The 101432-nt window shown below is 45.2% G+C and overlaps 1 protein-coding gene across 9 annotated transcripts; it reads right to left on the reverse strand.

The window, feature by feature from the left end:
- Window positions 1-409: 409 nt before the first annotated feature.
- LOC119458210 (kelch domain-containing protein 3-like) lies at window positions 410-89682 on the reverse strand. 9 transcript variants are annotated; one of them, XM_037720035.2, is made up of 11 exons: window positions 88854-89682; window positions 66866-66919; window positions 34441-34630; window positions 32505-32663; window positions 31333-31520; window positions 29492-29705; window positions 24492-24578; window positions 22015-22123; window positions 19456-19553; window positions 15677-15755; window positions 410-13664 (listed from the first exon to the last, which is right to left on the reverse strand). In XM_037720035.2, the coding sequence occupies exons 1-11, from the start codon at window positions 88938-88940 to the stop codon at window positions 13601-13603; spliced, it is 1329 nt and encodes a 442-aa protein (XP_037575963.1). In that variant the 5' UTR covers window positions 88941-89682; the 3' UTR covers window positions 410-13600. The 9 variants fall into 9 exon arrangements, with proteins under 9 accessions (XP_037575963.1, XP_049526797.1, XP_037575965.1 ...); XM_049670840.1 differs by lacking the exons at window positions 66866-66919; window positions 88854-89682 and adding an exon at window positions 59645-59720; XM_037720037.2 differs by lacking the exons at window positions 66866-66919; window positions 88854-89682 and adding an exon at window positions 43115-43397.
- Between the last annotated feature and the right edge of the window lie 11750 nt (window positions 89683-101432).

Below are 101432 nucleotides of genomic sequence, written 5' to 3' on the forward strand. Positions count from 1 at the left end.
GTGTCATTTGCTGCAGAGTCGTTCGACTGTATATGTTCAATGCAATGGTTAAATTTGTGTATCTAAAGGAGAATAGTTCAAAGAGAATGTATTTAACACCTCTATAGTTTCCAGGCACGCCACATTTTCAAGTGCTACTGCAGAGCGTGTGTTCTAGTAGGAAAGCAGCAAGGGTAAATGACACGCTTGTTTCGTAGAACACAAACAGAAAGAGAAGAAAAAAATGCTGATTCTTTTCACGCTCCAAATCATGACAGGCTATGAAAATGTGCTACATACCTCTACACTTTTTGCAAGTTGGCTGCTGCTGTTTTTTACCGGAGCAGAAATCTGTGCGTGTGCGTTCTGTCTGGCTCTGCTGACAAAAACCTTCCATGGAAGCATAAGAACACACTCATAGCTCGAAACATCAAACTTTTCATCCTTTTATTGTTTTTTTTTTACTTCGTTTTCATCTCCTTTTTATATAAATTAAACGAGGAAAAGAAAGCCGCAGCGTCATATATAGAAGTGGCGCTACCGCGACAACAGACGCATATCGAAAACGACAGTCGCTCCAGGAAACGAGAACGCATGGATGAGCGCGGATAATACGCTTTTCGGGCCACATGTGCGCCAGTGAACCACTCGTATACAGTCAAGGAGAACAGCCGGGAACACTGTGTCACTCTGTACATCTTGCACAAGACGTGTGTGCAGAAACACGAAAACCCTGCGCGTGTGGGCACTGTCGGCGTGAGCGCGGCTTCTGCATGCGGGGGGGTGCCTGCGTCTGGTTGGGGTTACCTTCTGTTATCTGCTCATGATATATACCATGTGTCCCAGCTAACGTTATCCAACGTGCTAGAAGAAAATGACGAAGAAAAAGACACAGTAAAAGATACTGTTATATGACAGTGTTCAGTCTTCTAACCTCTGATGAATGAACACCAGAAGTCTTATAAGCGTCTCTATATCACCGCATTTTTTTTTTCCTTTTCTTCCTATAACAGCTTGGCTAACGTCAGTTGGGACAACCTATATAGTAAAGATGAAGTGCATAGAAAGGAGGAGTGGAAAACAAAGAAGAAGAGGTCGTTAGAGGAACGAAAACTGCCGTTCTGGAGGACGGCTGACTGTCCCTTTCTCTGCAACAGTGCAGCACCAGTAGGTATAGAAGTATAGAAGAGGTAAAATTTCCATTTGCAAGGGTTACTTCAGTTATCACGTCTGTAACCCATGGTGAAAGAAACTTTATGCATCCTGACTGCAATTAGCTTGATTCAACATGAATCCTTGACCCGTGCTTCAAGCATGTCATATCCACAATGGTAGCTATGAAGGGAAGCAGCAATAGATTTGTTCAATGCAACATGTCCCACTGGTAAGACCAAACAAAACAAAAAAATTATTCCCAGACACAGCCTCACTCATACAAACACTGCCCACATGCTCAACGCCAACAAACTTTACACTAGATGGAACACCCTGAGGAAACACGTCGACATATAGGAGGCTAGTAATAAACCAGGATGCCTGCGGCATCACACATCCACTCAATATGCATGACAGTCAATTACATTGGCAAACCACCAAGTTGGAGCTTGCTCCCAGGAAGACGTGCACTTGAAGATGCCAACATGCGCTGCATCTCAGCTGAATGTAAGCTGATGCCATTTCACAAACGTCCTAATCAAGTTTGACCCACATATTTGCAGCCAAACAGATCACGATGGCATAAACAAAGCGCTTGGGATGGTGGATTCTTCTAGCTAACCTTTAGCAGCAAAAAAATAAACAATTTTGGTACAGTGTGCTTTTATGCATTGCATCTACTTAACCTTTCGAGTCAATAAACTTGGGGGCAATGTAACAAAATGCCAAAACGCAATGGCAAGTTTAGAACAACACCGCCCCCTGAACACTGGCATTATGTTACCAGTGACATAGTCATGCAATGAACCTAGTGCTATGGTAAGATACAGTTCACTGCTCCATGATCATCACTCCATTTGGCGTCCTTATGGACATTGCCAGACACATAACTAAAAACAAACAAACTTGTTGCCTACTAACTGACTGCTCATCCATTTAGGCCTTAAACAGAAACAAAGCCAATTTCTGCACCACCTGGACCATTTAAACAGCCGATTTATCATATTATTAATAAAGGTGTTCAAATGGCAAAACTTTCTAATTGAATACATATATGAGAGAAAAGCAACTTACACATAACGAATCGAATACGGAAATATGTTCTTACTAAACAATGCAAAATACAAAGGCTCTGGAAGTCCCGTTGGCAAAAGAAAAAGAAGACATTTATATTATGTGTACCCATATTGCCTTTAACAACTGGATGTCAGGTCAATTAAGAGGCTTGTAAATGAGAAACAGTGAAAAGGTGAATGCATCTGGCACACCAATGACTACGACCGTAATGACTTAATGACCACTTATTACATCAGTCTTTCTTCTTGTAGACTGCAACAACAGTTGGTGTCCCTAATAGTATTCAAGCGAAAAGTAATATTCTACAACTTCAAATAGTGAATTCTCAAATCAAATACGAATCAAATAGCAAAGACTATTATTTGCACACCCCTAATTAAATATCATCTGCACAGCTGTTAGAGCCTCAAGCACATCTTTCTGGAAGCAGCTCCCCACACTCCCGACAACTGCCAGCAGCAAGAACAGTGATCACCTACTTGAGACAGCCCCACAACACCCACTGTGACTATGTTAAGCATCAGGTTGGCGGCCTCTGGCGTGACCAAAACAAGCAGTGGCCCGCGCCTTCTAGCAACCTGCTTCGATAAACAGGATAACACACACGGTTACAGGTTTCACCTTGTTGTGCACATGTGTACGTAAATTCTTTCATACTTTCACTAACTATACATATGTCGCATTGTGCGTTTGCTAACCATATACAAACACATGGATCAATACCAAGATAGATGAGAAGAGGCATCACACTCGCCTGCATTGGCGAAACATGACTCTGGTCCAATAGATGCACTATACACTATAAACTCTCCTTCAGAAACCAAAATAAAAGTCAAAGGAAAAAGAGGAGGGCCCTTGACAATAGTGGCCGATTACATCAGATGTGAATTAGGAGCCTGAGTCAATATAAAATAAAATACCTCTGCATGTGTAGCCACATGTGCGTAATAGCAGACAGCAAAGCCATGAGAATATCCAGAAGGTGCAGCTCTGACAGGAGCGACAGTGAGAAGAGTACAGGGTTCTCGACGTGTGCTGTCAGTATGATTTGTTCTCAAAACATGACACTCTGACAAGAACATTTCTGGTTAATTCGCAATTGGCCATGTACAACGTGGCTGTGAATCAAGAGGCACAACTCCGGGCAAAAATCATGCACAATATTCTGTATCATCTCAACAGAATGTGAATGTAACAAAAAAGTAAACAGAATGACAACAAATTTTCTACGACGACCATTGTAAGGTAAGTCGGTAGAACAGCAGTAAGCAAAGAAATTACCGACCCCACACTGCAAAACAAAGGATCACAACCTCTCAAACTACTAAAGTTATGGCCGCAAGCCAGGTCCTGTTAGCTTCGATCAGCACGTTTCACATATTGTGCGACGCAAATGGGGGCATGCGACATTTCCTTGTTGTACATACTTCTGATAGCCTGCGTAGTCATAGCGGCATGAAAAGAGCTCAACGTGCACTCGACACGCAGGAAAGATACAGCATTCAAGGCAGTAGTAGCAAGCCAAAGAACGTTTCGCAAGATGGCAACATTTAACACCTCTACGCAATACAGACACCTGCACAGGATCCAAGAAGGGGGAAAAAAATAAAAGAAAGGACAACCAGAGAGAGCGTGTCATATAGACTAAAATCAACCAAGCTGTTTAACACTTTGTAAACATAACGCCCACACACACAACCATTTAGATTCTTGTCGTAATCACCAATAGGACGCTCAAGACTAGCTGTTAGACCCTGTTCAGAACTACTCCGCCACTACTACTCCGTACAATGCAGCAAAGGCTAGGGCTTTCCCGTCAGCCAATCAGTAACGAGAGCTGGTTGTGTGCTTCAAGAAAGCAGGAGGGCTCGCCCACTGTGCACCGCTAATCCCTCAGTCAGCGTTGCACGGAGGTTGATTGGAGCCGGACAACAGGGGAGCCCTTCTTCTGGTCATCTGCTCTGGTTGGTCAACTCAACCCGTACCTTTTGCTGTGTGGCACAGATATGCGGAGACAGAGTACAAGTCCTCCCAAATAATAACCATAAATAAACCCTCAGTAATAAGTTGCTTTTAGTTCTCATTCCGCTTCCTTCAAGAAAATAGTATTTTGATGAAAAATCATGCACCTGAAAATTAACTGCTCAAGTTAGCAGCAACACACAGCCAAAGACTGGAAGATGCAAAACTGTAACATATTCCCTTTTGAGAAGATATTAGTAACATTCATAATAACATAGACAATGGTTATTATTCAATGTGCATATGTATCGGAGGACTCTCAATTCCAAAATTTCCACTCATTTGTTCTGTTTCATTTTGTATTCCACAAAACTTCCTCTATACTCTCTCCCCCTCGCACCGCATGATCATGGCCAACCTATCAATCTGGGTTGCACCATTACATAGAGAAACAATAAACCAACCAAACACACCTGCAAGGCGCAGGAACACAGGGCACTTAGTAATTTCCATTTTCCAGTCGCTGCTTTGAGGAGTAACTCTGACTGAGCGACAGCCTGTGTTGGCACGCTCGCACTGCAAAACACTACTAAGTGTGGTATCGAGTATAAAATAACACAGCTGTCGCTGCTTCTGCATGTAATAATCGGCACACTACCAATACAATATTCAGCAACCCACCACCTATCATTAGGATCCATTTCTCTGCTTTATCTTCCAACTGTACTCCATAAGCAGGTGCATTACTGAACATTAACGTACGATTCTAAACACATGCTGCTAGTTCGAGAGTAAGAGACAGAAAATGGTGCTTACATTAGGATTGATCATCATCATCATCAGCCTATTTTTATGTCCACTGGAGGACGAAGGCCTCTCCCATCGATTTCCAGTCACCTTCGTCTTGTGCTAGATGACCCCATCCTATGACTGCGAATTTCCTCACTTCATTTTCTGTCGTCCTCGACTGTACTTCCCTTGTGTTGACACCCGTTCGTAACTCTAACAGACCACCTGGGTAATCTGCCCTATGCATTACATGGCCTGCCCAACTTCATTTCTACATCTCAATCCCAACTAAAATATCAGCTACCCTCATTCTCTAATCCACAGTACTGTCTCCCTATATTTAACAGTACTATTCTATCTTCAATAGTATTAACAGGACTAATATAGTGGCATAAAACTAATGCAGGAATTATGTGCTTGAGCACATGAAACCCCAGTGCATCACCTTGAGGTGATGCACCTAAGTTGTGAAAAACTTGCTGACTTGACTGGTGCTTCACTAACATTTTCAATGCCGATGCAAACGCACAAGGCATGTGCACTCCATATACAGTACAGTACAGCTTAGTTCAAACAGGCTGTGTGTGCTTGAGTAAATTTTGACTTGAAAGGACCATAAAGAGAAACACTCCATCAGTTCAGAGTGCTCAAAGTATTATTTCAAAACTCTTTTCATTAACCTTGCAGTAATAAGTTAATTTTTGAAAGGAAAAATGTTGGTCAAAGTTTTTTTTTTAATTTCACATTAGAACCTCAGGGGCCAGTATATCAGTGTGATGTCAAAGTTGTAATAGTATTATATCATAACCGAATTGGGAGGGGGGGGGGGGGGGCTGTTATGGCTCGGTAAAAGTTATTGAAACATGCCAAGTACAGTGTGACTCTTTATAATAGTCGAACCATGACATAACGAACAGATATAACAAATTATTGGCTATAATTAAGTAAATAACAAGTTATCTCATTGTTATTACAGTGCAACATATATGTATTTATAACGAATATTGGGTATGACGAAGCTATTTTCACGTCAGATGCGACTTAGTTACAATGAGGTTCGACTTTACAATCAAGTCCACTTTAACTGATAAAAAATTTACTGGGCTCGCAGAGATGCTGTCAATGCCATCACCGTCACAATTAGCTTGTGCAGAAATTTCAAGGTGGTGCTGTCACCCACCTTTCTTTTTTCCGTCTCTTCTGGCTTATCAAGCCTCCATTCACGACAAGAGTTTTTTTTTTGTTTTGTTTTTTGACATTGTAGAAGAGTAATTTACTTGTACAGCTTAAATTATTCTCTTTACTGCTTCTCTACGTTTGGCAAAGCCCCACAAGGCCAAGCACATGAAAGTTGCAAGGCAGATAACAGAAGCCAATGTCTGTGCTTGTACTGGCTGAGCAACTGCTGACCAATCATTTAATTAGCGATTACGCAATCGGCGTGATATTGAACTCCACTGCACATGCGTGCCTCATCTATACAGTAACATGTAGAGCAAGTAACTTATTCATGCATGGCCAGTTGACAGCTTCATAACGTCAAATATGACAGCAACGTCAATAACCAGTCTACAAGTACTTATTGTGGCATTTAAATCAAGCAGCTTGCGAGGAAGGTGCAGTTCACTAGTAACGACTAGCCTGCTTCGGCAAATGCTGTGCTGATACTGCGTTCAATTACTGGCCGCCAGTAACCTGGGGTTACAACCACGGGAATGTTTGTATCAGTCACTGAGACAGCTGCTTTATAAACTGCCCTAATGGCCAATAGTGATGTCCTACAGCAATGTGACCAGCAATAAAATGCAGTGCTACAATCATGTTGAATGAAATGAGCTGGTCCTCAATGGTCGACGAAGAAAACGAAACACTCGCCGAGGACACCACTGCTCAATTCCAATTCACGTAATTTGCAAAATGTGCAAGCAACGTGCACGCAATGAGGCATCTAACCAAGTGAGTGAGCCAAGCTGGTAACTAGGAGAGTCGATGATGAAATATGCTTCTGATGCATCAAGCCAGGAGATTTTCAGCACTAAGAGGAGATATACGAGCTTTTGTTTCCTCATGGCTCTCCCCCGTGAGACTGTGCAATAAAATGTTACAAAAACTACTGGGCTTATAGTCAGGCGTGAACACAGCTGGTTTGCAAGAAAGCACCATAACGACTGCAGACACCATCCAACAACGATGGAGTGAGATATATAACATTAATCCTTTCAAACTCAATACTACACCATGGAATACTTGCAAAAACATTCTAGCATCCCTCATACCAGATGGTGTGTTTTCTTCTTCCTTAATATTAACAAAACTAAAAGCAGCAAAAAAAAAAGAAGAGAGAAAGATACAGGAAAGAAAACAAAAACTGCTCATTCAAATAGTGTGTGAAATAAGCTTTCTTGCATCTTTTGACATGTATTTCAGCAAAGTTTGACCCGCGGATGGGCAATAAACGTTTTCGAGACTTCAAAATTAAAAGAACTGCCTAGATGGGTTTTTTCTAATTGACACATTGCAACAAGAGTAAACTGACAAGTTTGACAAGCACAGCCTAATGCAGCCCATAAATCCCTCAGTAAGGCGATAAATACCCAATCTCCACTTCATCTGAGTGACATCTGCAACCAGCGGTCTAACAAAGTCCCGCATTGTTGCCATTCAAATTTACCATACTGTACCAACTAGCAATTTGCATCTGCACAGAACAGCGCCACCATGGTGACAAAAAATAGCCAAGCCAGTGAGAATTCAGGGATGCGACGTTGAACGCATGCAGTGGAATGTGCTGACCGGCCAGGACTACTTTCGGGACAGGGAAGCAACTGCACTCAGTAGTGATCTTTTTCTTCGTTCAGAGTCATTTGATGCCCATTCTTGAACTTTTGACGCTGCTTTCATCGTCCGTTGCATTTGCCTCTGTAGTGGGCCCTTCATTAGTAAACTTGGCTTCCATTTTGGTACTGAAGCTACTTGCTTCTTGTGCTCAGACCCATATTTTCTTACACAGTGTATTTTCACACTGCTTATATGACAGTTCCTCTCGCCAGTGTCAACGGGAGCAACCTCTTGTAAAGCATTACGCTACATTGCAACCTGTGAACGCGAGGAGCCAGAAGTCGCCTCCTATGAGGTCGTTCTGGACAGGGGATTAGAATTGTGCACTTTCAAGGAAAACTGTGCAGCTGACAGACCATAAACAGCTGAACCTAAAGCTGCATACGAATGTAAAAACACCTTCACCACATGGTACTTTCGTTGTTCAATGCAAATGCATTTCGCGCACTCTCTTCCATGAGGAAACATGCTAGGATGTGTTGGCACACTCCATCAGTGTGCAAATCGGTGCATAATTGACAGAAACCTTGCAAATTTGGCATCTGGCTAAGAATAATGGCGTCACAGGCAAGCTTTGCACTTACAAAGTGGACATCAATGATGGACGCAGGGAAATTTCTGCCCAAGTGAAATGATTGTGGAAAATAGACAGTTTCCCTGGCTGCACACCACCGTTAACATAATCAATTGGCACAATTGCGTGATCACTAGAATCATTGCGTGGAATGATGATAAAACATTTCAGTCCACTCATTTTTCAAGTCACACTCGCAGTGCGAAACGAAGGCAACTAGGCACAGTGACAAAAGCTTTGCAACTTGCAAATCCCTTAGATTAGGACCTGGAGTCCTGACTGGCAGCTATGGGATGGCCACATTAACAGAAATGACTGCACTGGCACAAACGACATATTCAGACCATCGCACGCAAGCGTGGAGATTAGTGCCACTTAACTCTCGCCACTGACAAGGTCAGATTTTTTTTTCCAGTAATCCTGCAGGAACTTCAAACATGCAAGACATCAGAAATCATCCCTCAAGCACAAGTACATGATGGAATAGTAAAATGACAATGAGGAAGTAGCAGCTAATTTTTTTAAAGTGGCACTGAATTACGAAGCTAAAAAAAAATTGCAGCAACAAGTACAGGCGCAAGTGCCTACAGCTTCTCTTGTTCAATCGTACTGCAAAACTGGCTGCTGAATTTCTTTTTAGAGAAGCTTGAGCCAGTCAGCTCACATTTGGAACCCCAAACAACTTAGGCTTAATGAAACACACAGCCCTGGTGGAGAAACACTATAACTGCCTGCCATGCGATCGTCATCGCACACTTTTCAACACCTTAATATCAGGGACTGCCGCCAGTCAGAGCTGTCTGGTGGAATGGCGATGTATTCACGATGGGACGGTGAGTCGTATGGTGACGAAGCTTTCTTCCTGGCACATTTCAAAATAAAGCTTTCCTCATTAAGAGGGTCGATTGCCTTTGGCTCTAAAGTAAAATTCCTTTCTTTGCACACAGCTGCATTACTGTTTTGCTTGGGCCGATTTCAGACACCTTCGATGTAGCCAACTTGCATCAATTAAAATTTCTACAGACTGCACATTTTCGTACGAAGTCTCGTAAATTTCAATCATTTGATATCGAATAGGACACCGTTCAAAACAGAATTACTGGTTATGACAAATGCATATGTAAATGGGTATCCATTGATCCCCAAAATTCATACCACCAAAATATGTAGGTGGAAAGATACATGTACAATATACTTGCTTTCGCAGTGACCAAGTGAGCGGGTCGGGACCATTTAGCAAGGACACCTGTCCACCTCACAGAAGCCTGAACATTAAATATGGGCTGATTTGAACTTTTCGTGCCTAATGTATGCTCGCTCATCAGCAGTGCTTACCGCTTTGATTGGCTCTGGGAAGCCAAAACGCTTTAACATTGAGTAATTCTTCGACGATTCATAATCGTGCTGCTTTAAAATGCATTAACATGCAAAACAAAACTTACAGATCTCTTTGAATCAGCTGCAATTTTATTTTTGAATTGTTTTCAAGTCTACCGTACAGGATGCAACGAACAAGTCCCATCGACACAAGCACTTGCCCTGTTTTCATTATAAACGAATAGAACTGTACAGCAAGATTTCATTCTCGCTTACAGCTGAAGTTGCAAATCTAGATGTTAACAGCATCGAAGATTGGTAAACGGCCCCTAAAAACCGGTAAATGGTTTTCAAAAGCGAGTTTAGACGTATCCTGTGCAACCAAGCCAGTTACTGTACTTTCCTATCCTTCACTCTTATTTCCTTCGCATTCCATATGGATCCATAAACCAGCTTTAAGAAAACAAAATGAGTGGCAATCCACATTCGAAGGAAATATGCAGCTCTAGGCTGATTGGGAGATGACTGCAGTTGTCCTATTGTCAACAGCTTTTGCATGTGCAAGCATCCCACCAGACAGCTTGATAAACCAGGCTGAATGTCACAAAAGCGTGACAACGTCACGGGATGCCTTTATGCCTCACTTGGCGTCTAAGTCGCGAGCTGCTACAGCTTGATGTCTGCTGCATGTACAACGCTATTAATACTCGGACGGAGGTATCCATGTGACATTGCAGAGCACATTTTGTTGGATCTCAAGTGAATGTTTACCTTTCTTCAACAATCCATCTTGGGAGACCAATAGCTTAAACAGGAATAAACATCAACGAAAAAATTCCCGACGCAAATGTTCCAGGTTGGCTTGGTTTCAGTCACCACTACGTTATGTCCTCAAGACAAGGCCACGCCTGAATCCATTCCAAGCACGAATAATATGTATTATTCTAACCGTTTAACTCCCAAAATTTTCCCCAAATAGGCGTACAAAACTTCACAATTTCTTTATTCCATAAGAATTTTTTCACCTACACACACTGTATATCCTTGATTTCATCCCGAATACTCAGGAAGGAAAACATAGTATAGGGGCTTTCCCTCAGCGCACGTGCAAGTTTGGATATACTCTAGAATTTTGTTGATACACTTTGAGACACAATGCAAGGAAAAACATACTTAGATTGTATAGTCTAAATAGGACATTTTCAGAACCCTCATCCATGAGAGCACAAATTGTGAAATTACATGACTTGGGAATGCATCCATAAGGTTCTACTCTGATTGTGTGGGCACATGATAACACCTGACCAAATACACATGCGCCAACAGTCTCGTGCACAGCGTCAACTGAGTTGACACGTGTTTCACTTTTGACAAGAAAAGGTAAAATAGCAATTGTAACCTGGACAAACAGGACTTGTAGAAGCAGTACTACCATACCAGTACCAGCAAGTTTAAACCACTCAAGTAGCAGTGGTCATTAGGGAGACCTAGATGTCCAGCATAAAGTGCTAGTACTACTGGTATGAACTGCAATACTGGTACAAACTGCTGGGATGACTATAGGTCAAGATTGGGAGTCAAAGGGTTAAGGAATCAAGTGCAATTCATTTCGAAATAACCTTCCTGTTTATAACTCAAACTAGAACTGTCGCTTCAATTCCAATCCATGAACACAAGGAGGACACGTTGCTGAGTTAGTTTGTGCATGGTAGCAAACAAGAACATTCTTGCACAAACCTGACGATTACACAAATAATACATGGACACGCTCCTGTCTCGTGTGTATTCCTTTTATGGCTGACTGGTCCGCGCAAGAACCTTCTAATTTACAGTCATGAACACAATTTCACCTACCAAATCAGGAAAATGAGCAATGCACAGTGCCAAATGAACTTGTACAACTTGAGCAGAACAAAGAAGTCAGCCTCCCACGAGATGCTTGGGAACTGACAAGAGTTTTATAAAATGCAGCCTAGAGAGACATGTGGAATGGCCATCTACACCAGCTTGAATTTTTAAAGAGAGTGCTGTGGAAACAGAAGAATGCCAGGATGTAGAAGGCCTGGCTTGGCTTGGACACTGCTTGACCTTATGTTCACTTGGCCCTTCCGAAATGGCACACCTTGTTCTGATGTTATCCAAAGATGTGAAGTGAAGCAATGACCAAAAGAGTAGTGAAATTTAATGACGTTTCAGCATCATTAAATTATGAACAAAACGAACTTCATTTAATGAACTTCATTAAATTTCGCTACTCTTCTTGTCTGTGCTTCAATTTTGTGTCTTTGGAGAACATGTATTCTCTCAGCCAGACGGGTTGCCGTCAAAATTTGGACCTCACCTTGCATTGATGTTTGCTCAAGCAAATGAAGAAAACAAACGTACAATAAAAATTACATGCTAACAATGAGGGCCCTGATGTAAACTTTCTTCAAAATTCAGCAACTTGCCAGCGGTAAGTGTTCACGTTTGGTGCAAGCGAAAGCCATAGCACGAAAGCATGAATACTTAAACAGTACCCTAATAGTCGCTTAGCCTTTGTGCAGGACTAACATTTGCCCTCACAGGACGTCTTCAAGAGGTCTTTGGCCTCAAGGAAGATGCCAGTCCAAAGCCTACACTTCGTACCATGTTTTGTGCATGCTATGATGCCACGGCACCCCCCGCTTTGAGTGTAATAAAAACTCCACGGGAACCACAAGGAATTGTGCGCCTCGTCTAAACAAAGTCTATTTACATGTCTATAAGTTACGATTCACAGTAAGATTACCATAACATGGTCAGGTCCATCCGTCACGTGCCTAGGCGTTAATGCTTAATTTTCACATAGCACACGATACCCTTAGGCATGACTTTTGATGAAAAGCAAGAAGCTCTCCCCCCCATTGAAGTCGTGTTTAAACCAACCATGATTCAACCAATCAAGCCAGCCTAGGTCGTGCCACATCAATTTAGCAATGCCTTATGGTTCAGACTTCCTTATTAGTCAGTGACGTCATTTCATACTTAACAGTTCATACTCATCTAGCATACAATGACTTGGAAACACATCAATGAATGAAAAAAAACAACAACTTTGCAATGGTTGATCTGTCACAGATTAGTACCAGCTGCATGACGCCATCTAACTAATGGTTAGCACTCGTCTAATAGCAAACTGGAAGGGCAAACTGAAATATTTGCGCACCTCTATTTAAATAAGGAACCTGTCCCACACACACAAAAAAAAAACTACTATACAGAAATCTCCAAAGAGAAATGAATTCTTGACTTTTGAAAATTCAGCAAAAAGAAAAAAAAAATTTCAGCTGGTTCTACAGCTCTCTTCAGTTGAGCTTCTCTACCTCCAAAGAAAAAAAAAGGGGGGGGGGGGGGAAACAAAACAAGACTATGTACAAAAACCCAAAATACCACTGTGCCTACTTCCTCCAGGGACAACAACTCAAAACAACTTTGAACAGAAGTGGATTTCGTCTTCAGTACCAGAAGACGCACACACACAAGCATGGTGGTGTAAAGTTTCGGCGAAACCTCAATGGGGAACAGGAAAAAAAGAAAGATCAGCCAGCTCTAGAGAACAACAATCGCCAGCAATCGCTGCTTTCACAACCACACTGGGAACATCAAAAGACACAACCCTTTCCAAGAGCTTGAGGAACGTGTTTGCATTCTTTTCTTTCTGATGCCCCCCTCTCCGAGATCACCAAGAACTCCAGTTCGGTGATCACCAGATCACCAAACTGGTGCGCCTCCTGACGAGCGTGGTGTCCAGAGCTCCGCCTCGTCCACCAGGTGAGAAGGAGATGGCCTGGTGATGCACGTCGCCACTTATGTACAACCTTTGCCACCCATCGCCGGCGGCTACACCACAGGAATGCCTCACTGTGGCAGGGGGGGGGGGGGGGAAACTCAACCCGTCGTCTGCGATGGGCGCGAGATGCTGTTGTTTGTTGTCATGGCACTGATCTCCCACCTGCAAAGGCGACTTCTATTACAAACGTCTTTTACTGCAACGTAGAGATTTATCATCTTCGTTGCAATGTGAAAGTGCGGTCAGCCGCACGTTACTGTCATACTTCGAAAGAGCAGTGCGCCAAGCACGGCAGTGGAATACACTAAAAGTCACCACGACGTGATCACGTGTAGGACCAACTTTTACTAGCTTGAATTTTATCCTGCGATGCTCCCTCCTAGTTCTTCCATTCCTACACGCTTACCCTAATACTGGCAGACTGCAAAGTTCGGTCCTGCTTTTGATATTCTAAGCAGCAGCATCCATGCTAAAAGTCATACCAAAAGTGGCACGACAAGATGACTGAGGAAATGGAAACCTAAATGTGGCTGTAATAGAAGTCACTGACGAAGACAAGTCCTCTTGTCAAAACTGTTGTCTTAAAGCGACATTCCTTGTTCAATTACTCATCATCTGTAATAATTGTAATAAAAGTGAACATTTACATTTGCCTTGTAAAAAATGAATCCCTACCAACTAGCTCAACTTTCTGTAGTTCTAAAAAATGAAGCGACTACGCTACAGCGACCTAGAAGGGCATGCTAACACTTACATACATTGTTGAAGCGTTGAAAGCCAGTATGGAAATTAGAGAGTCAATGACGGAGAACTGCAGCACCACCATTAACAGTAGAACTTGCTTCCCTAACTGGCATTGCGCTATACAGGTGGTTACCAAAGATACAAGGTAAGCTCAGTGACAGGTCACAGGGGAAAAACCAACAGAAAAGTTTTCACAATCACTGCTGTTAACGCCAAGCTTCTGCTTTGATGGCCCTTTGTAATACTTTTTCTCTTAAATGTTAAAACTCAGTTTACTATTAACATTCTCACTGCTCCCCCACCACTGCCGGATAGTAGTACAAAGGAGACCTACAAAGCAAGGACATTTTCTTTGTTCCACTTTACTCACCACTGTAGCCCAGAGGCTAGGGTGCTGTGCTGCTGAGCCCATGATCGCAAGTTATATCTCAGCCGCGGTGGCAACATTTCAATGCAGGTGAAATGTGAAAATGCTTGTGTACTTAGGCTTATCGGTGCATTCAGGGGGTTAAAGTTATCCTGAAGTCCCCCACTACAGCGTGCCTCATAGTCAGATCGTGAATCTGGCATGGAAATACCTCAAAACCACACTTTCATTAAAAGATGAGCTTCTCTTCGCCAGCCCCCTAAGTAACAGCTGCGCAACTTAAGCGAATTGAGAATTCTTAAACACATGTGCATTAATATGCTATATTTTCTTTAACACACAAGCTAGCCCTTTTTTTCTTTTTCAAAAGTTAGCAATTACAAGTTGGGACAGGGGCAAGGGTTTACCTACAGACAGGTACACCTGCTTTAATTTAATTTTTCCTCAATTATATTCTAAATACTTTCCCAATAAAAACTGATAAATGGATCTCTTCATCAATAGGGTGCACTGAAAGGATGTCCCTATGCCATAATGTGTGTATTTGAAAGAACAATAAATAATTGCTTTGTCTGGAAATTAGTACTAGATTCTCTCTATTTGCATGTGCACAACAGGATCACTTATAATCAATATGCCTTTTTTTGTTACAGTGCAAAAGTTAGCAGTGCAAAAGTTAGCAGTGCAAAAGTTAGCAGTGCAAAAGTTAGCAGTGCAAAAGTTAGCAGTGCAAAAGTTAGCAGTGCAAAAGTTAGCAGTGCAAAAGTTAGCAGTGCAAAAGTTAGCAGTGCAAAAGTTAGCAGTGCAAAAGATAGCAGTGCAAAAGATAGCAGTGCAAAAGATAGCAGTGCAAAAGATAGCAGGATCTATACTCAAGGTAAGTGACACCAGGCCAAGTCTGCAATTAACATCTACATTTTCACATTCAGTAGTCGTATTAGGAATATGTCTCTCTAATTAAAATTACTAGCACAGTCTCAATGTTACCGCTAAGGGCATAAATGATGGTGCCTATGACCATTGCCCCCATACAAGTGCCGATCACAACCACTTGACAGCTCACCTGATGTCTTGTGGCAAGTGGCTGATGTCCATGCGTGCATCTATGACAGCCAGCAGGCACAGGGTCTTCAGCGTTGGTGCTGCGATGACACGAAACAAATAAATTCCCCTTACTCTGGTGATTCTATGTCTTGTGGCAAGTGGCTGATGTCCATGCGCGCATCTATGACAGCCAGCAGGCACAGGGTCTTCAGCGTTGGTGCTGCGATGACACGGAACAAATAAATTCCCCTTACTCTGGTGATTCTTTGATTCCCTTAACTGAATAACTGCAAACAGGAGTTACTAAAGGGACACTAAAGAGAAAAATGATTTCACCTGCATCAGTAAATCACCCTTCACTATACTGAACCCGCCAGTCTCACCGCAAGAAGAGGCTTTGTAAGGCAGAAACAGCACAAATTGGAAAGACGGGTGGTGCCGCTGCATTGAAGTTTCCGAACCAGCTTGCCCCGACATCATGGATTTTTTATGGCTTCCACTAGGGCCTAGTTAATTCTTTATCGGTAAAAATGGACTACAGTAGAATCTCATTGATACGATCCCATTTCGTTCTTGATTTTTCCGTGCCAACGTTTGAGATCAAGAACACAAAGAATGACCCAACACAGTAACACTTGTTTTTTACCGGTCGATACATACCCAGAAAACACTATCTTTCGACACCGAAGCTCAGCACATCACCAAGCTGCGGTCATACAATACATTTTTAGGGATGGGTGAATAGTGATTTTGAGATTCAAAGCGAATAGAGATTTGGTCGAATAATTTCAAATCGAATAGTTCGAATAGTATACACCACATATTACAGTAAAGCCTAATTAATTCAAATTTCACGGGACGAAAAAAAATGTTTGAATTAACCGAATGCCGAATTATCAGGGTATCCAGAAAACAATAAGCAAATGCTTACTACGTTAACACACTTTTATTAGTGGAATGGATGAGCAAACCCTTTTGCTATTTTGCATAAAAGCAGTGTGGAAGCTGCAATTCTCGTCATCTCGTGACTGGTTGGCTCTCGCAGCGGCGATCGAGGCCTCGCGACTTCCTTGGCTGCATGGCCGTGGCGCGTGCCATCATTTGCGACACACTTCGCACTGCCACGCGCACATCCCGATAATTTTTTCGCCAGTAAGCTGATCGCCAACAGATCGCACATCCATCGCGATGTAGACCGCCGGTGTTCTTTGTCCTCGACAGCTTTGCACCGAGTCAAACCGAAGCAACTGTTTGTCGCAACCGCCGCCGCTATCGACGCGATTATGAACGGCGACTTCGCGCTGCTTAAGGCACGCAGCCGATGCACGCACAGAGTCAGAACGAAACTACCTTTCGTTGGAACAACTGTAGACAAAATCACGGTCGCTATCTATGTGATCATGGATGGCGACTACGCAGCTTTTTAGGCATGCGGCCGACGCACATATTGAGCCAAAACAAAACTACTTTTGCAGCAACTATTGCAGAAGAAACCGTGGCCGCTATCAATGCGATCATAAATGGCGGTCAACGCCACCATCTATGATCTATGTTATGCGGGATCTATGTCATCTATGTTATGCGCGACGGTAAACGCAATAAAGGCACAAATAAGCACTAAGCGTTCCTCCGTTACTGTCATTTACGTACGACTTCCGCTGATGCCTATGGCGATGCAGACTCCGCCGCCTCGTTTCGATTGGATGCAAGTGCCGTTTCTGCTCTTTTGCGTCGCACATTTCCGGCTCTTTAATGCAAAAACGTTAAACCTTAAAGATTTACAGTTGATGTATGGCAGCCATGACATAAAGCATAGTTTTCGAGATGTGTTTTTGTACCGGCTGTCCGTGGCTTCTGGCTGCCTATTCGGGAGTGCCGAATAATTCGAAAATATCGAATACCTGAATTCGATTCGAAGCGAATAACGAATAGAGAATAATTCGATCGAATATTCGACAATACCGAATATTCGCCCATCCCTAGACACTTTCTGACTGCTAGATCCCATGCCAACAAGAAAAACCGCGAGGCACGCGCAATCGAGAACAGTAGCCACCTGCCGCAGCAGCTTCCCCACAATACTCGCCCACCCGTATCACGTGAAAATACCTGCACACACTCAGTTCCTATTGCGGTATCAGCAAGTTTCCTCACAGGTTGTTGCGTGCTATCAGCACCAACCCAAATGCAATAAGCAACTTCGCACATCTGCATCACAGCACGCGTGGCATAGTGCCATTGCGAGTGTACTGCACGGTTCTAACGGGCAATAACCCAAACCTTCCCTGCTGCTGGCGGCATTGGATACTGCTGTTGTCCACCAACTCAATTTTTTTTTTGTTTCCCGTTGCCATCTCAAAACACAACACAACAGGAAAACAACAATGCGCATCTTGGGCTGCTCGGGCCTCGCCATCTCGACGCGCATCGACACCTCATGCTGCAACTATTCATGCCGAGTGGGCACGTCAAAACTTCCCTCAAAAATGCCACGTTCCAACAAGCTGCTGACCCAGATCGAATTCAAGGAGCGCAAACGCAAACTTGCTGAAGCCACAATCCCGTAGATGTGAACAGCAGTTGAGTCTGGCAAACTTTTTAGTGACTTAGGATCGTACAATTTCCCAGTTATAGTATGTTTCTTCTCACATATTTGTCCAAAATGTATAAATGAGGTTCTACTGTACATTGTGTTCTAAAGGAGCAAAAGTTTTAACTTGGCATGTTTCAGAAACATTTACTCAGCCAACAATGGCACAAATACAAGAAAATGCTTTGAAATCCAAGACATCTCATTATTGCTTACCTACCGGCACTGGATTTTGGCCAGAAATTAAAGAAAATTGAACTTTGAGCTTCATTTACCCCCGTTTAATATTCCAACTTGGTATGACAAAATTAATGAAACTAGAGTTTTCAAAGAATACTTCATCACAATAGATTTAAAGGGACACTAAAGCAAAACAATAAATCAACTCAGACTATAAAGTATTATTCGAAAACTCTGTTGTCGTTAATTACACTGCAATAGGGCAATTATTAGAAGAGAAAATTTCTCGCAGAAACTCCAACGTCAGCACTTTGGTGTGACGTCACAACTTCTAAAGTAATTTTTCGTATTTGGGCCACGTTGGCTCAGTAAAAGTTCACGAAACTTGCCACCTTCAGTCTTGGGCTCCTTTAGAACACAATGTGGTCAATCTTTACTGCTAAAGAATTAATTGAGACCTAAAAGACGCTGTCAAAATCCATGACGTCACGATGAGCTGGTGTGGGAACTTCAAGGTGGCGTTGCCACTCACCTTCTGTGTCTTTCGTTTCTTTCTGGCTTACCAAGCGGAGTCTCGGCATTGTGGAAGGGTAATCTACTGATACAGGAGAAATAATTTTCCCCTTTATTGTCCATTTAATGTTCCTCTTTAGCATCCCTGAACGTCCAATGCTTTGATACACAAGAACCCCTCTGGTAAAGCTGTCACAGAACTTTAGTGACACCTAAAGAACTCCTGGAAATCCCTGGGCAAACATTAAGAGGCTCCCCCAACATCCGCAGGCACACGTAGCTTGCATTCAACAGTGGGCACAGGATGTCCACAGCAGCAGCCAGTGGCAAGCAGAACATACCAGACGCACCCGGCTAGCGTGCCCTCGAGCGAAGTGGCCTTTACTGCACGCGCCTTTACTCTTGGCACATTCACATTACAAACCTGCGAATTTTGCAGACAGCACGCACAGCTCAATGAGAGTGCACTGCAATCTCATTGCCAGGAAGAGCGCATTGCAGCGTCAACAACTCACCAAAGTCAAGCACGTGCAGATCTGAGTGATCCATGAGCGTCAGATCATTGGCGTCGAATTCCTCCATCCGCTGCCTGGCCACCTGGTTGGGTGTCGGGCTGCACAAGAGAGTAGCAAGGTGTGAGGCATTCACCACAGAGCAACTCGAACAGGCTAATTAATTTGGCTGATGAGGTTTAACATCCCAAAGCAAACCTTAGGTCATGCAAGATGCAGTTGGAGAAGGGCTATTTTACATGAGCTGAAACATTGGTAAAGGAACGTTTTCGTATTCCATCAGTAAGGTCGGCTGCAAACCTGCTCAGTTTGGGCGCACAATTGAAAAGAAAAGAAGAGAGTCGGGAATGTGCCTCAAAAGGCCAACATCCTCAGTGTGCCCGGCTAGAGCGAGTTGACCGGCCGACTAATGGGAGCTGCCGTCAAACTCGTATGTCGAGTAGCGGGTCGGTTTGACCGAGAGAGAGGACACGAAGGCAACTCGCGAAAAGTGTCAGGCGAGTGCTCAGTTTTAGTTTATAGTTGGCAGTTGTAGAAGGAGGGTTGTAGCAGATGCTAGGCAAAGGGTCAAGCTGGCCCTACCTAGCACGCTGGCCCCTGCCTAACGACTGCATATCCTACCCATTTGCCTTCCTTCCTGTGTATAATATGTGAATATTGTAAATATATTAATTGTACAAGAAGAAGAGCCTCCTGATCTTTGGCAGCAACAAAGATTCGCCAGCTGCAGTGACCAACAAACCACCAGAACAGTGCATGTTTGTGCAGCTGCTGGACTTAGCAGTTAGCGTGATAGAGTAGTGCAAAATTATTTTTCTTATCCCTAACACTCCACTGAGTGCTAATAAGCAAGATAATGTGATTCCCTTTACAGGCAACATTTTAAGAGAATTTTGTATTTGGTGCTTTATATTCAGGGGCTGGTGCCCGAGTACATTAAAAATTTTCATCCTTAAAAAAATTAAGTGATTCCGTTAAATCCTAGATAAGTGCATTCTACATATCCTAAAAATAACGCCTAGCAAATATGGTCTTGATTGGACCACAATAAGTACATAAAATGTTGTACACAAACGCCTTGTTTTGCCCAAAATATGAAGTTGAGAAAAATGGGATTGAAAGTTATACAAGTTGTTTACTTCTGTTAATTATTATTATTACTTCCCGGGAAGATTGTGATGCGGCAAAGCTAACCTTGGAGAGAAAAAGCTTAGGCCTACCACCTTGCACGAGCCCAATGGCATGCGACATCGTGGTTTGACACATCGCGCGCTTGAAGATGTGTCATATCTGTGCCTTTTTTTGCCACCTCGAGTGCTTTAACTGAGTTTATTATACTTTTTCCGATCATTTCTGGCTCTGATTTCTTCATATGTGAAATAGGAGAGATCAATGTTGCTGAAACAACTAAAAACACAAAACCTATTTCTTTAATGAAAATCGCCGTTTTTTGACCCGCCTCTCCCCTTAAGAAAAAAGTTTGCTTTTCATTTGCTTTTCTAATAACCAGCCTATTGCCACAAACTTGACCGATTCAATCTTTAACTTTAGTGTCCCTTTGAGAAACACTGCTATAGCCCAAGGTCCACCATCTTGTGTTAGTCAAACACCATGTGTGTAGAATCACACTTGGAGAAGTTCGCACATCTCTAGTGCCACAGGAACTAAACAGCCACATACAGCTACTAACATAAAAAAAGTAGCAGTTTCACCCGAAGGCAAAGCATTGAAAACGGCCGTAAATTTTACCATTGCGCTCGCACTTCTAACACAGTGTTCTAACAATACGTGGAGCCAACCTAGTTGGTTTGATGCAGCCCACACGGCAACCAGTACTATTGCTATGCAGCAGAAACAACACCCTGGCAGACAGCAGGCATCTCACTACACTGGCACGATGAGGAAATTCTGGCAGTGGCAATACAGCCGTTCTACCTCAATGGTGCATGAGATGAGACTGACAGAAAACAGCAAGCGTTTGTCAGTGCCAAATAGATTGAGCTCGACATTTACCATACGTTCTGCTTAGGCCACTGCATGCATCACGGTGTGGTACGCATGCAGCTACTCAGAACGAATTCTAATGCGCGGAAGCGCAATGCTCATCCCAGTAGTGGAGGCCACAACACAGCCCGGACTCCGGCAGGGTTGACTGGGCGGAGCGCGGGAGCACGTCCACTTGGCTTTGTCATTTTTGCAGCCAAACGCACTGCTCGTCTCTTGCATCTCTGGAGACCTCTAACTCTCCACGCGCGGCCCACATATGCGTCATCGATACCATCAGAGCACGGTGGCCACATAATTTCAATTGCAAACAAGTCTCAAATGTGACCGCAAAACAGCGCAGCAGCGGCACATAGCTAAATAATGACAACAATAGCTGAACGACAACAGCATGACAGCTCACAGTAAGGAAGCTAGGAACGAAACCTTTGTGGGGGACAAACGGCATTTTCTTTTTCTGGAAACTTCAGTTGTGACGACCTGACAATGCTCTTTAGCATGCTAGGAACAGGATCATCAGCAGACAAAAGTGACAACACAGTCAAACAACCTGCTCACCTTGTGCCGCCAAAGAGAAACAGCCGGTCGCCGACCATGCAGCAGCACTGGCGCCTCCTGGCGCATGGGCCATCTCGCTGGATCTTCACTTGACTCCAGCACGAGTTCTCTGTATAATAAGTTTTTTTTGTTTTCTTTCAAGGCACTTTCCAAAAGCTGGTTAGTTCCCCTGAGGCCAAAAATGAAAGCCTGAGTACCACAGATGTAATGGATATCAGACACACAAGGTTTCCCAAAAATACTTATACAGTAGAACCTCGGTGATACGAATCTCGCGGGGTCGCGTGAAATATTCGTATCAACCAAAATTCGTATCATCAAAACATACCCAAAATCAAGAAAAAAATAAAAGTATTTTTTACTAGAAAAAATTCCTAATAGTGGAACCCCGTTAATACGTTCCTTGCTGCTGCGTTTTCCCGGCTGCTACGTTGTGTTTTCGCTGTCCCGAGCTAAATCCTACATTGACTTCCATGTATTAAGTTCCCCTTGATACATAGCCAATTTAATTTGCCTGCATCTTAGGTTGTGTTTCAATGTGGCGGTCGCATAAATTTAGCAGTGCAGCCAGCTTGCACCTTGCAACAAGCGACTGACACATTGCAGATATGGCGCGGCATCGCGCGTGCCGCACCACATGGCCGTATCTTGATAGCAATCTGTGATGTGTGCAAAGTGTGAGCCCACACGGACCTCATCTTCAAAATAATCTGCGATGTTGACAAAGTGCACTTAGTGCCAGATAGCTTAGTATGCGCTGTGCTTTTGTCGTTTAGTTCGTGTTGAAGCGAGAGACAGCCACTGCTGCCGCGCTTCCTTACTCCAACATTGTCATCGGGCAAGATGGGTTCGTGTTTACCTGTGCGCGCATGACACTGTGCTTGTTAATTTAGTTAGTATGCCTATGCTTACAAGTTCATACGGCTGATAAAACCACTATCCCTACTTCATACAGCTGTCAACTAATTTGCTATCGCAATCGTTGCTTCGCCTATCAAGCAAAACTGCGACTTTTTTTTCTTCTTTTTTTCTCTTTTCTTTTTCTTTTTTTCATTTTTTTCTCGTGGTCCCTTGAAAAATGTATCAATGGGGTTCTACTATCCGCGTGTATTTTCTTCTTGCCCAAATCGTCAACGATCGCCTTCTGGAAGGCCTAAAATTGTGCGAACGTGATCTCACGAATGTTGTTGCACGCAACTGAAAGCCTCAGCACATTGCATGCAGGAAACGTTTTGGCTGTCATGGCTGCTGCTGTTCTCGCTGGTCAAAGCATCAGCTAGGCTGTGATGTGGTCCGGTCCGCTCAACGTGGGGACCAATGAGAGATTGCGCAGCCGCATGACGTAGCTGGTTGCTTGGCGACTATGGATCATGCCCAAATCCCACTGTGCCAGCTTGTCTGTGCCAGTCGCTCCGCTGGCTCGGCCAGCGTTTGTATTATCCGCAGCGGCACGGCAACGCGTTCGTAACAGCCAATGTTTTTCATATTAAGAGCAATGTATTTCAGCCGGGAAATGTTACGAATTCGTATCACACCGAAATTCGTACCAGCCGTGATCGTATCACCGGGGTTTTACTGTAATATATAAAATTTCATATGCACACACACACACACGTGCCCACACGCACACATGCACACACACTGACTGTTGCATAAGTAATAGCACCAAGTGTAAATGCACACAACTCCTCAAGCTAAACCAGGGGCGAATTTCCACTCAACTTTCACACAGATGTAAGCAGTTAGAGCTGTTCAATTGAATACAATGTAGCAGTGATACATGGCGTCCCCATTCCCCTGTACAACAAAAATTACATTCTTTGAGTGGTGTCGCCACAAACGACACCCACTGTAGTTTTATAATAAATCAAACCGATAAGTAATGCTCGCAAACGTGGCATTAACCTGAACCCACTGCAAGATGCTGCCGGTGCTTTACATGTAAACTACAGAGCTTTCTAGGCAAAGGAGAAAGACTTTGTTTACGCAAGTCAAAACATGCTCTCCACAACACCAAAACATAGGTGCCCAAATCAGACACGTCACAAGACTGCACACCAGAGGGCCAGTGGCATAGCCAGAAATTTTTTTCAGGGAAGGGGTTCTCCGCTGGCCATAACTCCTTAGCTGTCCTGGCCCTGTACCCCCGTCTTTAATATATTTTGCCGTGCACAAATCAGTTTTCTGTAGGTCTTTCTTTCTTGCCCAGTTTTTATCGCTGTTTTTATTCTTAGTAACGTTTACAAACTAGCCCAACAGTAACCTCATATAAAGTTTATTTGCCTAATGAAAGTCAGAGACAAGGTAAAGAAAAGGGAAAGGGGTTCCATGGGAAAGGGGTTCCATGGGAAAGGGGGGAAGGTTCTTCGTCAGAAAATTTCGGGGAGGGGTTTCAACCCGCCAAACAACACCCTGGCTACGCCAATGCCAGAGAGCCAACACAGCCCCCAGTGTCATAACATGCCCGTTCCACTCACCTGGATCATACTTGTGCATGTCCCCAAAATGGGTCAGCAAGAGCCCGTTGTAGCCTCCAAAGATGTACAGCTCTCCGTTGTAGACAACTGCATGCAAAAGATGAATACTGCTAAGCCAGAGCTAGATAAAGGATCAAGAGAACAAGTGGTTCTGATTACCCCGAGACATAGTTAACAAAGGTCAAGAAGCAAGAAGGAATGCTCTAGCTTCCGCTCACTTACAAAAGCTTACAGTGAAAAAAAAGAAAGAGTGACAACCATTCCAGCAACAGAAAAGGCATCACCTCTATACTCTGCCTCCTCAAATCCCCGAACGACATGGAAGCTTAGTTTGTATGAATAAAAGCGCACCCTCCTTTGCTACCAACCTCACGCATTTTAAATAAGATACATCACACAAATTAGAATTTCATTAGGTAACCACATCTTTAACTATTTAAAATACACAAATTCATTCTGAACAGACCTTCTTCACAAAACTGGCATGCTGGCCAGGATTCTTACCACCGGCTATTCCAACTCATCCATTCCCAATGAAGAGTGCAGATCAAAACGGACAGCCTGCCACTGTTACCTTAGTCCTCAAACCTGGATATTTCGGAAAATGCAGTTCCAACAACTTTAGTTGAAACGATCTGCCAACTACCATCTACTCCTCTTTGCCGCAATGCATGACACAACTGCAAAATTACCTACACGTGTGTGGCAGGCAAGTACATTAGTAGGGGTGTGAATTAGTAGTAGGATGTACAGTGGTAGGGTGTACAGTAGTAGGAAATCTACAAATAGTAGATTTCGAATATCGAATCAAATCAAGAAAAATAATGCCAAATATCAAATCAAATATTAGACTATTTCTCAAAAAAAGTTGTCGCAGTTTCACCTGAAAGGCGAAGCGTCAATTGCGATAGCAAATTTGTAGAGAGCTATACCACGGCCACTGGATAAATTTTATCCAGCGGCCGTGGCTATACGGAGTAATGATAGTAGCTTTATCAGCTGTATAAACTTGGACATGCAGCGGCACCGGCCACATGCAGAACTTGTCGACGCCGTCGGCGTTTTGCCCGCGTTCGCACAAAATGCCTGCGGCGTTGGTGACTGTTGCCGGAGCCTCTGATAGAAATAGGCACTTGGTGCCGCAGCTAAACGTCGCCTCCCTTCCCTCCCCCCCTACGGCCTTTCGCGCGTCGGAAGAAGGCGCGTTTGCTCTACATATATGGTGATTGTAAAGGAGGAAAGAGACGCCTACGTCTGCAGCCCTTAAGGGAGCACGGCGCAGAACGCGCGTTTGTTCTCCGCCGTGGGTTCACTCCCCGTGAAAGCGCGCGTCCCTCGCGCCCTTTCACTCGCACATACAGCGTTCGGCGGCGCGCGGCGACGATTTCATCTCCATTGACGTCATACGGAACATCACGGCGACGGCGACGACAACGGCGACGCCGACGGCAGAAATCTGCCTTGGAGTGTCCATATAATTGCTATCGCAATAAAGCTTTATTGCTTAAAAATACTGGGCAAGCAAACACGATGCTGCACATGACTGGGAATCTCCTAGCATTGCATAACAAGAATGTAGCAAGCTATCAGTAATTTAGGTACATAGAAATCAAGATGTACAGTACAGTCTACTCTTATTAAAGGGAACTCCAAATTAGTATGCACCACCGACGACAGCATAGTTTTAGTATATGAACGTCCGAAAAATGCTTTTTTTCTTTAATGATAGAATAGCTGTTGAACAGAATCAAGCTTTTTCCTTCTCAAGCTAAAGAACTGGTGACATGTTACTAAAATTAGATTCTCAGTTTAATAGTGGGCCGGTGTTTTATGGCAATCATTTATTGCTTATTAAGTTTTGTTTTCCCGTTTTCCTCTAGAATATGGAAGGGCTTTCCCATCTTTATGGCAGGTGGGTTACCGTAAGGCCAATCTTCGTGACAGACGAAAGCCCGGACCGCGCATTATGTGCTTCGACCAGAGCTCGTGCATAGCCATCGCTGGCGCTGAGCGGGTCGACGGCGCCCAGTAAAGACCAGGCGCCATTTCATTACCAAGTTATCAGCTTCGGTGTGATTTGCCACCTGTCAAAAATTTTTAAATTGAGAGTATCCTGGCAAATATGCGCGACAAAAATTCTTGAATATGTTTCCGCAAGGTCACACACACGGAACCGCGGTTTTATCGCCAGATCGAGTGCAATCTTGTACAATCATGCACAACTTTGCACACTCTTGTGCAAAACCTAGTACCCAGTTCGGTGCAATCACGTGCAAATATCTAGAGAAGTGATTTAATATTCAACAATATTTGTTTGTTTCATTTATTGATAGATCCATTCGGTCACAACTGATTCATCTTGATGTTCCAGACTAACACCTGGGCTATGTTCCACGACAGCGGAGAGATCCGAATTCATTTTCACCGCACAATTTTTTAGCATATGCTGACATTTGGTGCACGAGCATTTACATCCTGCCCTCTCTGGAATGCAGCTCGTACAACCCGAAATCGGCCCCACAACCATAGCGTGAAACCACAGCCCCTGCAGCACTTGATTCGATAGTATGAAACTATCATTGCTGCTCTGCCATCTGCCATGCAACAATGCAAGAATTTTTTTCCATAATTAAAAGTAGCTTAAGGGGAAGACATGGGTTCGTAAAATGCGCATTTTTTTATATTTACTCTAGAGTCTAGACAGCCGAAATTTTCATAAAGTAATCAATCTTGTGTCCTGATTGTAAATACGCAATTAGCTTTTTCCTAGGTCGATCCTATTTTAAAAAAATTGTTTTAATTATTATAAACTCGGAAAGTGAGCTTCAAAACATGTAACTGCAGCAAGAGAGCTAAAATTATGCAGGTCTGCTTCTGAATGTCCAAAGACATTTTAATGTCCGTGTATCTATATTAGATGAAATTATGAAATTCTAAAGTTGCAACATTGCAGGTGTGAATTGTTTGTTGGTGATTTCTACGAGATTTGAAAATGTTGCTATGTCCTAAAGGACTCTATCACAGTGGCTCTGCCATCTAAGACTCTCTAGCGCTCAAGCAAAAGAAAATTTGGACAATCGAATGAGCAGAAGAGAGACAGTGGCGCTCTGAAAAATTTGCAAGAAAAAAAAATAATGGAAAGCTAACAAGTGGGCCAAAATATACATTTCAAGCTATAAAAACCAGTAGCTTTCTTCTGAAGCAGCATTCAAGGATTGTTCTGGACAGGACAGCAAGCCAGAAAGATGCTTTATCACATGAGACCAAGGTGGCGTGGCTCTGATAAGTGGTTTTGAAATGGCAAACGTTCAAATGTTTTGAAAATAGCCTGTAGGCCATTTTCAATGCTTTTATGGACAAAATTTTGAAGTATAAAAACATTTTTTTTTCCTTGACAACATGTTGTTTCGAGCTAGCTATTGCCAGCAGGTGGACCATGACACGTAGATACAGAAATGATAGAAATGAAGATTGATTATTTTGTGACTTTTTTGTTTCCGAGACTTACCTTCCCCCTTAAGCCACCAAAAAATTTGGCAAAGGATTTCACTGACACCATGTTCTTGCATATTTGTTATGTACTGCTTAAGTTCTTATTATTCTCATCATCTGTGCTTCACACAGCAATGGCTACACACCCCTGTAATGAATAACCTGGAAACGATGAAATGAACCACTGACAGGCATTCTCTCTTGATCAGCAACACAGCTCTGCACCAAACAAGTGTGCTTGATTTTCTTGGTTTCATAGCTGGACAAACTCTGCTTCCACGGTGCAATTCAGCTTGTAGGACAGGGTGCCCTGCTCCTATGATGGCACTCGGTGACGAGTGAAGTGCGGCAAAACCATGGCCTCCCATATTTCATAACATGACAGATTGTGCAGACCATGGAGTTTCCTACTAAAATTCCTACTAAAATTACTAGAGGGAACTCTGGTCCTGCGATTGTTCAGCTAGAATGGGAACGATGGTTAATACGTGGATATGTCTGATCTTTGTGCTTATGGCTTCAGACATTCTTGCGGCTTTTTTTTTTTTTACTACAGTATTTATTCGATTATAAGGTGCTCAAGATTATAAGGTGAGGGTGCAGTTCAGGGACCCAAGAAAAAAAAAACTTAAGTAAGCACACAAACATAAGGCGACATAGAGTAGCCTGACGGATTATTCAGACTTGGCAGGGATTGCCCGAAATGCTGAATTACTAGCACAGCCAGAACACAAAATGGCGACCGTGAAATGGGGGGAGCTAGCTTCCCCATGCGGAGTGCAAGTTATCTGCAAATTTTGCCTTTAGGTTTGACTTCACGGCATAGCAGCGTGCGCTGCCGTAAAGCCACACTGTAAGGATAAATTAACAATGCCGTGAAGCCACACCTAAAGGCAAAATTCGCGTACAAGGCGGCGGGTCACAGGCTAAGGATTTTTATTTTTTAATCGCCTTATATTCGAATAAATGCGGTATGCTTTATCTGCTTTTATTAGCCTAAATTTCAAAGCAGCCTATACCTTTCCAAATGAAGCCAATACGAATATACAAACATGCACAACTTCAGCGTTTCCATCTATCGAGGTGGTCAAAGAGAAACACGCCAAGCATCTCAATGCGATGGCTTGGCTGGGGAAAATTCGCAAGGGTGCTCTATGCCGCTTGTCAACACATGCGTCCGTGGTGTAGTGGTGTCAATATAAGGCTTCTGCGATAGAGGTCCACTGTTCGAATTCAGCCGTCGGACTATTTTATTTACGTTTATATTTATATTCACTTATAACGCAGCACTTGGTTGAAAATGATCAGTTTGCAAAGTCACAAAGCAGTTGATAGCTTGGAAGCAGAAAGTTTAGGCAAATCCATGCACTAACTATATCATTCCCACGCTCCATCGTGCTGCACTTGGGTGAATCTCGTACGACCACCTCATTTGTATATTACAAGTCCTTGCAGCTGGCAGGCGGAGACACGAGAGAGGACGAGCGTGCGTGGATTGCAGTACTCACAGGCCGAGTGGCTCCGGCGTCCCTCGGGGGGCACGCCGTCGACGCGCGGGTGCACCCAGCAAGAGGTGGCTGTGTCCAGAAAGGCCATGCGGTTGCAGTAGACCTCGCTCTGCGAGTGGTACGGGCCCTGGCTGTCCCCGCGGCCGCCCCACACGTACATGCGACCGCCGATGGCCGAGGACGAGTGGAAGTCCCGCCACTGCGGGGGCTGGCCCTGTGGAACGATCAGCCGGCCACAAGTTTTGCAAGATGTTTCCAATAACAGCGTCACATGGGCAAGATCAGCGACGCTATGGGCGAGCGCACAATCGTCGCAGTGAGTGTCCATTTGGCGGAGCACCGCTACGCGGGAAAGGAAAGCGTCACTTTCGTCGATAATTGACACTGTTAGTGGCCCCGATGAGGACGAAGAGCCGGCAGACGAAGAGCCACGTGAAGTGCCAACTACGTTGCAGACATGGGAGTACCTACGCCTGCTGCGAAATAAGGTTGAATGCATGGGCGGTGACCACAGCCTCGTGCAATGCTTTGTCAAATTAAAGAAGGGTTGCTCGTGCCCAGTAAGAACTTCAAACAGCCAAAGCTCACTGCCTTTTTTGCACCTGAATAAAGTTTTGCTTCACTGAACACATTGTATTTTGACTTCCTCGCAGTTGTGGCGCAATTAAAGCTCGACTGCTTTAGCTTTTCTCGAGTGGTCACTTATATCGAATTACCGCTTATAACAAATTTTTCGCTGTCCCGCTCATTTCGTTATAACGAGGGATTACTGCATGAAGACTTTGCTCATTTAAAAAATATGACCAAGAGTGCACATTTCTTTGGCTGCACCTGCATGTTGCAGCTGCAGTAATTGCAGAAAAAGTGAGGGAGAGTGTTATGACCTAGGCACATGCTGGATAGTGAAAGTGGTTTGTAGAAACAACTTGTACTGCCATCGTTAATGTGGTGGTGAAGACGAAGTTTGCTCGACAAACAACGGAGAACGCGCTCGTGTCCGGCTAGACAGTCACGATATTCACCCATCCCTCAGCCGGCTTCAATGCACCTGCTTCCACGGCCAGTCCGGCTTCTTGAATAAATGTGGCCACTCATCGCATAATTGGTGACAACGGGCATCCTAACCAGAGCACCCACAAGACTGGCTCAGCACCACCAGCTCCCAAGCCTCACCTGCAGCCCTGGACCAGCTGGAAAAAGAGTGATGCCTGTCGAAGCCCCCAGACGCCTGTCGAAGCGGCGTCTAACAAAACGCGGCGTTAACAAAAAGCAGCGTTAACAAAACTCTTACTAAGATCAACATCAATAACATCAATGGAATTATTCTCCTGAAGTGTCTTCATTGTTTAGAATGTACGTTTGTGGTCATTTTTGTGTATTCTTTATGTTTGCATAATTTTCGTGTTTTTTTTATTATATTGTACAACAATCTATTGCTATTTGTGCTATGTTGTGATCTATGTCCCCCCCCCCCCCCAACCCCCTACATTGCAATGCCTTGTGGCGATGTAGGCAAGTATAAATAAAAAAATTAATAAAACAGCAGTCACAGTCGGCAAAGTCTTGGAGGGTTTGCAAAGAAACTTTGGCTTTAATAAGTTTCAAGCTTATTTCTGGAAAGTTAATAAAAATTGCGTGCAAACATTGTACGACCCCTTAGCCGAACGTTAGTAGCGAGGCCATCTACAAATTGCGTTTGCACACAATTTGTATTGACTTTCCGGAAATAAAACTTGAAAACTTGAAGTAATGTCTTGAGAGCACTCCTATCGAGGAGCACAGAGAGAGATGTCATCGAGCGTGACATGCCGTGCCCTCCCCCACCCCCTTGTGAACCTCACCCTGGTCGGCACATACTGCCACAGCATGGTCTCCAGGTCCAGGTAATGCACATCCTGCGAGAACCGGTCGGCCTGCTCCTCGAAGCCGCCGAACACGTACATCCGGTTGCCCATGACACACGCCGAGTGGCCGTCCCGCGCACCCGGCACATGGCCGCACACTTTCGGGCGGCTCCACGTTAGGGTGTCTGAGTGCATGTGAGGAGGAGAGCATGGGGTGATCCATAGTTTCCGTCATCCTCGGAAGGCACTTTGTCTTTCTCTCAAGGCTAGCACTAAGATTGTGTGGGACTTCAGAACTGCTTTTAGCCCCTTTGCGATCTAAGTTTTATTACCGACGCAACTAAGTTTTACTTTGTGCAGCTGAACAAGGAATGAAAGGGATGAAAAAAAGCAAATTCTTAATTGAGCTTTTCGCAATACATCAGAGACATTTGTGACGAAAAAAGTTCACGGTACTCCATGTAGCATACAGTTCTTTCAAGCTTCTAAGTTTTCAATCATAACTGGGTGAGAAAGACTGGCCACAAATTATTCAGAGGCTATTTATTATTTTTGTGCCGCCTGCGGTGTGTGTGCAATATGTCTTAGCTTGGCAGCTTTAACGATGTAACTCAGATGCCTAATTTAAGCTCAATTCAATCAAGGGGCATTGTGAAATTTCAGACAAACATTTTTATCTCCAGCATTAAGTAAACACACCAGTATATCATTACAGTTGCAGACAGACACACCTTTGCATGATTAGTACTAGTTTTTGTTTTCCCCTGCATCTGTTTGTTTAGTTTCAGTTTTAGAATAGGAAAGTGAATCAGTTATGGAATCCAAAGAAATAGTATGGTACTTCTTTACCAGAAATATATTCCCAGAAAATCTAAGAGCTAACAAGCCCAATTAGCTATCTGGCATCAATAAGCATGAGGGAAAAGTGCAACAGTGGTCCCATTTGCTACACCCCAACATCACAATCATTCTCACATGGGTCTCCATGCTCAAAGCAAAGCACTGCAGCACACGATCACGCCTGCCACTTTTTTTTTTTTTTTTGTCTCGAGTCTCATAAAAAAACTAAGTGAAGTACAGGTGCATTTTATCACACTAATATAGAGTGATGTGCGGTAAACACTGATACAGGCAGAACCGGCGAATGTGTCAGACAAGCCAAGACTCACTGGTGTCGAACCGGTAGAGGATGTTGCACGCTCCATCGTCGTTACGACCACCCCACAGGTAGGCGTAGTCCCCGTAAGCCACGACAGTGTGGCCATACCTCTGAAAGGGCACATCGTCCGGGTGCGACTGCGTCTGCACCAGTGCCCACCGGAGGGATACTGCAAGGCAGGCACATCAAGTCAACCCTGTGCTCCCCTGTCGGCCGAGTTAAGCCAAGTCTGTCGGCCGAGTTAAGTCTGTCGGTCGAGTTAAGCCAAGTCCACTTTCCTACACTCTACTTCAGCCACAGTTCCTGCCAGAGAAGACAACTTGCCACTGCCGGCAAGCTGCCTTTTCCTTCACATTAATTTTCATTTTCTTCTCTAATTTTATGTTTCAGTTTAAAACAAGAGTTGGTTTCCCCCATGCTTTCCTTGGTTTCGTCCGTCTGTTCGCTTCATTTGGTTGACAATAACAAAAAAAAAAAAAAAAGCGAGCCCCTGTACTCTGTACTTTTCACTTGTGGTGACATTTGGTAATATTTAGACTCGAACCTCGTTTTACAAAACTGGATATAACGAAGTAAATTAAGTTCCCCTTGAAATCTCCATAGCCCATAGAGATACATGTATTTAAAACCTTGTTTTAAAGGACCCCTCACCAGGCCCCATAGCAAATTTTAGTTATACGTTCGAAGTTGTTACGTGGCCTTTGTTAATTACGTAGTTGAGCATTCGTATTTCTTACGCCAATAAATGTGTTCCACTTCAAGTAATACACCTGAAAAGTAAAAAGCATGCCATCTACAACAAACTTCTTTTTTTTTTAATTTTGTCCAGAGTTTTCAAGAACATAAAGTGCTCAGTACATCAATCGTTCAGACAAAGCTTCCCACTTGTTTTCGGCTATTCCTGGATAGATGTGCTGATTTTACTTGAGCTTTTTATGAGGCAGCAATCAATTTGTCAGACCGTCGTCTATCTGACTACTTTACCAAACAGGCTCATTGCCAAACATTAAGATTAAAGGTGATATACTAATGATGTCGCATACACAGTACACACAAGAGAAAAGGATGCAAGTTTAGGATAAAAACACAAACAAAAAGCTGTAACTAAATAGGACAAGAATAAATAAAGCTATAAACCGCACCAGACTATGCAAGCGATGGAAATGCCATGAAATGAGAGCAATGTATGTAAGCAATGATGAAATATAATGGACTACTGTACAATGTCAATGCCTAATAATTGTGCCTAATAAAATGGTGGCTGCAGGATTTTTAGACCTATTTAATATTTGTTTAACTATGCGCCTGTTTCTAAAACACTCAAATGCTGCCACGAATTGCACGAGAGTTCCAGACTGCGCTGGTTGGTTTGTGTTCACCATGGCCAACAGCGCAGGTGATGCGACAAGAGATATAACTCTGTTCACACATCTCTTGTTCCGTCCTCTGCACTCTTTGTGCCAAGTTGAGTTAACAAAACTGATTTCCGCAGATATGGAATTAAGACCTCAATCACGTAAAGGCGAGCCCCCAACGAAATTCCTTTTTGGCAAAATTGGTTATAAATGAGTTAAATTGGTTATAAATTGGTTATAAATACTGCTGGAAACAATCTTGGCAGAGTTGTAGGCCTAATAATTGTCTGTCGTTCACAGCCTGTATATAGACCCTAAGCAATAATGGCAGCATTTTCTTCAGGTTTGGTATCGGAAATGACCACATGCGCCAGCTTTCCACGACGCCTCCACTCACATTTCAAACGTAAAACTTTGCCCAGAAGCTACTCTATCAAAGCTGTGTGAAACTCTGCTTTCTACGCGGCTTGAAATTTCCCCGCAGCTGACCTTTAATCTTCGTAAGCTGAGCAGATGCGAGTGCCCGACTTAAATCTGATCAGTGCAAACCCCGAGCTACGGGAGTTGAGAGAACGAGAGGAGCCCTCTTGCCTGTGTTGAGGACGTGGACGTCGATGGGCTTGCGAGTGTTGTAGTCCTCGCCCGTGCAGTAGCCGCCGAACGAGTAGACCTTGCCGTTGATGGCCACGGCCGCGTGGTTCACGCGACGTGGCCCTCCCTCCAGGCGCACCGTCCACATCTTGCCGTGGCAGCCTGCACCTCTACGGCTGGCCACTGCCCCCTGTGCAATCAAGAAATGGCAACAACGTTCAATGTATCGCTGCTTAGTGGAGGTGCGCCAATATTTGAAGTTTAGAACACAGCTTGAATACTTCTCTTCCATGCCATCGTCATCTATTAAATCACCTTCCACCCGCCTAACACTATGCAAGTTAACACTTCCAACCCTCTTTAAAGAAGGAATTAATGAAATGAAATTAATGAAATGACATACTAAATACACCAAATAATACTCAGCATTGGTGCGTCAGTGCGACATGAATGTCAATGTGCTTTCTTGTATTTATACCATTCTAGTGCAGGAAATTTCCTGGAATTTGCTAGGCTGAATCAGCAGTTCCTCTAGAATGCAATGTGGTCCTTCTATACAGACAGATAATTAACTAGACCCATGACACTTTTGTAAGCTGGTGCAGGAGCATTAAGGTACCGTTGCCCCCAATGTTTCGATTTTGCATCTTTCTGACTTCTGAAGCCTCCTCTGATGACAAGAGTGGCCATTTCATTACCGCAAAAGCAGTTTACAAATACAACTTCGCTATTTAAGCCTTTTCGGCATCCCTCTAATGGCCTCAACAGGGTATCAGACATGACAGGAAATATAAAAACATAAGAAACAAAGGGCTTAAAGTTCAATGCAGCATGGTACAGGCAAAGAAAGAAAATACAGTTTAACAGAGAAACGTAGCAACAGACCCCTTTCACTGTTTACATTCATAACGATTCGCAATAGACCCTTTTCGTAATTGTAAAGACAGCTTTCCTGCGAGCCAGCTTGCCCAACTAATGGCGACAGACATTTTTGCAAGCAGCGTGAACAAGCACAGTTTGCTTGTATTATGGCATGGAAAATGTAGACGTGGCACTTGTGGTAAAACCATGCGCAAGAGACAAGCACCAGCATGTGTAGTGAGCACTTCATCTTTACTTGAACAATGACTGGTTCCGCCATTAGTTGGGCAAATGTGCCCTGCAGTGAAGCACGCTTGCGAATTAGGAAAAGGTATTAGCAATGAGCTGTCTAAATTTAACAGGGTTGTGTTCACTGACAGTAAAGTCGTGAAATTTCTTGCAGTTATCTACGGCACTAGGCAGGAAGGACTGGCTAAAATAATTTGTTTCAAATAAAGGAACTATAAACTGGAGGAGCATTGCAGGGAAGAGAACAAAACCTTAAAAGCTGGGAAAATTGTAATATAAATAGCTGGCGGAAAAGACAAACTGGAGCGACCTTGCTGAGAGAGGGGCATACGTGGAAAGTTGGGGGCTATCCGATGGAATGAAAAATCTAAGTATTCAATTCCTCCAGATAATCGACCACGACCAGGTATCTGGGCACACTGCGAATATTCGAGCCTGCCTGCCACCATTTTCTCTGTCCCAACATTACTGACACTCTCTTTGCCACATCCTTCCATTAGCATTGTCTCCATTAGCAATGCCACTCATACTAGCACAGAATGATGAAACAACAATGTGGCAAAGCATCATTGAAAGTACATGCTCTCTAAGAAAATAACTGTCATAGGAATAAACGGCACTTTATAATAAGGTAAAATCTTTCACAGTGCTCTCACCTGTCAGTTCTCAGACACACAAATTTAAAAAATAATAATAATAAACGCACAACCGTGAATTTTCACACAGCAAATTTCAGTAAATTGCTTCTAGGTCAGCCCCAGAGGAAAAGCACACACAAAAGAACAGCTCAACACATGCCGCAAAAAGTGCTTTAACCATAGCACCAATTCTTCACTACTTCATTTCACTTTCGCACTGGCAGCACAACCAGCTTAACCACTAGCTCGACAGCTCATTTGCAAAACACAAATTAAGGCAAAACTAAAAGCTCAACGAAAAAAAAATAAGTGCTAAAAGCAAGAAGGAAAACTACTTCGTTTTCGTCTGGCTCGAGTTGAACCACGGGCACATTCCTGCAACGTCGGCTTCTACAGCAGGAACAGAACGCAATTGCAAGCAACATCTCACACTGGACTCGCACAAAAACAAAGTGCACAAACAGTTTGGATTCCAGCCTCCAACTGCCTCACGTCCCAATGATCTACCAACACTGACACAAGAGACTTCTCTGGGTCACCTGGCCCAGACCGGCATAAAAAAATAACGTAGCCTACCCAATGAAATGAAAGTGGCAAGAGTCCATCCATGCACATGACAACACACATACATGTGATGCAATGACAACTCAGGCCGCGCAGCAGTGCGCATCCCACACAACAAACGTCTGCCGCCCCCAAGAGATCAGAAACACGCAAAAGAATACAATGGATACTTACAACGCATTCGTGTGCTTATCTGGGATGGTACGGGGCACCCAAACAAGATTATCAAGGTATGACACAGAGAAGGACTTGGCTGTCCGCAAGCCCACGTGTTCCTGACCGTGAAAATACTCAAGAGTCGGCAGACCAAATCAGGCCAAACAATGATAGGAGCCGGCTTCAGCTGCCTCAAGAATAGCAATGCGTAGTGCGATGAACAAGCATGGAGGTATGAAGAAGAAGCTGTCTACCCATCTACGTACAATGTAGAGCAAGCTGTTTAGAATTGAAATTGTAAGTGTTTACGCTTGTTGGTTAAGCGTTGATCGTGTGACCAAGAAATACAGACAAACAGAAGAAGAGACGACGCACTAGCCCCTAACTACCAACAAAGGCTTATTTTCAGTGACCTTTGCTCACACTGTGGCTTATCATAAGGAACTTAGGAAACCTAAATTCCTTATCTGAAAGGTGCAGTTTGGGGCACTCGCACTGCCAGAACCTAACCACGATATTGTTTCTGCTTCTTTACTTCACATGCAAACTTGTCCCTCAGAATCAGAATCGCCATGGTCACAGGAAAGCTCACATTGGCTTTCCGACCAAAATCAGCGTCAAATCATTTCAACGCCAATCAATTCACTTTCGCAACTAATTTAACTCTGTCACAAAGCCACAGCGTGGGCTCATACTTTACAGCAGAGAAAACAAGTTGTCATAGAACAAAGTTGCCTATTCATATAAAATTTATTTTTAAGAAATACAGAAGAGAGTTTCCGCATAAGTATACAGGATGTCCCCCAACTATCATGCACCAACATTTAAAAACATGCAAATGGCACGTAGCGGGACAGAACCAAGTTAATGTTGTTTGCTGTCGCTTTGAGAAACTGAAGATTACTTTTTGCATTTTGCCTAATTACATAATTAGTCTTATTAATGAACTTCTCAAATATAATTATATGAAAAGTGTCAATGAGAAAATTGTAGACCAACATGAAAAACTCCCGATACAGCTTTCTGTTGCTTCAATACGTGCTGCATAAAAGTGTTCTATCGAGCATTAAAGAAGCCCTCGAATACATGCAAAGTGCCTCGAGCAGCCAGTCGCGCGGCAATTTTGCCTGTATTTGAATCTAAGATGTCAGGCATAGGATAATCTGAACTCAAGGAGATCCCTACAGCAAGCTTGCTAAAGATCTCAACACTCGACCAAGGTTGGGGCCCATCAAGCTTTTCGTGAAATAGTGTACAGGCACAGTTTCTCACATAGAACATGGATAGCTTGACGCACAGTTAAACAAGCGAATTGTTCAACTCTTTTGCTATGCCCATCACGCAGATTCTGTATTGTGGGAATGCAAGAACTGACAACCTTTGTAACGAAAACACTTTCAAATGTCAACCTTTCAGTGTCCTGACTGCCCTATTACAAAAATAGACAAATTCTGGAGTTTTATACACCAAAACACCGATCCAATTACGACGCATGCTGTAGTGGGGAAACTCCGGATCAATTTTGACCACCTGGAGTTCTTTAACATGCACCTAAAAAATCTAAGTGCATGAGCGTTTTTGCATTTTGCCCCCACTGAAACTGGGGTCGAACCCCCAACCTCAAGCTCAGCAGCGCAATGCTTAGCGACTGGGATATAACATTGGGTGTATTCCAAAAGCAACACTTGAAAAGGCAGTCAGTTGATGCACCACAAGATACTGTGTTGGCTTGTCCTTCCTTGAAAGGCAACCTTGGTACACTGCTCCATGGCACAAATACACACAATGTGTAAACACAATCACTGACAGTGAATTGCGGCTGAAGTTAAGGGAAAAGGTCAGAGCTAGCCACAGTGAAGGACAAGGCAAGAATGTTTTGTTTTTTTTCTAAACCTTGGCCCCAAAGCAGAATGGTAAAGAAGGGGAATGGCAGAGCTGGAAAGGATAAATGTGAAACGACCACCATTTTCGTCCCTCCACGCATGGACATCGTTGTTAATGACCATACGGCCGGAACAATGAATGCAATGCTTGCTTTCCTTCTCAATGTAACAATGCAATGCAGCGGCAAAACGGGGTCAAACTCTGTTGCAGAGTGCAGCTACAACTTTATTTTATGGCTTTAGTTTCCCTCTGCATTTTTCTTTCACTTGAATGTTTCTGTGGCTGTTGACACCCTTCACTGTGTGTCACTATATCATCATCAGCCTGTATTTATGTCCACTGCAGGACGAAGGCCTCTCCCTCCGATTTCCAATTACTCCTGTCTTGCGGTAGCCAATTCCAACTTTCGTCTGCAAATTTCCTAACTTCATCACCCCACCTAGTTTTCTCCCGTCCTCGACTGCGCTTCCCTCCTCTTGGTATACATTCTGTAACTCTAATGCTATCAACCCTAGCAAAAAAGTATGCAGTATCTAAAAATGTCTCTACATATCTGGAAGGACAACTAAATTTGTCTTAACACATACATGACCCAAGAAGTCTGCCCTTTGTATAAGAGAGGTGGCATCGACTTGCCACGCTGACATATCTATTATATCACCCTTACTCCAGCAATCTTCCAACATCCTCTTACTTAACCCTAATTTCTGTGCATTAATCTCCCTATAGCAGCTTTTAAACCTAAATGCCGTTTTTGGATGTTTGTTGTTGCCTTGTCTGCATGGGGCTGATGAGAATTACACTTTGTTAAGCCCTTTAAGGGATGTTGACAACCACAGCTCGTTATCAGCAATCGCCATTTTGAGTTATGACAACCCCACCTCGTCATGGGTATTTTGCCACTTTCCTAGTAGTTTCTTGCGTGCAGAGGACATTAAACAGTACTTTTCTTTTTTTTTCTTCTTGCGACAAACATGGCGGTAGACATTCTGCCATCACCACTTTTTATTACATATTTCATGACATTTGCAGTAATATATTTCTCCTATTTAACTATGTTAACGAAGCGCGTCACTAGAAAAAAAATGAGCCATACTCGTACTTTTTTTTCCACCCCCCCCCCCCCAAAAAAAAATTAGCCCTTAAGTGGTTGAAATATGTCCCATCATTTTCCATCAATACAGCAACGGCGAACATCATCTACATTGTCAAACTTTCGCCTCTATCACTTTGTCTTCAAGCACCCAGCTTTAGCCTAAAAAATTCGAGCAGTGCCCTTGAAGTTTGTCAAGATTTCTGTTTTAATTTCTTTAGCCACCACATAGAGCTTCAATGCCTGCTTATCTTGCATTCTAGTTCTCCAGTGACTCATTTTAGCATTTCTTTCTTTGGCATCATTGATAAGAATGCCAAGAGCAACGAGCAACAATGGTTTGGAGACAGCTTTAATGCTTCTTTTCTACACTATTAAGTTTGCACCTGCTGTGGCATATCTTGTCCCCAACTGATCATCATCATCTGTCTTGCTTGAATTTCCTTTCTTGAAAACTCTGCGCTCGCTACTTTCCTGTCGATAATGCTAGGTCAGGCTAATAATGCGCATGCCATTTGTGACATGACAGTAGAGAGCATGCTGTGTTAAAATGGGTAAAGGTGCAAAATATTGATGACGATTATCGTTTCAGGACAAGATACACCCCAAAAAGTGCAAACATTTCTTAAAGTGCAGTACTGGTTTCTGTCCACCTGTGCGCTGCTGCGTTCACCGTTACAGGGGCAGGGTGTTACTGCATGAACATTCTACCACTAAACTTTTTAAAACCTCTCGGTCCTATCTGGTCACCAGCCAGTAATCACAAGCTATCATGGGCGCATTGCTGTCCAACACTCTCCAGCTCACTTAACTGTCTCTGTCAAGAACGCTATGGTATGCTGATATGCGCGTGCCATACCTGACAGGAAAGTAGCATACGATGAGAATTAAAGACGGCAATGCACACACACACAAAAAAAATTTTTGAGGACAACACTCCAAAAAGAGTTTACACCCTTTGGGGCATATCTTTGTACCGCAGCAATAATCACCAATCATGCATGCCTTTCTTTCCTTCCAACGCTGTGCGGTGGGTATTTCCGGGTCACGAACGGCATGCGTGTTATCAGCCTGACATAGCATACTTGACAGGAAAGCAGCGAGCGCAGAGTGTTCAAGAAAGGAAACGCAAGCAAAAACAGATGATCAACAAAGAAAGGTTTCAAAAGGCGTAAACTGTATTTAGAGTGAACATTAAACCTACAGGGTGTAAAGTTTCTTTTTTTTTTTTTGCACTCTTAAAAGAAGTTTACACCCTTTGGGGCTTATCTTGTCCCATAACAATAGTCATCTGTCTTCCTTTCTTGAAAATTCTGCGTTCGCTACTTTCCTGTCGAGATTGCAATGTGACATTGATAACTTGCACACTGTTTGTGACCTTGAAGTACCGGATTAAAGGAAGGTAATGCGGGTAAGACAGATGATTATTGTTGTGGGACAAGATAAGCCCCAAAGGGTGCAAACGTTTTAAGAGAGTGTAGACTGATGCGTAAAAGTTAGGTAATTGCGGAGGAACACTCGTGCAACGTTTTTCTTTTTTAATGTAACTCCGGAGGCTTGTGGGGTGGCAGAAATGGTTCAGTTCTAAGTTGACTGAATTCTCGAAAGATCAGCGTATCAAGTTTTCAGAATCAATATTGCTCTACACACAGCCTTCATCCCCTTCACTTGTACAAATCTAACTAACAGAAGAAAATTAATCCAGTGTTTAGAAACGCGAACCATATTGTGGACAAAAGTGACAACGATGGAATCCAAATATCAAACGAAGTGTTCGAAGAATTATATTAAGCATGTTTTTACGAAGATGTCGCACAACACGTGCAACAAGAATGCATCAAGCATATTTCCTAAAATTCTGCATGCTTAAGCGGAATTTATTTTATGTGAGACGGACATGCTTGCAACACGAAACTAAAAGCTTCACACATAAGTCATAAGACTTTCAATCCATGCCACACAATGACGCGAGGAAAGATGAGCAAGTTGTCAAGTGCAAGCTTGTTAGCTGTGCAAAAAATTGCGAATTGACAGACACCCGTTCAAACAGTCAGATAAGGCCAACAAATGCGATTGCAAACATAGTGCCAATGTTCCTTGCCAACGTTACTAGAACCACGTTGCTCCTGGCTAAGACAACAGTGCTATCGGCATACCCTGTAATACACATGCGCCCGACAAGAAAGCAGGCCATACTGGAAAGTTTCGCGCATCACATGGCAAAGGAGTTTTGGAAGTCCGGTTTTATATTCTAAACTCATACCTTACTGCGAGGCTTCCTCGCCTGTGACTATGTCTTAAAAGATAAAGGCATGTTTTTGCTTGGCGACAGTTCTATCCATTAAAAATAGTCGGCGCACCGCAATAGAAAAATGAAACTACGTGAACAACAGTGCAGCTCGAAGAGTGAAAAACGGCATACGTACTACACAAGTTTCACCGCGAAAAAAAAAGAAAACGCCTTGACGAGAGAGGGGCACCGCTGGGAGCAGCGAACCTCGCAACACGCCGCCAGCCGCGACCTCGACACCGTCCGTCTACACAACAACGCACAAAAGGCAAAGCGCAAACATGCCAAGTTACAAGCAACTCCGAGCCCGCGTGAACGAAAAAAAAAAAAAAAAAAAAGCGTGAGCGTGACTAGAGAACTAATCCTTAATTAGCCAGCTAACCACCTCGCCGTACCGTCGGCCTGCCGCGATATCAGGAACGATATGCCAGCGCCTCAACACCGCATGCGTGCAATGAACGCGCTGTATTCGAAAAACATGCACAGGACGTCTGCATACATACTTGATTTACCCTTGGAATAGTAAAGTCTCGAACCTGCTTGGGGAGGGATCAGGCGGGCAAGCGACCTTTTCACGACGGCTAGCCAACGTTGTGTTGTTTGCGCGTCGTATTTTGGAGCGACGCGCACACTGCCGAGTTCCGAATAGCATCGGACACGCAGCGCGTTCCAGCGGAGCGGGTTAGTTAAGTGCATGCACTGCGAAGGTTAAGGCGAAAATGATAGGAGAAGGCGCCGATCGATGGTGGTTGGAGGGGGGCGGCTACGGAGAACACAAACCAACACGCACAAGGCGAAACCACGTTCGGGAGGCAGTGACGTTCCCACGTAGCCGGACAATTTAGGACAAATAAACAGCCCCGCCCCTCCCCTTTGACACATACCGTCGTCGAGCTTGCTAGAAAACACACCGGGTCGCCAAAGAACGCGGCCGCTTACTTTTCCGTTAGGCAGGCGCAGGGAGCGAGGCAGGGGGATTCCAAACTGGGTTGTGATTTTCTTCTTTTCTTTCCGCGGATGGCCTTGGTGGCGCAGGGAAGCGCCAACTGTCGCAGTCTTGTACTTGCACACAACACTTGCACTCCTTCACGCGTCTTCGGCACAATCCCGAGAATGAAGCAAACGCTCGCCGAACTGACAGGTAGTGACACTTTAGCAGGGCGCCGTTCCGTGGAGCAATTTCGATTTCTCGACGCAAACGGCGGCCATGTTAAAAGAGCGGCCGCAGGGTGGCCAGCGCAGGCGCTCGTTTCGCCGCTTGAGTCGGCGGGCCGCGCGTGAATTTGAACGTGGGCACCGGCAGCTTGCCGGCAGAAGGTGAGTCCGAGCTAGCGACGACGAACATGGGAAGACCCATGGGAAGACCCGTGGATACGACCAGAGGCTCGGTGAATGATTAAACCGTGAAATGGGATATCTGCATCTTGATTGTACAAATCAGTTCAGCAAGCAGTGAGGGAAGCTGTTTTTGCCCCCACTCCTGCTTGCTGTGCTCGCTGAACTTCACCAAACCACCATCTTGTTGAACTTATGTCATTCCTGTCAGGAACACTTACATGTCATGGCAACTTCCCCTGAATAGCGCACTGAAAAGCTGGAAGCCTACGTGAAAAGAAAAAGAAAAATGCCTACAGTTTCTTTTTTTAAAATCACCAGCCCTTCCCCTGTCGATAAAATGGAGGTAAGCGAAGCTTGTCGTGTGTGTATCTAACCTTCGTCAGGGTAACGTAATGTTCACAACATGTCACTGTAATAAAACATAAACGTCTCTTATATGTATACATCGAGGGAAGGAAACGTACAACGCAACGGAAGGAAAAATTGCACGAAAGGTAAACAAAAGTAGAACGAAAGGGAACGAAAAGTACCACGATAGGGAATGAAAAGTAGTAGGAAAGGGAAGGGAAAGTAGTAGGTCAAGTACACTCACGACAACCTTCGCTTACCCCCATTTTCTCGACAGGGGAAGGGCTGGTGATTTTCTTTCTCTCTCTTCCTCTTTCTTTCTATATTTCTTTCTCTCTCTCTCTCTCTCTCTCTCTCTCTCTCTCTCTCTTACTTTCTCTATCTCTCTCTTTCTTTCTTGTCCCTGGTATGTGCCATTGATCTTGGACCCTTTCTGCACTACCACCAGGATCGGCCCACTTTTCAGCGTTACACCACCACCACTTGTGAGCCTATAAGGCTTCGCTTAAGGGTCATGTAGCTGTCCCAGCGAAATATGCGATAAAGAAATAAGAGAGCGGGCTCTTCGGAAATAGAAGTTACCTTTTATGTACAGGAGCAAGTTCTCTCTTTCTACTCCCACAATAAAGGGTAGTAAGCTGGAAATATTTTTTAAGCGAAGCTTTATAGGCTCACAAGTGTCGGTGGTGGTGGTAGTGATGGTGGTATCACGCTGAAAAGTGGGCCGATCCTGGCGATAGTGCAGAAAGGGTCCAAGCTCAATGGCATATACCAGGGACAAAAAAGAGAGAGAAAAAAAAGAAGAAGAGAGAGAAAGAAAGAAAATCACCACGAAGGTCAGATACACACACGACAAACTTCGCTTACCCCCATTTTCTCGACAGGGGAAGAGCTGGTGATTTTTAATCTTTCAAAATCTTTCGGAAATACAAAATGAAAAGCAGGTGCGAAGATCTAATGCAATTCATAGGTTGACAATCAAGGAATCATGCTGCGTCTCCAAAAAACGACGGCACGCGCAAAACGCGAGAATTGATGGACAGACGGAAATGGGAGATGAGGCACTTTCTTCTGTCCTCCCCCCCCCCCCTCTTTTTTTTTTTTTTTTTTTTGTTCGGGCAATATTGAGAAAGATATAAATCGATGTTTCGCCTATTAAGGTGGGCTTCTGAAAGAGCAGGTGAAATTATCTGCATGAAAAATCGCAATGACTAAGTATATAATCGCAGTGACTAAGATCATTGCTGCACATGCAATTCGAGGCTGCAGGCAACGATACTTGTACAGCAGCTAAGCACGCCCCCCTGTTTTCTACAGATCTCTACCTGGCTCATGCGCATCTGCGTAGCCATCGTGTTCGCGGAACGCATCCCGGTGCCACAGCACCGACCTTCTGCAGCAGGCCTGCTGATATAAGTCGTCGCAGGAATCATCGAGCTATCATTGCTGCATAGGCAATTCGAGGCTGCAGGCAACGATACTTGTACAGCAGCTAAGCACACCCCCCTGTTTTCTACAGATCTCTACCTGGCTCATGCGCATCTGCGTAGCCATCGTGTTCGCGGAACGCATCCCGGTGCCACAGCACCGACCTTCTGCAGCAGGCCTGCTGATATAAGTCGTCGCAGGAATCATCGAGCTATCATTGCTGCATAGGCAATTCGAGGCTGCAGGCAACGATACTTGTACAGCAGCTAAGCACACCCCCCTGTTTTCTACAGATCTCTACCTGGCTCATGCGCATCTGCGTAGCCATCGTGTTCGCGGAACGCATCCCGGTGCCACAGCACCGACCTTCTGCAGCAGGCCTGCTGATATAAGTCGTCGCAGGAATCATCGAGCTATCATTGCTGCATAGGCAATTCGAGGCTGCAGGCAACGATACTTGTACAGCAGCTAAGCACACCCCCCTGTTTTCTACAGATCTCTACCTGGCTCATGCGCATCTGCGTAGCCATCGTGTTCGCGGAACGCATCCCGGTGCCACAGCACCGACCTTCTGCAGCAGGCCTGCTGATATAAGTCGTCGCAGGAATCATCGAGCTATCATTGCTGCATAGGCAATTCGAGGCTGCAGGCAACGATACTTGTACAGCAGCTAAGCACACCCCCCTGTTTTCTACAGGTACTGTGAAACTGCCACCTTTTTCTTTTTTTTTCTTTTTTTTTTTTTTCGTTGAAGGCAGCCATCAAATCGTTTGTGCACGATGACTGTTGCATCTCTTGCAAAAGAGTTTGAAGAATTCAAGCATGTGTTTGAAAAAAAGAATGAAAGAGATGCTTCAAGCTATCAATGATTAAAAAATATAGCTAGCTGTGCGATCGAAAGCCGAATTTGACGCACTAAAGGCAGAGATCGAAAGCATAGAGAAAGAAATTCAACAAGAGGGGACACTCGGCAAAAACTGGCAACAGGAAACACGTCACCATACGTCACGCTATACTTTTGACACCGAACGTTAGCTGCCGCGAGCATCGAGAAAAAAAGAAAGTGAACTTAAGTTAACAGGCATTGATTTATTTTTTAAATTCTTTGCCGCGAAAACTAAAACGTTTTGCGTATAAATGAACTTAAGCTTTGCGACTTATTTTCCTAGCCTTACCTATCCACAGGTCAATGACGCGCCAGATACATGCGTCATCCCCCAGACAGTCCCCCGAAGCCAGCGAGTGCGGCCGCGCGCGCGTTTGAGCGCTCGCCCGCGGCGACCCGTCTGTCCCCCTTTTTTGTAAAGTAGCCTGGTTTCGTGGGCTCCCGGCGTATGCCTACGTTCCTTTTGCACTGGGACAAGACACCACTGCACTATTGGATTACGGCAAGGTGAGAAATTTGGTTTCACAGTCTACGACGCATTTAGGCTTACGGCACCGGACCGAGACTTAAGACGCAGTTAGCGAAAAACAGCTCGGCCGTTCTGGCGCAGTTAATTTGAGTTAATGAATCGTGCTGGGACATGTTTCCGAAGCTTCCTAGGGGATTATTGTAACTTATTTCGGTTCTGTTGAGGCACACTGGCCGCGCAGCGTGCTGTGACGCAGTTAGCGAGAACCAACTCGGTCGTTGTGCGCAGTGTAGTGTATCTTACTAGGAGAAGTTTGTGCCGCTTTCTCTGACGCCAGACATTACTGAAGAGTAATTTCGTTACTTTTTGGGGTACTTTTGAGGCACGCTGGCCGCACAGCGCGCTGTGACGCAGTTAGCGATAAGCAGCTCGGCCGTGGTGATAAAGTTTGGCGTGTAATGAATCTTACAGAGGGTCAAGTTTGTGACGTTTTTTGTGGCCCCGCAACAACATATACCTTCTTTCGGTACTCAAGCCTGTTGAAAACACGATGGCCGATTGCCAAGGGTGATAACATGGGAGTGTGCTGCTGGCGCCGGCAGAACGCGCGAATGATAACGCCGAGGAACATATCACACTTGTAATTCGAAAAATCCGTCTTCTAAAGGACTGAAAACAGGCTTTGCACCCACGCATTTGTCTTGAGTGCCTGTTGCGTCCGTCTCTGTGTATGTCACGTACCGTCGCATAACCTGAGTCCAAGTTGTGAAAACGCGAAGTCGCCCGTGTATTTGTTCTGCCAAAGTGCAGGAAATAATGCCCGAAAAGGGGGGAACGCTCGGAAATCAGATGTTTTCGTATATATTTGGGATGAGTCGGGTATTTTCTACGCCATGTATGTAAAAGCGAATTTCTTTTGTTTGTAATGCCGCCCATTCACCGCTTTCGCACGTTTCGCCTCTACACGCAGTATTCCTATATCTAAATACCAAAATGGCTCATGCTTGTAACATGCTGTTACGTGCTTGCAAATGTAACATGCTTGTAATTTACTTTTTTTTTTTTTCAGCTGGTGCCGTCCGGTGGAGCTTCGTACAGGAACATGCCAGGCCATTCAGAAGCAAGTCGGCCGCGTCGTCTCTTCTCGCGCGTTGTGTCGTCAACGCGCGGCAGTCGCTTCCTGGAGGGGCGAGGGTAAGGGTAGGGAGCGCCCACTAATGACACGCCGTTGCTAAGCAGCCGTGAACACACCGGTAGCCTCCCCACCCCATCTCGTCGGAAAAGGCCGCATCACCGGTGGTAGCCGAACTCGTGACTTCCGCACGACGCATGCGGTGCCCTACGAACTGAACTATACTTTTTTTCTTCCACTTTCAATTCCTTCTTCCATGATAAAAGGTAATTATATTATCACGAAGCTCAACCATGAGGTATAATTACGCCTGGAGTGTTTAAAAGAAGAGGTACATTTCTTCTAAGCCTTCCTTGGCTTCATTGCCTCCACGCTTCATGTAGACCTGCTGGTGTCACAACGTTGGATGAACGCACAAAAAGCGCGGAACGAGCTTTTATATAGAGCAAAATAAATATTTCCTCATTGCACAAAAGGTCTTGCGTCTACTTTGTGAAATTGCACGTGGCACAGATTCGATGGGACTTTACGAGATCGTTCGCAATAATTTTTACTAAATAAACCGATTCTGCACGCAGAGCAAAAAAAAAAAAATAAAAAAAAGGAGGGGGAGGGGTTGCAGCCGGCGTGCTAGCTTGCGTTCAAAATACGCGCGCCCAAAACCGAAACCGGAAGTGATGTAAGTGATCGACACCGACCGCTTGGCACGCTGCAGTCAATTCGGCCGCTGGGCCCTATGGGAGTGTCCCCTCTTGTTGAATTCCTTTCTCTATGTCGAAAGTTTCAGGTCAGGCATGTCGTTCATGAATGAAACACTTGAAGAACTAAAGTCTGCGCAAGCTGACATGGCCTTCCATGTCAAATCGCTTGCTGATAGCAACGAGAAGCTCGCTCGCCGTGTGGCTGAGTTAGAACAGTACTCCCGGCTTAGTAATCTTGAGATAAAAGGCCTCCCTTTTACAAAAGGTGAGGACTGTACCCAGATAATGCTGAAGGTGGGCGAGAAGATCAGCTGTACTGTGGAGCCTGAGGATTTTGAGGTTGTGCATATGGTTCCTACGCGCTCTGATGACAAGAATCTGATTGCACGATTTCGTTCCCGGGAAAAGCGCAACGAGTTCTTGGCAAGGGCGCGTAAAGTGCGCCTGACAACGAAAAGTCTTGGCTTCTCTGGACAGTCTGAAAAAGCAGTGTTCGTAAATGAACACCTTTCACCTGCTAACAAAAGGCTGTTTGGAGCGGCGCTGAAACTAAAGAAAGCAAAACAATCGATGTTCCTTCTTTGGACGAGCAATTGTGTCATCAAAGCGCACCAATCAACAGACAGTACTGTGTTCAGAATAACATCTGACAAGGATTTACAGGCTTTTGCTTAAACTTCAGATACAGCAACCGCCGATTGAATGGATTACTTTTCGGCTTCGGATCTAGCAGATCAGCTGGGTCAACGTAATCTTTCTTCTGCTGTGCAGTTCAATGTCCGAAGCCTGAGGAAACATTTCGACGATATGTCTCTGCATTCCTACAGTTAACAAACCACCACTTTTCACTCATTTGTTTCTCAGAAACAGGCGTGAGGATTTAAGTATTAACGTGAGCAAATGTGAGTCATTATGGCTAGAAATTGAAAATTTCTTGCCTCAGTACAATAAAAAGAAAACAATAGTGGGCACTGTTTACCGATCCCCTTCATGCTCAGTTGTTGACTTCTGCAACTCTTTCGCAGCAACACTCGAAAAAATATCGGCTGAAAACAAAAACGCATTAATATAAGCGACTTCAACATCAATTTACTTGATGAGTCATGTCCAGGCTATAAAGAGTTTACTAACGGATTTAATGGATTCGGTTTTGAATCTCTCGTAAACATACCGACTCGCTGTGTGCCACACAATGCATATTCTTTGCTGGACACTATTCTGTCAAATGTTGAGCCGTCACCAAAGGTTGGAGTTGCAGAGGTCAGCATCACTGCACCACTATCCAGTCTTATTTTACTTTGACTTGTGTTATAACGACAACAAAACCAATTACATTACGACGAAACTTGATATGCAGGAATACTGTGATGAAATAGCGCGAGCAGATTTTTCAACTGTTCTTGATAGTTCAGAGGCTGAATTTGCGTTCGATAAATTCTCATACATTATAACAAGTGCAGCTACGTCCTGTACAAAACACATAACGACCAAGAGGTACGGCGCACCTCGCTGTCCCTGGGTCTCTCCAAGCCTACTAAAATATCTCGGGTACTAAATATCTACTACGATATCCCGAATGAGTTTTTAAAAGCGTATGCAGAATGGTGTAGCCAATACCTTGTCATTATATACCGCAAATCACTCGCGTCCGCACAACTACCAGGTTTATGACTGGAAAAAAGCGAAGGTAATTCCTATACATAAATCCCATATTAATTATTGGCGACACAGAACTCAACTTATCTCTATGAACCTTCCACTTTTTCTTCACTACAGGCCAATCTCACTTACCTGCCCGTTCAGCCTCACATCTTGTAAAATATTGGAACATATTATCTTCAAACACATCACTATGACGCGTTTCTCGAGCAAGAACATATATTAATACCTCAACAACACGGCTTTAGAATCAATTGGCCTATCCCTCGACGCTTAAGTCACCGATGTCGTTGTAACTAAAAAAAATGTTAAGGCGAAGTGTTTGAATCCATGAATCCTTGCGCTCTGTATTGACCTATCACTGTATATTTGTTTCTTCTGTTGCTTTTTTATTATTTTTTCTTTTTCTTTGTTCCTTTTTCTACTTTTTTGTTTTCTTTTTTGCAACTCGGATTGTTGTGTATGCCCTTTTTAATATACTCTATTCATGTTGCTGTAGGAGGCCCTAATTGCAGTTTCGACTTTTGGGCCTCCTTCTGTATATACACTATGAAACATGTAATACAAATATAAAATAAACAACTTGATTGATTGATTGATTGATTGATTGATTGATAACTAATCTAGATTTACTGATTGCTTGCTTGTTTGGGGTGTGTCCAAAGTGAATAGCCCTAAGTAATACTTGGACTTGTCTCACGGGCATTGGTACTATATATGTTATTAGGGGAGGTTTTAGCAGCTAAATTAACAAATTGACGCTCTGTCGACATTGAGGCGAAGCCACTGCGCAAGGTGTCGGCCGATATATGCTACCACTCGAGTACCGCTCGGCTCCCAAGACGGATATCTTTTTAAAGTGCATTAATTGTGCTAGTCATGTCTGCTATATGACTATAGCACCCAAGTCATGCAGATCTGCTTAGCATATGTATGTGACTAGCACGACTTTCGAAATATACTCATCCACAAAATGTGGTATAGAATGCACTGCACGTCCCATTTAATTATACATCCCGAACTGTACATGCTATGACGGAGGCTTCTTTAAGGAAACTTGCTCAGGCCCAACTTCGAGTTCCCTCATAACATACACGGGACATTCAAATAGATGCGAACGCAGAAATGCTTTCACGAGAAAACCATTTTACCGGTTTGAAAAACGCGTATATATATACTTATTGCGTTTGAGAGAGAAAGAGTCTAGGAACTGCAGCACGCATAATTTTGATTTAGGACCACGTACTTTTTACAAATATTGCCAAATATCGGTCAGCTAAAAAAAAAAAAAGAAACCAATTCCATAACCTGCACCAAAAACAGATATCGCAGTTCAGTAAACTTCATATGTTCGAGCATCTAGAGCGGAAAAATATGATCAATAGGTTTACAACTTACGGGATATTGTTACAATGCTTTGTGACTAGTCACAAATTAGCTGTATTTTCAGAGCGGTGCATAAATTAAATGCATCAATTTTGCCCGCTTTGGATGATTCATATAGGTGCAGTTTAGAGAACTGTGGCATCGTTATTCATTACTGAGTTACAGACCTGAAAATTCGGTGCTTCAGTTTGCATCCGGGTGCGTGGGGGTCGATTTCGTACATCAGAGTACCTAGAATGGACTCCTTGGTGTCTTTTTTTTTTGTCTTTTTTTTTTCGAAGACTGCCAACTTCATACACGTTATCGCGGCTCCAACACACATTCATTTTGTTTTTTGATGTGATGCTAAAATGTACATCCCTTGGCTTTATCTGTGCATTGAATATCTGCAAGGCGAAAATGTGGCGTCCGTCACAAAGTGCTGCATATTGGTAGCAGATGCCCCCTCACTGTTATGGTATAACAAGCGGTAAAGCGGCAAAAACAAGTTAACAACAATTTGGTCAACTGCTGTGCCTGCTAAAGTAGAGTGCGAATATTATCGTCAAGCGATGTTTCTTTTTTCGCATTGATTCTCATATCCTTCAATCATTTTGTTATCACTCAATCCATCGATCAATCGATCAATTTAATTAACGTGCCCAGGAACGACCTGGTGGTCTTGGTGCTGGCGCACGTGAGAAATAATAAAGATGCATACACAGATACATACACATCGACAAAAAGGAATAAAAAGTGCACATTCTATACGATTGCGCTTTGTAATATACAACATATATAATGTAACACAACATAGCACAGCATAAAACAACATAACGTAACATAGCGTAGCATAGCCTAACCCCCCCCCCCCCCCCCCCCCTATAACCCAGTATAACATAAAACATGCTTCAAAAAACGTTGCTTGAGATTTCAGGGCACTAAGCCCACGGTAATAACCTGTCACATGTAATAAGCAATGCTGTTGTCGTTATTATAATAATAATTATTAATTCTTATCCCTTCGTAATAACGTAATACCCCTTTGTTCGATATATTATCCAGCGAGCCAATCGGAATAAGCAATCGAACGAGTCTGCCACAGTAAAAATGAAGGCCACCTATCAAAGCAGGTTTAGTTGCCGCTGCGTACGTTATGACAACGCCAATCATTGTTCATGCCAGAAATAGCGTGCAGCAGAAATATGTCAAATGTTGTTTGGCAAGTGCAAAGCGACATATCAGGGGGGCGCAGCCGAAGAGGGGGGGGGGGGGGGGGGGCACACTGGACACGTGCTTTCCTCTCCCGAATGTCAGCGTACGCAGGATACGTGGCATAAGGCGACGTGCGACAAAACTCGCCTGCCCACCCACCCCCTTCCCCACGACGAAATAAATTCGTGGGTATACGCGACAGCGAGGTATATATGTGCGTATTACCGACAAAAGTGTTTTTTTTTTTTTTTCGTATTCTATAACGCAACGTGCGCTGCAACCAAACTGCCCTTTCATGGTAGCGTATATACCGTGCGCTGCAACTCTACATTTCCGGTTGTATGAATGCTTTGATATGGTTTCAGTTTCTCCTACGTCACGGATTTCGGTGCCATCTGAATGTTTATCCCACGAAACCTCACTGCTGGCTGCATGCGGTTTATGTTCTATGTGTTCTATGTTTATCCACTGCCACTGGCAGGTCCCGGTTTCTCAACTTTCTGTACGTTCATTATGTGCTCTTTCTCTCTCTCTGTCGCTCTTTCTTTTTGTACTGTGCACATTGTGTGATGCATAGTGCACAATGTGTGGTGGACGTCCGATATTGGTCAATCCCCCCTACTGTAATGCCCGCTTGGGCGATGTATGTAGGCATGTGAATAAACAAAATGGAGGCAAGCAAATGGCACTTCGTCAACGGAGGATACCAGTCCAGTGGACAGTCACCTCAATCATAAAAGCTTTTCAGGCGTAAAATCTTTTAAAATTTCATAGTAATTTTAAGAAACGTGTTCGGCTATCCTATACAGTACAACCGGGCCGTAAATTTCCCGATATTTTCCTCTTAAACAGCCTGACAAAACAGACTTAAAGGCAACTGACTTTGCACAAAAACACGGGAGCGATCGCTCCTTCTCGCGTGCAACATGCCACGTTAAGTATTTAGTCTACAATCCTTCGCGGCCTCGCAGGGAGCCAATACAATTCGGACAATATGTACCCACGGTGGATGCATACGACAGATATATCCCGCGAGACCTCTTGGCTCATCGGCCACCGACCTTGTTTTGAAACTGTTTTGCCCGTTAGTGCCACCTGCCTTACTCTTTATCTCTGACATGTAATGTATTGTCAAAAATGACAATGAACTCCAACTCTTCCATTGCATGCGCTGAAGCACTACAATACAAAACGCGTGAAATAACATAACAATAACTGGTTCAGGATTAAGTGAAGTCCTGTCATCGAACTGCGTGCGCCGGAAACAAATGATCGAAATCCATGTGCTGTTGCTAACAGACACCTGTGCCGCACTAAGGCTTTCCGAGAAAGAAAGACCACGTGACTAGGGTCAGCCAACCACCAACGAGCGGCCTACGACTGGTCGGCTAGCGTGGCTGACGTTAGCATGCCGGTGCGTCAGCGGCGCGCGCGTATGATCCCTGGGATACCGTGTAGGTTAAAAAGACAATACAATACAGAAAAACAAGACAGGGCAAGACAGGAAAAACAACCCAAGGCAAGAGAAGACCGGAAAACAAGACAAGACGGACGGACGGACGGACGGACGGACGGAAAGACTCATTCTACGTGCAATGTGCGGATTTGGCGAGTGAACGCAGGCAAAAATGGCGTCAGAGAGGAGATTGTCTTGCGAAGGCTAACTTCCTAACATCATACTCCCTTCTAAGTTTTCTCCCCGAAGGAAGGTGGCTTTTCTACTTCCTTTACCATTTCTTTTACTTTCCTCCAAGCTGGAGCAGTTTAGTGACGTCACATCTGCTTATCATAAATCCGCGATAAATACCGAGAATAGCACCACCTTTCCGCATATCGTTCATGAGAATGTCCCATGGAAAACAGTGGTAATTTAACTTAATATAGTTTAAAGGCCTCCCCGGCACACTGCGACGCCGACGGATCGATTGCAACGACCTTCAATATGTAAGACACCTTGCCGGCTCAGTTACGACAAACTGCGGTCATAAAAGTTTCTTGTATGAGGACGCAGCAGACAGATCGTGTGGGAATCCCATAGCAAGAACAAAGGTTATTACGCGCGATTTTTCACCACTGCAATGCATAGTTATTCCGTTCAAGGAAACACTTCAAGAAAGAAGAAAGAAAATCTCACTTATCGCTGCTCACAGACGCGCACTCCAGCATACAGTCACGCACGCGCGACACGCAACGAAACATGCAAACACAGAGATCCTATACAAAGACAACTTTTCTGAAGGTCACAGGCGCTATGAAGGTCAGAGAGGCAAGAACGGCGCGATTAAATCGGCCCAACGACCTCGGTCTAGGTCGGCGAGGGATTGGATCATCACCTTGACCAAGTAACCGCGAGGACACGTTGATTGCATCTGATTCTCGTCCGCGATATGAATCAAGGGCCGCGCTGGCGATTATATAAGCGTGCACACTATAGAAGGTCGATTATCACAGGTCGCGAGCTCTTCCAATTGATAAGTATAGCCACGAGGAAACGCCCTCGCTTGCGTCGAAATATATCGCACAGGCAATCTCACGGCCTCACAGCTACACGCCGTTCCAGCTGCAGCAGGGTGACCACAGGCATACGCGTAGGCCTGCTGCGGTGACTCAGTGGGTAACGTTGCTGTATATACTGCGGAACACAAGGTCGCGGGAGCGATTGCCAGCTGTGGCAACCGTATTCCTGTAAAATGCTAGTGTGCGCCTATAGCTTTGCGTTCACGGTAAATAGTTCCACGTAGTCAAAAATTAGTGCGCAGCCGCTCGCGCTTACGAAATCTCTCGTCGCCAGATTGTCCTTCCGGGACATAAATATCGATAAATGTTTAGTGCGTCCGCATATAGGTGCACCTTCGGGCCACGTCATCGTGTCATGGCCCAACGCGCTTCACATACATACAAATAGTCGAAAGCCTTAGTGTTCTCCCGCAAACATTTCTCAGGTATTTATATCCCTTATAATAGCGCTTATAGTATACCTGCTATTCATCTAATATCGGATACAAAGGTGAGTAAACTGTTACGAGGCGAGGAAGGTGAGCCACCCTCTCCGCAAACATATGTAAACGGTCTATAATTACACCTTTATTGATAGCGCTTTTTTGCGACATGAACGTCTGGAATTGTGGGCGCACTATGTCATCAGTCGTTTTTGTCATGGGGCCCTTTCAGACACGAACTTATTCTGTGTGCCGAATATATATGCTTCTTTAAGTTTGCATTTTGCATTTTTGGAATCACTGAAAACGAACAACACGAAAACGGGGCGAACATTTGAATTACTTTCGGTGCATTTTTATTGTCTCTAGCAGGAGCAAGATCGAATGCGTCCCGTGCAGTGTACGTCAAAGCACCCAGTCAGTTCAGGAAATTATCTGATAAAAATATTTGTAGTAAAAAAAAAGAACTAAATAGAAGAAGAGAACTCGTTACGTGGTCACATGCTGACGCCGCCGAAAATTATCGCGACGTCTATCTCTCAATGGTTTTTTGTTTCTTTTTTTTTTCACGCACACTTGACACATAATGACCAATCTTGAAGAGTAGGTCTATACACTGTAATTGATTCTTGTGAAAAAATAAAAGTCTACCCATTTTCAAGCTAGGTTATCTGTTTATGTTTATTATTTTTTTTTCGCTATTTTACTTTGTTCACTCCCTTATTTGGACTAACTTTTAGGCGGCATTCACACCGGCGACTGACAGAGGTCACGCGCGATCTTTGGTTGCAAATGGTCGCTTTGGTCTTGAAGTCGCGCACTGACCGATTCCTCAGCTTCACGACTGGAGTCGCAAAGCTGCTGAACCAGTCAGCGACGCAGGAGTATATAGGACGTCCGAATACGATGATGGCTATTTTACGTGGCCATGGTTGTGCGACAGGCGGGTCGCACTCGTCGGTGTGAACACCTATCGCCGTGAGTCGCCCCTCGGTCGCCAGTCGAGGCTGGTCGCGCGACTTCTATGAACCGCCGCGGTGCGAACGCCGCCTTCACGACATGCACCTATCAGGGAGTACGGAATCGTGAAATAGTCAAATGCTGTGAAGCGGTTTTAACAGACCATGCAAGCCTAGATAAACACCCTACACAGAATTACATAGAGAAGACGGCCACATGACACATGCAAGCATCAACTCCACCAGTATAGGATATAGCGATGCCCTGAGTGGCATGACTGGCCCGATGAGAAGGTGTGTATCGATGAAAACTAATAAAAACTACTTAAATCGTAATGAAATAAAATTGAAAAAGAAATTAAAACGAAATAAAACGTGCTTGAGGGATCTGTCTGCCTACAATTACGCGGGTGGTGAACCTGCACAGAAACACTAATTAAAGATAGTAAAGAAACTAACAAAATTCCTTTCGCGCTCACGGTGTTCATGACAAACTTTCCCACTTTACCGTTTAGGGACCAACTCTGTTAAAATCCAGGAAAGGTCCCTTTTCATACTAAACATAAATAAATAGTTTTAAAGTTCGAAGAGGCTCTGTATAGTTTCCATTTACAGAAAGTTTCTGTCGTAAAATAAATCTTCTTTTTTTCTGTTTGTTTAGTTATATTTTACAGTGTGTGTAATAGTAAGTGTTCTGAAATACGCGAAAAAAAATACTAAATATCATAATTTTTGCCAGCTCTTGTGATTATTAGGTTCTATGTAGATGTTTTCAGACTCCGACCGTACACGATCCCTGTCGTGCCAACATTGACATCCGACAGGTTCCAGCAGGTTCGAACTGGTTCCAACGGCCATCTTTTTGATGCTTCGCACGTCGCATCGAGTGGTGTTTTGAAACTCCACGCATGCATAAACACTCTGTGAAGTGTTTACGCTGCCGCTCTCTGTCAGTACAGTCCCGTGTACAGATCTCTCACCGCTTCGTTTTCCCATGCTGTTCGCATCTGAATTCGTCTTGATCGTTGATCGTCTGAAACTACTAGCATGTTATCGGTTATATACTGGACCTGCCGGTTGACTCCCTCACGTACTTTTCTTTCTCTTTTCGCTCTCTCTCTCTCTCTCTCTCTCTCTCTCTACTGTTATTCTTTTATTTCTGTTCTTTTTCCAGCGAAGCTGTGCACGGGAGTTCCGCAATGGTTTTCGTGCGGTAACGGCAGCGTGTGGAGGCGTGCGGCATACAGGGGGGCATATGCGCGGGATATATGTATATATAACTATGGTGGGATATAGAGAAGGCGTTCGAAGTTACCTCCTCTATAGCGAAATACTTGCATTCAGATGTAGTGGAGTGTTTGCATAGTCTGGAGTATATTTCGGGTAGCTATAGGCCCTTATAGGATTTCCGAAGGATGTAAGAACACCCGTACACAGGTTCTTTGATCTACGAGTTGCTCGATTTTCCATGCGTGTGCAAAGGTTTCTTTTCTTTCTTTTTTTTTTTCCTTCTTCTCTCGCCTCATACCCCTCTACTTCAAGGCGGAGGTGGCGTGGGTATGTTTCTCTCCACCGTGACCTCTGCTAGAGCACTGCACGGGCTCGGGCTTACCCGAAAGCCTGGGCCCGGCCCGGCCCACGGGCCGGGCCGGGCCGGGTAGAACAGTTTTTTTTCACGGGCTCGGGTTTTTTGACGCGGGCCCGGGCCGGGCTCGGGCTTTCTGGTGGTGTGCATGTAACGTGCAGCGAGTTATTCTCGGGCGTCTCAACTCTGAAAAACATTATTTTTCGGTCTCGGGCCGGGTTCGGGCCGGTTTCGAGTCGGGCTCGGGCCGGGCTCGGGCCTAAGGTAAAGGGGTGGCGGGTCGGGCCGGGCGGGTAACGTACATTATTTCCGGGCCCGGGCCGGGCACGGGTCTCGCCATAAAAGTTTTGATCGGGCTCGGGCGGGCAGCCCAACGTAAAAACGGGCCCGGGTCGGGCTCGTGCTGAAAAAATCGGCCCGTGCAGTGCTCTAACCTCTGCGCAACCACGCAATGAAACCAACAACGCAGGAGAATAATATCCCCACTGCAAACAAGTATACGCCATCAAGGCCAAGTGCACAATTTCCTTTATAGAAGCGCAGCTTTGAGTGCCTTCTTACTCGGTGTTTGCGCCACTGCTCGGTCGGGTTCTCGCCTATAGTGAAAGAAATCGGATCCCGGAAAGACCGTGTAATAGCAAAGTGGGGGGGATTCCGGAGATGCGTCAGTGATGTAAGCCCGTGCCATTTAGGAGCTGCCAAATATGCATTACGCAACAGTAAAATGGGCTGTCGGAGTAGGTCTATGCGAGCGATTGCAAAAATGTATAATATGGAGTTTTTACAGTCGGCAAGCCATCCGAAAGCAGTAAGTGGTGGCTAGTTCATTACCTCGAACGAAACACTAAAGTTGACAATTAGAGCCGCGGATTAACCTGTGGGCTAAGGAGGCTGCAATCCCCGGGCCCCTGACTGCTATAGGTGCCCCATGTCTCCTTGACGGGCCCCTAAGGTTATACAATAGAAATTGTAAAGTGTTGTCCGGGGAGCCTTCTTTTACCGCGAGAATTCTTACAAAAAAAGTTTATGGTACGCTTCGTGCACAGAGGCTCTCTTGCTCTGCTCGACCAGCGCCTGCAAGCGACCTTCCTCCCTTGCCTTCTCTCATACAAGAGACGAGAATTTATGCGCTTTCTGGTATTCGCCTAGATTCCATGCCACACATATGCAGAGCAATTTAAAGCGGCCGTGCATAACTAAAGCGTTTGTTGCTTTACAACCACGCGGATCTCTCTTTTGCCTGAGTGATGGCGATGGAGCAGTTCGTGTATTTGGGACCAACATCGCGGTTAACTGGTAGCAACGGGCCCGTCGGACAAGGAGCATTAGATAACAACCTGACAGGGGAAAAGAAACACGTTTTGTCAAAGCATAAATGTTGCAAACGTCATATCGAGACATAATTGATGCCCTCGGATGCATGTTCATCGCATGTAACCTTTTACCTGAGAGTGAACTTGAAAACAGCAGGCGAAGCTTGTAACGATCAAAGTATTTGGCATCTTGCTTGCTTGCTTGCTTACTTGCCTTCAAGAGTGGCTCGTACCCACTATGGGGGATTGGGTACCGTGATCGTCGTCGTCATCATCACTATTATCATCATGATCATGATCGTCATCATCATCACTAGGGCCCCCTGCCCCAGAATTTCTTAATTCGGCACTGGATTATCTTCAAGACACGGCACTGAAACAGCACTGCAAATTTCGTAAGATGCATAGAGTAATGTTTTTCGTCACCGATTGGCGGTCGATATCTTTCATTTTTTTTTTCTTTTCCTACAACGCTCGCGAGCCGGGTCCTATTAGGCAGTTAGCGCCGCTTACGATCCGCACCAGTCACGCTTTCAGGCCCTACGGAGCATGGCCTCTAAGATTGGGCGGCGCGCGCAGTGCAATCTCGGACGCCATGTACAGAGCGAAAAGTTTCCTACTAAAATCACTCGAGGGAACTCTGGCGCTGCGATCGTTTCGGATGGTATAATTTTAAAAAAAACAGCAGCTGGCAACAAAGGCACACGAACCGCGCTGGGTTGTTACTCCGCCAGCCAATCACAGAAGCAAACAAAATCGTCGTCATGCGACCTTTTCAAAATGGCGTCGTTATTGATACGAGAGTACTTGTCGTACTTGTACGTTCCACTGATAGACGAGTGAAAACGTATCAAATTGCGCGCTTATTCTATTATTATTTTTTTGTAGTTTCCGCCTTATTTAGGTAAGAGGGCAAGTTTGAAGTACGAACTATTGCAACCTCGCGGAGGAACAGTGGCTGGCAGTTATGAGGGCGTGGGCGGGGCTTCACTGCAGATTAAAGTTGTATACGACTATAGTACGCAGATTTGTGCAATTTTCGTGCATGTGGATTTGGACGTCATTTTCTTACGTTTTACCTTTCTAAATTTTCACACAATTATAGCTTTCTAAACACGGCAAGGTGATCTGCGCATATGCATATTCATTGCGAAATGCTGCACTTATGACAAAATATTTTGTTGAAAAAAAAATGCGTTCCTCTTATCCGGCGTTTCCTTGGGCGAATGACTTAAAAATAATCAGCCATCGTTTTATTCGAAGAGCGTCCGAGCGTTTTAATATGACTGTGGTGAAGAAAAAAAAAGAACGACTGTGCTGTGCTCTGCAACTAATAGTCTGTAGCTCCTTATGCGCAAGATATGTGTTCACGCGCGAAAGAATTCCCACTCATTCTGCGCAAACCTCGCGCTCAATGTAGCGCTGCAAACTTTCAATTGCATTTCTTGCCATCTGGTCTGAAACTGAAACACGTACTGGAACAGTAATATATGTCTACGTCACTGGAAGCACAGTATTCGCCACGATACTTCTGTTATAATTTTTGTAAACTGTATCCTAAAATCAAGCAGTAAGGGCATCGTCTGAGTTCCCTTATTTCTGACGGTGGGAACGAAGGATTAGTTGGCAGCTTGACAGCAAGATCTTACCGACTCCGTAGTGCTACTCTCTTCCTCATCAGAGATCATTACTTGCCCATCGAAGTCCTCATGATGGAAACATCGTTGCAACATCGACATCCTTAATTTGCATTACCTTTTCCGCAACTGCCGGATGGATAGGCTTTTATTCACTACTTACAGCATTATCATTTGACACGTTTCACACACTTTTCCTGTTCCATATACGTAGGCTTCGTTTTCGGGTCTTATATATATTTTTTAATTCGAGGGGTAAAAATCGGGTGCTATTTTCAGCTGATAATTGGGGAGAAATCTGGTTTTTCGTGGAACCACTACAAAATTCTTTTTTTTTTCGGTTTAAATTTACAAATGTACTAAGCGAGGCATTACATTCAAGGAGGGGGGGGTTCGCTTTCTTTAGCGCAAACGCGCCTTCTTCTGACGCACGAAAGGCCGTGGGGGGGGAGGGGGAGGGAAGGGAGGCGACGTTTAGCTGCGGCACCAAGTGCCACCAAGGCTCCGGCAACAGTCACCAACGCCGCACGCATTTTGTGCGAACGCGGGCAAAACGCCGAGGGCGTCGACAACAGTTCTGCGTGTTGCCGGTACTGCTGCATGTCCAAGTTTATACAGCTGATAAAGCTACTATCATTACTCCGTATAGCTCTCTACAAATTTGCTATCGCAATCGATGCTTCGCCTTTCAGGTGAAACTGCGACAACTTTTTTTTTTCGGTTTAAATTTACAAATGTACTAAGCAAGGCATTACATTCGGGGGGTTCGCTTTTTTTTTTATCGGATTGTACCACGAGCTCCTTATCGCTGACGCGTTGAAACTAGAGATCTGTTTCAAGCAGGTAATCGCGGGGGACATCAGGGTTTTCTAGCAAATACTTCGAAGTTCGGCGTTTGTTTGGAAATTAATAAGTAATAATGACAGCAAAGAGCATTGATAACTTCTAGGACATGAAACATTTTATTCACGAAAAGCTGGTCGTCGATTTTTAAAGCGAAGCTTTATATGCCTAGGCGAAATCGTCTGTGTACAGAAAACTATCATCAGCAGCATTGGCTCGAGCGTCGTCGTCTCCTTCCTCAATTGGCTCGTTGGCGCCCCTCGGGTTGCGCTCGTGCTCGTGCTCGGCACGCGCTCGTGCCACTGCTCCCGCGTTCGTCGTCGTCGTCTTCTTCCACAGCTGGCTGCATTGCCCACTGATCTTCACTATACATAGTAGAGATCAGTGGCGTTGCCGCTCATCATGCCAGCGTAGAATTTCACTTCTCTTCTGTCGTCGTAATGGGGAGGCCGCGTTTACGGGGGTATGGGCAATTGCTCAAGGAGGTACGAGCCATTCACTGTCTTACGTGACGGACAGATTTAATATTGAAGGAATTTAATTTCGAAGAATCGCAAGCGGCAATGGCGGGCGAATGCTGCTAACCACGCCGCCGATCAAGCTCGAGACATCGAACGCAGGCGACAACGGCGGACTGCGGGTATACCGTGAGTGACGTCGTTCTCTCCGTTGCCGTCGAACGTGTGTGCAACCTCATAATTGGGAAATATTTTAATGAACCCTCGGGATTAACCGAGTGATAAACACCGGGGCTGCACGTTTCAGCTTCACTGGTTAACCATCAAGCTTCACGGAGGGGAAGGGCCGACGATTTTTTTTTTTTTTTACACATACAAGCTTGTTAACGTAGATTATCATCTGCACGCGCAACATGTCGGTCTCCCTCCGAGACCTGCCTGATCTTTGAACGTATCTCAGCTGAGAGAACGTTTTCTCGACATCACAGCTTCCATTATCAATAGCGCAACTATGTCAGTGCAGCATTTGCCAGCTTGGGGTAGCGATGCGTTAGAGTCGTGCCGATACTCAATAAGTTCGACAGCGGTGTTTGTTAGTGGGGCTTGCTTCCGACAAGTTCTGGTTAAACCCGTCGTGAAGCGAATCCATGTCGTCCGTCACGGAAATGAAGAGAGGTCGGTAGTCATCTAATGACTGGCTCAGCAGACGCTTTTGGAATGCATCCAAGACGGCTCCCAATTTCCAAAACGTTAGCTGGTTTTTTCGTCTTTGTCTGAGACGTTCCGTTAAATAGCCAACAGGATCTAACTTCGCTGTCCTGAGGCAGGGTAGCTATGTGGTTTTGGAATTCGGGGAGAAATGGGGTTTAACCCGATTCTCCTGAAACATGTCCGGGGTGTAAAAATCGGGTAAAATCGGGTTTCACCCGAAAACGAACAACCCTAATTATACGATGTACAGTCTGTTTCACACTTAGGGGAAAACTCGGAGCGCCTAGCAAGGCGCTCCGAGTTTTCTCCTAAGTGTGAAACAGACTGTACGTCAGTGCGACGAGGCTTTGAAACGGGAAAGCGCTCTCGTCGCTCTACAATTACAGCGGGCAGGAATAGCCAGTGTACCACGATTGCGGGTTCGTCGGCGGCATTGTGCTCGCACGCATCGACCTCAGCACCAACTGGCGGCGAAGGGAAGAACTGTAATTGTGATGACAATTGTCGTTGGAAGGGAAACGCGGTCGGGGACGGCAAACAATTCGATGGGGGGATGAGATTAGTGAGTATTTGCGGGTACGCAGGGCGGATTGGGTTCACGCCGGGCGTGTATAATCGAAGATCTCCGGCTTTGTCCTACACAGTGGCACCAATTAGCTGACCTCGTAGAGAATGAATACACAGGACGCTTGTTCGGCTTCATTTTTGTTCCTGCTCTCTCTTGAGGAAGGAAAAACAGCTGTTTAAAGCAAAGTCACGAAGCTACGAGGGAAACCACGCGTACTGGTTACTGCGAAAGAAAAAAGCTTCGCATGTTGAAACATACACATCGTATGTACTGGTCCTGGACTCGAACCCTGTACCATTGCCGTCTTTACCGGGCAGTCGCTCTGTACCAACAGAGATACGTAGACAGCTGGCGGGTAGTAGCGACGATAAAGCTAGAGCGAATTAATCGACAGCACAAAGCACAGGAAGACGGAATAAGTAATTAATTATAGCTATACATCCGTGGTCCATGACTATTGCCTATGGATGACTTCTATAATGGTACTCCATTTGAAACCATTCGTGCCTTTAATATCAGCCTTCTAAGCAAGACAATTCTTGTCGCTTCTTTTGTCATTGTCTGAATAAACCATAAAGCATAAATAAAGTGAAATGGGGCGGGTGACAAAAAGTCACCGAGCCTGCTTCAGATAATCATATTTTATAGCATCCACTGCAGTCGATAGCATTGTCTATATGTGCACTTTTTAACACGTCAACGATATCCGCAGTGGGCTTTCTCTTCTCCTAATATTTCCGCTCCAACCGGGCTCAGTCCTGGTTAACCTCCCTGCCTATCATTTATCATTTGCAATATATATATATATATATATATATATATATATACAGGGTGTTTCAGCGAACACTTTCAAAAATTCTTAAAGGTTGCCTGTAGAAGATAGCACAATTCTAAATAATGAGCTAGCTAGCCTACTCGAAGAGGCGGACATTACTTACAAAAGAAATTGAAATGCATAATCGAATAATTAACAAAAATGCACTAATTAGGTTTTAAACTAATTACCTGATGGCACGTATTGTAATTTACAAATTGTAGCCCTGGAGTTCGCAAGGCGATGATCCACTTGGAACGGATTCTCGGGATGACACCAGTTTCGAGGTATTAATTCCCGAACTTTGCGGAGAAATGCATTGGCGTTCCAGTTAGTTTCTTAACAAAACGTCGCCTTAGACATTGAAGCACAAAATTAACTGGAACGCCAATGCATTTCTCCGCAAAGTTGGGGAATTAATATCTCGAAACTGGTGTCATCCTCAGAATTTATTCCAAGTGGATCCGGCTTGCGAACTCCACAGCTACAATTTGTGAATTGCAATGTGGGCAATCAGGTAATTAGTTAAAAACCTAATTAGTAAATTTTTGTTAATTATTCGATTATGCATTTCAATTTCTTGTGCAAGTAATGTCCGCCTCTTCGAGTAGACTAGCTCATTAACTAGAATTGTGCTATCTGCCACAGGCAACCTTTAAGAATTTTTGAAAGTGTTCGCTGAAACACCCTGTATATATATATATATATATATATATATATATATTACATTATTTCTCTGCATTAGAAGATCTATTTATATATTTTAAGGTTACTCATGTCTGTACACCGACCCCCGGCTCCATATCTTTCTTGCGTTTCTCCCCCACCAATATGCAGTGAACGTATATCTTGCCCTTTTAGGAAGCTTACCCCACCTTGCGGATCTTCGCAGAACTTACGAGCTTCTACCATAGCCTCCGAGATCATCAGCGCCGGCGGTGTCCAATGCGCGCGTGGCCCCAAAGCAGCCCATTTGAAGGTTCCACAAATAAACAGTCAGAAGCGAGCGCCCTCATGCGTCGTTTGTGCGCCTTCATGTCCTGCTTATACCCGCGATGCAAGCATACTATTTGGCTCTCAACAACAATGTGCCAACTAGCCCGCGAACGAAATTCTTTTGCATTACAGACACCACACGCGCACACATCCCACGCACGTTCACATTTATAACTGATGGTTCAGTTCTCGCAGGACCAAACGTACAAGCCATATATAAACAGTCATGGCCCATTCATTGCCCTGTATGTTTTGTCTTTTTTTTTCTTAGCGCAACACGATAAGAACTACGTAACTGCGTCTACATGTGAACACATCCCCCTTCCTCTGAAAGAAACCGGTATACAGTCGAACACGGATTTATATCGAATCTGAAGGGGATCAGAAAAAAAGTTCGATATATAGGTAATTCGATATATAAAATGAAAACTATATAGAAAATTTTTCAAGGGATTTTTACTGTTGTTCGTTGCACACAATTATTCGTTATATCCGGGTTCGATATATCCGAGTTCGACTGCGCCTGTTCCCGGCGATTTGCGTTCCGCCGGGGAGTGCCCACAGCGGCAAACGTCTCACTTTCCCTCGGTGTGATACGCCTTCGCCTACATGCGTCTTCCTAGCGTGCATTACCGCCGTTTACACAGATGCGATACGCTAGAAGTCCCAGGCGATACGCAACTTGTCACCTTCGTGTAAACGCCGCGCGAGAGGCGATGTTGGCGCTTGGCAACTGCTACAGCCAGGCGCCGTAGTCTCTAAGCCACAATGGTGGGCTAGATAAAAAAAATGGAGAACGCTTAAGCTTCGCCTTTAAAGTGGAACGCGATAGCATTCAAACATCCCTGGCTGCTTGTCAGGCTTCCCGGCAACTGCAGCTTTCTTTTTTCTCCAACTTCGCTTTCGCGTGCCGCTGCCGAGGAGACGAGCGCCATCTGGATGGTGCTTTTTGCAAGGAACACCGACCGGGGCGCGCCGTTGTATGAATGGTATAGAAATGCCGGAACAGAGGTTTGTGCTTCAGTTTCCGCGTAACAGAATTATGCTTTCTCGTATATTCAAAATTACAATAAGACTCTATCCCGTCTGTAGGTTGTGGTTAAGTCCTACTTTACGCTTTTTTCTGGCGCATTTTACTTTGAGAAATTCAATTAGTTCACCAACGCCTCTGCGCCACGCGGAGCGCGTGCGTGGTCGGGGTGGTTCGGGATGATTTTATCGGCCGTAGACGCCGGCGCCAACGCCGACACCGACGCCGGATTTTCTGCGACACGTGAGACGCTGAGGGAAGACGTGCACATATTCAGGCAGAGGAGACGAACTCACGGGTCTTGCCGCATCACCCGGAGTCCCGTCGTCTCGGTGGTCCGGGAAAGGCACCTGCGATACAGCGCATAGGATAGTGTGAGATAAAGGAATCAGGGCACACGTAAGCAGGACATGTAGATATGGACAAAGCAGGCGGCAAATATGATATGACCCGGAGTATTGAGGACATGCTGTAAGCTGTCGCTGTTATTTAAGCACGTATGCGACTGTGACTCTCTAACTATATATTGCGATGTTTGTCTCATTCTTTATTTGTGTTCTGCCTAACTTGAGCACAGTGTTGTAGGCGGTGATTGTATAACTATTCTACGCACTATTCAGTTCGTTAGTATTATTTTTTTATGGACGCCAACTTCGTAAATAATGCTATGGTGGCTATAGTGATGCAGATAGGTATACCTGCAACACACGTCGATGTACTAACAATGAACGTAGATTGAACAACATGTCATACATCGCATAAGCAGACAAGCGAATAATTAGCCACAATAACAAGGCGCCTATGGTGACGACGACGGTAAAAAAAAATGTCTTGGGTGTTTAATTCTGTAAAGCAAAAACACAGTTCCACATCGAGTAAAATTACAACAACGCGTTGAATTTCATTTCTGGCCATGTAAAGCACCTTTGCACACACATACAAAAACAGCAATGCAATGTTATTTGAGTAAAAAGAACTAGTCATGATAGTAATTAAGCATATAGTAATTGGTGTGCTGAACTACTCACAAAGGAGCACTCTCTCCAGCGTATCAAAAGCGTTATCGTAGGCTACGCGTTAGTTTCCCTCGCTTAAATCAGAATTTCGAGGCATAAAAGTCAGAGCGGCAATAATGATACGTTGGACATTGCGAGGTCAAATTTCATACCACGCAGGGGATTTTCTGGTCTCCAGCATAAGAGTGCACTGAAGCAAGTTTGACACAGTCAAGAATGTCACCGTCGTGTTGAAAAGGCGAGCAATAAAAAAGAACTTCACTTCTACAACCAGGACCATGCGACAAAAAAAAAAAAAAAAAACAATTACATACCGTGACCTCACAGATTCTGGTCACGCTGTGCAATCGCTACGTGATGTCACGGTGAACTACAGCTGGACACCAGCAACAGAACAACCACAACAATAGAAGAAGAAAAGAGAGAGAGAGAGAGAAACATGCTTGCGACACGCCAGGTCGGGATTTAAGAGGAACACTTAATTCTTTAAACGAAGCAAAAGATAGTTTGTTGCTCTCGTGCCGTACGCCTTTTTGCTTTGTCACTGGCGCTGCCGCGTGACGTCACCCGCAACACCCGCGTGACGTCACCCTGGGCGATCAGCGAGACAATGCGGTCGACGAGAACGATAAACATAGCGCATCGCGCGGCGTGTCATTGTTTTCTCACCTCGTACCTGCGCGTACGCTTTCCTCGAGCGGAACAATGGCCGTAAGCGGAAGCTGTGAAGAAAGAAACGGGGTCGCCACGAGAAGGCAGCCAAGGACTCGCACGGGGGCAAAGCGCGCACGCTCACCCGACCCTCTCTCTCTACACATTCGATGAGAGCGAGAGTTCTTAAGGTAACGGCACGGTGAACTTTCTCTTGTCTTCTTCTTCTTCGGAGAGCTGTCTTGTCTGTCTTCAAGGACTGTAAGAATTTCCACGATAGAGCGATTGCATCTTTTATGTCACCTTGTTTTGACTATACATTGCCCGGAAATACACAAGCTTTATGTTTTCTTCATTTTTTGCTTTTCTTCTTTCTTTCTCTCTTTTTTTTAAATAGAAAGTATAAGGAAATGAGAAGAGGTTTATTGGTGGTGTCCGTCAAGGACGCTACGAGTTTAAGGAACGGCGAGGCAGCGTGGGCACCGTCTCCAAAGACACCAGCGACAAGCAGCGCGAGCAGCCCGAGCGTTGGCGATGCCGCTGGACGGCGGCGCGTCTTCTTCACCGAAATATTGTCACCCACCCGAGAGCAGCACGAAGTTATCAAGGAAACCTGCACGGGTTTCTCAGAAATAAATCTTTGTCCGGATCCGGGAGTTGAAACCGCATCCTAGCTAGGCCTTGCTGAGCCGATGGCTTTACGACCTGAGCTAATAGGAGGTAGCATACCGCAGAGCGATATAGCTGCACGCTCTAGCATCTGGTGGAGAAAAAATATTTCCCTTTCATGAAACTTCCTCCACATCGCCGATTTGTGCAAGCTGAACTGGCATATTCGGATTAGAAAGAAAGAGAGAGAGAGACAAGACCATGCCACTACAGCAAAACATTCCTATTTATTGTGGCAACACTTCTTATGCTTTTGTTGTTGTTGTTGTTTTTTTACCAAGGCTTGACGAGAGTGGTCCACACAGCATGGCGCGCCAAATAAGGCATACTGTTCAAGTGAACTCCACCCTTCGTTGCTCCACCCTTCGTTCACGAGAACTCCACCCATGCAAGGCTTCCTATAGCACAACGCATGTTCTGCGTGCACAGAGAGCTTAATGTCGACACATAAGAGATCTCTGTTTTGTGAGGCACCCCATCGAGCAATATAAAATATCATGTTGCGACACACGCAGCAAACACGTACAGTGGGATGCGCATTGATAAACGATGCCTTTATCGACGTTAAGAGGATATTCTGCGCTGCCCTTGTAAATCACGCGCGTTAACTAATGGGTATACGCGTGTAGTATATTACATTTCTCGAGTATATAGTCAGTATATAAGCGGAATCCAACTAATCTGGTGATTACAGCAACAGTAGGCAGGAATGTTAACACCATGGATTGGCAAGTTAAGACTTGTGGGCTATAACAGAAAGTTAGCCGCCTTACCTTGAACCGCGAGCGCTCGGGACTATAATTTATCGACGAACAAGGTTTTTGTTGATTTCTAGAGAAACAAAATACTACACCTGTAGGGAGCTTTGAGGACTTCTTAAAACAAGAGAATCGCCAGATCATGCGAAAACATTCTCAAATACGTGGCGTTATATTAACGTACCGGTACTGTGATTTGGGAGAGATATTAAAAAAAAGCGAAACATTGCTCTTTATCTTCACTAACAAGCAGCCATATTACGTGAAATAAATGCAATCAATTAGAAAGAAATACACTACAGCAGAAAAAACTAACCTTGCGTTGCTCATTAGTGTTCTTTTAAATGGTAACGACGCGTCACGTACAGACAGAGGTAATAATGGGTACTTCCCCTGCAGGAGGACTACCGGTGTGAACGTACGTGTATGGCAGCGTAATGTCCTTGCGGAACCGTATCGAGGCTTCGCGTCAACAACAACAGACGTTATGGATATTTGATTTCGAAACAGAACTAGGTTACCGCAAAAACGTATGCTATTCAGTGCTGCAGGAGCGATGAAAGTAATCACAAGGAGGTGTGCATAGGCCCAGTTTGCCTTAAAATCAAATTCTGGGGTTTGCCTGAAGAGCGCGGTCACAGCGTCGATCACTCTTTGCCGTTTACGCAGCGCTTCATCACCACAAATCCAAGGCACGCTGTGATTAAACAACGACAAACAACAAAAACAAACTGAAACTTTCGCCTTTATCTAGCCCCCTCGTGATTAGGGCATCTGCGAACTTGCATTAGCGCTTCCGCTGGTAAACAAGAACCGAAAGTGGTCATGCGCTGCATGTCAGACCATCTTTAAGCGTTTTGCAATAACGTTTCCCCGACTTCGGCTATTGAGTAAGCATCTATAGCACACGCGATATAAGCGTGAACATAAAGAAAGATAGAATGTACACCATAAGCGTTGTGCAGCGTAGTCCTTGCAGTGTACACTCAACAAATCTTGAAGATGCTGCGCAGGTCCCGGGACGTATGTCTTTGCATAAACTTAGGCGTTTTGATGCGTTCGCGTACGTCAATGAGTATTTCATTCGCTTCGAGGCGTACGTTCAGCTACCAGGAAAAGAAGAGCGCATGCTGCCGTCAGTCCAAGCCACTGTCACGGCAAGCCTCCTGTGTGTTAGCATAAGCGAGGGCCTTCGTCCCACAATATCGAGAACAAATGTCAAGAAGATCGCCGAGACAACGACCGAATTTTGCTATACCGACGTGAGTTGAAGGCTACAGCGAAAGCCTGCAGCACCATTCCCTTCAGGTGAAGGAAGCAAATGGGGCAGAAATTGTTACCCGTTTAGCCCGAAGTAGGCGGTGCTGCGAAACCGGGGTTTGTGATCCGCGCCGCCACAGAGAGTTCAGCGATGGTGCCGTGCCGGGTACCAGGCGAAAGAAGTCCGGACGGACGAGAAAATGAGCAGTTTACATGAGGAAGATCACAAGACACAAGCCAGCGAAAGAGCAGTGCTCTCGTTGGTTCGCCAGGTCCCCTAGAATTTCCGAAGTGTTCTTTCACCGCATTTATCGCCAGCATCAGGGCCGAAGACGTTCCGTTGACCCGCTGCAGTGTTGTCGAGGCGGGGCGATTGACCTTTGGAAGGTATGGTGTCGGGAATGGAGAAAGTCCTCGGGTCTCACTCTTCAGCAATCATTTTGATTGCGTTGATTACATCCTTGCTAGTGCTCAGGCGTTGGAGAGACCTTTGTTAAGAGCGATGAAGATAAATAGTCAGGCGACGTCACGGGTGCCCGTACGCCTGTCCCTTCCACAGCTTCCACAAAGCTGTGATCCTGTGGCTATGACGAAACACAACTGAATTGGTATAACGTGCAGGTATTCACCCTGCTATATAGTTCTACGCACAGTTTACGAAGTTGTACGAAGTCCGTCAGTTAGCACCGGAATGTGCCAACTCACGGCTGAACTCTCTTGATGCTTCATTCCAGCTTCGAGTATACCGCCTGGTCTATCGGGATGCGACGTGACATTACGGTGTCGCTGCTTGGGGTTGGGCGTCGCCATGACGGACGCATACTGTTTCCGTGACGGCATGATTGACAGAGCCTCGTTCAGCGTTTACGACTGCGGCGAGACCCTGCAAGGCAGACATTGCGTGCCGCTTTAAGCCGACAGAGTCTGCACAGAAGAAACTACACTGGGGACATGGCCTCGGTGGTCCTTCGCACTGCAGGCGCTGCACGTTTCAAAGACGACTGAAAACTGCGAGCGCCTCTGCAGTGGCCCGGTGAACACTGCAATGCGTGCGAGCGCATCCCTTGTTCTTCCTTTCTATTTTCCCTTTTTTTTCTGCCATTTTTCTTCTCCATCATGCAGTGTAGGGTAGCAAAGCAAGTACATTTATCTTTTCTTTCACTCTCTGTCTCATCATTATCAATATATTATCCCCATCTGATTAGTCACAACACATAAGTGAACCCGCCGTGGTTGCTCAGTGGCTATGGTGTTGGGCTGCTGAGCACGAGGTCGCGGGATCGAATCCCGGCCATGGCGGCCGCATTTCGATGGGGGTGAAATGCGGAAAACACCCGTGTACTCAGATTTAGGTGCACGTTAAAGAACCCCAGGTGGCCCAAATTTCCGGAGTCCCCCACTACGGCGTGCCTTGTAATCAGATCGTGGTTTTGGCACGTAAAACCCCATATTTTTTTTTTTTAGTGAGTCCCGCGCCAGATTCTCACCATGTGTGCAATCTCACCACTTTATCTAATGCACTGCAGCCACCTGCAGCGTTTCGTTCCATATATTGGCACACGCCTTAGCACCGATTTCTGTCCCTCTTATGGACCACAGCGTTACTGTGGCAGGTAAGATGAGCCGATGCAAGCTGGCAACGGTAGATGTTGGCCGGCAAGACGACGGTGGTGGGCACAAGCGACTCGCAATGTTAGGACGGTCAGTAACGGCCCGTTGCGAGCCACCAGCTTGCTTTTTCAACATTATACCGGGTGATCCATATTAATCGAAAGGGATTTTTTTAAACTACGATTCCTCCGATACCAGGATGCTTTCTTCACTATTCTTCCCTTCGTCGTGGCGTACACTAGATGGTCGAGTAGCCACCTAGTCCGATCGCTAATTAACTGAAAGTGGTTGATTAACATTCAATTACTTACTTTAATGCCCGTGTTGCACGATAGTATTGCTGTATTTGACAGCATGACAGTCTTTTTGTCGACGAATGCCTTAGCGGGTAGTCTTTCAAAAATTGCCTGTTGTCTTTTGCCTCCCGTGGCGCCCTTTTGCAATACTCTCATTGCAACATGGGCGCTCAGATCAATAATTATGATGTTAATTAGTTAAGTTTAATTCATTAGCGTTCAAACTGCAAAGGCTATTCCACCATCTAGTGTAACCAGCGTTCAAGGGAAGAATACCGAAGAAAGCATCCTCTAATCGGAAAAATCTTGCTTTAAAAAGTATATTTTTCGATTGAAATACATCACCCGGCATGTACTGTTTATTTCTACCAGGACGCCCGCTGCACTTCTCAACTACAGACTGATGATGAGGTGGGCCAGAGTTTGGAACTGAACGTCGTTCCCTCTCGGCGTTCGCGTGTTGGACCAGAGCCAACGGCAAGAATAGTTCTCGCGTCTGTAGTAACCCCGTCCCTCCTTTCACCCCTCTCCGCTTATTTTTCGCGAATACCTTCGGTCCCTTTTAAGACCACCTGGCGGGGCAAACCCCCGCTTTTACTCACAACAAATCACTCGTGATTTCCCCACCCGTCGTACCGCAGTACAGGTCGTCGCGCAGTCGCCCCCTTGTCCCTAGCAAAGTATATAAGCGGCGGGAAGCACACAAATGATTCAAACTATCAAACAAGAAGGAAAAAATAAAATAAAACAAAACAAAAAAGCGACGGAGACCAAGGCGCGCTCTTCGTTTACCTAGTACAAACGTTCTCTCTGTCTCTCTCTCTCTTTATCTACTTTCTCCGGTGATGCCCACTTTCTGCCCAATGCCGTGCACCCCCTTACCCAACGCCTCTTCTGGCCGATGTTCAGGTGTCAGCCGTCGGTATAGACAGTTACGACGCGGCCGGCAGAATTCTCCTGTTATCTTCGTTTTTCGCGGAACCACGAATAAGCCAAAACTAAAAAAAAAAAAAAAAAAAAAAAAAAAAAAATGCGTCTTAGCCATGAATCAAGCCAACGCCTCAGTCGAGCAGGAAGGAAAAAAAAAAAAAAACTGCGATGTCTTCTCCTCAGTTAGTGGTGGACAACAAGGCTACGGGGGGTCGCTTCAAGTGAGCGAATTAGATGGTTCTGGCTATCTTTATCTTCAGCTGCGCAGAGCTACGTGGTATTGAGCCGCATTATGCAGAACAGGGGGAGACTGTCGGATGATGCGATTCGCGGAGACTTGGGGTGGTACGTCAGCATAGCAAAAATGAATTTTAAGTTAAGCTACATTAGTGAGTTCCTCTTGCGGCAATATCAAAAAGATCACTCTTACGTTGACACGAGGCGTAGCGAGCCAGAAGAAGGATTGAAAGACTGGTGGCATCATGACGCCGCTTCGAAGTTTCCGCGCACCAGCTCACAGCAACGTCATGAATTCTGACAGCGTCTAGTTAGTTTTAGTTATTTCTTTACCGTTAAAGATGGACTGCGTTCCTTTCTCAAGTAAGTAAGTGGAATCTCGTTGATGCGATCTTCACGGGATCCGGGAAATATTTGCATATTTTTAGAACTTGGTGCATGATAGTTCTACTATCAGTCATAATTGGAAATATATAATTCCCACCATAGTACTGCTTCGCTGGTCTTCCATCTCCACCCCAGTGGAAGGGCTGACATTTCCTTTTTCGGGCTCTCCCGTGTGCTTTCACTTGTTTTCGGAACTACGTGCGCCTCCGAGTGTCCTGTTGCTCTTTTCAGATGTCTTCATTTATTGATGCGCCGGAACTATGTTCGTAATATTTGACTGTCTTCAGCGTTTTTCAGTATTTTCGGTGCTTTTAGTTTCCTTTCACCCGCGTAGAAGAGAAGCCGGCGTCAACAAATGAGTCGACCTCTCCTTTAACCGTATATAAATCAAAACGAAAAGCTCTAGGTTTGAATGCGTTAGCATTATGAGTGTCAAAGGGGGGGGGGGGGGGGGAGGATGTGTGTATGTGTAGTGTGGGAAGCAGGTCACGTGGTAGAGGTAGAGAGTCAACGGGGGAGCTTAGAAGAGCGTGTTTGCACACGCTCTTCCATTCAGTTCAAGCTACTCGTATATAGCGTATACTATATATAAATAGATCATTACAATAAATCGCACCTAAAGGAGGTGTGACGTAATGCTAGCGCATTTATCTCGCATTTACCGCTAAATCGCCACTGAATTTAATAGGCTATATACACGCGCTGAGCCGTGCTCCATATACCGGGCAGCACACGAAATAGGGCCTCTCCTTCTTCACAATCGATCTCTTTTGCTAAGTCTGCCTGCTTGTGGCCAAAATGCAGAGGGAAAACGTTCGACAACGTAAGTGTTCGTCGCTGCTGCGTGCAAGCCAGGGAGTAACGATTGACCATCGTGTTAATTACGTGTAATGGCCTCCCCCAAAGAGATGACGTCAAGCTGAGAGAACCGTGATGCATTGGGTTTTAGAAGCAGCCGCGGGGAGATTAGTATGCAAGAAAGTTGGGATGACGAAGGGGAAGCTGGAGCATTGGTAGCGAGTTAATACGGATACGTCAGGACGCGAAGTGGATGTAGGTCGCATAAATTTCCACTTGCGGCAAGGTCACAATGGGGGGAAACTACTAGGTATCTATCTATCTCTCCATATTAACTAGTTTCGATACGGCGTTTTTGTTTTTGTTTTTTCAACGTCCGCGAGGTAATTGGAAAGGTAATGCGCCAACGAGTCAGCAATGTCAGGCGGCAGATCCCCATCTAAACTATAACAGCGGCCGCGATGACGTCAGCGCACACCCTGTATATATGAAATACGATGACGTACATATAGCGGAAGGCTACGGGTCGCATTTTAAGCCGCAAAAGCCTGTTGAGGCGTGCGTCGAAGCAGTATAAATTAGCGATTTCGCATGAATGAGCCTGCTGCGCGGCTTGGAATACATAACGCAGGAAATAAACAGTCCAGCGTATACCGTGCTGAGACCCTAAGAAAGCTCGGGAGCATAATCACTTTTAAAACCACTTCTTATTACTGAGTGGTAGGTTATGAACGTGAAAAACCCATCATTTGCTTAAGAATCACCGCTATAGGTGGTGACAGCTGGCGTATGCATCGGTTGGCATGTCGGGGGTACATTCTCCAAATTTAATCGCAACTCGTGGTATTCGAAACGCACTTCACGAATGATTTTCGTTGCGATGCTTGTGACGACCCGACGGTATAGCTGAAATTAGCATCAATTTTTATCGAAGGCTGACGGGACGAACGCGATTAAACAACGTTCGTATACAGCTCCGCGTGCATCTGATTTAATAGTCGATATGAATAGAATACACAATGCTTCGGAGTTCATTTTGAAAATGAGCGAAGGAAATGTGCAATTATAATGTGCAATGAGTATCAGGAAAGTATGGTATGCTGAAGTATGATTTCTGAAGCCCACCACTTAGGACTGAGCAGCACAACGCAGTGGTTATAAAGTGTTCTGGGCAGCAGTATAATGCATGTAATTGCTTATGTGGCCGAAATACTAACCCGTTCATGCTCGCAAAATTTCGGGGGACGTGAAAAAAAGAAAGAAAAACGAAAGAAAGAAAGAACATCACTGTCCGTCTTTTTCGAATTCAGGGACTGCACGCATGTAAGCATAAAATTATTCGTGTTACCACCAAGGTCACATCCGTTTTCTTGCGAATTTATCGCAACAGCTCTCTCTCTCTCTCTCTGTTTTTTTTTTTTTTTTTTTTTTTGCAGAGCAAAAGTAGTTTCGGTCGCTACATGCGCGTACGTGTAAGCGTCTGTGCTTTCCCGTGTTATACAACGAATGTTTCCTCCAAACACCTTCATCGTGGCTTTGTGCTCATTTGTGTACTTGCCCACGTTGCGTTGTTCGTTGGGAAGTTTGTTTTGTGCTTGCATCGCATGGTGTTTATATTCGCTTACGTATATAATACTACTCTATATTTGGCATTTGACTTCTCTCTCCCTTTCCCTCGCCCCCCACATTTCCACCGTAATGCGCGCGCGCGCGTCTTCAAGATAAATGACGAAACAAGCAAACAAACAAAAAATATACATGAAAATGTATGTACACTTCAAGAATACACGATGTCATGACGCCGCGTTGCCGTGTGTTTCTTGGTTTTTGTCCCGTTCATTGCCTTCTTTCACGTAATCGCACGGTACTTAACGCGTGTCCGGCATTTTTTTTTTCTTTGTACATCCAGCAAAAGACCAGTTTCTCCTACTTTGGTCATCATCGTAACTTTCCTTTCACGTCTTATCTTTATTGTGGCTCCGCCCTGCATTGTGTAATTTGAATGAAAACCCGTTACAAAGGGCATAGCGCCAACAGCAGCAGCATCGTCATCACCATTATCGCGCATTTTCTCTAAGTACTGCGTTCAGGGACAAATTCATCGTCAGGTCACACTTTGCTCTCCGTTATACTGGGACTCATGCGTCTCCCGACGAAGCTATACGTAGTTCGACCAAAAACACAGTCTGGCGCCAGGAGCAGAATGGCCGTCTTGAGCAGCGAGGGGTCAAAGGTGCAATACCTTAACGAAAAAAAAAAAGAAAAGGATAAAGAGGAGAGTAACACAACAAACCTGAATTTGAAGATACGCTAAAACAATATGTTGAGTCGGGCTAGATCAAAAGCTTCTGTATTAGCGAATTCGTCATTCGTAACGAGAACAGAGCTTTTGCAAGCGAAAAAAAAAAATGACGAAAAAAAAAAAAAAAAACGGAGCGGAGCCTCTTATTTTGTACTGTGGTACCTCTCACGCGACTTCGGCCCTCCCTGATTCATTGTCAGGGTGACACCAGTTTCGAGAAACGAACTCCCAAACTTTGCGGAGAAATGCATTGGCGTTCCAGTTACTTTATTAAGAAAACGTCAGACACCAAACCAGCCAGCCCCGGACACCAAACTGGTGGCATTCTGGAAATTCATTCCAAGTGGACACGCCTGACAAGCTCACCGGCTATAATTCGTAAATTACAATGTGTCGTAAAGTAATTATCTAATAAGTTAATTAGTGAGTTTTTAAAATTAGTTGAATATGTGTTTCGATTTCTCGTGCTACTAATGTCCGCCTCATCAAATAACCCAGCTCAATGATAAGAATTATGCTATACCTGCCACAGGCGATTTCCAAAAATTTCGTAAAACTTAAAAATCAACATCCTGTATAACTTCTTCGAAAATGGAACTGACACGAATGCCATGCCATGCACGCCACGACATGAATGTCAAAAACGAGATGCCTATAATGGATTCAATGATATGACATGCATATTTCTTTAACTGGATACGTTCTAGATATGCGTCTCATAACAAGCATGCGAGGCATTAATGGCATGTCGTGTCATTTATGTCATAAAATGATTGGTACGAATGCCGTGGTCTGTATATGTCAAGCCGTGACACGATTCCCACGAATGTTACGACATTTGCATGCATGCACGGCATGACATTACCACGACGCGAAGCTTATGCCGACCCAGTGGACCCAGTTGTTTACTAACTCGGGCCGATGACATTACGCTCGTGATGCCGTGACGGTCGTTGCATCGTCATCCCAGCTTCGTAGTCCGCCTCTGATTCTCTCGCGCCATCTGCGCTCGAGCCAGGTGTCACATAAGGGCAGATACAGAGCACATCCTGTACTCGTGTAACACTACCATTAGCTCTCCTTAGTTGCCGATGCGTGCTCTTTTCTGGTGCACATAGTGTCTGAGCAGGACAACGCGGCATCTAATTCCACTATGGAAGCTAGGGTCATCGCAGCTCGGCCAAGGGGAGCAGCTGCACCACGCCACTCGTCCGAATGGCCATATAACAGGTCACGGTCTTTAGGTTGTGCTATACAGTATCGCCGTCAAGTCACCCGTTTGTGCTACACAACGTGCTGCCGTCAGTGAGAATTTAGTTTCTGCGCTTCTTACCCATCTCGCAGTATACATGCCTCTATATAGTTCACATCAGTTCGACCGTTCGGTGAAATCACGCAATCGTCGTTATCGCGTCACCGTCGTTTTCCCGATGTCGTCACGCACACAAGCGCTCTCGCGTTGATTTCAGTTCACTGCGCACGTCCCGCAAGCAAATACTGGATTTACAAAAAAAAAAAAAAAAAGCGAATCAGTCAACCTGGTAACGCTTTGCGGTATCCCAATTTATGCTGGATCGCCAGTTGGCTGCGAAATCATACGCATGACGTCGATTCCCATAATGCGTGAAACCTGCTTTTCTTTTCTTTTTCGACGCGAAGTTTGACACCACGCAGCTCGGCTGGTATAAAATAGCTTCGTATAGGTATACCTTGCTAAACGCGGCCCACCACAGTGTGCTTTCAGAATGCAAATAATGCGAGCTGCCGCGCGACGTGAAAGCTCGAGGGATTGAAGGACGTCTATGACGTCACGCACCACTCCGCGGGCAACAATTTGAGAAAAAAAAAAAAGCCGTTTCGACAGACTGTACTTCAAGTAACGATTTCAAGACATGCTGCTGCGCTATATCTACGCGCGAAAGCGAATACATTTACATAATGCCGCTCATTTCGAGCTTTAAAAACGTAACCAGACCTACCAGCCTCAACAGTTGAGGAATACTATAGCAGTGGAAGCTAAAAAATACTAAATATCGGTGAAAAATGCTAAAATCGTTTTCATAGTCAAGAAATTAAGCGTATTTAACAAAAATTATCACACTTCATTCTCTCGGGGCACAGTGAACAGGCAAGCTGCCATACAAAGTGTCTTTTTTTTTTTTTAAGCTCCACCAAATTTTAAAAACTGTCTGCGGTAGTTAGTAAATTTCCAACCCTTGACCTAAATTACCCGATGATGCGGCGATTACTTGAGGCGGCCATTATTAACGTACATGTAGTAAATGCGGAACTGCGGCCAGAGAGTTGCGTAATGCGTGTCCCCTCGAGTAATTAAGGATGCTGAATGCGTTGCTCTCCGCTCATTGGCGTTCCGTGCGTCATTCTCGCCCGAAGCCGTCCCTAGGGCGCTGGACGGGACAAAGCTGCACGGCACGCCCAACGTGCGTGTCACGTCAACAACGCATTTTATGCACGAACGCCTAGTGAACATGTGACGTTCTCGCTGCATTTACCAAGTGGGCTGACCAACCGGCTTCATTTGGGATATCTCTAAAATTCTCGAAAGCCTACTGTCATGCACTGAGCTTGAATTTGGAACACAAAATGCTGTCGACCACGGAAACCCCAAGACTTTAAACGCGAAAGTGTAGAACTGCTACGTCATGCGGCGCCGTTGGTGAGTGACGTAGCCAGAGTCACGTGTCTTTTTTTTTTTTTTTTTTTTTTGGGGGGGGGGGGGGGGGTCTTAGTCGGGCTATCAGCGTCCTTCTTTAAAACAGTGGTTTCGACGTGACACTTTAGTAATTATTGAGTGTCGTGGTGGTGTGTTTTATGTGCGTTGTGTATTTGAGTCGTGCATTATGCATATCCCTTCATTTTTCACCATACCTATACCTCACCTGGCAAACGTTTCCAGGATTCATTGAATTGCCCTCTCTGCTACTGCGTGTATTGCTCCTCACCATACCCCGAGCTTTAGCGTTCCGTTTGCGGGAAGCGCTGGTTTTTGAAAACCACGTGCGACCCATCCGTTCCTTTGTGCAAAACCGTCCGGCCTCCCTTCAGCCCCTTCTTCCCCACTAACCCCTATACTTTGCGCCTCAAAACAGGCAGGGGGGGCTCGCATTGTTGAGAAAAGGGAGGAGCGAGACATCGCTAATCTTTCAAACGCCAGCCTTCTTGAAACCATTAGCAACGGGACCCCCTCGGTTTTATGTCGTTCTAGGCATCCGCTTTTCCTCTTCTGAAAAGAAAATGCCGAAGTTGGCGCGTTGAAGACGGTATTTGGTTCGAAGAGCGCAACAGCGCGGAACTCTCCGCCGCTTTTTGTCAACATTGTGACCGGCTCCCCATATCTTCTCCCTGTTCTCACTCTCTCTCCATTCTTTCTCCTGCGCTGTCTACTTTTTTTTTGCCCCGTCACCTCTCCTCCCGGCTGCCAGTAAGTTCAGCTCGGCGTCTGTCGACAGTTACCAGGAAAAAAGCGTCGCAGCCCTCGCGGGCGCATGCTCGTCTGTGCGCTCACGGGCGATGGTATCTCCTGAAAGCGCCACACCACTTGGTAATCGCCTGATGGACCATTTACTTGGACCGGTGCGGATAAGCACGAAGGCCGGTGCCCTCTCCCTCTTTCTCCCTTTCCCGGATTAGGACCGCCGACCCGAAGCAAAGCCCTCATCCCAGGAGCGGAGGGAAGATGTAGGTGGCGGGGGGAGGTCGGGGGGGGGGGGGGGGGGGGGAGAGTAGCAGTACCGGGAGCAGCGTACTGGATGATGATGGGTCAATGAGTACGTACACGCTGCGGGGCACAGCACCTCCGGTTGCTACGTCCCCTCCCTACCTGGACAATGGCGCGTAACGAATGATGACGGGACGGATTGATATAATTGCGCTAGCCTTGGGTGGTGGGTACCACTCGCCCTTCCTATCTGACCAGGCACGGTGCGGCACGCCTTTTCAAAACCATTACCCTCTCGCTTTCCTTGATCTAACAAAAAATAAAAACAATAAATGCTGTCTTTGACTTGCAGATTTCTGCAAATATTCCATTCAGCAGTTTGCGACATGAGATCTAAATTAAATAAAATGTAAGCGGGGAATAATAGGCGAGTATTACGTTCCTTCAGCGAATAAATAATTTCCCCCAGATTTCCCTTGGCAAGAGAATGAGAATACATGATCGGGAGTCGGCCTCTAGAATGTTTGAAAGAGTACGTTTATCTAGCCCGATTAATCCCGGGAGATCGTCATCGTGAGAAGGAAATGTACAGAGGAATAAAAAGGGGTTCGACAGAAAAAATACGACAGAAATTACAAAGCCATGACTGGCAGCTTACCACTATGTTTGGAAAGATGCTTGAGAAGATGTTAAGGACAAAAAAGAAAGTTAAGCGTAACATTAAGGGACAGGAAGACAGGGGGATAGTCCGTATTGTAATCGACATTAAGAGAAAAATAATTCGAGCTGGACAGATCACGTAATGCGTAGAACAGATGATCACTGACTTTCGGAGTTACAGAATAGTTGCCGAGAGCAGGGATGCGCAGTCGAGTAGAAAATAGAATTATGGGTTTTTCTGACGAAATGAGTAAATTCGCAGGCATAAGGTTGGGTCAGCTGGGACAGGCCTTCGTCCTGCGGTGTACGTGCATAAGCTGGTGTTTGTGATTTTGGGTACGCAAGGTCGCATGGGTCCTCAAATAACTTTATACATTTTACATATACTTTACAAGTGGCAGACAAAATAGCTGACCGAGCCAACCAGACCGACCGGGTCGACTGGTGGTATTTCTGTCTCCTATCAATGGGCCGGTCCGACCATAGCAGACACCTTTCACTCGAATCCAGCTCCGATTCTCCCTATTAAAATACATGTAAAACGCGAAACTGCTCTCGGGAGACAGCCGCTTGACCGATCTGAATGAAATTTGTCGCATTTTAAAAGCTAAAGTTTAAATTCTATCAACTGTAGGAAGCACAATACTGATTCAGGCCCTCACGGGTTTTGCAGAAATTGACAAAATTAAATTGGTAAAAAAGAAAACCAAAAGAAACAGAAGCACCAAGTTTACAAATCCGTAAGTCTGTACCAAAAACAATTGTCGCAGTTCTTTGGAAGAACGCCGTGTGCTAGAGCGCTTAAGAAAACAGGGTAGGCCTTGTATACCTCCCATGTATTTTTGGCTATGTATGTGACCCTTTTTCTCAGGATCTGCTAGACGTAAAGGGTTCATGTTTGTATCATTGTATTCAGATATCTGTGTTCTCACTACTGAACTAGAATTATTGTTATTTATAGTTCAGTTCTTTCTTGCTTTTGTTGTTAGTAGACCCTCCCAATTTTCAAGCCACAATGGACAATAAGCAGCGTGTCAGATAAAATTGACCGCAATAATTTCCATAATTCTAGTTCATTAGACTCTCCCTTGTGTTTTCTTGGTAGTGGGAAAGAAATTATACTTGTAGCTTTTGTAGTTCCAGAGAAAAAGGGTTCAAACGTCGCAAAAATTGATGTTTTGAGGTAATTGGCCTTGAAGTGATACCGGCAGCGTCTTAGGATTTGGCTAGAAATTGAAAGCTAGGCAGCTTTTTGCCTGTTGCCATACGAGCAATAACCATTCCGCTAAACCTAGAGAAAGCCTGCGTTTTTCTTTCGGATTTTTTTTTTTCAACGCAGGAGGGGTACAGATCCCGTATATGGGTAAAAGGGGGCATGGCCGGACACCACCAAGGTTTAAGAAAAGGTTTTTCTCCGCGCAAATAAATCGCACGCGAGTGAATGGCAGTCGGCATTGTTCAGGAAAGACTGGGGATTCTAAATCTCTAACAAACAAAAACTCAATTTTTTGGAAATTTTGCCCTGCCCTGTTCCCTTAAGCAAACAATTTAATTTATGAACTTACAGCTTAAGCAAAACTATTACAATGCTTACGAGGGTTTCGCGAAAGTCCTACTAATAGATTAGTGCTATTATACATCAATTTTATCCTAACATGTGCATTTTTATTTATTGCCAGGTTACAGCGTTGAAAACTAGGTACTTGAATCTCTTTCTTAAACTTTCTGATTTTCAAGAGCTTTTCTAATAAGGCTAATCGCTTAAATCACAAATATGCTTCCTAATGTCAGTAGTAATTAACGCGTTTTTGTTTTGCTTTTTTTTTTTCAAAATGCAAGAAACCTCACCGAATTCGGTGTAGTGTATGCCTCGAGCAACACGATTTCTCGGTTGCTATGCATTTAATTACAAACTCCCGAGCTAAGCTTCGATTGCAGGATCACCGGTCACTCTTCGGGCGACGTCACCTAGGTGGCTGTGACGTCACCCGCGTCATATTCCTTTCCTACAGGAATAGAATGGAATCGCTTGAAGACACTTCACAATGCGGGACGTTGACTGTGGCACCTCGCGCCGCTCCACTTGGACGAGAGGTATTTCCGCCTCACAATAAGTCGTCTGCAGCACTGCCGAAGGTTACGAGGCGCACACAGGTAACATTCTTGCGCAGAGGAATATAGCTCCGGGCGAAACTGTCTGATTATGGGCGTGATTGGATAGCTTTAGTTTTGCTTAGTACCTGATACGTTATAAGAATACGTGCCATGTTAGGACCTTTGCGCATACGCTTCGGGTACCGCAAATAGGTGAGGCGTAAACTCGTAAAGGCTCATGGGAAACGTCGTCTGCTCGGCGCTTCCGGTTCAACCGCTGACGGTTCCGGCACCTGATTTTCAGTTCGCGGGGCCGGTCGCGCTTGCTCTCTGTGCACTTTCATCACAAGGTATCGCCCACACTGCAAATATCTAGACCCTGTGATGGTCGCATCCATGATTGACCATTATATCTGAGCATAGGCAGTCATTTAAAATATTTGTTTTCTAGCCGAATCGACCGAACACGTGAATTGGGTATGCGTGCTGTCGCAGTCGCGGGCTTACTTGAATGACGAGTCGCGCTTTCTTGTTCTCAAGTGAATTCTGTTCGGATCAACGATGTGAGTGGTCTTGTAACATTTCAGTCGTGAATATCAGAATTGTGCTAGAGCCCGTGGTATACACTAACGTGTTTGCCTTTCGTAGTCCTTGATAAATCGCGTTGAGCAAGCGCGCACAGCTAAGAACCTTGACTTTCCTTTTAAAAAAAGATACCTTCCACACGTTTAGTTTTTCGAACTTTTATACCACTGACAACGTAGATGCTTGGACAAGTTGGTATGACATACTAGGAATTTTATATCATTTTACAGCGAACCTTTATAGGTTTTGCGACGATTATCATGCATGTGTTGTTTTCTATAATAACTTGCTTTCCCGTTAATGATAATATTTCATGGAACATGCTTAATAACCAAACGTTAACCACGCGGTCGACATGGTTTAACGATGTTTTAACGTAGTATGTCTTTCTGCAACTTCACCAAAACATTTGTTATAAAAGTTTAAAGAAATTTATAACAGATTTAACGCGATCAAAAACTGCAGTATACCCCTTGTGTTTGGGACACTTTATGATAGTTATGTAAGATATGGAACGTGAGGCATGCTAGAAGCGTTCGTCGACTGCAGTTGACTTCCGCCCACGCTTGAGTCTGTCTTAATATGCTTTCGACGTCTCTTTATAAGTAATATTGCAGCTTTGTGATCGTTAGGCTAGTGTTTCTCGTCTTGTGCACCATTCACAAAATATACGAGAAAAATTACTGTCTACGCCTTTTAAATTCTCCCACTACATCTTGCTCATCTTGCATCGAGCACTAAATTAAGGTCGCTATACTATGCAAGGTATTCGTTTAAATGTGTTTCCAAGACATTCGTGCCCAGAAAAAGCTATGGATTGGAACCGCCTGCCCGCCTCTAACGCCTCCACTACTAAACCATGGATGTTTGATCAAAACAGCCTAGTTAAACTTAGATGTAATAAGTAAAAAAAATCAGATCCCCATTCCACTACTGTGCATATGGAAGCCAGTGAAACTATGGTGGGTTCTGTCGTTGGCACGAACAGAATTCACTTGAGAACAAGAAAATGCGATTCGTTATTCAAGACAAATCCGCGACTGCGACAGCTAGTACGCATACCTAATTCACGTGTTCGGTCGATTCGGCTAGAAAAAATATTTTGAATGACTGCCTATGCTCAGATATAATGGTCAGTCATGGATGCGACCATCACGGGCTCTAGATATTTGCAGCGTGGGCGATACCTTATGATGAAAGTGCACAGAGAGCAAGCGCGACCGGCCCCACGAACAGAGAATCGTGTGCCGGAACCGTCAGCGGTTGAACCGGAAGCGCCGAGCAGACGACGATCTCGAGGGGCCATTCGGCCTTCCTATTGGCTGAGGAGCCCGGCAGCTTCCGCGCATTTCCGGCGGAATGCGCGGGATGGTCTCTTCTCCCGTTCGGTCGCCGCAGTTACGACCGATCCAAGAGGGTGTGCCCCAAGACACACATGAAAGCTCGTCCGTCTTTATTCCCACGTCTTGTTCGTTTCAAAACACGGCCTCCGAGAGCATGCGCGCGATCTCAGAGGCCATGTTTTGAATTTAGTGATCGACTGGACTGTCTCCCGGGCGCCAGGTAACTGGGGCGAAAATTCAGCCGGCAACAGGTAGACTAGCCAGTTTTCTTATCTACACACGCCTGCGTTGAGCAACATCACGTGAAATGGCTTAATGCGGCGTTGGCGAGGAAACGCCACCTTTTGCAGTCATTGCGCGCAGCGCTTTAACGGCGGGTTGCAAAATCGGCGAGGTGTTCGCACGCCTCGTTTCTAAATGGTCGGTGCTTCCTTGTATTCCTTATACATAAGTATAGGAGAAAAAAGAAGAAGCTGGTTATCGTGAATTAATTGCGCTTCCGCTGTTGGAGGCATGTATACTACGTCAGCGGTTCTGACGAATTTGCGTCAACAAAGGAGGAAGATTGCGGTAACTGTGCGACATTTATAGCCAGCGCTTGGCACCGGACGACGATTATCCCAGATTATGAAACACAGGGGAGGCGTCACAAAATGGTAATTCGTGGCGACCCCAAGGTTCACAGCAGCGGCAGGCACGAGAATGAACGCCAATATTTGCCAATATAGTTACTAATTAACAACAAAATGACACTCATTGTTGATTAGGCGCATCTTGTCGGTAGGTGGTTCAGAACGTACACGTGTACATAGCGTTGTTCGTTTTCGGGTTTTATATTCTTTTAAATAGGGGGGGGGGGGGGGGGTAAAAATCGGGCGCCATGTGTCAAGCTGATAAGCGAGGAGAATTCGGTTTTTTTTGTGGCTCCGTTCCGAAATTCAGTTTCTTTTTTGGGTTAAATTTACAAATGTACTAAGTAATACATTACATTCGTTTTTTTTTTCCTTTTTTATCGGAGGATAGCAAGCGTTTCTTAATGCTAACGCGTTAAAACTAGGGATCTGTTTCAAGCTGGTAATCGGGGGGACATCAGGGTTTTTCTAGCAAATACTCCGAAGTTTCGGCGTTTGGCTTAAATTGTATAAGTAATAAGGACAGTAAGGAGCGTTGATAACTTCTAGGCAATGAAACTTTTTATTCACGAAAAGCTGGTCGTCGATTTTGTTACACATCTTCGTTAACATCTCTTATCATCTGCATGCGCAACATGCCGGTCTCCATCCGAGACCTGTCCGGTCTTCGAACGTGTCTCAGCTGAGACAAAGTTGTCTCCACATGACAGTTTATCATTAGCTAGGCCCATCAGTGTCAGTGCAGCATTTGCCAGCCTGGAGCAGCGAACGGTAGAGTCACGCCGATACACAATCAGTCCCACAGCTGTGGGGCTTGTTTCCAGCAAGTTCTGGTTAAAACTTGTCGTGAAGCGAATCCGCGTCGTCGGTGACGAAAATGAAGAGAGGTCGGTATAGTTAATAGGTTGGTATGCGGTTTTGGAATTCGGGGAGAAATCCGGTTCAATCCGATTCTCCTGAAACATGTTGGGGGAATAAAGAGCGGGTTTTACCCGAAAACGAACAACCATACATATACATGGAAGGAGCGTGGATGAGAGGAAAGGCGGCGCGAGAGAGTCATTTGGACTTTTTCATCGCCTCGCATGTGCACAATGCCCTCTGGAGCTTCCTGGGCGTCGCCACATTAGCCTCTTGACAGCTGTTATTATCCGTGACTCCCCGCAAAAGCATTGTAAAAACTGCAGCGCTTACCCTTCTACACTAACGTGCAAGTCCTCAGGAGAGGAATACATAATGGTATATAGAGAGGAGGCAGTGAATGGGTGGAACCACCGCAGCCGCGAAACGAGCGAAAAACAGCCTTGCCACACTTCACTCGCAGTTTTCACACACACAGAAAAGAAAGGGGGGGGGGGGGGGGGGACGAAGGGGACGTGAGAAGGGAGGGAAACGCTCCTACTTTAGACACGGCAGCGGTTGCGGGCAAACTGAAGGTACGGTACGGTAAGTTTCTGCTATTTCTGAAAAATAAACACGATGAAGTGCAAATTATGTTTCATTTCGTGTCATCAGAACTTCATGGGGGGGGGGGGGGAGCAAACTCACCCCCTTGCATATTGATCAGCAATAGATGCTCACATACACAGCCCGAGCACTCCCCCCGACACACATGCACACACACATACAAGCAGCCCACATGTATGCGTGACTCCCCCCCCCCCCCCCCCCCATTTCGAAGATTACTGCTCATACACCATAAGTGTCGAGATATCCTTCAGCTAAATTGGAATGAAAAGCATTGCCCAAGTGCCACACGTTTAATTCAATTCGACTATATATGTTTCCAGACGAAAGCAAGCATCTGAGTAGCCGACCTACCGATGGGGTGAAGACGATGTTTCGCACCGGTAAATTACTTACTCGGCTTAAACATTTATGCATGCACAGTACACAAAAAAAAATTTAGTTTTTAGCGAACCTAGTATGTACTAGGTTGTAACAACGTCCTTGCTCAAATGTTACATACCTATGAGCGCGACACATTTCGCTGTAACATGCGAGCTGACGCGTATCTTGTCCGCGCAAGTTCGTTCGCTGTTGTTTTCGCAACATTAAATTACGGTTGAATTTATTCTTTTTGTGTTTTACTGTCGCCCTTCACCAGTGAGGGACACGTCCTATTTATTTTACGAAAATTAAGCGATAAAAAAACGAAAGCATGCAAATATGAGTGGCATAAGCGCACTGTTCAGTCCGAAAATGAAAAATGAGCAACGTGGCCCACTTGTAAACCACTTGCGTTACGCTTCACGGTATCGTGGGCACGGCAGAGACCGGAGGACTGGAACGAAGCGCGTTAAAAACACCGTGTTTTGCACCCTCGAGGATGTTCTATAAGCCGAAGGGGGCAAGCGTGGCCTTGCGTGAACTCACCAGCGACGAGTCACGGATCACGTGGCAGATGATTTTCTTGAACAGGCGGTACAACCAGCCGGTGAATTTCGCCGTCACAGGAACCATCACCAAGTGATGCCACCGTAGGCACCAGACGGCACAGACAGGAGCTAGCAGACGACAAACATGTGTTCCAGACGACGCACTTCGAAGCAGACCTCTTTCGGCTGCGATGCGGATCAGAATGCAGAGACGGGGCAGTCAGGCGGCGAGGATGATGAGAACTGAAGAACTTGATGCACCGAACAAATGCCGAAGTAGCGACAAAAGTCCTCGATTATGTTTCCGAAAAAAAAGTGTCCGCGACGACAATCCTACAGAAGGCGACTGCGGTGGCAGGGAAGCTGAAACATCACTGGAGTCGTACAACAACACGTTCGCGCAGAGTCGACAGCATCCCACAAATCCGCTCGAAGAGGCACTTCTACACGTTAATGTCACTACAATGCCTAAAGTTACGGCACCGTTACATATCAGCAGAGTTTGGACGACGAGCTTCGAGCGACGACGTTGACTGATCGGCGGCAGACGTAACAACTTCAGTAGCAGACGACGTTGTTGGTTGGCGGCGGCGTTGTAGCAGACGACGCCGCTTGTAGTAGCGGAGCTCTTTCCCGGAGAAAGGCGGCGTGCTCGCGCGAACGTAAAAAAAGCCGGTGTCTCTCCCTTCCGTGCGCGTGCGCGCCTACAAAGCTGCGAGAGAAAGCGCGCGTGGCGGTGATTCGGTGCTCGCGGCGGCAGCAGCGTTTCACACACACACGAGTCCAGGCAGCAGCAGCCACGCCGCGAACGGCAAGCGCCCAAGGATGTCAGGGTCGGGTCGTACGACGCCGCTCGCGCGCTCCATGAAACGAATCGGCGATCCGAGGGTGTTGTGTTTTCTCGCGCGCTGCGGGGGAGAGAGGGCGCTGCTTCCCAATAGTTATTCGCAGACGACGGGAGAGATTAGATCGTATCTCGAACACAGTGGCGCGCGAGTTTTGCTTCTTTCTCGCCGGAATGTTTGGTTGGTTTGCCCGCTTCGTCGTGAGAGGCGGGAACCGTATGAACGTACGAACGGTGGAGGGACCCGGGTGCAGCAGTGACGGGTAGAAAGAAAGGCGGAGTGGGAAAGAAAGAAAGAAATGCCGGGAGTGAGAACGGCGCTTGGGGGGTAGAAAAAGCAGAAGAAACAAAACACAGAAAGAACGAAGAAAACGGTCCGAGGTAAACGCTTGTCTCCACCGCGAGACGCGCTTGCCTTGACTCCCTTTATGTAAGCGACTTCGCCCGCGCCTTGTAGAAGTTTACGGACGCGTTTCGGTGCTTTGACTGCAGTGTTGCAGAGAGGAGGAGTTGAAGGCGATGCTCTCTTATGACTGGCTTCATTAGTTTGCCTCGCAGACTGCCTTTCTTTGCGCATTTATTCTATTCACCGGGTGGCGTACGATCCCGGCCTACCGTGTGTCTGCAGAATGAGACTTAACATAGAAACGCCGGTGGTCACATCTTATGAAATTATATGGGAGGCGTGTCGTTCTGTTTTTTTTTTTTTTTTTTTTTTTTTTTGTAAAAGGTCGCTCACCGAAAGTCGCACCATAGCAGCTGACGTGATCAGTCAGTGCGAAACGTCATTTGCGCAAGCGAATGTCTACGAAATATATATATTTGCGACATTCCTGAACGTGACAGGGAACGATGCCGATCGGGCTGCTTACCCAAAGGCAGACTTATCTGCGCCAAATTCTTCACATTCGACTGTTTTTCCTGGCATCAACCTTCTTTTTTTACTCTCTACAGTACCGTGAAGACATAACATCGTTAAATTACGGGATTAGAGCTTTGTTCTTATCGTTCGCCGAGGACATCAGCTTGCTTTTTCTTCTTTTAGAGATAGCGGTATTTGCGCTGTCATCGAATAGAGGCATCGTTTTGCCTCAGTCCATTGGAATGACTGACAAGGTCATTCCATGTTGCAAACTTTCCAATTCAATTCAATTCAATTCATTTTTATTGATAAGTAAATTAGTACATAGACTAGTATACAGGAAGGGGTCCCAAAGTAAAAACTGCAGGCGGGACCCTTTCTCTATCCCCATATTTTGCTTCAATGAATTTTCCCCCGTAAATTACACACCCTCTTGGTTTACCAAATTTGCGCGTTCGCGTCTTGTCGGAGGTGTGACGTTAATCGATATGCTAATGACAGCGCGGTGCCAGAATCGAATAGGGCGGCAGACAGAGTAGAACGCACACGGGCACGATCCCACAAGCAAACATGCATTTAACAGTGAAGCTTCGAATTTTGTTGCATCACTATATCATGCATTATGACATCCCTTGGCAGTTTCTTCCCCGCATCCACAGTTCCAACAAGAAACAAAATTTTAAAATATTATGTTGTCCATTTTAAAGGCGTCATGTGCTTGGCGTGCTTTATACGCGGTTGTGATTTATCCAATGCTCAATATATTGAACTGTCTGCTTTGTAATTACTATGGAATATCTGAAAAATATAGCTTGATGTGCTTCGTCATATAAAGTTATGAACCATCTCATACAAAATTTCTTGCAACATATATCTGCACCAGTTTTTTCCAGTAATCTCAACCTTACCATAAATTGGTTTGACTGCATCTGTCAAAACAATTGAGAACCTTTCAGCGTTAATATATCACAAATACAATACGCTCAGACAGACTATGTTGAACTAATTTATCTGAGATTAATTCCTCGAGGGAATTTTTTTTAGCCGCCCATAACACGCAGTGGGCTTCTGGGAAGGCCAATTTCTGTTAAGGCAAACCTCCGTTAAGATTAGCTTCCGTTAGGGCAAACCACCAAGGAAAGTTTCCAGGACAAACTTCTGTTAACATCAGCTTCCGATATGGTAAACAGATGACCAAGGGGCCGCGTTCGCAATCGATTGGTTTTCGTCATGTTTTCGGGCATATCACTCAGGCCGTGGCTGGCTATAGCATTGCTGGGCTCAAGGTCACGGGTCGCTTAGCAACGTCACTGAGCTGCTGAGCTCGAGGTAGCACGTTCGATATACTGGCCGCGGTGGCCACATTTCGATGGGGCCGAAATGCAAAAACGCTCGTGTACGATTTATAGGTGCACGTTATTGAGCCCTAGGTGGTCATAATCGATCTGGAGTCCCTCCACTACAGCGTGCTTCATTATCATATCGCGGTTTCGGCACGTTAGGACAGCAGAATAATTTTACGTGGTACTGATTGAAGAGGACAGAACAAAACAAATGGCGGATCCCCCCTTAAGCCTTCTTTTCGCGTCGTATGTACAGTTCTCGGCAGCGTTGACAGGGTGACCGTCACTCGATTGAGGTTTCGCGCGCTGGACACTTTTACGTCACATAAAAAGATATCACCGACGATTACGATACTCCCTATAGTGCGAAATTTGAGCGCAGCTCTATACTCTGGCGCCATCTCGTAGCGGTCGTCGCCGCAAAGCCCGTCTTGCGTGGCACTACGCTTTTCTCCTCCTCCGCTTTCGCCATAGCCTCCTCCTCCGCTTACCTCCTCGCACTCTCTTCGCTATCGCCGTCTTTCATCCGCGTTCGCTCTTTCATCCTTCGCTGTGCTTGCTCGCTCGGTTACGCCGAGGGACGCCGACGCTCGCCGCACGAACGGGCGCCTAAGAGGCGCGCTCTAAAACGTCTTCAATAAACACCGCTCGAACCCCCCCCCCCCCCCCCCCCCCCGAGTACCTCACCCCACGGCTACGTGGCACAGCGGATTACCGCAGTTGATGTATAGCTATAGAGACAGAGAACTGAAATGGGAAAGGCAAGGAAATTTACCGGAAGAGAAGCTTCTGGTTTGCTACCCTGCAATGGGGAAAGGGTAAGGGGAAATATGTTATGAATAGAGGAGGAGGGAGAAAGCAAGCGCGCGAGAATGAGAATATCGAGGGGGTGGGGAACACCTCGGAGAATCAAACTGCAGCAAGGTCGAAGTTTGGGTGGGCTGGTACGGATCCATGGTAAAATTAAGGTAGCTCGAAAAAAATGAATAAGTGGCAGGACGAGCGCTTGTGGTGTCTATTCTTCTCCGTCCTTGCTTTTTCATGCTACCCTCATTTTACCACGGGAGTACCAAAGCCTCTCTGATACGCCACTGGAACGTAAGAAGTTTCAATAGCGCCTGTATGTGGGGACCTATATATATATAAATTGCCGAACCTATACGCTACGGTCAGTTCTCATTGAGTGATATACGCAGCCGAGGCCGAATGCGATTCGCTCGTCACTTACCCTGTCCAGCTGTGGAATTTCTCCGGCATTTGAAATGAAGGTCGATGAAATCGACGGCGACATATGGCTCGTCGGCCACTAATAAATAGTGCACGTGCGACATTGGAGTCACTCACCGCAAACAACGAAGAGCTCAATGAACGCGAGGCAGAGCGACTGCGGAAACCCGCGTCAATAAAAACCGCTTATACATATAGCGTTTATAGAACCGTTTTAGAGAGGAGACACGGCGAAGCACGATCGAAACTCTGCTCGCAACCGCATCAGCTCGAAGTGAGGGCACATCTTAAATAAACAAGGAGAGAGGGATCGAGGGAGCAAGAAATGTAGCGAGGAAGTGAACACTATAGAATTACCTAGCAGTACTTGCTATTGGGTTAGTTTGTGCATGTAAAAAAAAAAATCCCAGGGTTTCTTACGTTATCCCTAGGACGACTTGAAGGCGAAAACCCAAGTACCCATGCATTAAAGACGGACACATGACGTACAAATCCCCTTAATTCGCTTCGCCTACTTCGCTTAGTCGTCCCCCTGAATTCGCTTACTCATCCTCTCAATTCGCTTAGTTGCCCCCTTTAATTCGCTTAGTGTACTTCGCTTAGTCCAAAGGTGAAGTGTTCAATTTCAACCCAAGGTCGTGGGTTCGAGTGCCTTAATGAACTATATCTCAATTAACTCTGAATTTCGTTAACACGTACGAAAGCCTTTTTTGTACCTTTCGTGTCGTCGACGCGTTTTCGACTCGATGAGACATATATAAAAAGGCTTTCGCCTTAATAATGGTGAATTTAGCGCGAAAAATACGATCACAGAGATCAGGAGGACACAAAGACAGGATCGACAGCGCTCGTTCTGCCTCGACGTCCTGCAACTCTCTGTGATCGTATTGTTGGCGCTAAATTCATCACTTATGATTGCCTATAGTTGCGTACTGCAGTTGGTTTATACTGGTCAAGCAACGCATCGCGCAATGGCAGACGATGGAGGGCAGAAAGAGAGATAGTGCTGCGGGGGCTCTGTCCTATCTCTCGCTTTCCGCCCTTCGTGTATATTGAGCAGTATGCGTTATACTTGTTCGGGAAGTGGCGTTACAGCGCAGCTTTCTTTGCACCTTCCACCACATTGCGAGTGCTGGCTTGCGCTGTCTTTCCGAATGTATATAACACTTGGGCCACTGGGTGTGTGCCCGAATAGACAAGCAGAACAAGAGGCAAGAAGTGAAGGAGTCGGAAAGAAAAAAAATTGAAGAGGAGTTGGGAGAGAGTAGTAAACAAATCCAGAAGAGAGTGTGCATTGAGCGACGAACCTTGAGCTCCAGTGACGAAGCGAAGACATATCAGAAAACACGAAACAAAGCTTCGCCTAATACCAATTACCACAAATGCGTTGGAAGCGCGGTTTTCTTGTTTTCTTTTGTAATGAATAGGAGGTTACTCAAATGGGCATCGGCAATTTGAAAACAACGCTGTCACATGACTCCCACCTTGCGATGAAAGAAGTAACGTATACATAGGATAAAATGCATTGCACAGACGCATACAAAGACACAAGGCATCCACTGCATTTCACAAATTTATGCACAATGCTTTTACAGCGAAGCTGATAGCCTCTAGTTGGTGGGGACCTTTCGTCGGCTCCAAAACAGTACAGGATTTTTCGTCGGATCCAAAAATAGTACCGCCACCTTGCGGCCACTCAGACAGACCTCTGACGGCACCTGGAAAAGGGCGTTATCTTTGCGTTTTCGTGTTATAGAACGATGTTTTCTCATACATCAGGAATATGTATAGTTTCGAATTCGAATGTCTGCAGCTTGTGTGTAACTCGTACTTTACAAATTTTCTGACGCAATTTACTTTGAAAATTTCAATTAGTTCAATAAGGCGCTTGGCGCAGAGGGCGTCGAAGAAGCAGGACGTGCGCTGCACTTCCGCGCACGGACGTGCGCGCGTGACGCACGTGTGCACACAACGTATCTGCCCTTTACGCGCGGGCGCTCTGCCCGTTGCATCTGTCGCACAGCATGGGCTGTAACCGTGATCGACATTACGACAAACGCTGCCCAAATGATGGTATTGCGTCAGCAGTTTGTGGTTGTCTAACGTCGCTTGTGGTGGTGGTGCTTGTCTAACGTCGCCTAACGTCCGCTGTGCTTGTCTAACGTCGGCAACAGCTTCGCTGTACATCCACCTTCAGAGGGCGGAATGGAGGCGGATTTTTACAGCGAATTAAGCTGTTTCTGCGGACCCTGTGCCGTCGGCGGTTCGCTAAAAACCACGTGACCTAGCGGGAGAGGAGAGGAAAAGAAGAGCCCAACCTTGTGAGAATCCTGTGAGAGGGTGCAGATGAAAAGGAGAACTCTCCCGAGGGGGTTGACGGAAGTCGCGCCGTCCAATACTCGCGTTGGAGGGAGAGAACGTGAGGCGCGCCAACCAATGGCAGTGTAGGAAGAAAGTAGGTCAACGGAGGAGTGGGGTGTGAGAGGAGTTGGCGTTAGCGCTGGTTGTATATACGGAGCTTTGGTATAGGACCCTTGTCTGGGAACGTCGTAGAAAAAAAAAGCGTGAGGAACGTGCTAGGAACGCCGTCGCCCGTGGACGCCGACGCGTCCCATCCCTCGCAAGTAGCGCCTTTCGGGCCTGGCAAGTGGCCGCGAATGCACAGCTTCACTGTTCGACCATCTTCACGGAGTGGAAGGGGCGGTGATTTTTTTTTTCTCTTCTGTACAACCTACTCTCAAAGTTCGGATACTGTGAATAAGTTCAAATGTTATCTTATTTTTCAAACCCGTACTTTTGACATTACACCCACCACTGTACTTCTTTGTCTTCTATTTTTTCCGTATCCATCAGCATCTCTTTAAAAGTAATTTTCATGACTCATGGCGCCTTAGCCAATATGTAAATGAAAAGGCGAAGCAGGCACTGCATGCTTGCAATCTCACCCGCTGATCCCTCATGGGTTCTCGGTCCTTTCACTTCTCTGCGATATAGAAAGGAAATTGGCGCACAAAAATAAAGTGGTACATGTTCCATCTCACAGGCCCGAACAACGCAGGAAGCGAACAAGTGCTGTGGCTGCCTTTAGCTCACATATAACCACTGTCCTATTATCTTTCTTCCTCCCTATCTCTTAGAATCGTCTTTCTCTATAGGATAGCAAACCGGACTAGTGCTGGTTAACCTCCCTGCCTTTCCTTTGTCTCTCTCTCTCTCTCCGATATAATGGGCTCTGGCCTGGACTTCCTGTTGAAGGAGATGAGAGAACGACCTAGGACCGTAGGCCAACATCTGAACTTTAAATAAAGACGTTAATACCACCACCCATGTAGATAAAATCTATGCACAGCATCTGCCACGTGCAACACTGAATCTAAGCCAGTTGGTACACATTTACCACGCGTACACAATGGTGCATTACACTCGACGCTATAAGTCATTCCAACCAAACACGTATATGCATTGGCGAATGCAACGATAAGACTATAGAACACCTACAGTGCTACTGCCCATCTTTTGAATAAAGACATGACCTCTGCACAGCTCTAAATCAGTTGGATAGAAAACCGTTCACCTTGAACAAGATCTTGGGACCATGGCCTCGCATATCGCAGCTGTACAAAAGGCCACAAAGGCGCTGCTGCGACGTTAAAGAACTACAGGGTTGAGTGACCATCTGTGTTCCGGACTGAGTCACTGTCAGTGATATAGCGCAGAAAACTTTGACCACATCAACGATATCCACAGTGGACTTTCTCTTCTTCTCCCAATCATCCCCCCCTTTTTTCCTTCCCCCAGTGTAGGGTAGCAAACCGGGCTCACTCCTGGTTAACCTCCCTGCCTTTCATTTATCATTTTCTCTCTCTCTTCACAATGGTGCGGTGTGTGTGTGTGTGTGTGTGTGTGTGTGTGTGTGTGTGTGTGTGTGTGTGTGTGTGTGTGTGTGTGTGTGTGTGTGTGTGTGTGTGTGTGTGTGTGTGTGTGTGTGTGTGTGTGTGTGTGTGTGTGTGTGTTCCTCACGGATGCAACGCAGTTATTATTTACCAGTAAACTATTACCTATGGACCTGTGTAGACGCTGTGAAAATCGGTGACATCGGGACAAGGTGGTGCCAATCGGGACAAGGATAGCCAATCGATACCCAATCAATAGCTAATCGATAATCAATCAATAATCAATAAATTCCGGGAAATGCTGGGGATGACTTGGTAGTGCTTAGCCTAGCCCAAAGGCCAGGACTAGCTAGGTGCCCATCAGCTCCGCTGTCTCTCTATATAGTATTGTGCCTCCAGTGCAAGCTACGCAATTTTTTTTAAGCGGACAACTTTCTTTGGCTCATTGGCCCGTTTTTTTGGTAGTCGGCGGTCGCACTCTCCCCACCGATACGAAGGCGCCGATGCGAAGATACGCGTGCTCTCGCGCTGCGGGGCGCGTTCGTTGCCGAACGCCAACTATTATACACCTTTTGGAGTCTGTTGGAGCTATTAGAGAGTTTTATATTAGGGGGACGCAAGCTTTGGGGCCCCCCCTAGCGCTAGGGGGCGCCAACGATTGCGCTCCCATTATCTAAATCTCTCTATTACGTGCTGTTGCGTGAAAGCTACGGGACCTCTGACGGTTTAGATCATGGAGGAAGGAATTGCTATAAATTAAAAGGAAGCATTACGCCACGCGCAGCCAGCCTTCGAAAGCGAACTCCCTGTGACTGAACTCAATTAGATTAGCACGCACACGTCCTGTCAAACCAGAACGTCCCCGATCGGTGCCGAAACGCTCTCTTACCTTAAAAAAAGTTTAATACGAAGGCTAACGTACCAGCAACGCATGTGCTATAGGGGACACCGTATATAGAGGAAGGCTGCAAATTACACTTGTCCACCTGGAGTTATTTCGCGTGCCTCGCCCCCCCCCCCCCCCCAAAAAAAAAAAAAAGAAGATACACGAATGCCTGGTTTGGCATTCCACCCTCGTCAGAAAGCGGCTATACCCCAGCCGTAAATCTATCTCGCGATGCAAGTACCTATAGTGCACGGCAGGTGGATGCCATATAGTCACCGAGTCACCGCGGCCAGTTGTCAAAAAAGAAAGAAAGAAAGACGAGACGAGGAAAACCACTCTGTTATGCCGAAAGGACAGCGATTGGCTCCCATGATTTCGCAGCAACCAAGTTGAACAAACATTCGCACTTCGACTCTATACGTGTTTTCACGTCAACGAGCAATGGCCTCCACGTCGCGTGCGGTTGCCAAGAAAATGAAGATTAGTCAAATAACGTGAAAAAAAACATGTAACTTTCTTTCTTTCTGTATATCTCTCTTTCTTTACTTTTGTGCTTCCAAATGAAAGCTTCACGTGTGATATATCAGTGCGCGCTTTCGCGTGTGATCTACGTACATGAGTGCTGCCGTCGGACTGGATCAGCCACTGGAAGGTGCTTCAAATCTTCGTTCAGGAAGATCGACGGCTCGGCTGCACTGTAAATCAAACTGCACGCAATTACGTGTTCGTATGCGTCTACACAACTCGCTTCTACAGGTACCTCGAAATGGATGTTTTCTGTGGGAGTGGCCCTTTATGAAGGTGCCACTCTAAACATTACAAACGACAGAATTCGCGCTGCTGTAATTATGAAATTACGCCCTTCAGGCAGGCCTGCAGTGAACGGAAGCAGGAAGTAATACATTTCAGAGGTAATCATCATCATCATCATCATCATCATCATCATCATAACAAGCCTATATTTATGTCCACTGCAGGACGAAGGCCTCTCCCTGCGATGTCCAATTCCCCCTGTCTGGCGCTAGCTTATTCGAACTTGCACTTGCAAATTTCCTAACTTTATCCTAAATCTCTAAAATCCATACTTACTAAATTTAAGAAGTATTATACATTATCAAGGACTACAGGAGGCATACGTGAATATCTTGACAAATATCTACAAAGATTCCACAGCTACCTTGGTTCTCCACAAGAAAAGTAGAAAGTTACTTATCAAGAAAGTAGTCAGGCATGGAGATACAATCCATCCAATGCTATTCACTGCATGCTTAGAAGAAGTATCCAAGCTCGTAGACTGGGAAGGCTTAGGAGTGAGGATCGACGGCGAATATCTCAGCAACCTTCGGTTTGCAGATGACATTGTCCTATTCAGTAACAATGGGGACGAATTACAGCAAATGATTGAGGACCTTAACCGAGAAATTGCAAGAGTGGGATTGAAGATGAATAGGAATATGTATTCTGACAAAGATAATGTTCGATAGCCTGGCAAGGGAACAAGAATTCAGGATCGCCAGTCAGCCTCTAGAGTCTGTAAAGGAGTACGCTTATCTAGGTCAATTACTCACAGGGGACCCTGATCATGAGAAGGAAATTTAATCATCATCATCATCATCATCATCATCATCATCATCATCATCCTATTTTATGTCCACTGCAGGACGAAGGCCTCTCCCTGCGATCTCCAATTACACCTGTCTTGCGCTAGCGTATTCCAACTTGCGCCTGCAAATTTCCTAACTTCATCATCCCATCTGGTTTTCTGTCGACCTCGACTGCGCTTCCCTTCTCTTGGTATCCATTCTGTAACCTTAATAGTCCACCGGTTATCCATCCTACGCATTACATGGCCTGCCCAGCTCCATTTCTTCCGCTTAATGTCAACTAGAATATCGGCTATCCCCGTTTGTTGTCTGATCCACACCGCTCTCTTCCTGTCTCTTAACGTTAGTCCTAAGATTTTTCGTTCCGCCGCTCTTTGTACGGTCCTTAACTTGTTCTCGAGCTTCTTTGTTAACCTCCAAGTTTCTGCCCCATATGTTAGCACCGGTAGAATGCAATGATTGTACACTTTTCTTTTCAACGACAGTGGTAAGCTCCCAGTTAGGATTTGGCAATGCCTGCCGTGCACTCCAACCCAATTGTATTCTTCTGTAAATTTTTTTCTCGTGATCAGGGTCCCCTGTGAGTAATTGACCTAGATAAACGTACTCCTTTACATACTCTAGAGGCTGACTGGCGATCCTGAATTCTTGTTCCCTTGCCAGAGAAGGAAATTACAGAAGGAATGAGAAGGAAATTTACAGAAGAATAAAATTGGGTTGCAGTGCATACGGCAGGCATTACCAAATCCTGACAGGGAGCTTACCACTGTCGTTGAAAAGAAAAGTGTACAATCATTGCATTCTACCGGTGCTAACATATGGGGCAGAAACTTGGAGGTTAACAAAGTAAAAAATGGAGCTTGGCAGGCCATGTATAGCGTAGAGTAGATGACCGGTTGACCATTATAGTTACAGAATGGATTCCAAGTGAAGGGAATCGCAGTCGAAGACGGCAGAAAACTATAGGTGGGGTGATGACGTTAGGAAATTTGCAGGCACAAGTTGGAATCAGCTACCTCAAGACAGGGGTAATTCGAGATCGCAGGGAGAGGCCTTCGCCCTGCAGTGGGCATAAATAATGCTGCTGCCGATGATGATACATTATAACAAATTTCTACCCTAAACACTAACTATAAATAAAATAAACGGAAATGGTGCGTTGCCGCTGTATGTTCATATCTACACCACGGAGCAAACTAGTATCACCGAATAATCACCACCTTGGCACTAATTCATACGCAATATGGTAACAGCACTAATTGTTTACACCGTAAGTGTCACGTGAAAACAAGCAACGGGAAGATGTCAAGTGCCGGAAGAAGTTGCAGCCCACTTTACGGCACATCGTGATACATACCTAATCGGCATAAATATATGATGATGATGATGATGATGATGATGATGATGATGATGATGATGATGATGATGATGATGATGATGATGATGATGCATACCTGCCAACTCTCCCGAATTGTTCGTAAAAGTTTACGAATTTTGGATCGTTTTACGATTTTACGAATATTGCGTCAAGTTTTACGAAAGATCCTGTTCATGAAAAAGTTTCGCTCGTCAGACTCCGAACCTCCCGTCGCAAGTTTTCCCATGGTGAAACGTTGCAAATGGGGCACCTGCTTCCAACAACTTGATAAAGAGAAGTACCTGAAGCAGACGAAATGTGTAACAACAAAGTCGGTGAAATACTTACTGTGATATTACAAAAAAAAAGAAGAAAATGCCTGGTTATTAGTTTCGTTGTGTGCTGCGCCTAAATGTACATGTACTTCTACATGTACTTAATGCGAGCTTTAAATAAACAAGACCTGATTAAATGTTCTTAACCCTGTAATGCCCAAACACACTGGCACATTACAAAAAATTAGAACGACTTGATGACCTTTGAGTACCTGTAGCCATGGAG

This window comes from Dermacentor silvarum, chromosome 7, assembly GCF_013339745.2.
Source record: "Dermacentor silvarum isolate Dsil-2018 chromosome 7, BIME_Dsil_1.4, whole genome shotgun sequence".
Lineage (NCBI taxonomy): Eukaryota > Metazoa > Arthropoda > Arachnida > Ixodida > Ixodidae > Dermacentor > Dermacentor silvarum.

Coding starts and splice junctions, on each gene's coding strand:
- LOC119458210 (XM_037720035.2), bottom strand. CDS start 88,940: ATGGTTCCTGTGACGGCGAAATTCACCGGCTGGTTGTACCGCCTGTTC. Junction 29,706..31,332: donor GGCAGTATGTGCCGACCAGG/GTGAGGTTCACA, acceptor ATCGTTCCACAG/GGCCAGCCCCCGCAGTGGCG. Junction 22,124..24,491: donor CATGCACAAGTATGATCCAG/GTGAGTGGAACG, acceptor CTTATTATACAG/AGAACTCGTGCTGGAGTCAA.